Source organism: Fringilla coelebs (genome assembly GCF_963513975.1).
Source record: "Fringilla coelebs genome assembly, chromosome: 9".
NCBI classification, from domain to species: domain Eukaryota; kingdom Metazoa; phylum Chordata; class Aves; order Passeriformes; family Fringillidae; genus Fringilla; species Fringilla coelebs.
The window spans coordinates 15,945,827-16,090,005 of record NC_140067.1 but is presented as its reverse complement, the minus strand read 5'-3'; the positions used below and the strand labels follow the sequence as shown (position 1 = coordinate 16,090,005).

At 42.0% G+C, this 144,179-nt stretch overlaps 2 protein-coding genes across 3 annotated transcripts; both read right to left on the bottom strand.

The window, feature by feature from the left end:
- Positions 1-24,705: 24,705 nt before the first annotated feature.
- Positions 24,706-48,582, bottom strand: ZNF326 (zinc finger protein 326). Of its 2 annotated transcripts, XM_084211340.1 has the most exons (13): positions 48,473-48,582; positions 47,907-47,981; positions 42,031-42,157; positions 39,577-39,982; positions 36,709-36,907; positions 34,966-35,000; positions 34,000-34,087; positions 31,637-31,751; positions 30,460-30,607; positions 30,047-30,146; positions 28,747-28,877; positions 27,752-27,847; positions 24,706-25,450 (listed from the first exon to the last, which is right to left on the bottom strand). In XM_084211340.1, exons 1-13 carry the CDS (start codon positions 48,486-48,488, stop codon positions 25,289-25,291), a joined length of 1,698 nt encoding a protein of 565 aa, XP_084067466.1. In that variant the 5' UTR covers positions 48,489-48,582; the 3' UTR covers positions 24,706-25,288. The 2 variants fall into 2 exon arrangements, with proteins under 2 accessions (XP_084067466.1, XP_084067467.1); XM_084211341.1 differs by lacking the exon at positions 47,907-47,981 and having other exon boundaries at positions 48,473-48,569.
- A 20,120-nt stretch (positions 48,583-68,702) lies between these two features.
- On the bottom strand, positions 68,703-106,237 carry LRRC8D (leucine rich repeat containing 8 VRAC subunit D). The gene is made up of 2 exons (XM_084211270.1): positions 106,138-106,237; positions 68,703-71,312 (listed from the first exon to the last, which is right to left on the bottom strand). The coding sequence occupies exon 2, from the start codon at positions 71,308-71,310 to the stop codon at positions 68,752-68,754; it is 2,559 nt and encodes an 852-aa protein (XP_084067396.1). The 5' UTR covers positions 71,311-71,312; positions 106,138-106,237; the 3' UTR covers positions 68,703-68,751.
- Between the last annotated feature and the right edge of the window lie 37,942 nt (positions 106,238-144,179).

Genomic DNA, 144,179 nt, shown 5'->3' with positions numbered 1-144,179 from the left:
GAAATGAGACATTCTTTGCTGTCATTAACCAAAGGGGCCAAACTTGTCCATCCTCTCCTACGAGGAGTTGGTAGGAAAATTTTGGTTCATTCTGAAAAAGAGAGGATGTAGGTTCACCTTCTGTCGTTATTTTGATCACTGTTATATGAACAGCAAACCTGAAAACCTTGCAGGAAGCTGGACATAAAAACAGAAGATGCTGCTAAGCCATTCAAGTCTCCATAGGCATATTTGATGTGGTGTTTGCATAATAGCAGTTGCAGGAAACAGAGGATGAAGAACAGGTTTTGGTATTGTTTTTTTTTTAAAGGCAAATGTATTCCCTGGCTTTCATTTTCCTATTTGCTGCCATACAACATATTCATCTGCAGCCATCAAAGAAATTATGCCCAGAGCAGTAGCTCACCCAATCCCCTGTGGCTTCAGCCGACACTTTAGAAGCTGGGATTCAAAATGCAGTCCTAGACCATGGATATCCTAGTTCTGCCATACAGTACTCCTTCCTCAGACAAGTTTAAAATGCAGCTTGGTATGAACTGACAGCCAACAACACTGAAAAGGGCCAAAGTTTGCATGATTCATTGCAGTCACCACAGGAACAAAATGTATAGGAAGCAAAAAAAAAGGTCACAGTGATTTCCACGACTTCAGCCCAAGGCTACAGGAAGACATTACTAGAAGCACAAATTCAATCTGATTTTTTGTGACACACTCAATTGATAAATTAGTGGATATCTACTGCAACAAGAACAAAAATATCACCAGTTGCTTTTGTGTTATCCTACTTCTCTGTGCTCTCACAAAAACTTTCCCCAGAAAAATCAATAAAGCAGATTGTGCCCAGCAGTCCCCCATTACAGAATTAAATCCATATGCCAACAGAAAACAATGAAGAAAACAAAACTAACAAGGTATCCATTTGGCTTTGTTTGACTTTGCCTGCCAGAGAATAAAATGCAAGGCTGGGTGTAATTTAATGCAAACCTTGGCCTATCCTGGTCATGCATATGACTGACCCTCAGTGCAAGACCATCAATTTTCTATTAAAGATCAGAGAGTTGACATATCAAAGTCAACATCTAGCTGAATAACTGCAGTAACTTGATAATAATTCTTTTGTGGATTTCAGAGTGGCTTTTCGGTAAAGTATCAGAAAGGTAGCAGTTTTCAATCCTGACCCAACAAGATCTGAATATGAAATAAAGGATTTGAGCTTGATCTCCCCATGATGTGAGGATGAATGTTCTGGTAAATGTTAACTTAGTGCTCTGAATAGCTCAGTAATAGATGGGTTTAGGCAGTAATAGGTTTAAAATGTCAACTTATTGAATAATAATTTCATGTTGTACAAATACTACGTGTAAGAAGGGATTTGTTTTGCAAATTTTGAAATAAATGAATGGATTTATGATGTCCTTCACTGTTCTGTTCAGAATGTTATACAAGAACAAAAATTAGTTTTGCTTCAATAATATCCCTCATTGTTTCCCTGCATTATTCTGAGTGTGCGTCATAACTCACAAGTGTTGTTTACTCCCATTGTTTACCCTTAAGTAGCTCGATGTGTGTTTTGGCCCCCGACAACAAACACAATTATTCATTGCAAAAATAAATTATAAGATAGGAAAAAAAAAACCTTGACAAATTTTCCTTAAAGTTCTGCTATCCAAACTAAGGACAGTGTTAAAACATCTTTACATCACTTACATCCAAACAATTCCTACTGACTCTTATTGAAGGAAGTTCTGAAGCAATGACAATCCCGTGCTGTCTGACTGCTGACACATGGATGAAAGCATCCAAGCTGCTCCCTTTTCCATACCATGCTCTTTCAGCCATTGCCTTCCATCCAGGCACTGATGTTCAGCAACCTGTAAAGCATTGCTAACACACTTGGGAAGATGATGCCAAGCAATTGACCATATGGCATTTTGGAACAGAATAGCATTCTTGGGGCCTTTTTATTTTTTAAATATGTTTTCCTTTACTTATTTCTCAGCTTGCTTCCCTCTATGTACGCTTTCACACTTACGTAAGTGATTCTCATTTAGCTTACGTAAGTCTGAATCCACTATGCTTAAATTGATATCAAATTACCAGGGCTTGACTCCTAGCACTTGTATTTTCCTGACTGACCCTGCAACCCATTACTTGATGTTTAACTTATTAATCAAGAACCAAAGCTACAAACTGTGCCAGAAGCTCACTCTTTATGAATCGGGAGGACATGGGATAATGAGGAGGGTTAGCTAAGCTTTGTTATTCCTTCTACCTTCTCTTGATGAGTGCCAAGAGAGAGAACACACGCAGCTCAGAGCCCAGTGTTCCAGACCTGCTGGAAGAATGGCAGTTGCACCTGCTGTACTCAATTATTCCATGGCCTATTTTGCACAAATTTCTTCATGCATCCAAATTTATTTAAACCTCCCAAATAAGCACAGGACTTTACATCACTGGGCAGATAACCCTGTTCCAATTTCAGAGCGAACCAGACTTCAGACACTCAAGTGATCAGAGAATGATGTTGATCTTTGCTTCTTGATCCCAAATTGTTGAGTAGTGTGGCCACAGGGAAAAATATGTGTTTTGTTTTCATCCAGAGTAACCTGCAGTGTTGGGCAGCAATTCTATCTAAACTAGCCTAAGCTGAAAGGACCAACAGCATAAATTCCTGAGAAGACATGTCCCAACCATTAATTTGTGAAAGTGGTAGTTTAAAAGGTAGACCCTGCCAGGAGACATAAAACTTGGGAGCATCCAGCTATTTCAATGGAACTGGCTGTGATACCATAAAACAAAAGGTGACAATTCCTGTACAAGATCAGGCATAAAGAGGAGAGGGGAGGCTAAACTGTGAAAAGCAATTCCTCACTCTCATACAAATATTTTGAAGAACAATATAGGGATTACAGGAAATCATAAGCCAAGTAAACTGCTTTTTGGATAAGTATTTTCCGCTTACAAGGGTGCCCCAAGGCAAAAGTTGCTCTTTAAACAGAATTTGATTTTAAGGGCAAATTTACAATTATAATTAGCTGCAACAAGCAGACAAACCCAGAGGGAGGGCTGTGTTCAGGTCCTAAGTGCAGATCCTCATGGTGTGGCAGCATGATCAAGAGCCCCTGCCTTGTCGCCTGCCCCAGGAGCGCCCTGCAGACGGCTCGTGGGCCATGCTGGCACAGGGCTCCTGCCCTCCTGAAGGAAAAGAGGCTGGAGCTGGGGATACTGGCACTTGAATAAATTAAGCATTCCAAAGCTGATCACAGAGGGGACATAAGCTCCCAAGGAAACCAGCAGCACAGAGTTATTTGGAAAGTTCCCAGGCTGAACCCCCAGTTCATGCTTCAGCTTCATCTGAAGTCCCTCTATGTCAATGCATATGTACAGCACTGGGGAAAAGGAGGCAGCAGGCAGAGGAACACAACCAGAAACCCAAACAACAAAATACAATAAAACAGCCCCGAGAGACTCAAAGAGGGTTCTGAGAATACAACACAGTTTTAGTCCAAGGTATGACAAGGTACACCATCAATTATAACCTTGCAAAGAACATCAAATGGGAAGCACATGGCAAAGTTCCACCCAGACAACATTATACATCACACAGACACCATGTTGTGTAGGTTAGGAGACATTATAGATTAATCCAGTCATCACAACAGCACAAACCTCTAACAGTGAATGGCAAACTGGAATGCTAGGAGTTCTGAGAACTTTGTTTATCCTTGGCTGCCCATTGACTTCACTAACTGCTGTCAGCACAAACGAGCTTACATTTCATCCAAAATGATTGCATATGCAGTTAAAGTTCAAAAGCAGACCTAAAAAAAAAAAAAAGAAAAAAAAAAAAAAAGGAAAATTCAGCTTTCTTGACAAATACAGGAGCAAAAAGACTTCTCAAAATCTATACCTCGCTTATTTGATGAAACCTTTTCTCTTGGCTTCTCTCCTGCCTGATGGACCAGAGCAGTTTGGCCAGGGAATAAAAACTGGCTTCCAGAAGCTGTCCCCATCCTTCATGTAAAACCATGACTTGGAGAAGCACACAGCTTCCCTCAGGTCACGGGCTTGCAGGTACTGCCACTCCTGCCCACACGTTCAGATGAACCCTCCTTCCCACACTTCACAAAAAAAAAAACCCCAAAGGTTCAGATCTTCCACAGAAGGAAAGATTATCTGGTATTACTGGCAAAAGTAGTAATAAAAAAAAAAAGTAGAAGTTTCTCCTTCTTTCCTTAAACCTATGAAAGTCAAGCTTCTGGACAGCTCATGTCACTGAATCAGGCTGTGGAAGTGCTATGGACAAGAAGCTAAACAGCTGAACCTGGAGCAGCTGGTGGGTGAACCTGAGGGCAGGACTGGTAAACAAACATGACTGAGAGTATCGAGAGTGGTCACATTAACCTCTGCAAAAGCCCTAACAGCCTTTGAATTTGGAAAGAACTCATGCTCTGGCCAGTGCTTTCTGAGAGCCCAAGCAAAGGGCTTATAGTTAACTCGAGTACAAAGACTAAATGACCTGAAGCTTTCTCTTCAGGATTAAAGGAAGGCATGAAGGAGTAGCTGGGTGCTAGCAGTACCTGAGTGCTTTGCAGGAATATGCTCCCTGAGGTCAGACTGCTCTTGGAACTAACACTAAAGCTTGCACCATCTACAGAAAAGGTGATTTTTAAGGCATGATGCAGTTTCAGTACCCAAAAATCAATACTGCTCAGGTAATTTTGAGCCAAACTTAAGAAAATCTATCCCTTCACTGGCAAAAACATCTGGATAGCAGGATCTGCTTGGAATAGGATCTTTCATATGGCAGTTCAGATAGTGTACAAAGAAAAACAGACCCCAGAAAGAAGAAGAAAATCAAATTCACATCATCATGTTAGCTCCTCTATAGTTCTGTGTTTTCCCTAGGGTTCTGACTTCATTTTTTCATGTCAAAATGTGATTTTTTTTTCCTGTTAGCAAATACTATTTTCCAAAGACTAAAAATGATACCCATCATGTTAGAAAATATTCAAAACAAAGCCTCTTAAAAAAACAGAGAAATACCTGTGTATGTAAGACAGCAGCTCTGTGAGGCAGATAACATTTTTGGAGAATGCAGAATTTGGACCACGCAACCTTTCCTGGCCATGTGCTATAACCTCCACAAACAGGTCTGGTTTGTAACAGAGCAGCCTGCTGCTTGAAGATGAGTTAGGATCCAGAGGCCTCCCTCTATTGTTCATATTACACATGCAAGTCCCATCCTTTGGCAGAATCTAACCTTTATTTTTTTCTACTCTTGAAAATAAAGCTCATGTCAAGGGGTCAAGGCCTGCAGAGTCACCTTCCCCTCCGTGCCTGCCATATGCAGAGCTAGGGGAGCACTGGGAAGAGCCAAGGATTTGCCCTTACAATGAGAAGCACCACAACTGCTCAAGGCTGGCCCCAAGGAGGTGCCTGCATCACTACAAGTGCAAATTTGGGAACATCTGCCTCACCTCTAGCTCAGGGAAGTACAAGGCTGTGGCATTTAGCCTGTTTCCTACAACAGCATCCTTGATGGGATATGAAAATCAGGTACGAAGAAATGCAGAGTTTATAGAGGATGCCACACAGCTACCAAAAGAGCATTCAGGATACAGAGGGACATAAACTGCAGAGCTGAAATCAAGCTGTATTTTTAGCTGCAAACTTGTTAAACCCACATTCATATGCCTCCACCAAAATATTTCATTCTCTTTGATTAACAAATCTTTCTTAAATGAGGTTCAGTCCTACACAAATGTAAAATGGATGTGTGTTTTTTAAAGCACTGAAACTGATTTGCATTTCAGCACATCGATGTATCTATAGAGTAACTTTAATAAAAAGGCTCAGCTCTTTCAGATTATTTGGTCTATGTGTTTGTTTTTCTGGTGCATATACAATTATCTTTAAAAATGTAGGCAAACCAGGGATCCATAGGTAATCTAAGAAGCACAACATTCATGCTTGTTTATATCTGTATTTTCAGCTAGTACATATCCATGATTTATTTGCAAACAAATTAATTAATGTTTCAGCAGCTGTTTGCAGCCAGTCTGTGATCTAGTTTAAACAGAGATGACACTTTTTTTTATTCCACAGGGGCAATTTCAAGTACTCGTAGATTATATTCTTACTATCAGTCCAAATGATAAAAGAGTAGTGAATCCTGAAACAGCATAGCTGACTTTATAAGATCACTGTGCTTCCACATATCCAGTTATTCCCTAATGCCATCTTTCCTGTGTTATCTTTTAATTAAGGCTGCATAATGCCAGTTTATAAACAAATCTCTAAGTAAGATCAAAAACTGACATATTTTAAATGTTTTTCATTCTCTAGTTTGTGGTCTCCTGGGGGTGTTATTCTAAAATGTACATCCCTGTATGAAATTACTTTTTTATCACATTGTGTATAATGAAAAGAAATGTTTGAATATTGTTCTGTAACCTGACAATGAACAAACAAATGAAAGAACAAGTGCTGGGTAGCGTAAAAGATAAGCACAGTGTACAGTAGGTAGATAACTGCAGAAAACATTACTGTACTTTGTGATTTTATTTCTGTTGATTAAAAAAAAAAGAAAAATACAAGACAAAATCCCCAAAGCCTCGCTAGGCTAAATTTCCTCCTTCTTCTTTGAACAGACTACACAGATTTTGTTGACTAATTGAGATCAATCCCAGTTGTAAATCGCCTTGCTATCCTACAGCTTTAATTAAGCTACCAGAGGGAGTTGTTTATCAATTAACACTTGTTACAAATTATTAGTAATTATATGGACTTTGCGTATATACATCAGCCAGTAAAGACTAAGCCATACTTCCCAGGGATATAAATTTAGTCACATATAGTGTATAATATTTTTCTTACCAAAAAACAATCAGCACAAAAACATATGGAAATTAGACTGGCACAGGAAGACCTAAAGTAATCCACATATTAATCTTAACTAAATGCAACAAATTTTAACATATCTTGTGCATAAATGTAGGCAATTACACTAAGTAAATTAAGTTAGTCAAACTTTTTAAACAATGGTAGTGTTCTTTAATGCGTTGCATGCATTCCCATTTTGAGTAACAAACATCTTAAATAAGGAACATTAGGTAAAAGTTGATAATGTATTCAAACATTAAAGCTACCTATTGCTCTGTGCACTACATTCTGTGATAATTTTAATTGGCTTAATTGAGATGCACAAGTCTGATTAATGTTTAATTCCTTTATATTAAAAAAAAGGGAGTCAAGTAGTTAGACATTTCTTCAATTATGTTAGATCTCTCTCGACTTCAAAGGAATGTTACAGTAGACAGCCAGATACTGGATGAACTGATTAAAGAATAAAGACTGCTCATTATAATCTAAGAGTACAAAATTGGTTTGTGTAGCCTTTGAAAGTTGAAATTAAGAGCTGTTGAGTTAAAACTCAAGCTACAGTAATTAACCCAATTTATAGCCATCTTCACTTACCTGGTTGACTAAGATTAGTCATTTGAAATGATCCAGTAGATTCACTGGTTCATTTATTATTCATTCCATGACCAATGAGATATAATTTCACCCTGATGAAACCTTCATTTATGAGACAAAGATTTAGTGCCTCTACTTAATTTGTTTTTAATTACTTAGGATAGAACCTTCCTCATTCACATTAATGAGTAACAACCTCTTCAAAACCTGCTGAGGAGATTTTGGTTGGGATTTTTTTTCTCACTTTCTGGCTACGTAAGAAATCAAAGATTACCAAATTTTTTTAAATAATGCAAGTATTGCATTATAGAAGTAAGTACATTGCAGTACATTTTCTATCAGTCCCATAGTTGCACTTTGCCAGTACAGGTTACTGTCTGGCAGGAAGGGATGGTCTGTTCCTGCAGGAGGTGTGTGAATAACACAAAACTACCCGGTATCAAAGGCATAACTGAGCTTCTACTGCAATATTAGAAAAGGGGGCATTGAAATTTCTTTGAAACCAGCCTATGTTGGTGGGAGTTTAGAGTTTGTCTCTACTGGCAATGAACACTGAATCAATTGATTTTAAAAAATCTTTGTTTTGACCAAAATAACAGCTGGAAAAGCGACAGCACTGCACTCGACTGAGGGCAGATTCACACAGGTCTCTAGTTAGTCACCGTCTGCAACCCTTCATAGGGAGAAAGAGAAGAAAATAAGCAAACAAATTTCATAATAATAAATGGGCTTATGGGTAGAACTACACTGCTAAATTAGTGACAGGAAGTAGAATATGAGCACAAAAAGAAGTGAATAAAGCAGGCAGGTAGCCTGTTATGCCAAATGAAATTAACTGTGCTACCGATTGTCATGGTAATGATTTGATCAAGACTGTTCTACAGCTGGGCTTACATGAGAGCCCTAACCCAGAAAGAGGCACATGGACTGCATGAAAACATCACCCTAACCAGCTTAAAGGTCTGCAAAACCAGAAGTGATAGCAGAGGCAAAGAAGCTTTCCAAATGAAAGCAATACAACGGCCAAGGGCATGCCAGAAGGCATTGCTGGAAACCTCTGAACAGTAATTTTTGACAATACCTGATAACTGTAACTGAACATGGAAAGACAGCAACACCTGTAATTTCTCATCTGATGAAAACTCTCAAGAGTTCTAGTGACACTAGCTGGGGCAAAGGTACTTTTGATATTCTTAGAAGATATGACTAGCAGTTCATAGTACCTCACTAGTACTTAGCTACATTAGAGTGTTACCTATAGAGAAATGTTGCCTTGTAATCTATTCACCACAGGAAAGAGGGGTTTTCTTATTCCCCTTTTCCACACAAACTGAAGTTATTGCTCAGAGACTGAAGTGGCCTCTTTCTGCAACACATTATGGTCCCTTTCCCTGAACTGTCAGATTTGTAGTAGATTAAGGAAAAATTAACACAAAACACATCACAGCATCAAACCTGTAACCATCTATCCTGCCATTACAAACACCTAAATAATTTTTTACAGAAATTCAAAAGCCAGCTAATCTATCTCTAAAAAAGAAAGCTCTCTTTATTTCTGAAGGAAAAGGAAACAGTACTGAGGCAGACTGGCAGCCCCAAATCTCAACTATTGCCACAAAAATGCTACATGTGGCATGATTACTTAAACTAGATTATTTCTTCAACAGAGCTAGAAGGAACTATTTTTGACAGACAAATTATTTCAGAGAAGTTTTCTCCAACCTCTGGAAAAAAACAGATGGAAAATTCCTAGAAGCTTATCTTGTCTGCATCAATGTGTGGCAGCACAGAACAAGGAAAGCAGCAAACTGAGGAACTGGCTGGTTTTGCTGGAATAATGCCCACCATACAACAGCACACTGCTTCAATCTTTACCTGCAAAGTCCCACAGCCACCCATCCAAGTTTCTGCTGCCTCTCTCAGCAACAGCAGATACCACCAAAGATACCATTTTCCACCATGCAATGCTATGATAGCATCCACATTTTCTGAGATCAGAGAAAATGTGTTAATTTTCTCCATATTGAGAGGCTTTCTCACAAGTTAGGACAAGCTGGGATTTCCTGTCCTCTTCAATACCACTGCTATTTCATCCCCTCATCAGGGGGAGGGAGTCCCCCTGTCCCCCTGTCCCCAAGCTCCCTGTATTGACTGATACTTTATAGATATAAAAGTAGTGGTCAGGTGGTAACCTGGAAAAAAAAGTCTTCCTTTAGACAGTTATGTTTGAATCCTGTAGTGGAATTCTGCAAATGGAAGCCAGGAAGACTCTGAAGACCTTTTTCCATTGTGCTCTTCCTATATATGCAATAAAAAGGTTCCTATATACATTGTGATGACATGTTCTATGGCATTAATAGTATCTTGTTAAATTACACAACAATTATGGGGTTTATGTTTTTCCATAATACTCGTCTTTCTTTGGATGAAAGACCATCACTCATCCAAGTGGCAGCTACATTTTATTGAGGGGAAATACCAAATTCAGTAATCTTTTAAAGCAATGGCTATCTTTTATAAATTAAGATACTATTTGGTAAGTTCATCATTTACCCTTGTTTTGTCACTACCTGATCGGCCAAATTAAATGTTTCAAGAACAAAAGGAGCAAACTTATAATGCCTTCCCACCTATCCTGTGTGCTCAGTGGATAATGGGAAGCTCTTACAGCCTTAGGAGTGCTCACCTGAATATATGGCAGAGAAAAAGCAGCCCAGGTTATGAGTTCTGCTCTCCTCCACCTGCAGCAGGGAGCTCTAGCAGATTTCACATCTAATTGTGAAGTTTCTTGATCTGCTCAAAAATGTTCCTAAACTACAGAGTACCTTTGAATTTTCATTGTTGGCTGAATATGACAAAACTCTTGGTATCATATCTTACTCTCACTCATCTTGAGCAGATCTTGTTAGTGCAGATTAGATCTTGTTAAAGATTAATTCTTAAAGCATCCTCAAGCTTTCTTTTCCAACAAAGGAAACATCAATTATAGGCTCACACATAAACTTTGCCCCTATCTTGAATACTTGCTGCCCTTTATAAATCTTAGATTTCTTCCCCTTGTGTGTGTTCAAAGGAGAGATTTTATTGCCTCCAGGGGTTGTTAAACTGATTGCAATACCACGTATTTAGAGCAGTTCAGTGGGAATTAAGCTGGTTCAATGCTGTCAGACCTAGAATATAGCTGTCAAATAGCATTACAAGTAAAACACCCTTGATAAGAAATAATGACCAAATGTCAATCTGTTTTTTACCAGCAGCACTACAGACGTAGCCTTGCCAATGAAAAATGCAATATTTTGCACATTACAGTAGCTGTGCTTTTGTGCTGTTACATAGTAAAGGGTGTTTCAGTCTTTCAATGTAGCTTATTTTTAGATGATAGGGTTTGATCACAAAAACGTGTGTCTTGGACCTAGCTCGGATTCAGACTAGCAATGCCTTAAGTGTGGCTTTACCCTCCTGGCAATTTTCTGCTATAAAAAACACACAAAACAAAACAACAACAACAAAATCACAAAACCAACACATGCATTAAAAATTCATTAATCATACTTCCTAAACATTAGCCATGCAGAAATTAAAACAGCCAATTTCCTTAGAGCTGCTTTATGCTCTCACAGCATAAAGGTTCATGTACCTTTAGACTACAATGCAATACATTAGCTAATGTTCTTTTTCTGATTTATGGATTGTTGTTTTTTAATAACTATATCGTGTACAAAATTAATACATTTCTTACCATTTCTTTTGCAGATACAAATATTTGTCGCCTATACGAAGAATTAATATGCAATAAATGTTTTAATACTTAAATACACACTATTCCTAATCCAATACTTAAATAGTTCTTACTTCAATACAGTATTTACAAGTGTGTGTTCATTTTTGATAATACATTTTTGACGTATATGAAATTGTTACCATAAATAAATAGCAAGACTTTAAAAACTAAAATAAAACCATTACCAAGACACAACTTAAGACTCCAGATGTGATGGGGCTCAAAGCAATATGCCTGAAAATTTGGTTTAGATAGAGCAGGAAGCATTTAAAAATATCTGCAATAATTTGGGGTCACAGTTTCAGCCAGAATAAGCATTGCAAGAGTGCTTTTTTGTCTGGGAGCGATTCAAGAGGAATTATATCCAAAGGAAGGGCAAGGAAAATCTAATACCATGTCCTTCAAAAAGACATTTTAGAACTAAGAACAGTACTGATGGATGTACAGAGTACCCAGGAACTGATGGATGAACAGAGAAGGAAAACAAAACATGGTGCAAACTTTCAAGCACAGTAAGACTATGAATGTGAATGCCAAATTGTGCTCTCCACAGCATTCACAGAGGGCACCTGTTGACAGCAGTGAAAGTCCCAGCACATAAGATAAAATTAATGCAATGTGTTCAAAACAATTACACTACTTTGACAGAAACCTCCCAAAAATAATTAAAAATATTTGAGTGGCATTAATATTGTCTCACAACTTAAATCTGCAAAATACTTTCCACCTCTGAAATATACAATTAAAGTACAAACAGCATCGTTGTGTTCAACCTTTCAAACTCAGACTTAATTTTTCCATTTTGCAAACTTCTTCCCTACATTCATTAATCCACTATGCACAAAGAAGTCACATTAATTGCTAACTTGCACATGGCTGAAAGGGCAGGTTTCAAGTATGCATAACCTGACAGTTTCAATCAGACTGCAGAAAAGCTGAACACTTCATACATGGTGATCCACTCAAAGTCCTTACAGAGCTGTGCAACTCCCTGTCTTCAGAGAAGCTACATGGCATGAACTTGAACTCTGAAAATGAGCCACAACACTGGAGTAGAGGTTTGGGGTTTTTTTTTCACAGATGTATTTCAGACAGCAAAGCATGTTGCCAACTTCTGACCCTGATCATCCTCATCAATCCAGGGCTTTGAGCTCAAACTCAGAGCATACCCATAGTATGTGACAGGCAGGAACTACTACCAGGCAGCAGGACTAGATGAACAGTACAACATCATAACCACTCTAAAAGATAATGTTCCAATGCATTTAGCAAGTAAATTCTACTTTCTGCATTGATGATCAGCATTCATTATTAATGGCTGAAATAATGCACAGGGTAGCCCCTTTTGGGTGAATTCATGAGAATTAACTTCCACTTGTAGTTTTATTTCAATGCTTTTTCTGTTCTTCTTGTGAAATGGTTACAGCTCACACACTGATGCTGGAGGAGTAACTGATCTCAAACTCAATGCCATCGTTTCATAACTACTCTTAAGGACTCACAGGGGAATTGAGTGTCACCACTGAGTAACATGAATAATTTCACATTGTGAGATAAATGAGGCAAAGATAGGGCATTTATCCAAAAATCAATCCAGAGCTGCATGCAAGATTCCCTTTCATTTTTTCTTTCTTGAGTGAAGTGGGAAATATCTGTGGGTGATGTCATTTGGCTTCCAGTTAAAAAATTCAGCATGCAGTCTGTAATTATAGATTTTGGCACAAACCAGCACAAGTTTCTCACTATGATGTCAAAAAGTCAGGCCTTCATTGGTCTTGCAAATGATTTTCTTTTCTTTTATTGTAGTTATTTCACAACCAGCTAACACATACTGCAGCAAGGCTCTTTTATATTTGTATTTTAGCAAATGTTTTCAAAGACAACTTTTGTACTTATTTTGAGTCTGAAGAGTACTATCCAATGCATCAAACTGACATAATCATCATTTATCTTGTTAAAAAAACTGTTTGAACGTCACTTTAAAAAAATAGAACTTTGCTGCCCTCTACTTGTCAACTCCCAGATTGTATAGCAAGAGAGAAAAATCAAAAGTGGGTCCAAAGTCCCAGACTCCACAGAATATTGGAAGGAACAATGGTGACATCTGGTCCAACCTCCCTGCTTGAGCAGACTCTTCCAAGAGCACACTGCACAGGATTGCATCCAGATGGTTCCTTAGTATCTCCAGTGAGGGAGACTAAGATCATATAGTTCCAACACCCCCTGCCATGGGCAGGGACGCCTTCCAATGGAATAGGTTGCTCAAGGACCTATCAAGGCTTCCCTGGACAATCTGTTCCAGTGCCACACAGTAAAGAATTTATTTTTAATCCAATCTAAACCTACTCTTTTTCACTTTAAAGCCATTGCCCCTCATTCTATCATTACTTGTCTCTGTGAAAAGTCCCTCTCCAGCTCCCTTGCAGACCCTTCAGGTACTGGAAGGGGCTCTAAGCTCTCCCCAAAGCCTTCTCTTTTCTAGGCTGATGAACTCCAATTCTCTCAGCCTGTTTTCACAGGAGAGGTGCTCCAGCCCTCTGGTTGTCTTTGTTGCCCTCAACGGGACTCATTCCAACAGGTCCATGTCTTTCTTATGTTGGGGCCCCAGAGCTGGACACAGCTCTGTGTTGTCTCATGAGAGCAGAGGGGAGAATCACCTCCATGCACCTGCTGGCCACACTGCTTCAGCTGCAGCCCAGGGTGGGGTTGGTTTTCTGGGCTGCAAGTGCACATGGCTGGCTCATGTGGAGCCCAAACCCCAGCCCTCCTCAGGGCTGCTCTCAATCCTTTCTCTGCCCAGCTCTGTTAGCCCTGTCAGTGCCCTCTGGGTGGCATCCCTTCCCTCCAGCGTGTCAGCCACACCACACAGCTCGGTGTCATTGTCCCCAATGAGGGTGCTCTTGATCCCACTGTCCATGCCACTGACAAAGCTGTGAAACAGAGCCAGTCCCAATGCTGATCCCTGAGGATCACCACCAGTTACTGGTTTCCACTTGGACATTGAGATGTCGACCACAACTCTTTGAACGTAGCCACTCAGCTAATTCCCTATCCACCAGGTAGTTCATCCATCAAATCTATGCCTGCCCAGTTTAGAGACAAGGATCTCATGTTAGGGTAGTGTCCAATGCTTTCCACAAGTCCAGGTAGATGGCATCAGTTGTACTTCCTTCATCCACCAGCACTAACTCTCTATGTAGAAGGCTCAAAATTTGTCAGGTATCATTTTCCCTTAGCAGAGCCACGTGGGCTGCTACCAATCACCTAATTTTCCACATGCCTTTGCACAAGTTTTAGGAGGATCTGCTGCACGATCCTGCCAGGCACTGAGATGAGACTGACTGTAAATGCTTTATGAGTTCTCTAAAGTATTTGGAAAACATGATAAAAACCGACCAATGAACCAGTTCGTGATTCAACGTGATAAGTGCCATTGAAGAAATGATTGCTAAATGCTTTTAATTACATTCAGCTGTAAAACACTATTCCAAAATTATTCATTTAGTCAGCCATTAGCAAAACTAGCATGGTTTCCCAAAGGCCAAAGACCCTCCATTTCAGTGCATGAAGGACAACAGCAATGTTTCTACCTCTGCTTTCTCTCACAATCTTTTTCTTTTTACAAGTTATATTCCTCAAAAATTATGAGTTTGTTTTGCTGTTACATAAGGCAAGACCTGGACAGGAAAGCAGGAATCAGTCTGCTCTGATTTTCTTTCTGTTGCACTAAAAAGTGCTGAACATCTATGACTGAAATCACTGAAACAGGAGAAGACCTCTCTTCATTACTCTCCTTTTTCCATGAGAAATTTAAGTTTCATTTGTGCTAAATAGTTGTGATCACAGAATCAATACAACGATTACTACACTCAGACACTGATAATTTACATGTCAACAGCTTTACCCCTCCTTTTTAAACCTGCAGTTTGTTAACTGCTTTCTCCTAATACTCCCTTAATTAAAAGATCAAAAGGAAAAAAAACCTCTTCTTTGAATGCCATTTTCTGTCCATCCTCCTCTCTCACTGAAGAGTAAGAAGAGCTTCCAGTGAATATTTCCAATGTCCCCAGTCGGTTCTATGAAATCAATAGACAGACAATGTCCTTAATATCATGATGGCTAAAACCAAATAGGAATAAACCAGCTATTCCTGATATGAAATTAAGAGCTAAGGAGACACCTTCCACCCTGTCAGCTCACTTTTGTTACTGAAGCCATCAGCCCAAAGTAGGAGCACATGGAATATGATGGATGCCCGCTGTATTTTAATGAAGCCCTGAACTAAGGCAGATGACTCGTGCTACTTGCATTGCACACTACAGCACACCAGGTCAAACATCCAGAGCAAGTCATTAACCTTAAAATGTAATGAAGCATTTGCATCTACTGGGTGTAAAAACACAGACTGCATCCTCTAATTGAGTGCACCTTTTTTAGATGTGGTCTTGATTTGCTCCAGAGAAAAGCCCTTCTTCACAGTGAGACCCCACTAATGGTTGTCTCAACATGTTTTATTCCAGTCATATAAGCAGCCCTTCAGATCTGATTCTTACTAAAATCTAAAAATCAGGATGGTGAGTAAAAGTTACTTTTTGTTAGGGTTAATGGCAAAACTTCTGAGACAGCTGCTGTTCTGTAAAGCTTGTAAAGATGTAAGAAGAGCAGACACTATCCAGTGAGTGAGAAGGGGCAAAAAGGCCTTTTCTCAGTCATGGTCTAGGTTCCACTCCCTGACAAAGCTAACAAATCAACACTGATCATCTCAGGATTACACCAGGCTCTGCTGTCTACCACCACAGAGGATAAAAAGCCTCCAAGTTCACTTGGGATCTCATTTTATTAACCACACTGCTGCACAGAAACTACACCAGTGGGCTCCATTATAAAGTCTAAAGACAGATAGCCAGACAGACTCAGCAATTCAGACTTTGTTGGGGTTTCTTTTTAATCCTGAGCTTGTTTTAAAGAACAGCTCCTTTTTTTGTGAACTTCCCAGAAAAGAAGAAAAAAAACAAAAAAAACCAAACAAACCCCAAGTCTTTCAAGAGGACCTGAAAACCTGATGAGCTTCAAATACAAGAAATAACAAGCTTTTGAATGGAAACCATGGAGAGCCACTTTGGAAATTCAAGGACTGAAACACTGAGCCAGCACATGAAAAAGGAATTAAATTTTGCTCATGAAAAAGGAATTAAATGAAAGCTTCTTCTTCAAGAAAGAACACAGAAGTCCTGGGGTTATTAAGTCATGGTAGCAACAAAATATGTGAGCCTGTGGTAGACTCTCTCACTTGGAATCTCTAAATATTTTCAGCTGCTTTATTAACTTTTATAATTTCCTTATCCAAATGGGAAGATCACTCATCACTAAATGAATTCCCACAAAACATCTGAAGCGCTTGGAAGAGCTAAACACAAGCAGAGAATCCTCGCTTGACTCTTGTTCAGTTCCTTCTAAAGCAATGCCTCACTGTGATACTACCACTCATTCAAGAACACTTTGGGGTTCTGTTTGGTCTTGTTTTGTCAACTACCAGTGCTCCCAAATAGCAGGCAAACAAATAAGAAACTAGAAGGGCCACAACAAAACTTCTTCAACGTAATCCTTTCCCAGCCCAAAACAGCTCTTCAAATTGAGGTCAAGGCAAAGGACCATACAACTGTAAGAATGTCGTTTACCGCCACTGAGAGAACTGGAGCAACCTGAAGCCTGTTCTCCTGTGAAGGGTTATGTTTTCTGACCCCCTCAGAGAAAGGAACAATCCTCAAGTTTTATGAGGACAGTTAAGGATTTTAAAGTAGTATCATCACAACTGTACTCCGCAACAAAACTACGAGTAGAAATGTACTATTGCTAGGGAATATCATTAGCAAAATATAAATATTCTGCATTTGTATACTGTTACTGTAATGTTAAAAAAGGCTAATGAGCTTGAGCTTATGACAGTCTGCCAAAATGTCCAAAAGGATTTTCAAACACTGTTAAAGAAGTTTGACAAAATCTGTGAGCATTTTTGGTAAGAAGTAAAATGATAATGTGATTGTTTGAAAACTCTGTGAAATGGAAGCAAGCTAGTTCTCTTCAATTAAAGGCTTTCCTTATTTTGGCCATATTTAATGTCCAAAAAATTGTATTGTTGTGAATCTCCAGATAAAACAAACCTCCTGAAAGCAGCAAGGATAAAACAAATACAAATTAATGTTGATGTGATGCTCATTTTAGCTAACCAAGACTATGTTAATTACATCATCCATTACACAAATACTGTAAGCAATAATGGCCAGCTCCTCAACAAGCACAGTGGTTAGCTCTTATGCAAAAGTAATTAGGAAACCACCGTGCTCTGGTATGGAACTTTGAGTGCTCTAAACAGTGTTTTATGTAAACATTCTTACATTCACAAGGACTTTGTCCCAACTAAATTTTGCTGCAATTAGCTCAGACTAAAGAGACTGATCATTTTACATTTACTTCCAGAGCTTGAGATATCCTCTGTTTAGATCACCAGAAAACAAACAGCACCCTAATTCAAAAAGGCTACTGCAGTTTAATAATCTTTAACTCAGTCCAAATCCAAGTTTATAAGGGATGAATTAATACACTTTGATATTTAACTTGGGAAACTGAATCCTTTGTTTGAAATAACTTTAAATAGGAATTTTTTTCTCAGCCTTCCTGAATTCCCACCTAACAAAGGACAGGTTAAAGACCATAAATGTAGAGCTATCATTATAAACACGAGTCAGATATGACTTGTATGGTTTGTCCTCTGTAAGTAAGCTATTCTTACACCTTCTAAGCAGACCAGTGGTGCAATACCTTTCTGGAGGAATTCCAGAGAAGACTACCAGTTCTTAAAAATATGCACAAGAAACTAATGCAAAATTACAGATGAAAACAATAAAAGATTCCATCTTTTCTTTAGAGATTAGCTTTCACAGAATATTTATGGAATTGTATGTCTGTAGTATCAGCAGAACCATCAGTTTTGCAAGAGTAGTGCTGATGAGCACTCAACCTCACTAAAGCAGGCTGGGAGCTGCCCTGCCTGTGCTGCTGCCTTTGGCCTCGATGCAGGGGGGACCTTGGCACAGAGCACACTACTTCTATCAAAATGTGACTGCTTTCCATATGCTGAATGTATTTTTCTGGCAAATAGGAAATCACTATACTGAAGCGGTTTCATCTCCTTTAAAGGTGTTTCAGAAAATAAAAATAGTATGACAATTTTGTCAGCATTAAAGATGCTTGGATAAACCAAGTGCAATCAAAGACTGATAGCATGTACATAACTCCTCACACTTAAAAATAGCCTTTTGCACTTCATTAATCTCAATGTTTAAGCAGGTGATGGAGGTTTAGGAGTAAACGAGTGCTAGCTTTCAAGTAGATATGTTCTAAATAATTTATAGTTAAAATACATGTCAATGCTGCTACACAGACATGAAAGTTGCAAAAATCATACAGCTGAAGTGAATATACCTAGAGATTACAAGGAGACAGCAACAGCTATAGGGCAGGGATCATCATCTGTCTGTAGTCTGAAATGCCTGCCAGGCTTTTAGGTGGTGTGAAAACAGAGTATAAAGTAACATTTTCATGAGGCGTATGTAGCATAAAGGTCAATCAATCACATTTTTCAAACTATGTCTCTTTGTTACAACGTAAATGTTGCTATTTCACAAGAGTATTTAAAAACAGATGTTATTTTAAAAGGCCAGTGTTGTATTCTCATTAAATCAATAAAAAGCCAGGAAATCCCTGGAATTAGAAAACCTATACAGCTGTCCTCCTTACCTCTTATCCGTGTGACATAGAAATGCAGATTGTGACTGCATTGTGCAGATCTTAGCAGTGAATGCAGCTTTACAAGGTGCTTAGATTGTGTCTATTTCTTCTCACTTAAAGTTACATTATGCTAGACTTAAGGCATGCTTTATTTACATGCATTCAATCTCTAGTGGGAGTTTATATACTGTGCACTGGATAATTCTCTAAGTGAACAACAGTCCAGCATCAAGAAGAGTTTCATGCAGAATACAAATAGAAAGCATTAGACAACTACCTCCCAGGGACAGTGAGTTCCCTGGGCTTACGTTGGGGATGAGGATTGGTCGATCTGTTCACCCTCCGGGGCTGTCTGGAATTATAGATCAGGGACCTTATTGTCATACCCCAGCTGCTGCACAAAGCCACTAGAAGAAAGGAGATTTACGAGTATTTCAGCAGCACTGAACAAGGGATACAGCAGCTATACAACTGGGAGTACAGTGGCTCTAAATCTGTAGGCATTATGCAAAAAGAAAATGCAGAGTTCGGCATCAAGGGAGCTCTCCCAGAGCAATAGGACATCTTTGTAAATTCTCTAAAGAATAAATTTAACAGTTATTAAAGAACAACACCCTGTTATTGCAGTCACTGAACTTTACAACACAAGGAAAGATGCAAGGGATTTTCAGAAAGACATCTGTCATTTAACAGTGACAGTGACCTCAACACAGACAAGGAATCCAAATCCCCAGTGGTGGAAACAAATTAACCCCTTGGTACACAGTGGGTTGAGCATTGGGCACAGCATTAGGACTGCTGTGCACTCTAACAGCAGTAACAGGCTACACTAAGTTTTACCTTCAGCCAAGCAATAGATGGAATGAGAGATATTCTTTAAATTCTAATTGTTGTACACAAAATTTTGACATTATTTAACATATGCTACTGACAGTCACAGAACCATAAAACATTTAGGTTGGCAAAGACCTTTCAGATCATTGTGTTCAACCGCTAGCCTAACACTGCCAAGCGCACCACTAAACCATGACCCTAAGTGCCACATCTAGATGTCTTTTAAATACCTGCAGGGATGGTGACTCAGCCACCTCCCTGGGCAGCCTGCTCCAAAGGTCAACAAATCCCTCTGTGACAAAATTTTCCCTAATATCCAATCTAAACTTTTCCTGATGCAATTTGAGTCCCTTTCCTGTTGTTTGTCCAACTGCCTGTGCCCTGGGAGAAGAGAGTGCCCCCCGGGTCATTACAACCCCCATTCAGGAAGTTCTTGATAGTGACACAGTTCCCCTCGAGCCTCCTTTACCCAAACATCCCCAGCTCCCTCTGCAGCTTGTAGGACTTGTGCTCCAGACCCTTCACCAGCCCTGTTGCCCTTCTCTGGACGTGCTGCAGCACCTCAATGTCCTTTTTGTAGTGAGGGGACCAGAACTGGACACAGTATTCAAGGTGCAGCTTCACCAATGTAAGTACAGGGAGACAAGAACTGCCCCGGTCCTGCTGCCACATTGCTGATACAGGCCAGGGCCAGGCCTCCTTGGCCACCTGGGCACACACTAGCTCATGTTCCTGTGGGCATCTTCCATCCACCTGCCCCAAACCTATAGTAGGGCATGAGGTCATTGTGACCCAAGGGCAGGATCTGGCACTTTGTGTTGTTGAACCTCGTACCATTGGCCTCAGCACACCAGCCTGTCGAGATTCCTCTGCAGAGCCTTCCTACCCACCAGGAGAAAGACCCCTGCTCAGCTTGGGCAGAAAGCCTGCAAAATGAGGGTATACTCAATCCCTCCATCCAGATCATTGATAATGATATTAAACAGAACTGGTCCCAGTATGCCCTGGCCTCCAATTTCTGGGGAACACCACTTGTGACCAGATACCAACTGGATTTAACTCCATTCACTACCACTTTCTGGGCCCAGCTCTCCGGCCAGTTTTTACCCAGCAAGGAGTAAACCTGTCCAAGTCACAAGCAGCCACTTTTTCTCAAGGAAAATGATGTGGGAGACAGTGTCAAAGGCCTCACTGAAGTTTAGACAGGTAACATCCAGTCTTTCCCGCACTCACTAAGCAGGTCACTGTGTTACAAGACACCAGGTATAAGACACAAGCAGGACCTGTGTTTCCCAAACCCCTGCTGGCTAGTGCAGATCCCCTGGCTGTCCTGTGTGCTGTGTGATTGCACTCAAGATCTGCCCCATGACCTTCCCCAGCACTGAGCTCAGCCTGCCAGGCCTGTAGGTCCTCAGATCCTCCTTTCGCCTCCTTGCAGATTGCAAATACGACACCTAACTTCCAACCATCTGGGCCTCCCTGTTAGCCAGGGCTGCTGGTCAGCGATGGAAAGTAGTGACGAGCACTTCTGCCACCTCCCTCAGTAGCCTTTGGTAGCTCTTGCTAATCCTTTACTCACCATTTACCCTTGGATTATGGGGGCTTCATCCTGCTGCCCATCCTTGCCTTCCAACTCAGGAGGCTGGCCATGAGACAATAACTGCTTTTACTATTAGCCTGAGGTGAAGAAGGCATTAAGTACCTCAGCCTTTTCCCCATCATTTGTCACTGTTTCCTCATATATTCAAGAGATGATGGAGAGTCTCCTTATCCCTCCTTTTGTTGCTAAAGCAATGATAGAAGCATTTATATAGAAATATATAGAAATCTTTATACTTCAAAAGGTGCAAATTTCAATTGCAGAAATAAACCCTTCACAGAAAGACATTTATAATGCAGTGTTCAGGGACTGGACACAAGTAGGAAGGCACCATCCTTTGTATAAACCCATTTCACACAGCACTTTACCAAGAGGGCGTTCAGCCAGTCAGATTCAGAACTGGGATACCCTAGAGATCCTGCAAATTCTCTCTCAGGAAATGCTACAACACTGGCCTGCAACCTGGCCTGACTCCAAATGCTACATATAGTCTGTTAGAAAGTTAGGGAGAAATATAAAATCTGACCAGAATACAAAATCCAGACACTCAGCAGATGTCTGCAGGACAAGAAGAGAGACAGGCCATAGACATGACCCCATCCCAATGACTCTAGTATGCCATGATACACATGGAGAGCAGGCCCAGATAAGAAGCCCTGAGGAGTAGGACATTCAGCACTGCTTGACCCAAACTCTGATGGTAAGGCAACTGTTAACTGTCTACTCCCACATGTGTAGTAACTAATTAGCTTAGCTGTGTTCTAAGACATTCAAAGAGGCTCCAAAGTGTTTCAGTGTGAAAAGAGCAAGACTGATTTACAGGTACATTTGGAGGAACAACTGATGGGTAATGATGCAGCAATCTTACTGATAACAAAAGAAAACAAAAGGATATGGAAAACCATGTTATTAGCTGGTGATGAAGGACATCTATCTTATGACCTAGCTGAAGTGAGAAGATTGAAAAGGCCTATACAATAAACAAGATGTTCTTTTTAAATGGGCCACATTAACAGTTGTGGCCCTTCTAAGTCCATACAGCTGTTCTGCTCTTCAAAATCTTTGACAAATATTCACTTATATACACAGAAGGTTGTGCTTATTCACAGTACATGCATTGCTCCTGCCACCATGTTACCCATCCTTAGCTTTTCTGATGACCCAGAAAAACTAACATTTCTGACTTACCTTCACAGTTTTGGGTATATAAAGAACTCTACAAGCACAGCAACAGTTTGGAACACATGTCCTAGTGTCCACAAGGAAGATGTCCAGGGTAAACAGGAATGAAGATGGCAAGTCTCCATAAAAAGAACAGGCACATTTGTTGCAAATACCCAAATGTTTCACCTGCAGGGGACCAGAAAGGTAAGCAGGTTACTTATTCCTCATTCTCCTGTAACACTTGGTAATCTTCAAACCATGGGAGAAGGAAAAAACCCCCAACCCACCACAAAAATCCCTCAACCACACTTCTGCATACAGAAGGGACTTTAGTTTAAATCAGAATCAGAGGATAGTAAGAGGTTGTGGGGTCTTAAGAAGTCTTCTGTTTTTGTCTCAGCTGATTTTGATGCTCAAATTTACACTCTGGGTATTTACTCCTTTCCCTGTTGGCATCAGCTTTGAAGTAACAAAGAATGGGATAAGGAAAGCTTAGATTTGCAGAGTAAGATCAGAAGCTCTTTTGTATTAGATGTTGAACTTCAGTTTACACACCTTTTTATTTATACAGAAAGGATTATTATTCATCAGCTAACTTTACTTTAAACCAGACAAATCTGTTTGAATTGAGGTGCAGGACTTAACCTTGAAGAGAAGTATACTACTATAAGCCTAAAAACGTGACACAATTTTAGAAATTAACTTTAAGAAATTAAACAGATGGTACACTTCTCATTTTTACATATAAGTCAGATTTTAGCAGACTTCACTGCTGGCTTTTCACTCAAAAAGATGTGGGATTTAGCAAGGGTAGGAGAGGATCCAACTCCCTGCTTGCTACGGCCATTCCTTACAATAAAGTTTCTCTCTACTATCTTAGAAATCTGAGTGGGGGAGGACTTCAGTTAGTAGGATAACCAACTGAAGAAAAGCTCTGGATCCTCTATTTTAGGGCTACTTAGAGCAGAAGACATTCTAGAAGCTGAAAAATAAATTTTAAAAAAAGCTTCATTTTTTTGTAAAAGTCTGATAGACAACAAGAAAGTGTAAAGCTTCTATTCAGCAAGCTGAAAACTGATTTCACTCTACAGACACAGCAACAGTTTGGAACACATGTTCTAGAGTCCACAAGGAAGATGTCCAGGGTAAATAGGAATGAAGATGGTAAGCCTCCATATCTTTCCCATTCTTAGCTGTAACAAAAACAGGAAAAGCAAAGCAAGAGAATCTACAGGCTTGTTTTGAGATTTCAATCGTTCACACAGCATGAAGTCAAGCCAAGCATTACACAAGTATGATACTAATCATCCTAGCTGTACTATGTAGCAAAAAATAATTGCAGGAAAAACCCTAGTGCATTTTGGCTGCAATACACATAAGAGCTTGCATATATGGGCAATTATTCCCTGTGAGCAAATTGCAAGGATTAGGGCCCATATTTCTTACCACTCTACTGGCTACCTTCCAAGTTCAACCCCAAAGAAAACAAACACAAACAAAACTCCACATAGCATTTGTCAACATTTTGCAGAGCAAAAAGATTGAAGTTCTAGCTCCTGAGGTAGGCAGAATGTGAGACAAGTTGTATGTACTCTTCAGCACAACTATAAACCAAGAACACCATTCAGTCCTACGAAAGAGTAAAAGTGCATCAGGATGTTTCCAGCAGGAATAAAAATAGCACTAGTATCATCATGCAAGTCAAAACTTCTGTGTAATGCAAATCACCACCTGAAACATTCCATACCATTATGACTATTCAGATAAGAGGCACCAAACCTCTTCTACTGATTCCACTCAAGACCCTAAAAAGTTATACAACTCATGCTGTTAATTCCTAAGATAGACAAGAGTACAGCACATGTAAACACACAGAAAGCACACTTCCCCCAGGCACACTATGAGGGCCCAAGTACTTACCTGTCCTGGCAGGCAGAGTCTGAATATATAAAAACTCAGCAATAAATGAGTCACTTAAGATGCAACTACAAACTTCAATGATAGTATCAATCAAGATTTAATTTGAAACCAGTTTAGTAGTCAGCATGGGGAAATTTTTGAAATACTTAAAACTACAGACATTTAAAACAGTAATATCTCTTACGTATTTTATTGCTACAAACTGGTACATCTTATCACAAAAAGCTACAAGGCATATTATAAACACGTACTCTATTATACAGAGTGCAATGCAGTCCCCCAAACAGCCACACTCAACAGCACAATTTTTGAAGTTACTCATCCTGTACTATGAGGTAAGTATTTATAAGCTTACACCATAAAGCTTTTAAAATATTTACCCCACAGACCCGCCCTCCTTTTCAACTGATTAGACCAGAAGTTATTCTATCCAACTTTCAGTACACACACCAAAAAAATAGGATGCTTAAAAAAATATACAACACAATGTTTTGATCAGCTTTAACAGTCAGTTTTCTATAAAAAGCTCAACTAAAATAGTCTTAATTTCATTTTAACAAAATCAGGAACACAGAGGAATTATATAAACAAGTTCTCCATGGAATGGAATGCATGCATATGGTGGGGAACCTTCAGATCCGTTTGAGACTATTAAAAAGTCCGAGCAACTTTAGAGCAGAAATAAAAAGCTGATTTGTCCCCACTAATTCATTTTCTTGCACTTAGTTATCTTCAGTGTGGTCTAAAGTGAAGTCAGTTTGTTCTTCAGTTTCCTCCTCCTCTTCTTCCTCCTCCTCCTCCCCCTCAGCTGGCTCATCAGCTTTTTCTTCTTCTTCCGTTTGCTGCTCCTGAGCCTGATCATTAATTTCAAAAGGATTTTCACCCTGAAGTAGAAGATTGAAAACAAACACGTTGATATTTATTTCAAATATAAAATCATACTCATTTCAGTGAATGAAAGGGGCAGCCACTAAGAAATGCTGCATTATTTTATACAGCTTTTTAATAGTTGTGGGTTTTAAGCAAGAAAATCAAAACACGTTGAATTTAAAACTAGCAACACCACATCTTTATGCACATGGGAAATTGGGATCCCAAGAAACTCTTTCAATGACAGTGGAAATGGCACTGAGAAAAAGCCAAGTATGGTAAACACAGATTTCACTTCAACATTCAGAAATCAAAATTACATGCTTAAGTTTCAACATGCTTTAATTAAGAACTACAGCTGCTTCCTTTTTATCCCCAAATAAAACCAAATGGGAGCAGCAGTGTTTTGTTCTGCTTTTCCTTATTAACAGTCGTCATGCACTCTGAATAATTCTATGAAAAAGGTCAACTCCTCAAAAAATGAAAAAATCTAGAATTTACTAGAATGACTATCCTGAAATTCATTCCATTGTCAACCTAGAAAAATTACCACTTTTCTCAGTACTTTAAACACACTGGCATTCTGGCTTCATATTTTCACCATTTCATAAAACTGCTCAGCCTGCCATACCTCTGCCTTCCTCTCTTCATCTACTTAAGAACTGTGAATAACCAATGAATAATAACAGCAAGAACTATTAGGAGTTTCTTGGCTAAACCTCATTTCATGTTCATACATCTGATAAATCAAGTCTGATCTGAACATATGACACCAACCACCAACTGCACCAGGACTAGGATTTTAAGAGCATTATTTAAAACAAGATACAAAAAAAAAATTGAATGCTATGTCCCTTGTCCTTTTTCTCCACACCAGTTAGACTTCTCAGGTAGAGTCTTCCAGGTGGCTACTAAAATATTTGACAGCTATAAAAATATTCAGCAAATGCCATAAAACAAAAACTTGGTTTCAGTATTATTCTAAAAATCAAGAGGAATTTTAAATTCAGATTTAGATTTAACCCAAAGAAAGCAGAATTGAGACCATGTTTCTCCTGGAAGACTGCAGGTCCCAAATGCATGAGTGCTCTGCTCCATCACATGCTGTATAAGAAAACTGAACTACTTCAGTCTCAGTTTATTATAAATTTGAATACAGATGAAAGAGATTTGCACAACCAGGAGGCAGATACATCTCATTGAGCAGGTCCTGGTGAAAGTGTGTTAAGTTCAGTCCACCACAAAAAACACCAGCGCCAGGCTTTGTGAAAATGTCAGTGGTCTCCTTGTAATGGCATCTTGCACATTTTTCTCTCCTCAGTTTTAGAACTGATGAATGGAAATTTGCCATTCTCCCTTTTAGCAGCCTCTCGCTAGGGGGCTGTATTGGACAAGGCATACCAGGCATAAGGAACTGAGAAGAGGTGGCGGGAAAGACCAGCAGATATTCCAGGCTCTGCTATCTGGCCATTTGCAACCTTTCCTTAACAGATACACAACAGTTGTCCGAAACTGATTCCCACCCATCCATACATAATTTTTCAGGACACAACTAATTTGACATCTTAAATCACAATTAACTTGGGCACTGGCTTATACCTTGCCATATTTCCAAAAGACAGTACTGCTTTGTCTGAAAGAGTCCTATTGTTATGGCACAGGCAGAATCATAAACCACATAAAGGTAATCCAGAAATAGCTAACAACAGTATTACAGAGTCACTTAGCAAAGTAAGTTGACCAACAGAAAAAAAACTCTCCATTTTGCTAAAATGAATTCACCTGTTTCTCATGCCACAGATCTACAACATAGGCTTCCATGCCTTTTAAATTCTCTCATCTCATCAACTACTGTTCCAAGCTTTTGTTTTTGTCATGAACCCTACAAATTCTACAGAGTAAAAAGTAGCTGAGTGGGGTGCACACTATCCTTCAGTACAAACCCGCAGGCTGGAGCTTTTGCTTCTAAATGTAAAAATGGGAGTAATAATTTGTGTTTTGTGCTCTGCAGTTATCATTACATATAAACACACTGCTGATGTTTGCCTGAAGTTTGTTCTGGTTTTTGTTTTTTTTCATTAGCGAATCCAATTAAAAATTGCCTAGATACAAGTTTTAAATGACAACCAAAAGCTGATGAATCTGAAGGTGGTAATTTTTGCTGCAAAATAATTTATCTGAGACAATGATTTTTGACTGGTAAGATACATTAAAAGTATATAAAATCTGTGAGCTAAAAGACCGAGGACTGAGGTTAAACTCTAGCAACATGGAGAAAATGGCAAACAATTATTTTATTTCCAACTGCATCTTACCTTCACATACAGCTCATATCGTGCCTTGACTATAGGATTATTCAAGATGCTGGTGGCAGTAAGAACACTCTCCCTTTTTATTTGTTCTCTGTAGGCCTAGGAAACAAATTTGACAGTGAATAATCATCACATTCCTATAACAACTGTCACATGAATTTGAATTCACGGTCAGTTTCTGTAAATAAAATAATGAACATATGATACTGTGAACTGCTTGTTCTTAGTATGTAAGTCCAAACCACATAAACCTAACCAATTAGGTTTAGTTGTGTTTATAGCTTGTTGCTTTAGCTTGATCAAAACATGTAACTTGCTTATATAAGGGACTACAACCTGCCATCTGTTCTCATCTACAGACAACATCCAGGCTTCTCCATCACAGTCTAACATTGTTGAAGGTGATCCTGCTCATTTTCATTGTCCCTTCCAACTCAAAACATTCTACAACATTCCACAATCACAGAAGCTCATATGAAAAAAACCCATAACTTTGACAATCTTGCTTACTATCATGCTCATGGCTACTCTTTCAACCCTTCTACCAGCCCTAAAGTTTATCACTATAAATTTTAACAGGGACAAATACAACACAACTGCTAATTCTAAACTGCTCTCAGTTGTCTTCAAATTAAAAAGATAATGGCCAAGAAAAAGTACAGTATGTCTATCTTGCTAGAAACACATGCGTTTTGCTTTTCAATCTAAGTAGCAAAATGTTTCCAATACTTAAACTCTGTAAAGCAAATCCTCATCAAATGTAGAAGTGATTTCTAGTAACTCTCATGATTTTCTACTGGCAGCTATTAAGCACACCAATATTTCATTAGCTGGGGTGCTTAAGTGCTGGCTACTTCGTGAGGTGTTAAACTTACAAAGTGCAGTAAGGACATTACAGCTTCCAAGAGAACAAGACACATCAACAAGAACTTAGAAATTACTTGCACGAGAACTGTAACACTTTTCACTTATTTTTTTAATAATACGTCATATCTTACTTGTTTTCCTTTTGTGTGATCAGGAGATTTTAAGTGCTGCTGAACAGAACTGTGCAATGCAGGAACATAGACACTGCAAGCACTGCAGTGAACAGTCTCAACTTTCATCATATGGTCATCAGCTGTAACCCCTGCCAAAGAAGATGCAACAAATCATTATCACAAAATGTGTTACTTGAGGCAACTGGAAAAGCAGCCTGTTTGTTTTTTACTCAAAAATTAAGAGCTGTCAGATAAACATGTCAAACTGAACCACTGAGGAATATTCACCTAAATTCAGGGATCAAAATTAGGCTCTCTGAGGGCAATTTTGGAAGAGGAAGTTTTTCACTTCAATACTCCACCTTTTCACAGACTACACATGAGACCCAGGCAAAGTACAAAAATGGCATGGATTTTCAATCAACAATAGCCAATATCCTTAAAAATACACATTTTGATACAGCAAACAAAGCTTGACTGAAGTAACTGCACCTATTTCACCCCTTATAAAAACTAATTTACTTCCTTGCCCTCCCTCCAATACTTCTTGCAATTTTAAGTATTAGCTTGGTAACAACATTCTCATCACAAAGGAAAACAGGCCCTCCAGTACTTAAGGAAAGTACGAAACAATTTGTGGGATTGTTAAGATGTTGCCTACATTCCTTTTTAAGTAGCTTCTAGTATTTAAGTTCAAATTAGGTAATACTGCAATAGTTATTGCCTAAAATAAATACGTCTTGTTTGGTTATAGCCCATATTCTGAAATCCCTCAAGCAGAAGGGAGGATATGGCACAACAAAGCAGGGACACATTAACTGCTCCAGAAAACTGCCTGTAGGGCGGCCAAGGGGAAAAAAATTCCAGGCTGAGATGCATCTTGGGTAACCAAAAAATGCTCCGACTCCTCCTTTTGGCACTGTCCCTCCAAACCACAGCAATTCTTCTATTTGCACTTTTCCAAATCCTTGTATTTGACCACTGTCACCTTATTGCTTTTTTACACTCTCTTTCAGTCTACTGCATCCATCCGCTGTCAGTCCTCATGCCTTATACTGAAAGAGACTGTGGCAAAGCTCACAGAATCGTTTGTCAGGTACCCAGCACAATGCTCTCACCTTCTGACCAGGCTACCTGGACACCCAACAAACAAGGATGGCCATCTCCTGCTGGGCTTACATTTCACATGGGGATCAGAAACGGAGCAAGGAGTCTCAACCAGGTACAGAAAAGACGTGAAAACTAACAGGTTTTATCCATTTTATCAAATTCAAAGAATGAAAGGAAAAAAAGACCAGGAGAGCTCCAAATTACTCACCTTCCATTATATCTTTTTCAGCAGCTTGGGAATTCTCCGTTTGGTTACTTGTCTGCTGCTTACGCATTGCTGTCTTCTTGAATTTATTCACCATACACTCCTACAAAGGGAAAAAAATTGTAAATACGTATGATGCAAAACTGTTAGCATTTCAGTATTAACCCAGATTTTAAAAATTCAACAGTACATAACTGCTATTAGTTCTTAAGGCACTACTTTAAACTGTAAAAGTAACAGTACTTAAAGAGGCTTTGAATCCGCTTCATTTGCTTGAACTTGCAGTAGTATGTGCTGCACCAAAAGTCATCCACAAAATGATTAATGGTAAGTAAAGCGTATTTTGAAAATAAATGGTAAATTGTAACTATATTCTAATATAGAAATATTATACAGATCAAAAACAGCTGTCTTACATGAAGAAATTCCATCACTACTTTGTCAAATTTTGTTTGCTTCTGGATATGATCCAACGTCTCCTGGTGAGCTGCACTCTCCAAATGTGACTCAATTTCTTTTTCTTCAAATGTTCGAAACTTGCAAAATGAGCAAGTAAATGCCATTCTATCAAGAGAAATACATTAAATATTACGATTAAAACTCCTCAAAACAATGACACTTGACAAACCCAATCAGAAACAGAACAGGAAAAGCATTCTTTGAAGCAGCCTAAGTGAAAAAGAAAGAAAAAAAACCTAGAGCTTTTCCATTATGAAGGGGAAGTGCTACATGAATCAAATATAAATCAGGCCAGTGTCAGAGTAACAAATTATCTATTTAGGAGACAAAAACTACTGAAATCGGAAGCCAGGCATTTAAAAGCCACATTATTCTGTGACTTCATCTATTGCAGCTCTCTACTTCCTGTCACATTTTGTAGTACATCTAGTAGGCACACACTCATATAGTCCAGCCAGGCCATGAATTCCTAATTATAAGTAATTAGAAGAATTCATTTAAAGCTCGTTTTCCATACAAAAGCTATATAATCTTTATAAGTAAATATAAACTCCTCAGTACACTGAGGAAAAGTCACTAATCACTAGCTAGGACCACACAGTGCACTCACATTGAACAGTTTTGTACAGCGCAGCCACTGGGCAAGACCAAGAAAGTTACAAACCTATATACTTATTTTTGCTACAAAACAGCTGACCACAGATACATATATTCACACATATATAAAACTGGAATAAAACCAATTTCTAACAGCTTTTTAAGTCAACATGAACATATATTTCAAAAGCAGTACCATTCTAATCTGCTTCTCAAGTGTGCACTGATGCACTTGTGGGGTAAAAGGGGTTAATAAATTGTGGATTTTCTGATACAACAGTGGTCCAATGAAACACCCAGTCTTCTAAGCCACTGAATTTGGGTGCCAGGTTTTGGCTTGAGGATTTTTTTCTTTACTTGGGTTAGCTTTTTGCTTTTGCTGGGGAGCGGGGGAAGTTGAGGGGTGTGGAAGGAGGTCTTTCCCTCATTTCTTTCTTGCATTTTATTTTCCTAAAATCAATCCAATGGAAAAAAAAGGGCATGTTCTTAGAGAGGCATGAAGGGCAAGAAAAACACTGTACACAACACAGCACAAACCTGTATCCATCACCATATTTTTCACTGTTTTTTTCTCTTCTACGCCTTTGCTTCTCTCTTCTGGCCTCAATCCTCCGCTTCTCTTCTTCCTCACTTTTAACTTCTCCTTTGCCATCTTAACATATAATTGAAGGATTAAAAACCAAATTTAAACAAACACACAACAGCAGAAGTACCTGTTTTCCCTGTCTCCTCCACAAACACTTCAAAATGCAGAGAAAGTCCCTGTAACAACATGGGTTGATGGCTTTCTTAAACGTTCTGAAAGTTTTGCTTTGTTTTCCCCCTCTACAGACAATCAATTTAATCATTTGCTTTCAGCTCTGCAGCTAAGGTTTTACACTCATAAAAGAAATTCTGAGTTAAAGCAACTCCTCCCTGTTGTACCTAGGTATTAAAGGCCTCTTCAATAAGTGACCTGAAAAAGGTAACTGGAAATACATAGAGAAAAACACATTAAAACTCTCCCATGTTTTTAGAGCACCACTGCTACAGTCCCCTTACATAAAAGGAAATCATCTAAAGGCTGTCTCTTCTACTGAGAAGGCAGTCCCCCAAGGTGAAATCAAAGATTCTCATAAATGAGACCAGACAGTGTTGCTTCAAGGTATGGTACCTAAACTGAAATTCAACAACTTCATTATTTTTACCCACTAGACTTCACTTGGTTTCACAGAAAAAATATTCCAAAGATTTTCAGCCAAAGAAATAAACCAGTTAATGGGGGCAGGGGGGAGGGAGAGACAAGGACAGAGATTCACCACACAACCAAGTACCCAAGCAGACCTTCAGAGAAGAACTTGATTAAATTACCACCTGGCATGTAAGTAAAAGTGTCAATGAGTAAATGAATAGAATCTAGTTCTACAACATTTAATACTTCCAAGGACATTAACTTTTTGCATAAGTGCACTTATGTTTGTCTGCTTTAGTAGTCTATGGACAAAGAGAAACAATTAGAATATTATCCAGTGGGTAGTTTTAGACCAAAAATAAGAAGATCACTTAATTTTCTTTTACAGTTCTACCTTTGAAGAGAGGTCAGCCTCCAGGAAATCTACCTCCACCCAAAGAGCAACAGAAAGGAACATATAACAGCATCATGCACAAACACCAAGACTGCAAAACACTCTGTGGATCAAGAAGTGTCACTGAATACGGAAAACATCTTCATGACTAACAGCTCCTGATTATCCCAAGGTTTATCATTTTGCAGCAAGAGTTTCAAAATTTACTGTGATCCAGAGAGGAGAAAGTCTCATGGACAAGAATTTATTTAAAAAAAAAATCAAATTGAAAACAAACTACCCACAGAGGCAACTTCCATATAGATCTCAGAATTAAAATTTCATTTAGTGCATTACCACTAACCCTGGAAATATTCAAAGGACCACTTGTTTTACTGCTGTAAAAACCATCTGATATGATATTCTGTAAACCATCTGATATGATATTCTGTGGTGTGAAATGGCCTCTATTTTGACCCTCAAGCTCATAAATTGAAGTTCCTGTCCTGTGAGAAGCTGGGGAATGAAGACCTGAATCTATATAGAAACTAGAAACTCCCTCTTTCCTTCAGTGCACTTATGCAAACTTTTAAAATAAAAAGAAAGTCAAACAATTCAAAAATAAACTCAAAATAATTACTATTACTTCCAGAAAAGAAACACTCATTTGGCTGCAAATTTTCAGCCATCCTTGCCCTCAAATGAAACTACGCCATATTCAATAGGGCAGCATACAAGGAAAGGGGGACTAAAAGTAATTTCAGCCTCATCACTGGATTTCTTTTTCTATGTGTCTGGAATCACAACAGTTAATACACACTTGAACTGATTTTTGTAAACTAATAATAAACCTGTTTCATTAAAACTGTACATGAAATAGACCCCGCATTCCTGACAGCAGCTCTCCAAGATAACTGAATCCACTTTATTAAAAGTGTCTCACCTAGGGTTTAAGGGTGAGGTTGATCAGCTAGTGGGACAAATAATAGGATATGGGTGAGGAACCAGTGGGATGAACAACATTCAAACAATGGATTGGTAGCAAGTATAGAAAACCACAAATTTTTTTTTCCACAAAAAAAAAAAAAAAAAAAAAAAAAAGGCAAACAACAACCTATTGAAATAATCAGAGAGCAGAGACACAGTAAGCATGAAAAAACCAACTAAGTTATAGATGGATATTACAAACAACCATATTTCTACTGCCTAAATTTTTAAACTCTAAACAAAAAACAGGCAGCCATGCTACCAAATAACTACTAGAGGTCATAAATACAGGCTTACAAAATGTAATCTCTCAAAGTCTCACAAACAGAATACCTACAATACCTTACCTGACAAAGCAAACCGACTTACCTCCAAAAGTCTGATATCCAAGATCATAAGCATCTCTTGTGAAGTCTTCATATATAACAACAGCACCACTTGTATCGACTTCAATTTCCTAATAAAGTCAAATCCATAAATTAAAAAAGCCATATATTCTAAATCCAGAAAGGCAGTGTAATTTACATTATTTCCAATGATCTGTTACCTGCTATTTTTTAAATACGACAACAAAAGGAAGTGAATTATCTTGTGGAACTCCATGTACAAACACTTCTAGCTCTGCATTTCTCCAAAATGCCTTACTAAATTATTTTCACAATCAAAATAGTTTTCTATATAAATATTTTGACTTCCAATCCAGACTTTTACTTAGTTGAGAAGGTGTTAATACCCTCACTCAAAAAGAAGGGAAATGCCATTCCAGTCTTGCAACATTAAACCAGGATATATATAGACGCACGCTTAGCTTACTAGTAACATTCTTACATAGTGTTGCAACTGATCTGTCTGAAGGAAGGGACTAATCTTCCTACCCTATCAGAGTACCTTTAACACTGACCCTTTTTTATTTACCCTCTCTCCTTGATGTGTCTTACGTCTTAGCCATTCCTCCTCACTTCTGTTTAGTGATCTCCTTTGTACCCACCCAAGCAGGTCATAGCTGCATGAGCTCAAGCTGTCTACCTGCAGCAATATGAGAAGTGTTCATATGAGAGCTCTCTTGTGCATTACACGAACAGGAAGGGTCTACAAATACACCTTAAAATTCACTTTCTAGGCTATCTGCAAAAGCTGTATCTTTCACTCAAAATCAACTGCTACCAAAATAAGACAGTTTTAGATAAAGTGAAAAAAACCCAAAATCATGTTCAGAAAAACTTATCTAGTTTAATGTTCAATTTGGTAACTCTAGCTTAAGAATTGTGTGTCTTCAGGTATACTGTGCAAACTTCTCAAAGAATCAAAACATTTTCCAGTTCTGGGAATCTTTACCTCTATAGCAGAATCCTGGTAAGATGTCTTCGTGTCTATTAACATAAAATGAGAAACAATGCAAAAGTGCTGTCACTGACAATTCACTTTAAGACAGTAAGATATTTAGAAAAAAATCAGCTTGTTATGGAGGGAAGATTGTCAACATGTACAATTTAACATAGTTTAGTAATACTGTTAAATGTAAAATCAGTTACCCTTAGAAACACAAACTAAACACTTTTAGAAGCAATCACCTATATCTAACTCCAAAACAAGAATTTCAAGATTGAAAGGACAATACAATTTTGAGGTATATTTTCATTCACACAATAGATACTAACTGCATCAAAGTTTCTGTTAGTTGTTCCCACTTTTTACATGATACTGCTTAGGTCTTTCAGTTCAAGTTTCAGAAACTGTGTTAAACTATTCAACATTTTCTTCCTCCTAATCTCAGAGCCACAGGACTTGCATTCTTGCAGGCACTATATATTCCACTTCCTAAAGTAACCCCAATATTATGTATTGGTCTTTGGATTGTGGAAATCAGTGAGGGGAACGAAATAATAAATTATAAGTGTTGTGCCCGAATGTAGCTTAGAAAGGAGAATGTACAAACGTACTGAAAGAACTTGGATGTGCATTTTAGAGACCCTTTTCCTAACAACAAAGCTGATGAGACCACCAATAAAGTTCCCTGTACAAAAAGCAGAGGAGTGTGTTCTACACAGCCAGTTCCTAGAATTGGTGCAGTACTCTTGACATTACAGTGAAGGGAACAGTTATGTAATACATAATAATGTAACCAGAATAACGAAATCAAAACCAGAATTTATGCCTCAAAGTCTCTGCCAAGTCTGTGCATTTGCCTTGCAAGCTATGAGCTACAGCAACTTTAAACTATTTTCACGGGTGATTTAAAACCAAACTACATAAAACACTGCACATCAAAATTACTAGGAAATCACAAGCACAAAAACTAAAATCTGACTACTGTACACACTGTTCACATGTAATACTCAAGTTTGCATTCCCTCAAAGCGAGTACTTTATTCAAACCTCACTAGTGACTTTTTTCTCTTTGAGTGCAACAGAAAAATTTAATATTAGAGTTGTAGAATATCTTTATAAAAGTTAAAGAAACCAAGCATCACTAATACTGTTTGCAGTTTGTGTTTAATTTATCTATCTCATTTACAATTCTTCTTGCCATTAGAGCATTTCATTTACAAGTGGGAGCAATCTCTTCTGCCTCTCATAAATTATTATGTAACCGTTTTTGTCGTTTCTCTCCTTTTCCCTCTCCTCTTCACCCACGCCTTATATCTTTATTTTAACTGCACCACAGCTGATGCTACTTTTTATATCCAAAGAATTTGGACAGCAGAGCCCAGGCTCATGCAAGAGCACATTTTAGTATTTGTCAGGCATTGTCTCTTCAGACAATCTGAGCTCTGACATATTTTTAGTGGTGAAAATTTGCCTTCAGGAAGTATCATCATGAAGTCTCAACGTGATAGTCTTCAATGGCACATATCTGAACACATCAAAATATTCAGTATCATTTAGTGAATTATCTTTGCTGTAGGAAAGTTAGACATGTAAATTCCTAAAATCCACTGTGGACTATTTGAAATGTAGAAAACAAAGAATTACAAAACAGCACACACAGCCCTCTTCCTCGATATTAAAACGAAGTAATTTCTAATGAATAAAAAAATCAGTAATTTTAACTTAAAAATTTTGACACTTGCTACTTACTAGGTGATTTTTTCTGGCTCAGCTTCAAAATAGGCTTTGTCATTTTGGGCTTCTTGATAAATGTCCCACCAGGTTTGTTATATGGCTGTGGTATCATTTTTCTTTTTATTCCTCTTGCAGCAACTGCTGCAGGACTGGGTTTGTTATGATAGTCAACGACAATTCCAGGTCTGTGCATTCCGCCAAAGTCTCCCATATGCTGAAAATTTGTGAAATCAAGAAGAAGGTATTAGTATATGAAAGCAATATCAATAAAACAACTACTTGGTACAGTATGACTGTGACCTTAACTAAAATCTGTGTTCTAGAGCAAAATGCAGGAGGAAACTTAAGCTCCTGGTCTGATGTTCGTTTGTGCAATGGCTTTGTGGATGTTTGTCGGGTAGAACTAATACTTATGTATAAACTCTGTTTCTGCTTATTCAGAACCATTGTCCAGGCAATGAACATATCTGTCATATCTCAGACTAACATCTTGGCTCCTCTTTTCAGATTCTCTAGATAATGAATTCCATCTGCCTCTGGGGAAAATAAAAAAAAAAACAAAAAAACCAGAGCTTAACAACTCAGTTTTCAACACTAAAAAAAACAAAACAAAAAAAAAAAAACCAAATAAAAACCACTTCAACAAAAAACCTTCCTTGCTTTGCATCTTACACAAAATTATATAGTAGTGATCTGAAAACTGAGTAAAAGGTTGCCCACTGTGGAATACTGATTAATTGAAGGAAGCCCATTCTTCCTCTTATCTATCTTTCCACTGAATTCAATAAAACCAGAATTTTAAGTTGGGCCTGGAAAGAGTGATAAACAATGCAGTGATAGGAATGAAAATTTCATTGAAAGACTAAACCTTTCCACTATTTCTAAAATTATGTACAGTCATTTGTGGATACTTGTATATGAAAGTTACCTCTCTGAAGACACAGAATAAATGAGTAATCTGAAGAGGGGATATTTTCAAGTGCTAACATACTTCTTAATATTAACTTAATTACTTGATTAATAAGGGCAGAAGAGAGCCCACAGACTGGATGAGTGACTTGGATAAGCAGAAATATATCTCTTTCCATGAGAAGAGAATTAGTATTACACTGTCAAAAGAACATAAAAATAACTTCAAAACCTTTAAGAAAAGCATTATTTTTTAAAGCAGATTTTAAATGACAGACAGAATGTACCAAAACAGGCACTTTTCATAATCAGAAGTCCATGCACAAGATCTCCATGTTAATTTATTTAGCTGAGATAGCTATAGACTGCCTAGCATGTACATTTACATCAGACAGAAATTTGACATGAAGTACACACTGGATAATTTCAAGGTCAGGTTTTTTTAAACAGACAATCTACCTATTAAAGGTGCAATGCATTTTACATACGGTAAGTAGTCTAGCCTTTACGTTCTCCTTTATTACATAAAAGACTAAAAGGATAAATTTCAAAAGCAAATTAATAAAGAACTCAGTTGTAACTCTGCACAAAGCTTTCAGATGTAAATGAGTTCTGAAAGAACAGCATAAAGGCTTAAGAATGTAACATTTTCAGCTTCACAAGCAGAGAAATGAAGATTAGAATCTTTTTCTCATACCATGCTACATGCTAGCTAACAGCCATGTGCAAATCTGAGCTAAAAGTTGAATATGGCAACTACAATACTCAAGAATGCTGCAAAGTAGACTTTCTGGAACAAAACCACCACGCATATTAAGCATATAAAAGACCCAGTAAAAAATAATTTTTCTCTACACTTCAAGCTGTATAATTTAAAGATCAGTTCCCAAAGAAATAGGGCACGCTCAGGAATTTTAAAAGGTAAGTTACACCTAGAGGCACAGGCAGAAAGGTGTTCACTGAATATTTCGTGCTTAAAAAAAACCATCAAAATTGGGATTATAAAACCAAAACAAAGGGACACCATCAACCTAAAGTTAGTATTTCTGTCAGGTTTAGGGTTTTTTATTCTCTTCTGCTGTATTTTTTTTCCCCTAGGTCACTTAACATTAACCATTACTTCCTCAAACTGATCGCTCTTTTGCATACAGTTAATCATGCTGTTTCTAGGACATATACTTTTTACATCCCATACTGGAAAGGAATCCACTGAGAAGCACTTAGAACCTCAATCTTCAAAATGAATACAAGTAAGAGGACTAGGCATACTGTGTGGAAATTCATTTCAGTTCTGTGAAAGGACCTGATTTCAAGTTGATGATGCCCCTTTAACCATGCTTTAATTCTGAGAAAGAATCACTGTAACTGCTAACCACTCACCTTTGCCATTTCTTCCCCATCACCCTTCCAGTAAACAAGTCAGAGTAAGAATTAAGTTTAAAAGAAGACTTGATGTTTGATAAAACATGTACTCAACATATTAAAGAATTAGCTCAACTTTTCCCTTTACATGAACCAAAAACTGCTCTAGCGTTCACAACCTGGGTTTTATTTTTTGCTTATACATTGCACCTTTAACCTACTCAAAACTTCAAAAGACTTTGAATTCAACTTTCACAATATTCAAAAATTTCCCCACCAGCAGCAGAGATGCTAGTGTTTACAAGGAAAAATGGAAAGTCCTTTTAATCCCTTTTAGACCAAACCTACTACTTTTATGTTCACCTTTCAAACAAAAGGAGAGATTTAACAAACCTTATCAACTAGTCTATTACTCATTACTTTCAGCAGAAAGAGGGACTGGGTTCTACTTGAAGACAGCTTCAAAGGGATTAACAACATTGTCAACCACGATCGTTTGCTTGGACAAAACCCCCACACTGTACTGAACAGTGCATTCATTTTAAAGCAGTGGTCTTGAAAGGGTTTAAAAGAGTGTCTAGTGAAAAGAATCTGAAAAGATTCTGTACTTACTCCTCGGCCTCGGCCTCTGCCTGTTGATGGTCCTCCAAAAGCATCATAGTTTCTGCTTCCAAATCCACTTTCAGGATAAGCAGGCGTTCCTCTCCCCCGAGAGCCTACAGGTGCAGGCTTCATATGGGGTGAAGAAAAACTGCTGTAGGAAGAGTAACTCTCTCTTCCTCTGTCCTCCATAAACCCAGGCCTCAATTTTGAACGGGAGTAAGGTGCTTCCCAGCTAGACCCGCCCTGGTTTCTACCTCCGAAAGAGTCAAGGCTATTCCGGTAGGAGTTGTCAAATCGACCACCATAACTACCTCCGAAGCGGCTTTGTTCGGGTTCATTATAACCATAGCCAGATCTGTACAGATCTCGCCCACCCAGAGAAGACCCGGAGTCGTAAGACTCATAAGGTCCAAACCTGGAAAAGTTGCACAGTGAGGAGAAAAAAAAGTAAGCTTACTAATGTTATACATTTCAAAAGACAAGTTAGCAGTTGACATTTATCAACTAAAATCAATTTATTACTATACTGATCTGTACAGTTGTGTTATTGTTTAATCTTGATTAGGGCTGGGCAATTCACACTATGACCAGACAGAAAGCTATCTGAGCCATTTTTGCTACAAACAATTCTAAAGTTCAGTATACCTGAACTTTGTTTACTTAAATTTTCAGCAACATTTATTACTACAACATTATTGGAGCCCAGCCCTAGTCTCACAAAAATAATCACCTACAGACATTCAAAGCCTAGTCAAACTCCCCTTTCTTCAAAATCATACCCTCACAGTCTAACAGTTAAACAGTAGTTAAGAGGCAGCTTAGTTCTGAACTGAGGAAAAAAAAAAAAGTTTTGGCTTTTTTAGTGGTACAGTTGTGAGTTCCAAGTATCCCACAGTTCTCATTTTAAAGGAAAAATACATATGCTCTTCTGTTCACATTTTTTCTTTCTGAATTTTTTCTTCCCTGTAAAATACAGTCTCACAATCAAAGAAGTTCATGATCTTCAGTGTATCCATCTTTCACTTGCAGACCATTAGGTCTAGCAACTCAAGATTTTGAAAGCCTCCCCAACGCATGCACAGCGGACACAAAAAGAGTCCTTGGAATTTCAGAGTAAAGCAACAAGGAGCTACAGTCTTCAGCAATTTATCAAGAGTTTGCTTTGCCTGGGACATGGGCAGTGTCAGGCTAAAAATCAATATCTAACTGCTTGGAAGGGAAACACATTAGTGTCCCTGCAGGGTTATAACAGGGTGATTGAGCAGCTGGGAAAGACAATCCCCTAACTGATACAATACAACCTACAAGACACACAACTTACTAACTGTGTCTACAGTAAACTGAATGCCTTCATTTTAAAATCTGCTCATCTCAGAAGACTCAAGACACACAGAAAATGACACTAGAAAAAGTCCATGCATAACATTAGGTTACATAGCAAGCGACATTTTGGTGTCCAAGTAGTCATTCAACCTCCATCATATGCAGATTACTATATGGTAGGTACGGCTCATTCCTCAATCTCTGCTCAGACTTATAAATCAATATTAATGTTCATTATTAAACAAGTTATACTTAACAAAAATGCTTAACAGAACCGAGCAGCAAGACACAACACTTCTCCAGCCTCCCTCTTTAGCACTGTCCTTCCCCAGTGGCACCACAGTGACTACAGACAGGAACCACACAGTAATCTGGCAACAGCCAGACAAAAATTCAAGGATGCACGCAAGAAAACCATCAGATTATCTAAGTTTTCTTCACATTTTATCTCCTCCAAGATAGAATCACTACTCTGAAAAGCATGCTTCTTTGACTGCAATTTTAAGACCTACATCAAATAAGCTGCTCCCTACTGTTTTCATCTGAAAGAGCAAGTAGTACCCTAGCATTAAATACACAACTTTCAGACCACTGCATCAGAATTTTTAGTTTTAGACTATTCCATCCCACAAGGCAGCCCAGAACATGCACACAGTTTCAAGTGTAAACAGTACCTTCCAATGAAATAATCTGGACATGACTTTCAGATTCAATATCAAGATCACTTGAGCACTGCACATTTAAACCAAAGAACACATACCCTAAATGTTCCTTGAAAACGGAATGTTGATAGATTCGGTCTAAAACAGTAAACCAATTAGGTCTAGTCTGCTATGTCAGAAATGGTGTGTCAGGCCAATCAGCTGCAAATTGCTAGGCAATACTGAAAAACAAAACTTTTGCTATTTTCATTCAGACGCACTGTTCCGCTGTCAAACTTTTCCACTAAAATGCTGATTATTACAAGAATCTAGCACTTACAGTTTAGTATTTGCCAGTATTTATCAAACATGAAGACTTAGAATGAAAGTGTTCATACAAAATCATAACAACATGCCTCAGGAACACTTAAGTTAGAAGAATGATTTAAACTTAAATTGGATTTGATTGATTCTTGGGACAACTGAAGGATTATTTTACCTGTTACCACCACCACCACCTCCTCCGCCTCCACCTCCATGACTCTCCATCCCATAGGATTGGTTAAGGTAAGAGTCCATGGATCGTGGGCCACCATAGCCTCCATGCCCATAATCCCGGTCCATGTCTAAAAAAAGAGCAGAAAAATGTTTATAAAGAAAGCAAGTGAGAATTCTTATTACGTAATCTAGTTTAAATTCTTAAGTAAGAGGTTTACTCATTGCCACGGTGCTTACAAACAAAATACAAAATTGACAGTTGCAAACCAATTTTGACACTATGATTAGAGAAGCCACGTGTCTTTGTCATCATCTGAGCACCTCTCGACTGGAATAAAGTTCCTAATTTTTTCCAATAGTAGGTAACTCAGGATTATTGTTCCATCAGTTGAAATAGTCATAAATTGAGAGAATTAAATGAAGATACCTGATGTAGAAAATGTCTGAAGTTGTAGAGAATTAAGACCACTTCCAACCCTTTCATAATACAAAGAGCACAGAGGCTCTCTCTATCCAATGCCCCAAGAAACCTTCAGTCTCATTGAGAGACTCTGGGTCAAGGTTACAAGATGTCATGCTGCAGTGCAGGCCCTGTATATAGGCTAGAGTCAAAAAAAAGAATTTTCTGCCATCTAACACAAACAAAAATCCACCCAAATCAGCACTGAGCCGCAGCTCACTAACTGCACTAAGGTGCCGGTATTTCAGTCAAACTGATGTCACTTCATGACATCTCAGCATCTTGTAACCAAGTCTGGCAAAAGAACCAACTTTCTCCTCAGCACTGGAAGCTCTACATAAAAATTCCAGGCAAATAATCACTCAATTTCAAAGCACTAAAACAATGCTGCAGATCTGCATAACGATTATGATCCACTGTCTTCCTGTAATGTACACAATCTGCACACTTCACTGGCATTCTGGAGACCAAAACTGCTTCCCAGTACCAACCACCACCAAGGTTTGGGTAATACCAAGAAAATCTGGCAAGTCAAGATTCACAGAAAAAGTAACACTGAGAAGCAATACACAATGAACACAGGAAGGATAAAAATAAAACCAAGTAGCTGTTTACTCTGACAAGAGAGAGTATTTTATACATTTCAGTATCTCCACATGTAAACCACTGACTTTTCCAGGACAATTAGCTTTCCTCAAGTCATAAGAAGTTGTCCTATTTAAAGAAATACAGTAACTCTCTGTGCATATAATTTCATGAAAATAACTGTAGTGCTGAAAATACATATATAAATGATATCCCATTTGTACCTAGTTCTTGTTAGCACCAAGTCATTGTGATTTATTTTCTTGTATCTGTCAACAATGAAAATTCTGCAAATTATATTATAACTGTATCACTTTTACACAGATATTCTTAGCATGCCTGAACAGAGACTCCAACACATAAAGATCTACTGCTGATTTTTATTCTAATGATCATAGGCACTTTCTAAAAAATTAAAAACGATTCTGGGAAAAGAAAAAAAAACTTCTAACATAGAAGTCACACTGTACCTTTTAATATTCTGAACATACAATAAAGATTCAAAAACCAAAGCACTAAAAAACCGTTCCAAAATACTAATCATGTAGCACCACCCATCATCAACTTAAATTGCAAACAGTTACAGCAAAAATAAACTGATGAGGCTTCTAATAAAAACATCTAATGCTCTCTGGTGCTTCTGAACAATCTGCCACCTAATCCAGTATATTACCCTCAAGACTGTATACATAAAGATGCAGACTAGCAAAAAGAGAAGATAGTCAGAAAATGTCAGTTTCACAGAAATTAAGACTGACCATGGGATCATCTAATCTCAGATCCAGGTTGTTAGGTTTTTTAATACAAGACAACTAAGCAAAAGACGCTGACATTCTGAAAACTGACAAACCTGACCTGAAAGCACCCAATAATTTACCTTAGTTTCACTGGCTCCCTATTATCTACAGGCCCTAAGATAGCACAAAATCAGTGAGGTTAAGAGTTGACAACTGAATCAAGTCATCCAACAAGGAAGAACACAACATTTTGTCAAGATCCTTGCCACTGCAATGCAATTCTACTACAGCACAGGAAGTAGGTACCAATGTTATGCACATGCCAGCAGTTCAGTATTGGAAAAACACAAAAACTTTCATGTACAAAGAACTCTTCCAAAAAATGTTCTAAAAAGCATGATTTTCAAATATATTTTTACTCTAAAATTTTTAGCATGTAAGCAAACACTAAAATACAACTTCAAATCATAAGATAATTTCTGACATCCACACATGCTCAACACTCCTTACTCAGTTCATGTTATATAACATCAGCAGTCTTGCTATAGAGCTATGCCAGTCCCTAAATCCTCAAACCCCCTGCCTTCAGGACACCAGCACCATCTCCTCCCTAACAGTGAACAATTTATTCATCCCTTTCCAGACTCACTGCCCTGCATTTACCTACATTATACTATACTCACATTTGAAAATGGTTAACACGGGATACAAAAGGTACAAAGACATGAAGAGGGATAACCTCTTGAATGATTTACAGAAAGAAACTGGAAGGAGCAAATGAAATTTACAAGTAACAAGCTAAAGAAGGATCCAAGACACTTTTCACAAAACAGACATAGAAGTCCCAGAACCGAGCTACAAGCAGTAAGTTACTCATGATTAACAGGGATTTAAGACAGAATTTGGATAAATCAACTGACAAGAAATTCAAAGCATGTCAAACACAGATTAAGACTGGGAAAGTCCTCAAGATGCAAACCAGTGAAGGCATATAAATATACCAAAGGAGTACTTGTACTATTTGTTCCATGCCTCCAAACAGAGAGTGACATACAGGACATTGGTGAGGTAGGACAGACACTTCTGACCTGATCTACTGAAGGCGACCTTATAATCTCCTTCCAACTATTTCATTCACTGTTCCACACTGCTGATCAGTTAACCTATCGTTCCAACCACTGCCCTCCTGGTTCAGTCATCAGCTGCAAACTTTACCAAAGATTCCTACATTTTATACTTCATGCCCAGAGCATGACAAAGAAACTGCATTCAACTTAACAAGTACAGTATTTCTTCAGGTATTAAACTTTCCTCTCAAAGTATGTTCTTCAGACAGGCTTTATCCTAAAAAGGGGGAAACATACAAGACAACAGTAAATATTCATTTAGATAAAAGAAAATAGAAAGGACCTTAGTGTAGTAACTGATTAATAATCACTGTCAACACCAGAAGAGATATAGAGAAGTTGCCTGTCTGTGCAGACTAAATGTGAAATTGTTTCACATATTGAGAGAACACGTATTTAAGTACTAGAGAAAAAATACCAGGAATTGCATTACGGTGTCTTAAACCAAAAATTCAAAGGAGTAGTAGTTCATTTAAGTTTAAACAGTAACTGCATATCAAAGAAACCTTTGAGGAAATAATCTGTGTATCTATGAAAACCAATTAAAAAGAAATTAAAAAACAGTGGTCCATATTTGCTCTTAAAGCTTAAAAACGAGAGAATGAACCTCTGAGATGAAGGCATCATCAAAGCATCTGAAACAAAGAATTTATTAACAGAATAAATCAGGTTTTGGCATCTGCAGCTTCTGGCATAAATACCCTATGGATCAATGAGCCATTGAACTTAAGCAGGGAAATAGTTCTTTGCAAGTTCTTCTATCTGGTTTTTAACTTCTAGATTGTATTGAAAAGAGGGGAGAAGAGCTACATCAAAGGTGAAAATAATATATTATCTCTAAATTTAAAAAATGGTATACTAAAACACGAGTTTAATTTAAAAATTAAAATGTTAACGTATATGTATTTCTTCAGATTAATTAAAAAAAGAGAAAAAAAAAGAAAAAAAGAAGAAAAAGCCATATTTGGTGGAGAATTTGTTTAAAATAGCTGCAAAATACATCTCAATAGCCAGTAAAGAAAAATCAAATTTTCCAAAGGAAGAGGACTATAAAGTAAACAAACAGCAGGTAAGACTCGGAATCTCTTGGTACAAAGAACTCATTTTAAAAGAAAAAGCTTTAGAGTAGAGAACATTGAAATCATTCACAGCATAAAGAAATAATTTTAAGCAGTGTGCTCCATGTGAAGCAGATGAAAATGCTAAGAAAATTAGAAAGATCTTGCAAAATAAATGATAAATTAAAAAAGCTAAATTTTGACCACCAGAAGCTTAAGGGTCTGTTGTGCAATAGGGAGCAGTATTTTTTCCAGGCACATTACATTTTCATAACACCATGTCTAGGTTGTTAGCATCACAACCTTGTCATTAGGCCATCCTCCCTTCTAGCCTAAAAGGACAATAGCTGCAGTAACTAAAATATTAACATGAATATTTAATAATATTTCTGCTAACAATAGTAACAATTTATTCCAAGCAGCATGTCAACTCTGGGCTCCAACTGAGCCGTCAGGAAGGGACAATGGTGCAATTACAGGAGTCATCAGACACACAACTGAAAGTGCTTCCCACTGGCTGAAAGTTTCCAACAGGAAGAAGCTTGCCAAGAGCTCAAATGAAAACTGGGCAAAGATGAGAATTCCCAGCATCTACCCTCTGCTGCCTGTCTTCTGAACCCCACAAAACAGCCTTCAGTCCCCCGTATAGAACCTGGGTAAAACAATCTTTATGCATGCCTTGCTCATATACATACAAAGTATGAACAGTCATGGTGAGTTTCAAGCTGCATACATCATAATTAAACTTTTGTAATAATTACAAATAACACAAAGCTTAATTAACACAAAGAAAACTATTATTACAGAGGTACATGAAAGGAACACTCTAATTGTACAATACACATTTGATTAGTTACTTCCCCTACAATGAGCCTGGATTCCCTTTAATATTTGTGTCATCAGACCTCAGAAAAGCAAGTTCTGGTTAACAGTTACAGGGAATATTCCAATAAGATACTTAAACTGGGACTTAAGAATAACCATTCATTCTAAAAATCAAGTGGATATTTAATTAGTACTCAATACAGAAGATGAAAGCACGGGGCTATACATTTATTTATTCACTATTTATTAATTTTACTAAGCAAAAGAATAAACATAAAATAATATAATTGGGAAAAAAAAAAGCCAAGACTCAAGAAATGTGTAACAAAAATTATTACATTGCAATCAAAGACGCATCTGTAATTCAACGTGTTATTTCCATGTAACAGCCAGCAAGAGTGTCAAGAGAAGCAACAGCAAGCACTTACTTGACAGGATCTGTAAATGCAGCTTGGATACAGTATCAGTAAAGCTTTTATATTAAGATCCTTTTAACACTTGCTTGCATGCTGGCAAGAGATGTCAAAACATTTCTTGAGTCTTTTCTAAACTCATAACTTTAATCATCTTACCAAAGTATGTGCACTCCATTTTGTTTTATCTACATAGTATTTTTGACAGTGCAAAAAAAGAGGTAGCTTTTGGCCTTGGCTTTCCAAACTGTTAGTCAAAGTAAACTTTAGAGGGGCAAAAACTAAATAAAACCCCAGCAGTTATACGTTCTGGTTTCCATAAAAAAGGAAAATATCCTTTCTTTTGAATAACAATAGTACTCTATAAGAATATACTGGTTTATGTAAAAAAAAAAAGCATCATCTTAAGAAAAGTCTAATTCTACCCCACCCCCCGCCCCATCCCCACTCCTTTATCTCACAATTTTTCATTTGGAACGTGCAGTACATGTTGACATGCCCAAGATGAAAATCAAGTCTCACTCCCAGACAGTTACAACTCCTCCAGAAAACAACAAGAGCACTTAAACCATGTCACGCACTTTAAAAAACCCGTTTCCTTTTTTGTTTTTGTTAACACTGATTGTTCAGCCCCAACTCTTTTTACAGGTTAGACGTATTTATAGCTCATACCTGAGACTGACCCACTGGGCATGTTCACACCACAATGCATGGGGGTATCTGGGAATCTCCAATCTCTGTCTTCAGCTGGAGAGGATGGGTCAGTGAGAATGACTTAGTGCTTAGCAAGAGCTGGAGGGGAGAGACAGGGAGCCGCAACAAGAGGCGGCTCTCTCTCCTGTCGGATCTCCAGGCTCCTGACACGACCCCCTCAAAGAGCTCGCCCCGAGCTCCCCCCGGCTCTACCCGCGCCCCCCACCCGCCGCCTCCCGCTCGCCCCCCGCTCGCCCCGCGCCCCCAGGGCGCCTCGCCCCGCGGAGCGCCGCCCCCGCCCGCGCTGCCCGCCCGCCCACGCCGCCCCCGGGGAGGGCCCTCCTCCCGCGCAGCCCTCCCGCCGCCGGCCGCCGCCGCAGCTCCCCCAGCCCGGCAGTGGCGGCGGGGGAGGAGGACGAGGACGTGGGTGAGGGGGGGTCCGTCCTACGTGTAACAAAGCGGCCGCTGCCATTTTGAGTCGCGGCCGGGCCCCGCAGCGACGGCGGCGGCCGGGCCCTGCCCTTGCAGCGGGGGAGCGCCCTCACCTTCCCCGTAGTCCATGGCGGCGGCGGCGGGCGCTGCTGGCGGGAAGGTGGCGGCGGCTCCGGCGGCTCCCAATGGCGCCTTCCACCACAACGAGGCGAGGCGGGACCCGCGCGCTGCACGCACTGCCACGGCGCGCGGCGATTGGCTCGGCCGACGCGTCACGTGACTAGGCCGGCCTGCAGGGAGCGCGGGCCCCGGCCCGCCGCGCACGGCGCCGCGCACGGGGCCTGGCTCGGCTGGGTCACGAGGGAGGCTGCGCGGCGGCCATTTTGAGCCCTGGCAGCCGCCATTTTGTGTTCTGGCGGCGGGCCCTGTCATGCTTGAGGTCGCTGCAGGACGAGGAGTGGCGAGACATGCACACCGTCACCCTCCCACACACGGCCAACGGGCCCTGGTGAAGTGGTTCAGAGTACGCTCCGCTGAAGTCAGGCAGTGCCCTCGGTGGCACCCCTGCAGCTGCACGGCCCCGGGCATGAGGTGCCCTAGCCATGGACCTGGCCAGTTCCCAGTGTGAGCCGCTGTTGTCTAACGCAAACCAAGCGGCTTTGCGAATAAACCGTTTGTTTAAGAAAAGCCCTCTGTGATGCCCCCTTTGATGGACCTAACACCACCGGTTTACCTAAGAAAGAAATTCTTTACTGCATGGATTATAACACTGTCTAGTGTGAGGTGTCCCTGCCCTTGGGGGGTGTAGGGTTGGGACTAGATGATCTCTAAGATCCTTTCCAACCCCTTAACATTCTATGATTCAGTGAATCTGTGATGCATCAGTCCCCAGGCAAAGTATTTTGTGTCTGTAACAGGCTGCACTGTAACACTCAAAATGGCTGATGTAAAACACAGACCTCATTTGAGGTTAGTTGTAAGGCAACACTGTGCTCCTCTATGCAGCCAAAAGATTTGAAGAAACAGACTTCGCCCAGACACGTGATCGTGAAAAAAATAATCCTCAACGACCTGCGTGAAGATCACACGAGGAGTATGCCACTCCTTAGAGTTTCTTAATGCTTTACACAACCCTGAAAGGAGCAAGAAGAAAGGGGGAGAAAAGAAGAAGAAAAAAAATACATGAGATGGTACTGAGCAGATCCGGTACATAAAACCTGGGAGAATGTCTCCGAGGACAGGCTGCGGGTGAACTTTCAGGCTGTAAAAGCGAGCCCAGCCAGTCTCTCACGGGGTTTGATTTTGCGGGCAATCGGCGCTTCCTTCGCTCTTGGGCGGCCGTACCAGTTTCCGCCATCCGCACAGCGGCAGCGGCTCCGCTGCAGCCCGCACGGTGTGAGCGAGTCCCCGCGGGCGGTGCCACCCGGCGGCCCGCAGCCGGCTCCCGCGGGCACAGTTCCGCGGCCGGGCTCTGGAGGGCAGCAGAGCCGAGCGCATGTGCCCGCGCCGCCATCCCCGCCGGCGGAACCTGCCTCGGGCTGCTCCGCCACCGACACCGTGCGCTGGGGCAGAGACGTGCCCCGGTGATGGACTGTGTCCTCTGCTCTGTGTCCGGGCATATGAGCTGGTAGTGAGCTCCACGCCAGTCGGCTTGGTGAGTCACATGAGCAGTCTGGGGGACAAGTGCTGGGAGAGCCTTGAAGGATTTTTCCCTATGCGCACGTCATTAGAAGCGGGATCAGGCTATGCGTGCTGCCTGCATGCATGCTGGGGGTCTCTAAAGACCAAGACTGAGAATGGGCAGAAGCAGGTCCTAACGCTCCTCATTCGTAGGAAATTATCAAAAGACGTATCTTTGTGAATCTCTCCACTGTTCTCTTAAAGCACATCTATTCTGTGACTAATCATCAGCAAAATTACTCATTAGACTATACTAGACTACTAAGGGTCACAGGGTTAAGCCTCTATAGTTTGTCATGTTAAAAATCTGTATTCAAAAAGTAAGAAGCAGCCCCTGAAGACATGAGTGATCATTGAAATCAGCAGTTTCATATGGACTTCAGAAGGTTCTGAACTGGGCCCATGCACATCATGTTAAGATTACTTGAAATTTGTATGCAATTCTCCAGTGTTCCTGTGAAAACTACTGCTGTCCTGCGTGTCCCTTTCATGGTCTGAAGAACTTATTGACAACAGAGATGGTTGTTATGGGGACAGGCATCTGGCAAAGAAATGTGCCAAAGAGAACACCTGATTATGAAAAATTTGGTTTCATACAGAAGAGGAAATATAGCCCTGAAAACACAGAGGTTTATTTGGGCTTACTGTCCCACAACCAGAAGCTCAAGGAGAAGAAACTGGATCTGGGAACAGATCAAGACTACAGTGGGCATAACATACAATTTTTTGGATTCAATACAAACAGGTCAGCAAAAGCGTATTATTTTAGACTTAATTATGATCAATGGGCCACTGTTGGTTTCAGACTTTTTAAAACAAAGACTCCTTCTTTTCCCCCTGCAGGACTCCAAAAAGGAAAAAAAATCTAAGCTAAGCAAAGTAAAACAAAATGGAGATATAAGAAGAGAAGGGGAACAGACCAGCATTGTACTTCATTTGTTCTCAATGATCAAAACATGAATGTTTCAGTTCAGTGTAGAATCTCCCTGTACAATTACATTCTGCTCTTGTATTCATGTTCTAGTGTTACCTTGGGTTTATTTTCTCTGGTTTTTTGGTTGGTTTTTTTGGTTTTTTTTTTTTTTTTTTTTTGTAGATTCTTCAGAGGAGTACAGGGATAAGAGAACAATAAGTGATTTTTTCCAAGAACAAACAGCAGCACAGTTACTGTGAAATACAGTTCTTCTGCAGTTCAGTATGGTGACTACTCACACCCTCTCTTCCTCTTCCCAACTACTGTGTTTTCCTCTGCCCTTCCTTTTAAAGCTTTGTCTAAAACCTGAAGAAATTCTGTCAAATAACTATCAATCACTGCTAACAGTGGTTAGCAACCAGGTACCAACAATTGTGGAGGCCTAACAGTAACACAGTTTAATTGCAGTGGAGTTGATTTACATCTCACTGAAAATAAGAGAGAGGGTTCTTCTGGCCTTTGATGGAAGCTGTCTATTAACCCTGTTCAGAGCAGGTGTGGCTGACATAATGTTTAAACCTACAGGAGTACATCTGTCCAACAGCACCTCTCTCCTGTACCATTAAAGCAGTGTTCACAGCAGGGCTATATATATGTATGTGTGTGTATATATATATATATATATTTAACATGGATGTCCACTGACACGACATTTTCAGGAAGTAGCCTTCTTTGCATTTTAGGATGATGGAGAGTAGGGCAGGAACATGAAAATTACATTGATTCTTTCTAGAATGTGAAATCTAATCCCCTTTGTTTCTTTTTAGATATTAACATAGAAGCAGTTCCTTCCATCCCAGCTTCACAGAAGAACCATGGTAACCATCCAGTGCCACACTGATTTCAGGGCTCTTATGTCTGTCATCACAGCATAAATCAGTGCCATAATATGGATTTCCAAAGCTCAAGTACGCTCTCTGAATGCATATATTGAGAACACAAGCATAAAAGATACCCTAAAATTCAGCAGGAGGGAGTGGAAACATCCTAATGCAGAAACTAATCATGTTCTCCTTTCCTATAGGGAAAAAAACCCCACTTAGAATATAGATTAAAAATCAACCAAACTTAACAAACCTCTTTATGTAGCTCCTTTAGAGGAAAGACTAGAAGCCTCCAAATGTGCCATAACACAGGCCTGCTGGAGCTTGCACGCTGGGTGGCCCTGCTGGAGCCTCCTCAGCATCCCACCACAGCAGTGGGTACTTGCCAGAGACAGTCGTTGCTGTAACTCTTGGGCCACAGTAGAACACTGAAGTTAGGGTAACAAAACCCATCTTGGGGTTCGGGTTGGTTTTTGGCATGCTTGCCAACAACTGGTTAGTTGGGAATAGAGACAGGCTATCAGATTCATTATGACACAGCCCTAGAGGAGAAAGGATCTTTAATAATTGTCAAATTACTAGTGCAGTGCTTTACTTTTCTTCAATGCAAATACAAAAAAAAAAATTAGCAATTATGCTTATTGCCTTTTATATTTACAACGTGCTTTTACTTTGCACTCCTTGACGTCCAGCTCTAGCTATTATCTAAGCACACAGAAAAGTGCTGCAAGAGGTGTGTGGGACTCTGGTCGGGCTCTTTGCCCTGTAGCCTCCACAATGGGAGGCAGAGCTGCGTAGGTGCCCTGAGTAGGGACAGAAGTGGAGCTGTCATTGCTTTTTCCCTCTCAGTCAGCCCACTTATGCCCTGGAGCATTTCTTTCAGTTGCTTATTATGTGTCCATTTGCTCCCTTCTAATTTTCTCTTTCCTTAAAAAGAAAAAAAGCCAAACAAGACAACAAGCTAACACAAACATACATATTCATTGTCAGTATTTTTCAAACCTTTTGCTCTTTCTGTATCAGAAAGAGCATAAAACCAGTTCCTTTTCTTTCATGCTGCAGTAGGCTCAGATATGGGTTTCCTACAGGAACTGTTCACAGAGGTACAAGACTGCCCATGCGCCTGGTGCTTCCTTCCTCAAAACTGCCATGGAGTCACAGAGACTTTTAAAATACTTTTTAAAAGGTGGGGGTGCAGAGGACAAAAAAGGTTGAGTGTGTATATATATTTACACTTGCAGGCCACTTCTGAGCCTTTGCTCTTAAGTTTTATTCTTGGACTTTTCAGTGTGACTGAGCAGTATTTTTTCCCATTTTTAATTTATAGTTTTTATTGTTACTTAAAGCTCAAGTTTTCATGCTGTCTTGAGTCAGGCTGCAGAGGTGTACAGCAAACACTGTTACAAGGCTTGTGATAGAATCACCAGAATGTCAGCCTATGATTTGACATCACATTTCACTTTTTTTTTTCTGTGTTTCCAAAGTAGTTCATGCTAGGAACAATTTCCACATGGCCTAATACATCCTGCTATGAGAGTGCTCAACATTTTTTCCCTTAAATTCTGTTATGTTGGTGAGTATTACTGAAGGACTAGAAGGATCTTTCCTATAGTGCAGGAAGAGAAAATTGCTCGTGGTTTTGCTGGATCTTTGATACAGTGTGTACATCATAGAACACAGTCAAACTTTCATGTAACAGTTTATTTCCAGGTTACTGACATTTTATAGGGAACTGCTGCATAGTTTTATGAAAACAAGGTATATATGCAAAACCCTTCAAAAACTGTAAGAGAAGAAAACAGCAAGAGCTTCTTTCTCACACTGCATTCATGCTTATTTCCCATGCACTTCAAGGATGACAGAAGTTTCAGCAAACCCTTTACTGTTCAAGGCTCATAAAACTTACATATGCTGTACATGTTTCTGAATCAGATTTTTGTATGTAGTGCAACATGAAAATGTAATGCTGAAAATAATGATTCTCTGTGCTGCCCGTTTGTTTTGCTTTGAATTAATGTACAGTGAGGAGCCTCACACACAAATATTGCAATTTCTGTGAAATGTCTGATGATTACACACTCTGTTAGTTCAATAATTGTACTGGTAAACTCACTTTGGAGTCTTGGTCTGGAGACAGGATAGGTTTATTCACTGCAAAAGGGGGCTGCTGTGCCACCCTCCACGTGTCAGCAGCCAGGGCAGCACTCTCAGGGTGTCAGGGATATGAGTGCCTTGGCACCAATGGAGGTTTCACATCCCCCCAGCTCTTCCCTGGGAAAGAAACTTCTCTTTATGGTCCGAAAATGACTTGTGCCCTGGTAACTCTGCCTGCTCTGCTCTGCAGTGCAGCTCTGCCTGCCAGGAGACCGCTGCTTCTGCTGAGGTCAAAGCAGCTCATCCAGAAAATGATAAAAGCATCTGCTCATTAGCAGCTTTTCCTCCCTCCTCCTCTTGCACTTCACTTGTTACTCTGGTCTCAAGTCCTGGCATGAATGTAGAGATGCTCTACAGAGCCTGAGCATATTCATCAGTATAAGTACTGCAGTATCTGTCAGCATTTCCTCCACAATATTTGAGAGCACTTTGAAAACAGTGCTGGCTGTCTCTCAAAAATCCTTGTGAAACATGGATTTCACTCAGCTCTGTGCTCCAGGGTCATTTATTTGTTGGGCACGCGGTTCTAACGAGATTCCTCATCTGTGGTCCCAATCCAGAAACACTTTAAGAGCAGATAACCACAACTATAGATCTTAATGTGGATGCACAACATGATTTTTCTGCACAGATGCACAACTTCCCCCTTTTAGAGGGCTTTTGAAAATCTCATTCTTTCATACAGTTTAAGTGCAGTCACACAAACAGCTGAATCAGCACTCCTGAAGGGAATTTCTGAGAGAGGGCAGGAGTGACTTTTGTGGTGATGGGGGATTCAAAGGCAGTTTTTCTCACCTAATTTTGCTACCAAGGGACATGTACTGCTAGGTTAATGGATTCACCCCCTTCACTGCCGAGATTCCCCTGCACAAATCCCAGAAGTATTTTAGGTAGCTCTGGGAGGGAACAATGAAGATTTGTATTTTAACCTTCTAAGTAGTGTACATTAAGTATTCTGTGACAGAAAGGTCAAATCAGGATTCAAACAAAAAAGAGATACATACACTCCCCCCTCCTGTCAACAATTCTCACCCAGCTCAGTTGTTCCCAGACAGGGGTACTGGTGAACTGGTTTTGTTATGGGCTCTGAACCCGATCTAACCTGTGGCTGAGATGCGCCTCTCTTCCTTTTTCTTTCTCCTTTCAGCAGCTACAGGCAAACTAACAGCTTCAGTGTGAGGGGTATCTGTTTATGCATTTTTCTATGAGAGGCAATAATCAAATGCAAACATATACATCCAACATAAAGTTGGGCCCAGAGACCCAGAACACCAGGGTTAGTGCTCCACGAAGCAATGGGCTTCACTTTCCTCCTGCAGCATTCCTGCACACAAAATACCAGGTTTTGGAAATGGACACACCGTGGGCAAAGGCTCACAGTGGCCCCAGGCACTCTGGTTGCTCAGCCCACACCCACAAGCAAAGGCCAGTTCAGGCTCCCTGTGGGGCAGAGTCCCTGTGGGAGCTGGCTGCCCCAGGAGCTGATGCGGGCTAGGCTGGCCATAGCTTTATCCTTGTATTACGTTCAAGGAATTTTCCCTGCATTGCACCTGTTCGGTGGAATTTGTATGCAGAGCAAAAGACTGCTCCACAACCGCCTCAGAAAAGTGTGATTCATCAGATGGCTTTTGAAAGGGACCATCCCAGTGTCTGTCCCCTGGAAAACCCCTGGATGTACCAGCAGAAATCTCTGGTGGCAGTGCTTCTGGAGGTGGAATCCTGTTTCAGTGGGCATTCCTAGCAGACACCCATACACTTATATTGTCTTTTCAGTGTATTACTAACAAACACTTTTCATTTACTCATCTAGAACAGGCTTTCAGTATTACAGGGGAAAAAAAAGGGGTTTTGTGTTATTTCTGGAGGCTTATATAATTTTTTCCACTTTCTCCTTTCCTCTAGGCACCACCTCCCTTTGCATAATTGCATTAAGATGTATAAACTCTCCAAGATATATACCAGGAGGAGAGCAAAATCAGCAATAACAGAAAAAAACACCAAAATATCACTTTCCATCCAAGTTACAGAAAAAAATTTGCAAAATTCCTTGGCTCCAGAAGCATGGGAAATCAGAACCACCTACTAGCTAGTGAAGGTGGGGTTCCTGTGTGTACAGTCAGGGCTGTGCCAGCAACAGTAGGAGAGGTATTTTTACAGACATTTGAAGTAGAAAGTCTCAAGACCTTTGCTGACATCCATGTCACTGCTGGTCAAACCAGTAAAAGGCAGCAGCACTGGAACTGTGCTGTGATCATACCCTGACTTATCATGTAAGTTCAGCTCAAGTGAAAAGGTCAGAGATCTCCATGTATATTTTAAAAGACAGAAACCAAATCAACCTGTTGTTAAATGTGGGACACCTAGGAGATCAACTGTAGGATGTGGGTTTTGAATTAAAACTTCATGTGTACTTTGCCTGAAGATCTAAGTAAGAATAGGGAAAAAGAAACTTAACATTGTTTATGAAGTCCTATAGCCCTGTCAGGTATGATTGATTCCTTCAGCAAATTAAAGAAATTTGTAAGCTGACCAAAACCAAGGCAGTTCCCAATCTGCTCAGGATTCCTCCAGCCTAATGAGGCCTGTGCCAGAGCAACTGTCTCTGCATGAACTTTCACCAGCTCCCTCCTGAAAGAAGACATACAAGCCATTAGTTTAAAGCTACTTTCCAGATGCTCTAAGTCACAAGAAAAGCAAAGCTATATATCAGCAGCCGTGGATATGGCATTGTCAATTCCAGCCCTTGGATTAAATCGATGCGCTCGCCATTCATGGGAATTGAATTGATGGGCTTGGATCTTTTCCCAGCAGGCCAGTGTCCACTGCTCCGTGCCCCAGAATGAATACACCATCTGGCTCTCCTCTTCAGCAAAACACACAGAGCAGAGCAAAGCAGTGACCTCCCTTCTCAGCTCCCTGTGTAGCTTTGGATCCAGGTGCCAGGGCAGGGCTGACCAGCCAGGTGCTCATTGCTATTTCCCTGGCTGAGCCAGATCAGCAAAGGCAGGGGAACAACATAAAGATGGCACTTTCTTTTCAGCCACAAGCATGTTTCTTTACCTGTAACTCGTGTAAATATTTATCCCCAAATGGCATCTGAAGATCCACATTGTATACAGTGTATTTTCTCTTGGTATGCCTGAACAGTGAAAATCAATAAAACAAAGTTTCACTTGCAGGAGTGTGAAGCCACAGTGTTTCCTCAATAAACACCCCCTACACAGTGCTTTACTACTTAAGAGAACTGCACCAAAGTAAAAACCTTGTAGGTACAAATCCTGATCCTAGAACTTGTAAAAAGATACTTACAGAAGCTGAAGAACGGAGTTGTACAACCCTTGCAGCACTAAGCACTTGCCTGAACATAACCAGCCCATTGAGAAGGCCTGGCACAGAAATGCTCCCCACAATTCTGTGGTTTCAGTAAAACAGCAAATTAGTTAATGAAGGATGGCAGCATATCCAGAACGGCCCTGAATTTTAGAGAGTAGGTTTTTTCTGATAAAGTTAGAATAAATGTACAGTAACATCCTCTCAGGAAAAAAATGTTCCCCACATACTAATAGGATGATGCAGTAGAATGGTTCCTTCAGATGAGAAGTTTGCTCTAGATTTTATTAGGGAGGAATAATTTTTCCTGTTCCAAATCAGCAGCAAAAAAAGAAGAAACCAACACAAAACCCACAGGGAAGAGAAAATAAAAACTGCAGATATTGTTGTCAAACTTTTAGCAGGTTGAAATCAGAGCTACCATGCACAATGGCTCAAGTCTGCAGTTTTCAAAAGAGGCGTCTGGAAAAAAAACAAGTTTCAATTAATTTTGAATGTGAAGGCAAAGGAATTCAGAACAAACATTTTGGTAAAAGAAAAAAGTCCTTTAAGAAGGGTTAGAGCAGGAGCAGTTCACCTCTACCCCAGTTAGCAATGCAGCTCTGAGAAGCACCCCAGGTTTTTTAGGATTGTTTCACTGATGCTCATTCAGCCATATGCTTTGTATGACAGAGCTTCAGAAGGTGAGTGAAGAGGCAGAACGGCCCTGGGAACAGTCAGCACATGGAACTGCAGGACTTCTTTGCTTTCTGTGATGTGTTAGGACCAGTTCCAAACTCCTCATAATCTTTGCATTAATCTTACAAGCTGTGTCTCACTTCAACCCTGCAACATTAGAAACAGGAAATTTCCATCCCCCTGGTCTTTGACAGCCACTTTGCCACTGCCTTTGTGCAAAATCTCATAGAAGGAAACAAGAGCTGCATCTCCAAATATGCCTGCTCCAGGAGACAGTAAGAGTCTCTGTCTGCTCGGTCTGAAAAAACCTTTGCATTTTTAAGTCAGCTCAAAAGAGTTCTGAAATGGTTGGCTCATTCTGCCCTAAGATCAGCCCACCCCTCAGCACCCCCCAGCATGTAGGTGAGGTGGAGGGGCCCCATCTGGGCCCTTTTATGGACAGGGCTCTGCAGAGACAAAATCAGCAAAAGCCAGGAACCAGCCATCCATCCCTTCCTTTCCATGTGTCAGAGGGACATGCCTGTCTTTAGCACAGATCAGCGACAATGGGGGTATCTGGCAGTCCCTTCTCCCCCCTCTGTGAGCAGGAGTAGAACTCAAATACCCTCTGCCAGCAGTGACTGAAGTCCCATCCTTGTCTCCTACACAGGAGCCCACGCCGGAGCCAGCCCTGGAAGGCCATCCAAGCTCAGAACACTCATGATGGAGCATCCTGCAAGCAGCGGGGAGGAGAGGGGTCCTGCCAGGGAGGAGCCCCCAAAGAGGGAGCATGTACCATTGCTTGGGTCTGTTTGTGTGACACAATCAAAGCAGTATCTACCAAAGGCTGTGGCTTACACCAAGGAGTAAAGCTTCTTCCCTCTGAGCAGACGGTGCCTGTGTGCCCAGATGACACCGCTGGCTGGTCTGGAAAAAGTATGTGCTCTGAAGGATGGACAAAAAACAAGACAGAGAATATCAGGGAGTTTAGCTTTCCTGTCACAGAAAGTTATCCCAACCAGTCTGCAATAGAAGTGTCATGATGGAGGAATTGAAGCCGTGCCCGAGGCTGCTGGCCATCCTGTGTGCCCTGCAGCATGAGCACCTTGTAGTTGTGGCGCCTCCTGATGGGAAGATGCTCTCCACCAGGGCATTTTGTGGGAGAGCCTCCCTTCCTGACAGGAGGTGCCGCAGCTCACAGGGAAATCAGGGCAAAAGCCAGGGCCTACCACAGCAGAAGTAGTTCCCATGTATTTGTTAATCTTCCCTTGAGTTCTCTCCCGTGAATTTCCTTTGCATTCTCTTGAGACCAAGAAAACTTGTATCATCCCCAATATCCTGTAGCAAAGCATTTCACATTAAGCCTCCTAAACAGCACCACAGCAAAATACTTTTGTACTAAAATGAGTGTTTAGAGTTGTTTTTCTTCCCCAAGATATGTAATTCACAGTTACTGACAGGAAGAGACACCCCTGCAGGCAGTGGGGCTGCTGATGGCCAATGATCTTGGGGCTCAGGGCATTTTTAACCCAAGTCCTTGTAAACAGCCCAGCCCCAATACACATCACAGCATGAGAAATCCATCCCAGGCACCCCACCTGCTCCACTCTCATGTACTGAGGAGCAGCAGCTCACACTGAGGCCCATTAGCTGTTAAGCACTGGAAATGCTGTGGCCAGCAGGATAACAAGCGGAGAACCAGCATCTACACACTTTTTCCCACATCACACAGGACTGACATAGTTTTATAATATCCAATGCCTAGTCCAGTGTGCATCTGTCCATCCTTTAAGCTTCTTTGAATTCAAGTCTTGCACAGAGCTAATCACACCATCACCACCATTTTGCTAATAATAGCAGCAGCCCTTCAGGCTGTCGGAAGCACCGACTGCTGCCTAACAAAACCACAGCAATGCTGCATCTCTGAGGTCTCCTTCATTACCAGCCCCTTCTCACTCTGGTGAGGAGAGAGCAGCAGAATGTAAAGCTAAAATGCTCATTTTTGGACCCTCAGAGCCCCAGAAAGGCTGTTCAGTCTTTCACAACCCATGCTGTCTGCTGCTAGCTCTTCTGGGGCACTCAGCAGTTAGAAGCCCTGCTAAAGAATGTTAAAAGCATTTAATTAAACAAATCTATTCAGAGTTAAAGATGTTGCTAAGATTGATCAATGCAAGAAGAAACACAAACAAAGCTCCACAGGCACAAGGACCTGTACATAGGACAATAACCCTGCCTGCCTTCCTCTGAAATTACCTTTCACTGTGGGTGTAATTCTTCTGTGGGGCAACTCCTTTGGAGACAGCCTGATTGGGAGCATACCTGCTGTTCTGGGATAGATGTGGCCAAGATTCACTTGACTTCCTGGCAGGGAGGAGAAAGGCATGTTTCAAACTATGCTGTAGCTGCTGTCTACATGATTATTTTACAGTCTTTTAATTACTTCAGTAAAATGTTTTAATTAAGACCTCTTCTGCAGAGTTCTAGTTCAAAACTGCAGCCTGTCAGCTTTGCTGGTCCTACACTGAAAGAAGAGGTCTCTGAGAGGGGACATGCTAAAGCTCCTTCGTGCAATGCCTGTGTTGACTCCTGGAGCTGACCTCTGTCTTGCAGACATGACACCGAATCACTGGGGTTTCAGATCAGCAGCACCTGGGGAAAACACCCCTGCTCTGGGTGAAGGCTGTGAAAGGTGAAATCTAATCTGTGGTGAGAGGAACATGCACTCAGCCACAGATAGCTCTGAAGGTTTGAGGAACATTCCCAAGTACAATTATTCATCCACACGAGTGCTGACTCGCAGGGACAGCGCCACTGCACACACACTCAACTTTAAAGCCAATTTACTTAACGAGATTTTAGTACAAAGACAGCTAGAAACCTATCTCATTCTCCTGGGTCAGATCATGCTGGCATTTTCTTAGGTCTCAAATACACAAACTGATACTGACAGTGAGCAATTTACAGCCCAGCTGGCCTTTGCTTTTTGTTAAGCACATTTCACAGTTTCAATGGCTTGAAACCTGAGGCCCTGAAAGGCACCTGGTTTCCAGCTCTGCTGTGCATTACAGCCCTACAGACCTGGATACACACTCAAGAGTCCCCACTTGCCAGCAATTTACATCCACAGGACATTCTTGCAGCTACAGTGTGGGAAGAGCTCCACAATAAAACTCTCATTATAGGTAATAAACTGGAGGGCTTGGAGACCAACCACTGCCTTGGACCTCAGAGAAGCCAAACAGCAAACGAGGGCAGCAGACTCTGTGCAACATCCTGCCACTGCCCTGACCAGCCCTCAGACCAAAGGCACCTTGCAAAATGGCCCCAGAATTCCCTTTCTGTGGAGGGCTCCAGGAAGTCCTGGCCAGATGGAGGGCTGGGCAAACCAGACATTGCATGACACTGTCACTCCTGGGGAGACTCCTTCTGGCTGTGTGTCCATCCTCAGGGTCAGGGCTCTTCACTGGGAGGCCTCAGCCCATGTCCCACATCCCAACACTACTTTTACCAAACTTATTAAACTGAGAGGATTGAGAGGAGAGAAACAGGAGTTACAGATTACTGAAGGAAGAGGTTTAACCCAGGGCAGAGAAAAACAAGAAGGGTGGAGGAGAAGCACTCACTGCAGAACAGGCTGTGACAATCATCAGGTGTTCTCTGCATCCTCCCTGAACAGGGTTAGAAGCACACAGCCCTTGAGACACAAAACTGCAGGAGCCATGGGGATGCCTGTGGAAATGACAATTTAAGGATGTTATGGCAACCCCTTCCTTGGAGGGCTGCAGAATGTGGTTCCCCCAGCTGTGTGAGCTGGAAGTGGACAGGACCCTGCCTGCCCCAACCCATCTGGGAGCGGGAGGCTGGGAGCTGGGGGAGCTTCAAGCCCGGCTGTGCCGGCAGCTCTGGCCCAGCCGGTATCGCCTGGCAGCCAGGGCAGGGGCCGTCCCTGCACGGGGGAAGCTGCAGCTCCCAGATTAGGCTCTGGCCCTGACAGTGCCGGGCTTTCCCCGCAGGCCAGGGCTGCAGCTCCGGGTAGGGCCCTGCTGGGAGAAGTGCCAGCACGAGCTTATCACGGACACTGGCACTGAGCAGGAGGGGAAGGAGAGCATGTAAGCAGCCAGCTGCACAGGCACCCTGAGGCCCTGCTCTGAGAGGCAGAGGGGACAGACATCCGGAAACAAAATGGAAAAAAATGGCAAAGTCATACGGTGCCCTGAGAATTTGAACTTGGCTCTAGGCAGGAGCACTTGTAACTTGCATTCCAGATTTTACACTTATCTATCTTAAACTTCTGAAATTTCAAGCCAGAGGTGGGAGCTCTACCTCCTCTCAGGACCATTTATTCCCATTCATTCTGCATTTCCTCCTATTATCACAATCCCCATCTTTCACAAACATTGCATGTTTCATTCAACAGTATTCCCTCTATTTTGTGGTTAAGGGCACATTTCTTTCTTGTATGGCATCTCCCATAGATGCCTCAGGAGGAGTGAGGTAAATCTGGCTTCCCCAGAAGAGTGAACCCTCCATGGGGTGCTGGCAGCAGCCACAACACCCAGACCGTCTCCCACCTCACCTCTGCCAGAGCACCTCCAGCAACACCCTCTGGGGTAAGCCTGGCTTCCCCAGGCCAGCAACGTCGGCTCCAGAGTTGCTGCAGTGTGGTGTTAGAAAAATTGGTTTTAAAATCCATTTTAACAAACCACGTGAAAATACTCAGAACTGGTTAGCAGAACAGCAACATGTCCATGCATTTATTCCTAATGGTCTACACAACCCAGTCCTAACTTGAAATTTTATTGTTTATGGGCACAGCATGTTCATTTTATGGGAACAGACCTGCTCTGTGCTGGAAGACTTCCTGCAAGCAACTGTGGTGTTAATTTAGAGGATGGCTTTCTTCCCAAATAGTCGTCATTAAGCCAATAACCCTGTGTTACCTCCAGCATCAAGGGGCAATGTGCTGTTGAAGGCAAGACAGAACAAAGGTCCAGTGATAGTAATTGCAAAAGGGCTTAGGGGCTGTTCTCTTCAGGGAAGGCAGAGAGAAGCAGCCTGGCTAAACTCCAGGCTGTGTGGTTTTAAAGATCCTCACTTGAGTTGTATTGTGTTGATGTGCAGCATTACAGAGCTGCCACTTCTGCACCCATGCCTGGCTGAGTTACAGGAACTATTTTCAGCATCTCAGCCAGAAACAACATCTCTCATGATTTTTATCATGGAATGAGTGCGTGTTTGTAATCAGCTTGGAAAATCTCTTTCTGAGCTTAATTCTAAAGCTTCATCTTTGCTACAGGAACAACTGTACTCAGTGACACAGTGTACCCTTCCTTGAGCAGCATGGGGAATGATTTGCTGTCCTGGGAAATTGGTAACAGCATAAACCCACAGGGTTTTGCAAGCTCAGTGTTTGATGCCTTTGGTTTAAGTGCTGAACACGCTGTATGAGCACAAGCAGCCAGCCTAAACTGGTAACTCTTCTGTAGTGCTGAAATGCCAACCATTTGGGTAACGCTGTAAGCTAATCATTAGTTTGTGCAGTAATTTCATCAATTCACAGAGGGAGGCAAGGGATTAATGCCAGGGTCAAAATCACTACAGAATTAGTCTCAAATCTTTCAAATTTGGTAATCTTAAGGATCAACTTGCATGTTCCTACAGCAAACTTGCTCAAGAAACTTTATTTAAATGCCTTCATAAAATGTCTTTCTGAAGAAACAAAGCACCCAGGCTTTGCAAGGGCAAGGCTATCAGTCTCTAGGCTAATACAGGGCAGACCAGTCTGTTCTCCAGTGACAGCAGGACCAACCACTGCACTGTAGTTGGCCCTGCTGTCACTGGAGAACAGAACTGTTTGCACTGTATCTGTAACTGATGCAAGCTGTCCCTCAGGGCTTTTCTCAAAGGAATCCTAAAGTTTAGTCTGCCCAAACTGCTTGGGATGCAACATATCCACACAGCATATCCACATAGTCTGTTTGGCTGTACTTCTGCAAGCTAATAGGTCAATATATTTCTAACCATTTGGTTTGGCTTAAACAGAGCATTAGCAGTTCTCTTGCTGTGTTTCTAACTCAGAAACGATTAAGTAAACAGCTTGCCTAGAGAGGGTGGAATTTCCATCGCTGTCTAACCCATTCTAATATTGACAAACATCTGGCAGTAATGAGTTAGGGAACCTTATTTCTGCATGAGGCAGGGTGGCAGGCTTAAAGACATCCTGAAGTATCTTCTAGTCCTGCCCAGACTGATGATGATTTGCTGTCTAAATCAAATTGTGCTGGGATCACACATTAGAAACACGTTGACACGGCTCTGCCATGCAGCTAATGATGAGACTGCCTCTGCCTCTTGAATCTTTCTACATGACATAATTTCTGCAAGACTGTGTTTATCACAATCATTCAAGCAATTTACCTCCCTTAACAAATCCCCAGCTTATAGACAGGAAATGCTTAGCCTCCTTCCTTGCTCTGGACTGAAAAGCAGTGCCATGGTCCATGGTGGTTTGAGGCCATCTGTTGCATAGAAAACAATCGCATCACACTGGTGACAGCTGCCCAGATGAGCTCCCCTCAGCCCAGTGCCACTGTGCCCTGTGGCTCTGCTCCCCTCAGCCCACTGTGCCCTGTGGCTCTGCTCCCCTCAGCCCACTGTGCCCTGTGGCTCTGCTCCCCTCAGCCCACTGTGCCCTGTGGCTCTGCTCTCAATACTAAGATCCCTCAGCAAATCTGAGACTTCTGTTCTCATGTTTAGCACCCTCACAGGGTCGCAACCCAAAGACTCAACAGAAGCCCCATTTGTCATGTTCACAACAAGCTGCAGCAGTTACATGTGGGACTGTCAGGTTTCCTGCTCAACTCCCTGTCTTGAGAACTGAGAAGTCTGAAAGCCAGATCCTGTAAGAAATGAGAATGACAGTCAACACCACAGCCATAGAAGCACCTGCGTTGGTCAACTTGACTTTTAAGTAAAGGAATCACAATCTAATCCACTGCTTTCATGTAACCATACACCACTGATGGCTCTGCACATCCATGGAAACACATATAGAGCTATTTCTGTAAGATTTTTATTAAAAATGCAGTCCACAAAGCAGACCCCCCTACTCAGACACGATTGTACAGTGCCTGGGCATCCTGCTTTGCTACCAGAGAGGGCAGCTCAGGACTGTAAAGCCTTTCACAGGTGTCAGCATCTTCCCTTACACCAAGAGGCTTCATGCCTGCCCAGAAACGCCATCGTTCAGTTTCCATCACTGGAAGCAGTTTCCAAAAGGTCAATTTATTGGAAAACTAAAGGATCTTCACCAAAACGAGTTACAGTGGCAGAAGCAAACAGAATGGGCAATTTCCTACTTCCTCTCATTTGAACAAACACAGGTTTTTCTTCCAGGGCCATACATGTGTTCTGCAGAATTCGATAGCCACATAAAAACATTTAGGTAGGTAATTTAGATTGTGTACATGAAAAAAAAAATCTGAAGTACTGCATTCTAGATAGAAACATACCTACAGGATTTACTGGGAGCAGCAACTCATACCTCTTCATACTTCTTAGAGTACAGGCAGCACAGAACAAGTTCAGCATGAGGTACTTGAAATCAGAGCTTTTACTATGCAAACACACTTTTCACCCATTAAAAAAATAGATTAGAGGAAGATATAAACATCTTATTTATTAAATCAAATAGAAATGCAAAATATATTTCACATGCCTTACATGGAAAAGAGATGAACTTCCAAGACTTTAAAGCAAAACTGTGTCAGTTGACACGCAGGAAACAGGAACATTATAAACAGTCACAAAGAGGAGGAAGGACTGGGGGGAGGTGACGTGGGGGTGCTGGGAAGGTCCTCCCCACTCTGAGAAAGATCTCTTAAAAACAAGAATGGAGTTTATGTTAAGCAAGCATTAGAAGTATGTTAATTTTAACATACACTTATTTTGGAGGAAATTGTCTAAAGACGTACAGTTGGCTACTAACTAGTCAAAACAGTGGTCTAAGTTATGTATACCATACTCATTAAGTGGACATGGGTTTAATTTTTGAGTATACCACAGTCATATGAATTAGACATGGGTTTATTTTTTGAACATCAGTAGGGCCAGCAGGAGAATCAGAAACACCAAAAACACCTTTTAAAAACTAGATCAATACACAGCCACGTTCTGTGCAACTCTGCTATTAAAAAAGGGGGAAAAAGATTAAAAATAGAATTATTTTTCTAAATATTTTAATCATTTTGTCATCCTCCAACTCTTCCTCCCTCCTACACACAATTTCTTGGAAACTGAAATGACACTCAACAGCAAATACAAAGCATACACCAATAGTATAGTCCACAGTTTTTCTAAAGTCAATAGTCCAGCAATTTTAAAGTGATCTATGTGCAAAAAATAAACAAATGAAAGAGTTTCTTAAAAAAAGAAAAGTCTGCTGCAGCCTTAACTTCTACTTAAAAAAAAAAAGAATCTGAGGATTTGCACTAAGTTTCCCAGTGGAGAACAGATCAGTAACTCCAAGTACTCTGCCTAACCTGTGACTTGGTGTTGCAAAACTGTCAACATCCCAAGTTTACTACCTGCTGGCAAGTGGAAAACAGACTGTATCCCCATGAGAAATAGGAAAACCACTATTCATAAACTGGTCTTCTGAGATACATAAACATGTGGTGCAGGTATGTATTCAGAGACTGCTACCTACAGCTGAGAACAGTCCTCCCAGCATGACTAACAGTAAATTATTAACAATAAAATATGCAAAACTTCTAAGAGCAGTATTTGAAATGTTCCTGCCTGCTCAATGCCTCTAGGCCTAAACTATCTGCTCGTTAATAGTGGTGTAAGTCAGGGCAGCTCTGGTGAAGTTACAGTCGAAATCACTGTGCATGAGGATTTCTGTGTGAGAAGAACAGTCCCTTGAACAACAGACTAGTTCAGTCCTGACCACACTACAATAGGGAATTGTGTTTAAACCATGAGTAATCATGCAATCATCTCCCAGCATAGTACTTCTTTTCTGCACACATGGAATGTAAATGACTGAGATTTACAACTGATGATTTTGCAGATTTAATGGATTATATTTCTCTAATGGTTCTGGCAATGCAAACTCAGTTAAAAAAACACCACCAAAAAGGCAAAAAAAAAAAACCACCACCAGAAAAAAACCAACAACAAAACAAAACCAACAAAAACCAAACCCAAGCTCACTGCTGTCTGTTTTTTTCTTTATTGGATGACTTATCTGGCACACAGTTAGGATTTCTAACAGTGAGTAAGTCTCCAAAGACATCAGATTAGTTGGGCTGGGTATGGTTAAGTCCAGGTGCGGAAGACACCACAATAGATGATAAAGCTTAATCACAGTTGAGTGAAAAAGCAGATCTTATGTCTGCTATTAGTCTAGTAAATGGAGATGATGCCCCACATCCTAAGCAAGGGCAGTGAAACAGAACAATCACCAACTCATAAAAAGCCTTGAGTTCTCTAGATAACTCAGATGAGGAAAACATGAACAGTAAAGTCACTTGGTGTTTAATGGCTTTCAAAGTCACCTTCCAAAAGAGCTCAAACATCAAAACTATCTCCAACTTAAAAGCAATAGTCTCCCTTTTGCCACCCACTGCTGCAAGGGACAGAGGAGCATTGTGGAGGCTGAGGGGCAGACCAGCTGCAGGAAGGTGACCGGCCTTTGCCAGGGTGAAGGACTAGCACACAGGACCAGAGAAGGAATCTCACCCAAACACATGAGGCCTTGAGGAGAATGAAGGCAGACGCACTTGGCCTGATGCAAAACACTGAAGCACTGCAGTGTGTCCAGAGAAGGGCAGTGGAGCTGGTGAAGGATCTGGAACACAAGTCCTGTTAGGACTGCCTGAGGGAGCTGGGGGTGTTGAGCCTGGAGAAAATGAGGCTCAGGAGGGACTCTTATCGCTCCCTACAACTACCTGAAAGGATGGTGTAGTGAGGTGGAGGTCAGTCTTTTCTCCCAGTAACAAGCAATAGCACAAAAAGACACAAGTTGTGCTAAGATAGAACATTAGGAAAAATTTTTTCACTGAAAGAGTGGTCAAACATTGGAATAGGCTGCCCAGGGAAGTGGTGGAATCACCATCCCCAGAAGCATTCAACAAAAGCACAGACATGGTGATTAGGGACATGAAGGACCTGGCAGTGTTAGGTTAATGGTTGGACCCGATGATCTTACAGGTCTTTGCCAACCTAAATGATTCTATGAAACCACATACCTTAATGCAGGAAAATGGTGGTTCTGGTGCAGTTCAAATCACAGCCAAACTGGTTTTATTTGCCAAGGACAGGTAAACACTAACAACACAATTCAACCTGTGTTTCAAGTGCTGTTAGGCCCATACCACATACAACATTTAGCCTTGGTTTGTCTCCCCTTAATGCACTAAAGTAAAACCAGACCTTAAGGAATAACTTGCATAGTAAGAAAAGGTCATCAATTTAATCATTTACTTTAAGCAGGCAAGCAAATTTGTAAACATTCAAAAGCGGCAGCATCCAAGTTACAAACAATTTAAGGAAAAAAGAATTGAGATTATTAAGGTTCTTTATCCTCTCAAAAATTTTGGAAATGAACTTTTAAAACACTGCAAACATTGAACACTCAGTTGCACTTCTAATCCTGCTAGTAATTCTGCCTTCCAAGGAATTCTGCTTTCTAAAACACATGATCTCACAGTTGCCATACTTTTTATCATTTGCCATTTGGAAGTCAGCTACCAGAGCAATTCACCTCAGTCTAAATCCCATTAGCAAAGGGAATGCCCGTGTCTTGGTTCAACACCTCTTTAACTTCTGAGGGTAAAGTGTCAAAGAGGTGATCTTCCACTACGAGCCCACTTTTCCTGAGAAGCTGACACTGCCCCAGTGTAGCTGGCAGACGGTCCAAGCAGTTTCCCTTCAGTTCCAGGTAAGTCAGCTGCAACAGTTGACTTACTTTATCTGGGATTGAGGTAATACAGTTTTGTCCCAGACTCAAAGTCCTCAATTTAACACATTTAAACAACTGTTTTGGCAAAACGTCGACTTTGTTTCCTGTGATGTGAAAATGCTGAAGATTTTGAAGCAAACCTATTTCCACTGGGATCACCGCAATTGAGTTGTAGCTTACATCCAAACACCGAAGTTTCTGTAAACTGAACACTGCGGCAGGTAAGGTTTCAAGTTTGTTATTGGAGAGATAAAGAGACTCTAAATTCTTTATGTGAGTAATGGATGAAGGAATGCTGACTATTTTATTGTGCCACAGCTTTAAACAAGTCAATCTTTTTAAATGCTGGAAACTGATAATTTCTTCAATTGTGCGTATGCTATTTGACTTTAAATCCAGTTCCTGTAAGTTAGAGAGACTGAAGATGGCATGGGGAATTCTCTCCAGTTCACAGTTCTGCAGTTCCAACTCTGCAACATTTGTCATTTTCTTAAGGCTATTGAGTACCACAAGCTTAGTGCCATCATTATGAATGACTAGTTTTGTCAGATGTGGTGCTACATCTGTGATATTGGGGGGAATTTTGGTCAAATTGCTCTTCACGTGGAGAATTTTAAGGTGTCTCAACTCTCTAAGAGATTCAAGCCCTATCATTTTATTATTTTCAGAGTTCAAGTTGCCTATCAAATACAATTCACGGAGGGTTTTGAGCAAATACACCCACGCAGGAATTTCTGCAACATCTGTGAATTTCACATGAAGGCATCTCAAGTGGTCCCGGAGGAAGCTGAAGGCAGTCTGCTCGACCTTCGCAGGGCAGTGGTACAGATGAAGCTCCTGAAGATTTGTCATCTGGGAAATTTTGGCTGTAATTTTCGCTTCAGGAATCAGCTCCAGTTTCAACACATCCAGATCTGTCAGATCAAACACTGCATCAGGGACTCCCGACAGCATGAAGAGGTGCAGCTCCTGCTTGTCCTGGGCGTTGCGGGAGACGTGTTGCCGAAGCTTTTCGTAAGTCCATTCGTGGTTCAAACTAATCCCACGCAGTTTGTTCTCGCTTACCTCTGACAAAAAGACACCAAATCGCTTCGAATACAGCTGGTCATACTGATCCACCATGTGCAAGAGAAATGCAAAATCATTTTTGACATCTGGGATATCGCTGAAGCTGCTCTCTTCTCTGACCTTCTCAAAAGAGTATTCTTTTAAAGGTATCCGGAACAGCCAGAAAAGCGTGTAGAGGCAGATAAAACCATAGACACAGATGAGGGAGATGTAGCTGATAAGCAGCTTCTTCAACATATAAGCCATGTTGTGTGTACATTCAAACTGTGTGTAGCCAATCAGGTGTTCCACTTTCGGGTTGCAGATGTGTTCAAAACTGATGGTGTTGACAAAGTTTGCAGTATAGCAGAGAATAAAGATGAACTTGACAGTCTTGATGACAGTCTGGCCAACATAGAGCTTGTAAATCAGATCGCTGTCTTCCACGTGAGCCCGGAACTTACGGACTTTCTCAAACAGCGCCTTGGCTTGTTCTCCATCTTTCTTATCTAAAATCGTGACACTGGGAATCTCGATCATCGGCTTGTCGGCTGAAAATTTGAAGCCAGATTTGGTTATCATGGGAGTGCTAGCACTTGGGCTTCCTTCATCACTGCTAGTGGAAACATACTTGGGCAGGGACTGGGCACCAGTTAACCTCTGTTTGTTCTCCTCAGAGTCCTCACATGCTGTTTCAGACAACGCTTTTGTAGTCCAAGGAGACTCAAAGCACTTCCCCAATATAGACACAAAATGCTCAATTTTTGAGCAAGTCTTGGGATACTTGAACCAAAAATTACTACTGACTATTAAAATAATAGTATGGATGAGAACAAGATAGGGAAAATACTTTGAGTACCAAGGAAGAGCCAAATGATAGCACATCTGGTTAATAAATACATACTGCTGAAAATCCAAATTTGTTTTACGGCCTGAGGAATCTTTCTGCTCCTTCTTCAGCTCCTGGTCTGATTCAGTGGGTTGATACTGAGAAGAGGTAGCTCTGCTCAGAATGTCAGGTGTTACAGTAGGGGCAAAGGAAACAGTTCTCATTGACGCTTCTTCTTGACCAGTGGTTGTTTCAACAGTGGTGAAGTCAGCCTTCCCTGCTGTATCAGGCTGCACTCTTGAATTTACAGTAGACTGCAAAACTGGCAAGCAGACCACCTGGTCTTTTGTCAGCTGCATGGTTCCAGCAAAAATGGCGACCATTAACATAACAACAGCGAGATAATCCATAAATACATCCCACCATGGTTTCAAGATACGGTAAGTTGGCTGGATGTCACTGAGCGATGCAACTTCTGCAAGGGTAAACATTCCTACAAGAGAACAAAGACAAAATCATTGTTGTTGACTGGGGACATTAATTTTACCATTTAAAAACTATCCCAGCTTGACATACACAACCTCAGAAAGTTTCACTTTTTTTTAATGTTTGGTTGCCTGTCACATATTGTCCATCATTTCACTTAACGGTTTTTCCAAAAACAAAACAATGAAGTATTTTAGTAAAACAGAAGGCTTCTCACTTGAGGCCACAACACATTTATGTATCTTTGCCACTTCAAAGCACTGAAGCCTGCTCTGTGCAAGTGAAATATCTGAAAGGTATAATACTGTAGCTGATATATATTAATAAAAGGAAGAGCAACAATAGACTACAGAGCACAATATCCAATTCTGTAAAAATGATTGCTTGAGTCTGAGCACAAAAAATCCACTACTAACAGTATTTTGTAGTACCTTGCATTTAAACAGAATAGCATTTCTCTAAATACTATGCACTCTGCTCACGACTTGGAGAGCACATTTTAGGTCTTGTTACGTCATCAGTAAGGTCTCTCTTTTCATCTAGCACAACACAGTATCTTCCACTGTGTTGTCCTGAGCATCTGCATGGCCTTATCAGATTGATTGGCTCCTTTCCCTTTTAAGTATCACTGCAACACAAGTGAAAGCCTTGCAGCCACTCTTTGAACATTTGGCACAATCCTTTTTAATATACTTGGATGTTTTAAAGTAAAAAACAGTTGGATGGGGACTGATCTAGTGACTGGCATCCCTGCTCATGGCAGGAGTGTTGGAACTAGACGCTATTTTTAGGAACCTTTCAACCCAAACCATTTATTCTATGATTGGACCAAATATTGGTACTGCATACATTTTTCTCCCCAACTGATTTCACCCAGCTAACCAAGAACAAACCCCCCAACTCCTTCTTAATGTAATAGGGAAAACATTTTTTCAGATATTATCACATCCTAGTGATCACAAGAAGCCAGCTAGTACAGGTAGGAAAGGATCTGACTGCAAGGCTTTCCCTTTGTCTTAAACATATGCGTGCAAGAGAAAGCAGCAAACTGACCACGGGAGAATCCAAACCTCTCTGCAGCTTTAAGCAACTTGCTTTGCTTTTTGTTTTGACAAAATATGGAGGAATCAACTTATCAGCTTTTAAAAAAAAAAGCTTCCTGCACAAGCAGGATGTGGTAAAATCATCATTTTGACTGCTGAATGTGTGACTTCAATTTGTCATTTCTAAAGAAAAATATCTAGCTAGTGTGCACACATGCAGCTGGGAAAGAGACAGTATGTACACTATCCCACAGTAAAGACAAGTCTGTCTCCCTTTGCTTGGGACAAGAACAGCTTAGCAGAGCTCAAGGAGATCAAAGCAGGCAGTAACAAGATGCATTAGATTTATTATTTTTAACTTGTAGCAGAACAATTCATAGAGACCTGCACATCATAAAGGACAGTGTCAGAGGCAGCATATATACACCTTGATAATTTAATTATTTCTGGATAACAGAAATTTCTACACACAGAACTCAAATACCAGCAATTGCCTATATGGTAAAAGCCATGCACTAGCACCCCTCTTTCTCCACACCAGTACAAGCAGCTCCCACACCTCGGTCTGTGGGAAAGGCCAGCACTTGTCTTTACTACCAAAGAGCTCACGATCAAAGTGTCTCCTCCAACACAGGGAGATACCCAGCCCCTGCCCTCCCACACTCCTTTCAGAAGCTTTTACCAGTCTTGCATACCAAGCCAAGGATCTGGTGGAGACAGCCAGAGAGGAAAGGACTTTATCTCACTGCAGCACTCATCTCTGTGCTCTTGGCACAGTTGCCAAAACTTAAAAGTTAGGACTGAGTTTCTCAGGGAACCAGTAGAAGGAGCTTCCAGTTCTCACTTTCTTGGGCAAATGAATGTCAAATACTCCTCCCTCTTTAGAAGTTTTTGAGATCTTACAGTCCTCCCAGCTCCACAAGGACCTCCTTCGTGACAGGTTCCTGAGCCTGCCCCCACACACCAGCCCACAGGGCTGCAGCTGCTGTACCAAGTGCTGAAGGACACCAACCAGTAACACACCCCAGCTATCAAAGCCTCGCAGTGCCTTACTTGGAAGTTAGCTACAAACTCCCATCTTTAATGTCTCCCAGTGCTTTACCTACACTGAGTCACAGCATGACTGCTTGACCTGGAGTTGCTACCTTTGACATTTAAACAGTAACCGTGTGCACTTGAACAGCATTAGCCATTTTTGCTAATAATATATATTTGCTAATGATATAAAAGGACCCTCCTAACTCCTAGGGCCCAGCTGCCTGTCACCTGCCCAGAACAGGAGAACCACAAAGCAACAGCAGAGGCGACTTTTTCCCCCGAATACATTTTTTTTCTTTCTAGGAAGCTCTCTGGAAGGCATTGTGTCCATCTCCATGCTTTCACTGTGCTCTCACCCACTCTGGCTGCCACAAGAACTTCTCGCCCAGCGGGCGCGTTCAGCAGGAGAGCACCAAGGCAAGGCAGACAGGGACGAGTCCCGCGGGCCAGCCGTGCCCCCGCAGCCGCGCACGGTGCAGGAGAGCAGGCTGGGCAGGAGGAAGCAGCTCGCTGCTGGAGCAAACATGGGTAGCTGCTACTGCCTGCTCCTCCGGGGCTAGCCTTTCTCTCAACTTTGCACTAGCTAATTACGTGGGAAGTTACTTCACTGCGGTTTGGGGCACAGCTTCCAGAATTCCTTCAACAGAAAGAAGGTGATTTTTTTGCTTCTGCCATGAGAACACGTGGATAAAGCATGAAAACCCAGGCGCTGCAGACATGACTGCTCTGAACAACTGAAATAATGGAAGAGATGACAGAGCACAAAGTGGTTCCAGCTGAAGACTTAGAAAGAACAGCAATAAAAGCAAAAGTTAACAATCACCTCTACCAGACCTCTGTCTTGCACACACAATATCAGTCCCAAAAAGGTTAGGAGACACAACACAGCCTGAGTAATCCTCTTTGTGAGGCTGTAGGCAGCATGGTGTAACAGGAGCTTTACACCAAGAAGTACCACATTCAATGTTCTGAACACATCTTTTCTTTCAAGCTACTGATACTCAGAGAAGAGCTTCTGTTTTGGCAGAGATGAGCAGTCATAAAACAAAAAACTCCTCTGTGGCATTACTAACACTGTCTCATAAAAGACAGACCTTTTTCTAGCTAGCAAAAATCACTTCCAAGAGCTGAAAACAGATTTGTCTCCTTATATGTCCAAAATGTTTAATGTTCTGAGTCTTAAAAACCAAAATGAAAAACTATAAACCTACACACAGTATAAGACACATTCTGACAGGTGGCAAATAAATTTGATATTTTCTCTCTTAAATCCATCATAACATGTATTGGTGTTTGATTTTACTAAACTAACAACCATAGAAGTTAACTTCTATTATATTTCTGCACACACTTAGAAATCAAACAATTAAGAGGCACTCAGAACAAGAGGTCTGTACAGTATGGTAATGGGTTTGGATTTTCTTTATTCCTTTTGAATTTAAATATTCAAAGCTTTTGAAACCTACTGTCTGGAATATTACTTAGAGTAGGTGGAGAGTATTTTCACCGCTAATTTTCAACTCCTTTTAAGAGTAACAAATTTGGCTTTGAGTTTCATTGTAAGTTCCAGTGATAACACTGCAAGGAAGTAAGGAAAAAAGAAAGAAAAAAACAAAGATGAAAATGCCAGTCTGTGCCTGACAGACAGAGCCTGCAACACCCTGCCATAGATGGTCTCCCCTCAAAGCCAGTCATGGCAGGCTCTACCCACAACCCCAATGCAGAAACGTGGGTCAAACTGAAGAACAGTCCTGTGCAGCTGAAATGTTACAATACCTGATTTCTCATGTGTAAACATGCACTTCTCTCAGCCCTTTTCAGGGCTTCAAGGCACCAAACGGACCTTGAGGGTCAGCAGAACATGGGGCTTTGACATACCCAAGATTCAATGAGATCTACACTAGAAAAGTGAGGTTTTTGGAGAGAAATTTTCTCATTCCTAATATGGAATGTCAGGATAGACTCCTTTTTGAAATAGCACATTTTTGTTTCATTTTAATAAGCATAGATTTTAATTTGAAGATATTGCAGTATGATCCTTTGGGCTGCACAGCTACATAAAAGCTTTAATTTTAACAAATAACCTTTTTTCCTCCCAAACCCTGTCTCCAGTTCTGTAACATGGATGACATTCTAGAATATTATCAACTTCTTTTAGCTCCATCTATCACTCCTAGCTATCTCCTGGGTGTATTTTTTCTCCTGAAATAAACAAAAATTTTTTAGTCTAAATAAATGCAACTGTTCTAAGCACAGCTGTTTCTTGCTACCTTCAAAGATTTTAGGTAGAAAAACTTGAAGTTCTGAAAGTAGTGCAGTAGTGTGATTTGGAGCTCTAGAATTAAACCTTAGTTTATTTTGCACCTACACAAGTTACAGTGAAACTGGAATATAAGAGAAAAAAATTAACAATAGAATTGTCATAGGTCCACATCAAATCAGCAAGGGTAGCAACTAATTTAATAAATCATTCTTCTTAACAATTATAATAATTTCATTAGTCTTAAACAAAAGCTGTAATACAAAGGGGCCAGAATGTGATCAGCCTGGTGAATTTCTGACCCATTTCAGACTATAAAGGCTGAAATACAAAATGGACATATTTGGGATATTTCCTAAGAAACTGCCCTAGCTTAAATACAGAAGTTAACAGAAAAGGAAGCAGCAGATTGGTATGTCACTAATGTTTATTTACATCCTACTTCTTCCTGTACTTACAGATAAAAACTGTCTGTCCTGTAACTCGCTGGCCCTCCTGTCTTAAAAGCATATTTAAAGTTAAAGCAAATTCAAAGTCAGAACAAACAAATAAAAGGAGAATTGTAGCACATGATACACTCATTTACTCTCAGGTTCCCAAGACTCCAAACAAGACCACTTTGTTTCAGGAAACAAAAAGATTCTTGAATCCGCCTTGTTACTGCATCTGGTAAAGAATTTCCTAAAAAAACCTCGACATTTCTAGCTAAAAAGTGCTACCATGAACAAAATTGCTTTCTCCCTTCCCACAGGAAATTAAGGAGAAGAAAATTTTTCCCATAACTAAAAGGCCTTGCTAGCTTGTTTTTGATCAAGTGACCATAAATTTAAATTTATTTCCACTGTATATTCTGCTGTCTCTTCCCCCCAACCATTTCTACTTCTGCAATATCCTATTAAAGCAGACTATTAGACCATAATGTGATAAGAATAGAATATGAGATTCCTGTTAGGCAGGACCCTGCCAGCATCAATTGCTCCATGGACAATCTACAAAGGTCAAAAAGATGGCACTATCCTTTTTTTCCTCCCTCCTTTTCTTCTCCACAGAACCAAGTATAAGGAGCCCCAAGACCCTTGTGAAATAATGCACACAGACATACAGGCAAGTCTACAAATCAGATTAAGCATTCTGAGCATACAGACACATCCATACCTGCATTGGTTATTCAGTTTCTGAGATGAGAAGTCTAAAACAAACTGAAGGTTTCCCCACCAGGAGGCTTTGTGATCAAGTAATAGAGGGAAAGTGCCTCCTGAAGTAGGTGGGAATACTACAACTATCCCTAGCCTGGTTTGCAGCTCCTGATAGGTTGGCTAAGAGGACTTAGCTCTCTGCTGCTTTATTTCCCAAGGGATTATTGTGCTTTACTCTACCTGAGCCCACTCAAGCTACAAAACCAGCTGAAGGTACACCTGTGACTACAGCTCCTCCTCTGAACCAGCCTTCAAACCAACCCCCAAAACTCAGCTAAGCACGGATTTGTGCACTGAGTGTCATTAATTCCTGATCAGTGCTTTTATCTCTGAAAAATCAAAACCAGATTTAATATAAAAAATTGCATAGAAAAAGATTTCCATTATTTCTTTCCACCCAATCAGAATGACGAGAATTCCACTCACTGTTTCTTCCCTAAACACCTGACAGCAACCAAATCTACCCATTTGAAATTAATCTGCAAGATCTAGTTTGGTTTATTTTTGTATGGCTGCCCTGTAATGGATGATGACTGGATAAGGAAAAACAATGAACTCATAGCTGAAAGAATACTTCCTATAGAGCAAAACATTTCACCTAAGGAACAAGAGTTCTATAATAGCTTTTAATTAAATAATAACTCATACATTCATTGTTTGAGAAACAAAAGCAACCAAACAAAACCCCCCACATCTAACCCCTCTCCCCAGCTCCCCCATCCCACTGCCCAAACTGCAGAGCTATAATTTTGGACTTTCCCTTAAAGCGGATATATAATGCCTCTCTCTATATGTCTATATATTTATATACATAATATATATAATCTCTGATATAGTCTGTAAGTACATTCTCCAGTTAAGGAAGCATCATCTTTATGAACAACATGAACTTCACTGGCAGTAACTTGCAAAACAAAAAATTATCAAAATCTTATTTCTCTTAGACTGCATAAAGAAATATTAGGCTTCAGTAAGTTGGAGACAAAAATGAGATTCTTTACATAATCAATGTCAAATTAACACCATTTACAAGAATTAAATCTATAAAAACCACTTCTTTCTTTTTTTAAAATCTTCAAAAATGCTGCCCTTCAAAGCTGGGCTTTTTCAGGTTGTGTAACACTCTAACCTACTTTTAGATGCTGCTATTTAAGTGTTTACACTGAATCTTCCTTGTTTACCAGTTCTTTGAAGGTCTAGTGCCATACACCACTCCTACACAGATGGTTTTGTAATCAATGTGATATTTAAAAAGCAGTATTAGCAGCCATTATTTCCCTAACAATAAACTGTCAAACCTTACCTCATTCTTGCCTTGCTGTAAATGATCAGAAAGCTCTGTTTAAAGATGACTTTCAAAACAGGATCCCATTTTTACATTTCTGAGTAGTTCCCCAAAGCATACAAAGATTACTAACACAATTATAGCTCCCCAAAAAACCCCAAAATTATTGACACAATTAGCTCTGTATTTGCTGCATGCAAATTCTGTGTCTACAGAGCACAGAAAATGAATAACTGCTCACTTTGCCTAGTGCAGTACTACTGAGCATGCTCTTATAAAAGAGCTGCTTTGATGAAAAGTGCTAGCTTCAGGTTTTATTGACATTTATCCCCATGCTTCAGAGTGCAGAGCAGGTGCCCAGTATATTTCAGAAAGCTCAGGGAGACCCAAAGCTGGATGTTCAGCAACACCGCTCCATCCTTGCTTCTCACAGGTTAGCAGAGTCAGAGACCACGAAGGGCAGCAGAGAAGAGATGGGAGAAGCAAACAAGACTGGAGAGAGTGGTCCTCTCTGGCAAAGAGATCGGGATTAGATGTGTTCCATTTGAAGTCAGTTAACCACATGAGATTTTACAGTTACAAAACAAACCACCTAGCAAGGCAACATGCAAGAAACCAGAAGAGGTGGCTAATGAGACACCAGCAGGGTAAATACTCAATTTAAGATGCTCTTCATACCTGTAAGCAACAGTCCATGAATGCACAGGCATTTCAGAGGCACAGCTGCCGGAACAGAAATCCTGCAGCAGAGTGGCAAGGACCTGGCACAGAAAGGCAGAGAATACGCCTTGGATGCACCCTGCACATGCACTCCCGCCCTGACACTGCTGCTGCAGCCCCTCTTATTTATGCAATGCCAATTCATCCTCCTTTTATCTGAGGCAGCGCATTCCCAGTGAACAAAGTCAAAGAGCCACGGCTGAGTAACCAAATCTGCAACAGCATTTTCTGTTTCACCTAGCCACAGAGAAAAGACAGTGAGCAGACACTTTGTATCTCATTTCACAGAATTCCCAAAACAGCCAGACCAGTAATCTTGAAAAGACAGCCCAACTCGTGTGTGCAGGAGTCCCAGTTTAACACCAAGCACTTTTACTCAAGTGCAGACACAACTGAAGCACATTTAACCTGTGCTGGCATGGCTGTACAATGCAATCAGAAGGTACACCATCCAATAAACTAACAGCTGCTTGTGCTCAAGGGTAAATATTTAATCCTTTTGCCATTTCAAAATCTGCTGTTCCCCTATCTTTTAGGCCGTGGGGTTTCTGCAGTGTTTTCATGACCACTATCAGAAGTAGAGGAACACACAGTAAACATCTGGCACTTCTACTAACCAGAGCACTTTGGGAATTTATCAAGTTGCAAAAGCAAGCTGCACCAAAATAAAAGCACATCTGGTAACTCATGTCCCTAGAGGCTGCTTTTTATCACTAAAAACAAGACAGCAATACAATTAAAAATAAATTTAAAGGATTGGAAGAGGAAAAAAAGTAAGAAAAATAGAACAAACTTTTATTTCCTTTTTAGTTTAGAAATCTGAAAAATAGAACAGTTAAAAATGGTTTACATCCAAGTTATTCAAAATTCCTTTTACATAAATAAGTCCACATGGCTATAAAGCTTGTTACATGAAATTGCTTTATCTCAGATAGAGACAGCACTCAAACTCATGCCATTCCTCTGAAAAATACTCCTCTCTGATGCACAGCCACACACACTGCCAGTCTGTCTCCTTCCAAATTCACTTGGAACTAGGAAAACTTCAAAATGGTAAGAAATTGAACCTGACATACATGGAGCTGATAGTTTGGTGATCTTAAGCCGCAGAATATAAAGATACAAATCTTATTACAGAATATATTAGTAGCTCTAACTACACACCCTAAATGTACCTTAAGAATAAGGAGGAATGCCTACCAAAGAGAAGGAAATGTGTTGCTGAAGTTCACTTTACTGCAGATTTTAACAGCCCCTCTTCAAGGCAAAATGAACTCTCCTTACTAAAGTCTTATTTTACTTAATTCCTAAACTGCATTCCCATCCGTATGGAAGCAGGTTTACTGAGTAACTGAAGTAAATGATTTTCAATGAATACTTTCTCCTTCCTTTTATTTCAATGGACATGTGAGTAACCTTGAACTGGAACATTTACAGCATCCTCATGGAGATCCAGAGCCAAGAACAGACAAAAAGTTCCTTTAACTAAAGAACAGGCTCCATTGTTCCCTATCTTAGCTGGTTCATCTCTTCAGCCTGCAAACACAGTGACTCTCACTGGGTTACATGTTGAACAGAAGTTGCATAAAGATTTGCACACATACAAGCTACTGTATTTTCAAATATCTGCAGTGGCACTTTCATTATATCCATTAGCTAAAAGCAAACTAGGAAAGGTCATACTTAAATTAAAAACTTAAAATAACAAAAGCAAATGACACATATGCATACACACAAAAAAGTGCCCAGTGACACAAAAAGCTACATGTAAACACAAGCCTCCTACTCACACATCCGAGTTCCTCTGTTTCTGCCAAGAGCTTTTCTGTAGCAAGAGCAGTAGGAAGGTGTATTAAATGCAGCTGAGAATCAGAATATGAAAAAACACACTCAAAGTTCACCTTTCCTTTTACCCACTCTGCTGCTTTGATGAAAAAATTAAAATGCTAGTTTACATCTCAATAAATAGGCCGCACCCTCAATTTTCATATACACAGTCTCTCCACTCCTTATGGGACAACAGCTTAACTTTGTTCCTACTTTAATGTCACACAGCTTCTTTTATCCCCAGGAAGAAGGGGATAGTTTCTTGCTCAAGCCAAGGTCCAGCTGTAAAGCCCTGTCACAGAAACCACTCAAGGTACCAGCCACACAGCCCCTGACACCCCCCAGCACGGCGTCTGCCCCGACCCAGGGCAGGCAGCACAAGCTGACAGCCTGCTGCCAACCCTACCTGCTCTTTATCAAGCACAGAGATCTTCTACATCTCAGACATCCTGCCAGATGGGTAACAACGATGACTTTTCACATAAAACTCTGATCAGCAGATGAAGGATGAGTTATTAATGTTACCACATTCCTGCCAAGCTTCCAATAGCTGAACCTCCAGTGGTTTCATGCCAGGAAAAATGCCTGCAGCTGAAGCAGCGTTTATCCTCAAAGGGATTTATTTAAGTTTACTATAATTCTTTTTCCTCTTCTAAACTTAAGCTGCTTTCTGTAAGAGATAAGCTATTTGCTTAGTCCATCTAGTACCATAATTGTTTGGTTCAGGGTGTGTACTTCAGTACTTTGACATGAAAAGAAATTGTGCTGCAACACATTTTTGGGGGCTCTTTTGAAATTTTGCTGATGAGTTCAGATCACCTCCTTCCTTTTTATGCTTTATTTTCTCAAAACACCATTCAAAACATTGCCTTAAGACAAGAAAGAATGTTCCAAGACTTGCTGTCCTACCAGTGATTGCAGCATTCCTGCTCTAACAAGCAAGCTTTCAGCTCTCCAAAAACATTCAGTAAGGTTCCTTTGTATTGCTTGGTGCCATTCACCAGCACTAACAGATCCATACAATCTCCAATTTAAATATTTACTATTGCTAAATTTATATTATGATTTGACTCAAATGCTCCAGCTGGAATTGTAACCTCTGCACTGAGGGCCCTCCAGCAGGGAGCGAGCAGACAACCCTTGCCCCTGAAGGCTCACAATCTAAAAGTGATTATTTGTTAGGCAATGATAAGCATTTGTGTCTGTAACATTCAAAGCAAAAAACCAAACTCCCTCAGGCTTCCAGAAAAAGATAAAAAAAGTGGGATAACAGCCTGATTAAAGTATAATGAAATTTAACGTTTTAATGCACTGCAATCCTTGAGAAGGCTTAACATTATGTCCCGATAAATCCCTTTACAATTACAGCATCCCTATATACTTAGCTATACTCCTTTCCACTGGGTTGAGGATGATGCTATCTCAAAAGTAAGGCACTAAATGTAATAGCTCTTGAAACCTATCTTTCCAGTGAAATGGACAATGAAGCTTTCCTTCCCAGTCAAATTCGTCTTAAAATAGATAATGAAGCTGAGTGTACACTTCAAGTAAAATAAAAATACAGAAAGGAGACACTTTACCCAATCCCATTTACAGACAATACCACTCCTGCTCCAGCACTCATGACTTTTCCACAATTACTCCAGGCTTCTACACACACTTGGAAGAAAGTTTTTGGCAGCCACCTTCACCCATGGACCATGTCACTGTCTGACTTTTACAGCCAACATCTGCTTGGGATGGTGACATCAGAAAATCGGTGTAGAGGCAGCTTTTTTATTTGGCAGGCAGCTTCCCCTTATCCCAGGTGCTGTCCATTTGAACTCGCTTTAGCAAGTTTCACATCACTTAAGGGTAGCACAATAGCTGCTCCCCAGCTGCTACAGAAATAAAAGTAGAGTGCCTTCTAACTGGAGGAAAACAAAACAATCAGGTTTTGATGTTGCTGCTGTAAGCAATTTTCACATCCTTCAGCAGGCCCTGGCCAGGTCCCCCGGAGATTTCTGTGCAAGCATGAATAACCAGCAAGGCAAGTTCAGGACACAGCACTACATCAGACTGACCTGGCAGAAGAAGGGTCCTTACCTTCTAAATCACATTCTAGCCCTTCCACCAACATGCCAAGATCTCCAAAAAAAGTAGAATTTGAAAGTCTGAGCTTGTGCAAGTATATCAGTGATTTCAGCATCCTGGCTCTCATTGTGACTTCCATCAAGCATAATGCAAGGCTTTCAGAAAGAGGTGCAATCCATCCCCCTGACTGCCCTGGTGTCCTGAGCAGAACAAGAACTTGCCTCAAGGCAAAATCTTAACATCACATACAGCAGTATTTCTATAGGCATGTGTGATGGACTATGCACAAAACAGGACCAATGGAGCCAATGAGTTTCTATCTTGTAACAACACCAGAAAACACCAGTTTGGTGCAGTGGTGGCAGCGAGAGAGTAAACAACTACAGGGTTCTCCTCCCAGGCAGGCAGAGATCTCCAGGCACTCACAGTGATCAGGCGGCAGGGGCCTGCAAACACCCCTCCCAGGGTAGCCTGGAGACATCCTGCAACTACCAGGGATTATCTCAGCTCTTGGTTTGCATTTCAGGTTGTTGACTCAACACAAAATAAAACACAAAATGGCCACAATTTCCCACACAGTGACCTATATCACGTCATAGCCGAACATAAGTCATCTTCCATACAGACCTATCTGTAAGTCTGACTGGCACTATTTTCACAAGGATCTACTGAAGAACATAAGGACAACTAGCCAACCACTTTATTTACATTTTCCTGTTATCTCATCACACACTTGGACAACTGCCTGCGCATGTGGGTGTACAGCAATAATATACATATGACTACATATCCATCAGCCATCAGCCAAGAGTTTAGGATTTGTCATGGCCAGACTGAAACCATCCATTTAAGACAAAGTTTTGTAACAGCCTGTCTTTGACCAAGAGTTCTGCCTGCCAAATCATGCCTGAAGTACATTTTTTTTTAAATAACAAAAATTTTATCAAGACCCAGAACTCAGCTACAGTTTTTGTTCCCTTTTAGACTAAACAGCAATTCTAATCTCAGTTTCAAGTTCCTCAAAGGCTAAAAGAAAAACCCTCTCTTAGATATAAAACCACCAAGGATTTTTGGATTAATGAAAATTTAAGTAAATTATTTCTTTAAGCCTGCACTGGTTTTAATCTCCCAAGAACAGATTTGCTTTAGAAAGCTAGATGAAGTACTGTTCTCTACCTCTATCACAAAGCTTAGGGCATCCACACAGAGCACCAACTGACCTAGCAGGTAAGACCCAAAATGGTGACTCTAAAAAGGCAGGCGATGTGCTACTGCTGTGAGCTCTAAATTCTTGCCTATGGACACAGCCATGTCCATGCTCACTGTGACAAAGCCCTGGATCACAATACCAAATCTGGATCCTTGCTCACCACACATAAGCAGGCACTGTTGTTGCAGCCTAGTCTTGAAACATGGCTAATAGCTCATTGTGCTGCCCGCTCTGCTGTGAGTGGCAGAGCTCCTGTTGGGTTAAAGCATTCTGTATGAGACAGAGCACTATGACAATCCTGGTACTGACTCAGCAGGGACACTCTGTCTCATTGTGCCAAGCCTCAGATGCCACTCACTACCTTCCACAATACTTGAATTGGATGTTCCATGCACCTTGCATCTGCAGCTCCTGCGTCGTGGTCCATTTCTTCAAAGTGGCACAAACAAACAAAAAAAAAGTGATTTTTTGACTTAGACTCTGCTAGGACTTGATATTTATAGTGCATAAAAGGTTCAACTCCCTAATCTACTGCAAAGCCTTACTGCATTATACAGTGCGTCATCCTGTTTCAAAAGGATTATGGCCCAAAAATTCCCTTGAATTGCATCAGATTTCATACAGCAGAGTGTTCAAGGAAGGCAGAGTTTCAAGACTGACGAGTTATGAAGAGGAAGAATCTTTAAGTTTCTGCCATGGGCTAGAAATTTGAATAAATCTTTTAATCTCTACATTAGCAACACTTTGACCTCAGTAAAGTCATCCTAAAAAAAAAATTCAAGTATTGGCAGTGTGTTGGAATTATTCCTGACCATGCAACTCTACTATAAAAAGTGACCGAACAAATGTATTATTGAAAGATACAAAGTAGCAGGGAATTTTGGTATTTCCATGCAGGTGTGCAATTCACAAATAAAACCATTTCTCTCCAGTTACTGAAACTCTTTGGCAGTTTAGCCAGGTTTTCCACACATAGCTGGTCTGCGTATAGCGCTTCTTAGTGCTCTGCATAGAGTCACTTGCTGAAGCCAGCCATATGCACTGATCCTTGCTTTGTCAAATTACGAGAAGCAAGAGGTAAATAAAGTTTTACTTCTACCCCCAAAGCGGGGAGAAACAACTGACTGTATGAAGTGAGTAATCATGAAGTGGTTTAAAACAGAAACAAAATCCCCATCAAAAATTAAAACAGTCATGGATGTAAAGGCCAACAGAATGAGACTCCAAGATTTCAAGTTATATAAATAAGAGCAATAATGGGATTATGACTCATTTATTAGAGAATCTTTATTGCCTTCAGTTTGCAAAAAAATAACGTGGCACCACTTGAAATTAACTTACATAAAATGATTTCTTGCCTCTAAGTTGCTGTTTGTGAATAGCTGCAATTTGAACAGAGATCTCAATAAATCTTCACTATAATACAGACTCAAAATCAGAAGTTTTTTAGCAATGAGCAAAAGCATAATCATATTAACATAAAATATTCAACTTTTCCTAGTGAGACTTGCACTTGAGCTTTTTAATTACAAGGTCTACACCTCTATCATCCAAGGCAAGGATCAGCAAGGAAGAATCAACCATGTCGCAACACCACAGCCAGCTACTGTAGCTTTCTCCAGTTCTCCCCTGCGACATCTGTCACTGTCAAAGCCACAAGACACTACAGGGTTTGATCCTCCACCTCCTAGAGGTCTCCCTGCCAACTGTAACACCATCTCACCAACCACTTCCGGGCAAACTACTTCTTCTTAGTAATTCTAAGTCACTGAAAACCCACAGGACATAAAATTATAAATTACCATAACCGTGCCAAAACCCAACATGGCCAAAACACAGCAGCAAAGTATAGCTATTTCTCTGTAGATGAAAGCCCAGGGATTTCTAGTGTTTTATTTCCTCTAATGCACAAAACCTAAATTCCAGCAGCATGCTCCTTGGCAGAAGCCCAAAGACCACTTAGAAGTCTCCATTTTCAAGATGCCATAGACGACATAACTTATTTCATTACCTTCCCCCCCCCTTAAAGTACAAAAGCAGCTTCATTTTCCTCTATGATACCCTCTGACTCTTGGAACTCCTGTGGGTAGACAAGAACAGCAAGAGTGATGAATACAGCTCGTATTTGGCATTAACTGAGCATCTTTAATTTATGATTACAATTACATTACAAAATGCACATATACACAAATGTGTCTTACAGATCAAGCCATCTTTCCACAGTCAGCAAATGATGCAATTTATTCAGTCATCACAGTCCAGATCAGACCAGTGACACTGTAAGAGATCACACAAACAACACAATAGCATGTACTGAGGAACTACTGAAAACTCATTTAACAAATAAAAGCCATCTCGTAAAAACATCCCATGAGAGTCTTTTGCTGCCGTATATCATCTGTGTTTCAGACTCAGCATTCAAAAATATTTAGCTTTTCTACAACAAAGAATTTTACTTGTGTTGGAATGACTGCATGCAGGGAAAAATATGGCAGTCATACAAAAGCCACAAAATATCACAATTCACTTAAGAGCTCTTAGGAGCCAATTCACAGCATCTATGACTTCAACATCGTGTTCTCCTCTGTTCACAGTCTAGTATCCTTACTTGATTCTTTGCCAGATTACTGCTACATTAAGCTAGAAAGGCAGCCTGTAGAGGTAGGACTGATGTGCTCCTTTTATCTGTGCAAAGAGCTTCAAAGAAAGTCTGCTCACTGGTCCCCATTTTTGGGCCACAGATGGCATGACAACAAAATAACATTCCCATCTACAAGAACAGCAATGCTAAAGTGCTTCATCTTTTGAAACTGCTCAAGTTTTAAAACTTTACATCACCATTTTTCTCACGTTCTTGTTCTATAATCCTGCAGATTGCTTTCCACCAGGACTTGGGTGGTGGACAGACGTGGGTTGCAAGACCTGTGCAGAGCTGACCTTCTTTCTTTGATCACGTATATGTGTTTCTGTGTGGACACAGAGACCAACACAGAGGAGCTCTCTGCTCTTCAAGTGACATCCCAAGAGCACACTGAGGCATACACTGCAAACAGTGCTAAGCAGCTAACCCAGGGCTTGGAAACCATGAAAGGGAAGCAACAGTGAAACAACCCTCACAGTCATTATGCCTGTACCTGCACCTTCCCATCAATAGTTTCTGTCCACTTGTATTTACCAGATGCAACTGTCACACCAAATGAAGTTCTGGGTGTGCCTGTCTCACCTACATATAACCTTGGGAAGATAAAAAAGGGAAAAGAAAAAAGTAATGAACATTACAGTGTTTGTAACTCTTCATTTAAGAACAGAGAGAAGCTTTCTCCAACACAAGTGTCAAGAGGTAATTACAAAGGAAATGGAAGACTTGCCTGACAAAAACACAGCTAAAGCTTCTTTCCATAACTTAAATCTCCTTGCTCTATTTCTCTCTCCACTTCTGATGGTATCAATCCTCAAGGATACTTCATTTTCCCTGCAGATCAATTACTTTAATACAACAGAGAAATACTGTACAACTACCATCACTGAAAAGCCGAGTGTTCAAAAAGCAGTTTGCTACTCTGATCCATGCATACTCTGTTTGTGTATCAGCATGTATGCCCTGCAATCAGAGGCACAATGACACATTTTAGCACACAGGGTGCGTTCTCCCTTTATCACCACCTCCCCTTCATACACACACCCTCAGTGTTCCTTCAACCTGAATTATGCTCCTTCTCATATTAAATTTAGAAACAGAACTCTGAATCACCAGTTCCTGTTGTGAAAGTAGCTAGAAACAGATACAGCAAAAGAAGTTTCCTAGTAAACAGCTATACAATAATCAGTCCACCACATCAGACCCCACTATTACCAACTGTTTTATAAGCCCAGAATAGAATAATATAGATTTATGTGAAACAAAATAAATAACTTCCTGGGCGTCTAATCCTTCCTAGAATCCTATCAATTCTTATCCATAATGGCACCGTGTAGCAGTGATTTTCAGAAATTAACTGTCCACTTTAAAAAAAGAAAAAAAAACCCCACACCCAACCCCCTCACCCAAACATTACTCACACTCATTGCTTGTGAGCCTGCTGCTGCATTTACTCCATTTCATTCTACCTTTCCTCAGCACTCCTTAAGATGCCCCTTGAAGAAGAGGAGCAGAAAGTTCTTTGCAAGAGAAGAGCAGCACAAAGATTCCAAAACTGGCTATACGCGAGAAAGGTCAGTTCCAGACAGAGAAGCATTCAGATAGCATTACACACAAGCTAGTCCGCCCTGCAGACAGCAATTATTTCCTAGCATGAGCAGAGTGGAAATGCACTCATGTTTCCCAGTTTGAGTCCATCAAGAACCGTATGTATGGTTAGGAAACTCTTGGTCACCACTTGTGGATTCCAGTTCCTTCAGTTGCTCTTGAAATATTTAACAAAGGAGCGACGTATCTCACACCAAGAGGCACCACCCATGTATATGCCTCTCCTGAAGTATACACACACACATATGCTCTCGATATATATATATATACACACACTTTCTAGCAGAGAGGCCAGCCCAACTCTACAGCACATGTGAAGAACAGTTGGTTTGCAGGTTTGTATAGTCCCATCCATGACTTATTGAAGTCAGTCTGACATCACATACCACTACTCCCAGTAATTCCTGTATTTAGCACAGAGGACACTTTCAGAAAATCTCTCAGCTCTGGGAACATTTCGGGTGGAGTCCACCACTTTCCTCTGTTATTTATTTGTTCAAGCACTTATGCTCTCTCACCATTACAAATGCACTTATTTCCAACTGCCTGATTGCAGCTCCCAGCCATCAGTTCTACGTCATGCCTGTTTCTGTTTGCATTTTAGCCTCCAGCATGCTCTCCCTCAGAAGGTGTTTCCCACCAATTATTAAGATCCTCCACTTATCTATCAAGAAACAACAAACGCAGCAACAGAATGAGCCTTTCAGGCTCGCCTTGTGGAACACCAGTCAGCCTTCAAGTATCTCCTCTGACTTAGGTGAACTCACTCCCATTTTCAACGGGCTCCTCTATCTCAGAACTGTACACGATTCACCTTCCTTCTCCCACTGCCCCTCCTACCCCCAGTTATACCCCTTTGCTGCCCTACAAGACAGCAGTCACGTCCAGTTGTTGACTCACGGTACCCCAAGCAGTCTTCTCCCCAAGCTCCTATTCTGTCACTACACTGAAGTGCAACACCTGCAAGCCCCCTGATATTACAGATTATATGAAATTGCATCTTTGATTGTGGCAGCTCACCAGGCTGTGCCAATTCCAGTGTCCAAGCTGCTTTGTCCTTGTTTACCACACTGCCTAGTGTGATATGGCCTGCCAGTTCTACCAGTACAGATACTGCCCTTGTCTCTAGCTACTTGATGAAAAGGTTCAATGGAATATACCCTCACCTCAATCCTTAAAGCAAGATTTCTAGAAGCATTCTCATTTGACAATGATTCATCACAAGTGACTAACTTTCAAACATGGGTTAGTCAGTTCTTAGTTCGTTTACTTTTGCAGTATCACAGAGCAGTAACGTGTCAGGACAGGAGTGCCCGAGGGGCACAGCAGTCCTCACTGCTCCGCTGCTGCTGAGAGAGGGAATGAGAGACAGCACTTGGAAGCAGATAGGGAATAGCAGAGGACCATAATGGGTTGAACTGTCTCCATCCCCCTTGCATCAGATGCCTTTGAAGACACAGCTTTACTTCATTTCTGAGTCCTGGTTGCTTTAATTTTTTTCAGTATTTTGGTGACTAATAATTTCAAGCTAGCTGGATTATGATTAAGTCAGTCTCCCACTCTTTCCTTGTCTATTCCAGCACAGCTGGTTTTAAGACCCCCAATACCAACAGTTATTGAAAACTGTCTGCATGCCTACAGACTCTTCATCTAGGTCTTTAGATCAAGTCACAGTGCTGCTGATTTTGCAGCAGAATTATTCAATCAGGCTTAATTCTCTGTTGGAATTGCACTGATGGTATCACATTCCACACCTTCCCAAATATGGAAGAATATTAACAAATACTTATACTTTTTTGCATGAGCTACGTTATTATCTCTGTCTAGTAATTTGAATCATTTCTAACATAGCTGAGCTGTAGAAAATATTCAGTTAATTCTTTAACTTACTTCCTTAACTTCTAACTTCATATATCCACTTTCCCCTTAATTACTGGCTTTTCTTTTAAATTTCTAGATGTGTCATGAAACCAGAGGGCTGTTAGTGTAGTTGTCTTTTTCTTTAATTTCAAATTCTGGACTATTTAGTATCTTCTTACAAGGATCTGTTTTCCATTCACTTTTTTTTTCCTACAATGACATTGAGTTCTCTGTGATGACAAATATGCTCTTTTGATGCATTAAGTGCAGTTTCTTTGGGGCTGTTTGCTGTTTGCCTATCCTTTACATAAATGGGTCACACTCGATGGTCCCATGGCAACTAACCAACTTCTAGCTGTGTGATGACTAAGTCCACAGTAGCTTTGTCAGCTGAAGACCTGAAACAAGAATTGACCTGCAGTGGGCTAAATTTCCATGGCACTGAACATCTTCCCATGATGCCAACAGGGATGTTCAGCCCTCCGGAGGCAACAAAACAAAACTAAACAGAGTGTACAAAGGGAAACAAACCTAACATTTGCTGATCAGCCATTTCAGACATCTCTAAAAAGCACCTCAAAATCTAGTAATTGTAAAGATGAATTATTTACCAAGTAACCAAATTGGTAAGTCAACCAGACTGGACAACATACAGATTCAGATTCCTGCCATCAGCCTGACCCTCACTCAGGTTAACAGCTCCTGCACAGCCCAGCCACCTGTTGCTTGCTTGAGGAACAAGGCAAAATGAACTGACCTCAGTCTGGTCCCAGTGGGACACTGCCACAGAAACTGCACTGCTCCTCAGCCAACAAAGGCACTGCAAAGCAGGTGCACTCAGAGCACAGATGCAACATCCCTCATCTGCCCAAGGTGAAGGCATCTGTGCTCTGCCTGGATTTGCCCATCCTGTCAATTAAACCTTCATGCAGAATCAGTCCTTAGTCTCTAGAACCAAGTCTTTCACAGGGCAATAAAAGTATTCAGCAAGAAAATAACATTTGACTTTATAATTGCCTTAACATTAAGAAAAACATTCAGAACCTTCAATTTTCACAACCTTATTTGAATAATATGCTAACTATCCACAGAGAGTGATCTATTGTGTTCTAGAAGCATGGCAGTAGCAGTCTATAGATGGAATTCTGCGGCTCAACATACATGATGGACCTTCCTACTTAATCTCACACGGCTCCTGAAACACATACTTGCATGAATTTAGTTAAATTAGAAATTCCTTCCTATGTTTCACAAGTCTACAGTCAGTAACTGAAAAGGCAATAATCTGTGTTCTTGCTGTTCATCAGCCGCTGCAACTTATTTTGCACAACTGAAAATGACTAAGGAAAAATAGCTACAGGAATTCAGACATTCCTCTTCTTATTAAAAAAGGAAGAGAAGAAGGAAGAAAAAAAGACTGTAGCAATACATTAAAATGCAAAACAGGGAGCTCTGTCCATAACTTCTCCAACAAATTCTTCCTGAATTAGGCAGCAAATATTCAAAACTGCCAGTCTGCACAGACAGTTCAGTTCGAAGAGCACAATCCCTGTGCCAGATTCCTCTGTCCCTTCCTCTCAGGCTTGAGGTAAACACAACTATGCAGGTTGCCAAAAGCCTCAGATAACAGAACATTCAGCCTTTTTCTACTACCCAGATTTTGCTAAAGGACCCTGTTTCATACACACATGTGAAAAAAAACTTTGTATGGGATGGGAAGAATTTCAGTTTGGGGGGACGTCCAAGATTTGCTCAGAGGGCTTGTACTCCTCTAATTTCCTTCACCCTTCTCCCATCAGCTTAGAAAACCTCAGAAGAAATCAGCAGCTTTATCCACTAAAGTGCATTCCATTCACTATAAAAGATTAAATACATGAACTAGAAGTTTCTACTGAAATTTTCAGTCATTATATGGCTATTGACAGCTTTAAGGATGTCATCAGCAGCACTTTAAAGCTCTACTGCAAAGACTAAAGTCAGTTCACATCCTCTCAAAATTTCTGCTTGAGGTTAGCAGAGTCAGAAGGTTGGAAAATGAAATCAGATGAAAGTACAAGGTGACTTTAAAACACCAGGGCTATTCCTGACTAGTAATACATCCACATCTACATATCCCAAATCCTTAAGAAGAGCCTTTCCATATAATATAATCCACTTTGAGGCTTTGTCTGCATAAGGCACTTGGGATTAATTCTTAAGACAAAAACCATGCAAATTAAAAAAATTATTTGATTAAACTCTTTGAGACCTTCTTCAGATGCTCTTCTTCAGAATCAGAGTGACTCTCAATTGTTCTGCCTCAAAGATGTGGAAGAGTTGAAGCAATTCACTTTAAATTCACACCTTCAGCTGATTTGAAGGATTTCCTAATGGCATGTGAAGACAAACCCTTAACTCCAGAATGACATACAGAAAATTTACTTGGGAGTAACTGTCCAAAATATCTCCTTTGGGAACAGGCCCAGACAGCACAACATATCAGGATACTGGTTCAACACCAAACCATTCTAAGAATGCAAGAAGCCACATAATCAGAAAAGCTTGATTTCTGGCAAATGGAATTCCTAGCTGTATATTTGCCAGGTTTTAGAGAAGCATTTCTAGCAGGCACCTAGCCTTGGCTTGAAAAGTCTTTTATTCTGACACAATTATCCATGATTCCTCTCCAGCACTTCCCTCCCCATCCCTACCCTTTCTCCCCAAGCTGCATTTCCCAGCTGCTTTTCCAGACCCCAGCCTGTTGCCCTAACAGCTTGACACATGGGGCATAAGCTAAGACAAAATGTGATAGCCCATTCTTGACAAATTTTAAGCATCACCTGCCTACAATGCAAAACAGCTTGGAACAGAAACTGCAGGTGCAGAACCAGCAGAGAAGTTTGACTTCAGATGCTCCCTCCCCCACAGCTAAGCTCTCATTGTTTTTTTACTGGGGATACATCTTCAGATCAGAGCCACAGCCTGCTGCAGATATAGATCAGCTTTGCTCATCCCACCGTTCTCTGTCACTGGCAAAAAATAGCTCCGGAGGGAGAGGAGGAGGTTTTCAGCTGTTTTCTTCTCCACTTCTTTCCTCCCTTGCAATGAGGGAGAAGCCATTTTCTCACGTTCACGGCTTGATGTCAGAGTAACTATTTTCTTACTCTATGGAGCACTAAATCCCCAGATGTGTCTGTAAAAGAAATTTAATAGTAGCCACAATGTTCCAGCAGCATCCTCAGCAACACGATCACCAGGCTTTCCATGCAAGAGCTGAAAGAAGCTGGCTGACATATTACTTGTTTCCTTACCAAAGGCAGCCTAGAAGAGTGGCTGGAGCCAAAATGAGAGGTCTGCACAGATGCTTCTCCTAGGCATCACTGATACTCTTACAGGGTTCAAGAGAACCACAGGAGAGGGACATTTTCCTAGATGGGGTCAAATATAGATGGAGGAAAAGCATGTAATATACTATTCTTGAATTTTCTCATAAACAGTAACTTTATTCTTCTCCAAACATTGATTGACATTTGATCTTGTTATGAACAATTCTGAGGCCTCCCCCACAGAGCATCTAAGCTGCATCACATTAAAGCTGTTCCTTTCTCCTTGCCTCTAGCATATTCCTAACATGTAAACAACTCCACTGTGCACACAAGCAAAGGCACAGCTAGCTAGTGAAAGCTGCAGCACTAAGGGCACCGTAGGAATCCATCCAACCCTAATAACCCATTAATTTCACAGGGCACTGTATTTATTAACTAGAAGCCAACTGCTATTAATGCAAACGTACATGTGAAAAACTATCCCAGTGGAAAAGCCGAAGGAACATTACAGACCTATTTTTCACAGACTGTCATGTTTCACAAGCTTTGTTATGGGGGTAACCCGTAACCCAAACATACAGGAAACGCCAGTCTGAATGGTGGAAGAATTGTGACAGACTAGGAGAAAGGCAAGTGTCGGGAAACCCAGCAGCCTTACTGTCTGAGGATTTCAGCTGATGTGACACCACATGATAAGTAATGTTCTTGTGTCCAAGCCTCAAAACCCACAGGGACTATTTCTAGTTCAGCTTAATAGAAAGGAAAAAAACCTCCCAATCTTACTTTTCACGTATTCAACAGCAAGGTAATTAACAGGAGATACCTTACAAAAGTTACCAAAGTTAATGCAGTATTGCCCAGCCACATACTTTGCGTATGTTAACTCCTGCTTCTCAGGCTCTGGACCAAGACACTCAGGCATGCTGCCCTGGTGAGTCTGGCTCCTTAGGGCAAGTTCCAGTAGCCAGATTCACCCGCTTTGCCCTGGAATCCTCTTACAGCACCATTGCTCAACTCACAAATCTCTCTCCGAAGGCAAATCTGATAAGGCCTGGAGGAGACACCAATCCATCTCTGACCCCTGTCTCAACCATCCAGGGGTTCCGCAGTGATCCCAGAGAAAAAGCTAATGTAACTGCAACTACTTCTCTTCAGGGACTTCTCTGCCTTAGGATGTTCCCAACCGCAGTAATTCAGAGCAAAGTGGCTCTCAAGTTGTGAACTGAAAACAGCTGCACTGCCAGGCTCCAACATCGGGACCTAGAGCAGCTCAGGGTGCCCTGGGTGACCATTCCACTGGCAATTTTTTGTCCCTTCAGTTAAAACAAAACCTGGTGATTTCTTGCTGACCTGGTGATTTCTTGCTGTCCACACTTACTTTGTAAACTGGAGCAAATCAGTCATGTCCCAACACCCACTAGCTTCCTTTGGCCTCTTTCCCACATTTAAAAACATCAAACTATGAATTTCAGACCCTGCTTCTTCCTTCCAGAACGCAAAGTATCACCCTAGTCACACACACACTTCTCCCCTCCCACTTCTTGTCAAATTCCACTGCCCATACTGACAATGGAGCAAATTCTGTATACTTCAGGCTGTGAAATCATCCACTTCTTCCCAGAACCCCTCAAGAGGAAACTGCTTTCCTGTCCTCCTCTCTCGACAAACCAGCAGGTGAACACCCACTCGATCCTGCACATGACATCTACCAAAGGAGGTTTTGCTGGAGTAAAACAAGCATTCAAGAAGGTCTAGTTTTATAAATCAGATTACATATTCTTCCCTGCAGCTAAGATCTCATCTTCATATTTCCTACTTTCAGTGCTTTTAACACAAATTAAAGAGGTAGTGAGAGGGAGAGCTTTCTCCTTCCATATTCTGTGCACAGGCAAATGGTGGTTTTTATCCCAAAGGTCAAGAAACAACCTTTTTACAAAACTTCCTGAAGTCTAACCCCAATACTATCCTTGCAAAAGCCAAAATCCCTACTCATAGTAACTCTGCAGTATGCAATAACTATTATACAACATTAATAAAAAAGTGCAACTAAATCTTAACTTTTGACTACAGTGAAATAATGATCACAGTCAAAGGAGGCCAAAGTATTTCATTATCTGGAGGCTGGAAAATTTAGACAAGTCTTCAAGGACTGAGGCTTTCCAAAGTGCAAGTGTCATCTGCTGTACCTTACATATCTGACAACATGCAATGTCAAACACCAACACCAGAAGGTTGTAGCTACATCTTGGTACCAAAGATCTGGCAGCCTTTTTCTTTTTACAGAAGCCTGATCAGAAGACTACAGCCAAGCCATAGTTCAGAATTTAATAATTAAGAGGATCATTACACTGAAAATGTGAAGCATTTCAGGTTTAAATTATGAATGATAGCAACAGCTGAAGGAAAGATTATTACACATTTTCATTCACCTTTTGCTCTTACAAACAAGTAAAAATGAAAGTTTCAACAGTGGCTTTTTGTACACTGTCAGCAAACAGATATCTTGATGTACATTCACCATGCACTAAATATTCAAGATTCAGTACCTAAATTGCCCAGGATTGCACACAGTGTGCTTTTTACTAACCAAAAAGACAAAACACAGGTTATTACCTCTTCTAACATCAGAGTCACAAGGCCTCTCTTGTGATAGGCCAAAGATCTGCCCCAGACAGGAGCACTCAAGGGGGTATCAATTCACCTTAAAGGATCCCGAAAGGTTGCTGAAGCTTCTGTGCCTTTCATGGATTGGCTTTGATGGACCCCACATCTTTGACCTACTGCTGTTGAACCCCCTTCCAACAGACATCATTTATGCTAATTTAACTGAATTCAAAGGGCTCGTTTTGAGGGTTAGATCCTTTCAGGGTTACACTGCAGTCAGCAGCACCTTCACTTTTACCACTATCCCAGCATCAAGGCAGAAGGGACTCTGGACCCAGGGTTTCCCATTAGACACCCAGCACGAATGCAAACCTGTATAAATACAAATCCTTGACTGACAAATGTCTACTGAAGAAAAGCAAAGAACCCGTATGAGAGAATTCCTGAAAATCAGGAATGCCATTACCCATGAAGCACCTGGTATACCAGTGTATGTCAAAAAGGTCATGAGGCAAGTATAACCCTAGCACACCAAATGGGAACATTTGGCTCCTTCTAAGTGCAGGAACCTCATCAGAACACTTGAATCAAATTTGACATTTATATCTCTATAAATAATGTGTGAGCAAAAGCAAAGACAAAGCAACATTTGCAGTTCAGGGAAAGACATCAAAGTAAACACGTCCCTAGTACTCAAATGTTAAACTACATGTGGGAATCTGATGATCTTTTGAATGGCTGAAAGCTAGGACACAGAGGAAAGGGCATCTTGTTTTTAAATTAATTATTAATCAATCTCTTCAGCCATCAAATCCGTGCAATGACTCATCCACTTGCTTTACCAAAGTCTAAACTGTTATGGGGAGACTGCAATTCCACTGGAACATTACCCTCCTGAGTAATACTTAACCCTGTACATATGAGAAAGGATTTTAGTAGTTTCATTCCTCTCCTACAAGATCATCAAGCCCTCTATACCTGGAAAGAAAAATTCCTCCCCCACACAAAAAAAAAAAAAAAAACAAACCCAAAAAAACCCAAGCCACAAAGAAAAAAAAAGAAAAGGTAAAACAGTACTTAGAATTTTACACTGACAGAAACAAGAGAAGATAAAGTCCACTAAAGTCCACCTCAGTTATTCATTGCAAAGCCAGTATTCTTCCAGTAACAGTATACACTGTAAATAATAAGAGGATTCACATAATCAGAAATCCTCAATTGTCATGTCATTGAATTATACAATTCTTACATACTCATTCAGACAGTTTCTACTGTCTGAAGGAATTCAGAGAACTGTGGATTGATAGAAGCTACTTTTTAAGTTTACAGAATTCCGAACTTGATCCTACACCCCACATCAATGCAAATCTCTTTTCAAAGTTTGACAGCTCTACTAAATAAACTGAGCTGCAAGACTGCAGCTCAGTTAGTGATACCTATGTACAGAGCTTGCTCTTTTCCTGTGCTAAAATTATATCAGAACACTACAACACATTTGCATATCTCCCACACATGTAACTTTTTGCCAGCAGTAAGAAGACGACATCAAGGCTTAGAAAACGTACCAGAAAGAGATAGAAGGAGAGGGTGGAGTTTCCTGTAGGAACACCCAGGCTGAAGTCCAGCAGCTCCCAGGGAAGGTGCTGCGTTCTACCCGCCCGATGCCTCCCGATCAGGCTCCCACTTACCAGTGTCAAATGTGAAACTCCACCCAGGAAACAAAAAGCTTCCTATTGTTTCTCCCCTCTCCGCAGCCTCCTGGCTACTACCAGGAAAACCAGCATCGCTTCACCCTTTTTCCCTAAGAATGATTTACATCTTTCCCTTTTACTATACACAGAATATGAGGGAAAAGGGAAAAAAGTCTCTGCTGGGTTATCTCGCCTAGTCTCTCCTGTATGGCTTTTCTGGAAATATTTCTAGTAGCAGGCCAGAGTGCTGCTGTTGATTTTAATCATGCAGAAGTAATATGAAATTCACATGACTACTGTCAGTTTTCCAGCCACACAAGTTTTGCAAAAACATCAATTAAAGCAATCTGATCTTCCAACTTTTTACCAAGGAAAGCTATAAAAAAAAAAATTACAAAGGCAGCAGTACTTCAGGAAAAGTTTGATTTACAGATTGGTGGACAGTTATTTTCAGAAAAGTTTTTCATTAAAAAATAAAAATCATGACAGCACTGAAAATTTTTGGCACTTTACTTCCTTCAAAGTTGCCAGTGTGGGAAAAAATAATTTAACTGAGCCAAGTAAAAGCAAATAAAAAGTCACAAAAAAATACCTGACTTGCCATGAATAAAGTGTTACTAAGGTGTGAGAGTGAGTTTAAGTGGTTTTGGAAGTCAATAATGGAATCCAGTGTTATTCAAGGTATGCTACACACTAGATATTCTAACGTGAATGCTCAAATTATAGGGAGCCTTCAAGGTCTTATTTCTGTATCTTTCCAGTGGCCCATTTTTACCAGTCCCACCCTTCCACAACATCCCAATAGCAAAACTCAGTTAAAATGCAAGTAGAACAAGACAATTAATCTGAAACTCAAGAAAGTCAAGTATTGTGAAGGAGAATTTGAAAACAAGCCCCGACAAGTGTGACAGTGTAACAATAACTGACAGACCAAATACAATTCGTCCCAAATCATTAATACTTGTTTGTTAATGATCACGTATGTTACTGCATGGGAAGTGCCTTTGTGACATAATGTGATTAAGACCCAACTAGAAAAAAGTGAAATAATCAAAAATTACTTTTGTTAGTATCAAATCAGGCCAAGTACACATCACATACATAGAGATAAGATCTACTCCAGGAAGCAGGCTTTTTAACACCAGCACACTTAAGATCTAAATTGCCACGAACTGTGGAACGGAAAAATGCAGAATCGCATAAAAGGAAGGCAAACCCTGCTTACAAAATAGCAGTGAGTCAGCTCCTGAGGACTGCTCTATGACTGCTGTGAAAACAAGACGCTCATTCCTTATGCACACTCTGATTGTACAGAACCCAAACAAGCCCATCCCCTAAATATGCTGTTAATGGGGTAGATGACATTGCAGAAAAGCTGTCAAGAAATATCAGTAACACTGTTTAACCCATGCAAACTTCAGAAAACATTTTCAGCCAGCGCTGATCCACAAACCCTTTTAATCATAAACACATCTACTCACGTTTGGGACATTTAATACGTAAGAAACACTCCTATCTGTGGCTTCAGATCAGTAACAGCTTATCTTGGGGACTCCTCTAACTCTAAAAGGTCCTTGAGATATTCATTTAGAGAATCACTTTCTAAAATGCCATGACCCTTTAGCTTGTCCAGTTCCATCATCTGTAATCAGACTATCTAGAAAACTAAGAGTAAACACCAAGGCCTTTTGTGACAGACAAGCTGTGAAACTATTAATATTAACAAGCAATTTAATACCATAAGGAACAAAACATAACACAAGTACTGCACTCATTTATTTAGAGAGCACAATTACACTTTCCCTCATTCAAAAATCCAAGATAAATGGTGGGCTTTCATAATCTGTCTCCCTCTTAGCAACTGCCCTTGGCTACGAGCAGCTCTCCCCTTGACCACATTATAGCTCATTTTTTTGGTGCTGTTTAGGGATATCTGGGGGCTTTCTGGTCTTCTGCTTTTTTTTACTGTTTTCAGATGTTATTGGTGAATGGGGCTTTTCTTGGTATATCGATTATTTATGAGAAAAAAAATACATTCAAAGAATTAACATGGCATCCATGCAGGGGAAAAAAAAGTCCAGTAAGTCAGCTCTATCAATATTACTTTGTTGACAACTATTAAAACAAGGTGCTGACCACTGAATATCATGCCAGTACACACTGAATAGAAGCACCCTGTCCAAGCCCTCTGAAAAAACAGAAACCTGGAAACCAGCTCATTTCAGGGAAAGGATTAAGGGTTGTTTTTTCAGGTGTCCTTGCACAGCAAATCCCTCTGCTAGACATTGCAGTCTATCATTGCTAAACACTTACACTGCAAAAGTACCTAGAGACCTCAAGTAGGTCAGGACCTCAGCATGCAAAATACAAAATTGATGCATAATACTTGACAGCCCTTGCCTCATCATATTTTTCAATTTTAAGTGTTTGTCTTCCCAGTAGCAGAGCAATTTGAACAACCCACACAAGGAAAAGAAACTCAACAGCACTGTAAAAAACCCATTCAAGTTCCACCAGCAATCTATGAAAGTGCTATCCAACACACAAGGAAAACAGAAGTAGCTCTGCCCCTCGTTAGGATACAACACAAACACCTAGGTAAAAGTTAAATCAAAGCAGGTTTGGGGCTTTTTAGGTTGGCATACCTCCAACTTTTTTAACAAAGAAGAGGCTGTTGAAATAAGCTTTGTTTAATGTTTATGGATGAGAGCTCCAATTCTCATTTTCCCATCTCCTACAACCTAGACTTACCCTCTCAGTGAAGGGAATAGTTTCTCAGTTGCTGCCTTCAGACTGAACCCTGGTTGAGACAGAGCAGGGGTGCAAAAGCAAATGAAAAGAAAACTTAAATGAACTGCAGGGAGTGGAATTAGCGTGCTAAACCTCACGTTTGCATCCCCTGAATTAGTTCCATTAAAGGTGAAAAAATATGCAATAAATCTGAAATGAAGCTTAACAAAATGATGGAGTTCTTGGCAACCTGATTATTTTAACAAGTTGACAGCCAGTAATTTCAGATTGCCTCAGTTTAAATACACATACCAGGATAGCACAATCCAGAGGAGTGGGCCAATGCACTCCTGCAAAATTAGCTGTGCTTTATGTTCCACGTTCTCCCTTCTGATACCTCCCAGCTCCATCAGGACCCACATCTGCCTTCACAAATACCTACCCAGATCCTGCAGAGGTTACCTGCAGCTCTCCATCCTGTTCCCTGAGCTGAAAAGGAAAAACTGGTACTGCTGTGAACTTGACTGCAGGTTACCACCAATCAGTGACTGCCCAAGGACTAGAAAGCACAGAGACTTAGGAAAAAACAGCCATTAGCCTTCACCCAAAAGGTGGCGATTTGAGAAGTGGCTGTCTGGTTCTATCACAGCCCACCGCCTCCTGCGCCTAAAGAACAGCCCCATGCAGCATCCCTACTTCCAGTCCTTCCCATCTCACCCACGGCACAGGAATGTCTGCTGCTCCCAGCCTTCAGCAGCTCTGCCAGCATCTCAGCCTGGTGTCATGGCAGGCAGCACGCCACCAAAACACATGACCTGCCAAAAAGGCAAAGCATGAACGCATGTGGGACTGCCAGATCCAGTTCCAAACAGGACAGCTGGACACCAGAGTGCAGCTCTGGTACCAGCAACAATCTGGTGGGGTTTTTGGGGGGAAATAGTGGAGTGGCATTTAAGCTCTGCTTCTAAAGCCTTAAACTACGATGCTTCCTCCATAGTAAACACTAGAAAAAACAAACCGAACCCAAACCTGTGCAGTGCTCCCCTTAACAACCACAGAACTTCAAACCAGCACATGGTGGGGCCAGGGGGAAGGAGCCATATGGTGTTTTCCTCTCTCAAAAATTTCGTTTCATGGAATTGCTTTTCCCCCAATGTTTTAAATATCAGTAATGTTAAAAATCATTATATTCCTTGAATAATTACTTGAACTGCCCATGAAAATTGTTGTGCAGTCTGCCTGGAAAAATATTTTACCTCAGAAACTAGTAGATTGAATTTATGAGCAGAAAAAACATCCCTTTTTTTTCCCAGCTCCTGCAGAATGTAAGAGTTAATGGAATGGAAAAAAGATTGATGCTTTATTGATCAAAACAATTCTAATTACGCATAGAAGACTTTTCCATGTTTCCAGTAATACACTGAGCAAAACCCACTTCATGAAATGCAGTCAGATTAGCAGAAAGTTTGGGAGCTCATTGCTCAGCAGCAAAGGCCAGATTTTATATATCCAATCACCAAAGGCAGTGGAATTTATAATTGCAAGCATATTCCAGCACTCGAAATAAAAAATAGAACTAGAGAAACGTATTATTCATGTAAATTTAAAATTTTTCTAAAAGAGGCCCATAAAAAGCTGTGGACAGAGTAACACAATATAACAGCTAAACCACAGAAGCACTAAAATAATTGAATAACAAAGAGCTGTTTGTTCATTTTTTCCTTGCAAATCTCCCTCTCTTCCCCCATCTTTACTATCATAGATGCAAGGCAATAATGTCACCAACATCTAATGGTATGTCCTCTTTACCATCATGTGCAAATACAGCACCACAAGTTGTGTTGAGCCTATCTAGACAAGAAAATCCTGGTGTTGAAAAGGTCAGCTTTTCCCCAGTCCAATCTCTCCTGTGGTTTCTCAATTGTTGGGAGTGTTTCATCTCTCCTGAAACCAAATCAGATATGGACAAGGACAGGCAGACCTTACTCTTTGATGCTGCACCTCACTACACTGATTTAGTGCTCCAGCGTTCACTCAGCCTCTGAGAGAACAAGAACTGCGATGGTGCTGCATTCTTCAAAACAGCATCACCTACCAAAGACAACAGATGAAGCTTGAGGAGACTCACTTCCCATCTATCCAAAAGGCACCTCCTGAGACTCCAGACAAGAACTGAGAGCAGGTAGGTATTTCAAAACAACATCATAATATGTCAAAACACATAGCTAAGAATACTGCAGCCCACTGAATTTGATACACATCCAGTACAAAACAGGTCTGTGAACACAAAACCATGCAACAAGACATTACTCCAGGCTGAAAGAGAGCAGTGCAGCATTTTGACCCTGCTCAGATTTTTCTCTGCTATAGCAAGCTGGCAGCAAGCCCTGCCAGGCCATCCCCTTCCTCCCCCGTGCTGCGTCGGTGCCACCGCCCGCAGCCAGGCTGGGCTCAGGCTCCACAAGGACAAGCTGGAAGCAGCTCAGCTCACTGACCCGTCGCTGGGAGGACTGGCTTTTGCTATCAGTAATGGACAAGTCTCCTGTCTAGGCAAAGAAATACGAGAGCAAAAACAGTGAAGAAAACATCAAAGTGGGGCTGTTCTCCAGCTCTTTTCCACTTATTTTCCAGTTTCTGTCTCTAATGATAACATTAAAAATTCTGCTGGAAGGACAGGAAGAAAGAAAATATAAACCAACATGAAAATTGTAATACTGGAGCAAGATACACAGAAGTTCTTTTCATTGCAAAGAATTACTCAAAATGACATCTATATCTCTACTAAGGAAAACATTGCTGCTGCCTTGAGGTAGCCTTGGCAATAACACTAATCCAAGCAAAAACCAGTTCACAATTTTGGAGGGAATTCCAATCAATTTAGTTTATTTGTCAGTTAATAAGCTTCTAATTACTGCTTCTGGTATTGAAACACACACACAGGAAACAGCCCTTGCTCTCCAATCCTCTCACCATACCTGCTCCTGGCAGTGGGGCAGCAGGACCAGCAGTCATTCTGGTTTCCAGTCAAAGGTCAGCACTGCTGCGTATTATGTGCGTATAGTAAACAAATAGCTTATACAGACAAGTTGTTCTTAAAACAAATCAAAAGCACATCAAGTGAAATGTGATCTAAAATAAGCCAGCAATATTTCAGAATATCACTATTTCCCCTGGCACTTCAAGATGCTGCAGTTGCAGAAATTCCTCTAAAACAATTCAAGACTTAAAGTTTATTCCGCCACAAAAAGAGGTTTTCAGACAGAAATGTTTTATAAATACACACACTCCATCACAGTAACCAGACCAGAACACTTGCATAGCAAATCCCCTAGCCACACTTTAACATTTTGTTCATTGAACTGTATCAGCCAATATATTTTTTTCTTGCTTCCCAACTATGCCAGTAAAAATCTTACCGCGAAAGTCCTTCTAGTGATTGCAAAATTTTTCTGCCTGCATAAACCGTTCCTTTCACAGGACATGGTATAAGCAGTACTAGCAAAAAAAATTCCTCTCATACCAGTAGAGGAACCTGAGAAGGAAGCAGTGAGACCAGGTAACCAAAGTGAGCAAGCAGGAAGGGTGAAAGCAAAGAAGAGCATTGCATCAGTCTGGCTTATGTGTACAGAAAAAGGCAGGAAGCAGTAACTGCCCTCACACCACATTTGTGCCAGTAAAAACGAAGCTGCAAAGTCACAACACTACAGAAGAAGTAACAGCACAAAAACACTGCATGCAGGTCAGACTGACCAACTTGACTGTGACAGACCTGGCATTTTGTTTTCTATTTGGATTTTTGTGTCATGTTTTGTGTAACGTATAATCTCGAGAAACAAACATTGCCGAGAAACTCAAGCATAAGCCTTTCCATTTATGTCAAGTGGATACTAATCCTATTTTCCTGAAGAGTTCAAATGTCAGTTGTGTTAACTGTTTCACCACTGATAAGATACTTAGCACAGCTTCTTTACTAAAACCTATCTCAGAACTCCAAGCCTCTTATGAGCAAAACCATCCACGTATTCCCCATCCAGGAGTAAACAACATCTCCACTTTTCCTAATGAGCATCCTTGTAATACAGATCCATCCTGGCTATGTGAAAAATACTCAATACTAAGAACAGAGAAGTGTGGGTTAGAAAACAACAACAAAAAACTAAGACCGATTCAGTACACTTTTAAAGACTTGCCTGTCTGTGCTTCCACTCAAACATAAATCTTCTCTGTACTCCCTCTGCTTTTTTTTTTTTTTTAAACCCCAGATCTGCTGCAGGTTATCCAGCCTGCCACATCACATCAACACAGAAACCAGTAAGGCCTGGCTGCAGAATTTAGGTCAGCTCGTCTGTGGAGTACATAAGGTCTTCCACACAGCCATGAATTTCCTAGTAATGCTTCAATAATCCCTCTTCATCCTGCTATGCAGCTATTTCACTAGGAACTGCTAGCTTTCCTCTAACTCCCCAACAAAGACTCTCCACAGGAGGGATGTTTGCAGGCAAATGAGCCACTATCTCTTGCTTGGGAAGCAAGAAGCTGGTTGTTCAATCAAATAAATGCTGATTCTTATTTCCCAAGGGAAAAAAAAAAGTGAAGCATTCACATTCACAATGGATGCTAGAAAGAGAGTAGAAAGAGAGTCTCTATCTTTTAACCACACCAGGAAGATATAATCAGAGCTGAAAACTACCTTTAGACATTAGGAATAATTTTCTTAACAGATTTTAAACTAACCTCACTACTTCCACCTGGGTCAAAAAAAAAAAAAAAAAACAAAACAAAAATGTGACTAATAAATTCCGACAGTCTAAACTACAGAGGCTGGTATTTCTGGAGAGAAAGCATCACTTGAGGTGAAAAAACATTGTGTCTCTTCATAAAATGCTCCCCATAACATGAATTGCATGCCACTGTCATCCCAAGCATTGCACAAGCCCATATGAGGACTAGTCCTGTTCATAAAGGATCTCTAATGGTACACTAAAATATGCGAAGTCTTTTCAAAACATGGTCCTCAGAGCACAAGTTCCACATAAACTGGAAGGTACAGGTACATAAGACAAAAACCCCAAACTGAATACAGTAAATCAAAATCTTGAACTTCTCTGTCTTCATACTAGATGAACCTAACTAAATCGTCAAGTATGACAACCTGAAGGATGCAAATGCAAGAATAAATACCAGTTTCCAGGAACGGTTATGGACATCTCAGCAAATAAAAACATAACAAGAAAACAGAGTTAGTTTTGTCTTAAAACCCATCATAACTGCTACCTCTCTGTGCTCTACAGTTCCTACATAACATACACCTCATCAAAAGCTAGCACTGAAGTCTCCCTACTAGAACAAAGAATAAAGCTAAGGAAAAACCTTTCCTCAAGACATCAAACTTCTCTTCAACATTCAAACATTTGTTAAGAGTATTCCTAGCCCATTCTTCACAACTTACATGAAGGCTGAAAATGCTATTTGCAAACACGAACTGAGCAGTACTGCACATCAGATGTGCAAATCAAATATCCCAGAAAACGTGTTGCATTTATGTCCACCTCAGCTCTGTTAGAGAACTCAGACACATAACACACACCCATGCCAGGCCCACGGATGTGGGGGTCTTTACTGGGCCTCCATTGAACCACAGATGTTGTTAACAAGACCTTCCAAAGAATGTAACTTTTTAAAACTAATGCCCACCCATAACTTAACTCTGCATCAAACAACCCTTCCCATTACTGGCTCGGTACCTGATCAGGCTGTGCTTCTCCGCCCTCCTCCTCTGGCTTCAGCAGGGCTGAGTAATGGCTCCTGAAGGCTCCAGAAGCAGGAATACCAAGCCACACTCTGATGATCACTTTCTCATTTTGACAAGCGCCACAGACTCCTCCTATATGAAAACAAACTCCTGTGAATCAAACTGGCCAAATAAAGTGGTCATGGTAGTGGGGGTCAGAGGAATGCCACTCTGCAACACAGAAGACAAAGGTTACTCATCCTTTTGCTGACTGTGCTTCACCTCTAAGGAAGACTGAGCACATCCTTGTTTTAATAACTTTGGAATTACCCTAAATGAATTGCCCTATCCTCAAAGAGCACAGATCCCAAATGAGCAATCTGTCATTTCCCATGTATTTTCTTAAACTTATTGGCTCATTCTAACTTAACCAAGAGCACTGCTGTTTCTACATCATTACCTCCCTACAGCACCACAAAAGCCAGACCAGACCCCAATGATGTGGAAGCTGCACAGTGCACATGTTCTACACAAAAACTTTGATTACACTTCAACTACTGCATTACAGCCCTATGCCAAGCAAGCAGACCACTTTGAGTCAAATGAGATGCTTGGAAAAATCTCCGGAAAACACTTCTATCCTCTGGACAAAATAGAGAAAAAGTGGGATTATCCCCCTCATTCTTCAGCCCAAAACTTCCACCAGCTAAGACCCAGCATGGCTGTCTTCACCTCCAGAGACCTAGAGGTTCCAGGGCTGTGCAGAGCGCACAGATAGAAAGCAACAACTCAGCAAAAAGAACAGCCAGATTCCAGCAGGTAATTCATGAATATTTATTTTAGTTTGCTGCTTATTAAGTATGCCTTGTTATAAATCAAGTATTTTACAGTAATTGCCTCCAATCAACAAACACAGGGAAAGCTGCTCTATAAACCAGTGTTGCTCCATATGTAAAAGGAGTCCCTTAGCAACAGGCAGGATTCTACAGGACTCTCAGTGTGCAGCCGGCTGGCTGCCACTGCCTTGCTGCCCTGCTGTGAGCCCAGGGCATTCCTAGCACTGCCAGCCACAGCACCCTGTGTCAGGGTGCCAATACCAATGCAGCAGGTGCTCACTGCAAGGGTGGCAAGCCCCAGGTACACGGGCAGCCCTCCAGAGCAGAGGACAAGCAGGCAGGGACAGGCAGGGACAAGCAGCTGCATCCCCTGCTTCAGCCCGCAGCCCACTGCCCCCACCCCAGCAGTGCCTGCAGCAGAGCTGTTCTGCTGTAAGGATCTGCACCCAGCACCAAGAGCAGTGCACTCATCCACTTGAGCTGCTCCCAAACCACTGCAGAAAAAAATGCAAACACATCCTCCCCCCAAATCTCCCTTTAATTTTCTTCTGAGACTTTTTCAGGAGTGGCACCCACTGGCACTCAGAAGCACACAGGAACAAGCCCTGTGTCAGGCTTTCCACTGAGATAATTTTAAAGGTCAGCAGGAACCTGCTGTTCCAGGTTTCTTCTTAGCAGTAGAGACTCAGGATAAGGAGATGGGGAAAACACTGTTAAATCCTCAAATAAAATACGCCTCATAGACTTTTCTTCTTGAAAGGGCTTGGGGTAGTCAACTGGTCTCAGGAGAAGCAAATCTTTTCATGCAGAACTGGAATTTTCAGAGACTCTAGGTTTTTAAGTAAATGGAGGAAAAAACTAGATACTTTCCAAGGGTCTAGAGCAAGCAGGCTTCAGAACAGACCTTTGGATCATACTTGATGTCTAACAGAAAATGCTCACAGCCACGAGGCCATTCACCTTGGCTGTTCTGTAACCCTTGTTTTTCACGAGGTCAGGGAGCCATGTAAGAAGGGCCAGAACAGAGTTCACCAAGCCCTCCAATCCTTCCTCAGCAGCGCTCCCAAAGGCAACAAACCATTTCTGAAAACTGCAGGCAAAGGCAGTTCCCACCTTCAAAGTAGGACTGCGTTTTTTGAGAGTGTATCAGCATTTAAGGGGCCAGGAGAGGCTGAACAGCACCACCACCACACTTGGCAAGGCACTGGAAGAACAGGACAGCTTGTCTTCAAGAGCTGAATCACAATCTGAAACACTGCTGAGGTCCATCACCACCACCCTCCCCTTCCCAGAACAGGCTGAGCACATGGACTGGATCATACCTGAGGAAATATAATGGATGACAAATGACAAAACACAAATTTTTGGTTTAAAACAAACAAACAAACAAAAACCCCAAAAACCAATCTAAAAGCAGAAAAAGCAGAACTTCTTATATAAATCATAGCAGTGCATAAGCAGATGTTTGGGCAATGCCAAGACCAGCGAAGGATTCCTCCCTGCAGTTCTTACCACAAAAATTCTCATGGATTTTGTTCCAAATCCCATTTGTCAAATTCTCACTTTATGCTACTTCCTTCACCTCCCTCTCCCACTTTTGAAGTGACAACCTCAATTTATGAAAACAAAGCAACATCTTTCTTACAGAAACATCTGCTTTGATACAAGAATACACACCCACTGGTATAGTCAGTATGTGGGACTGTGGCTACGAAGGAGATTAAATAAGGAGCACATGCACCACTTCTCTTTTAACCTCGTCCCCTCTGGCACTCATTCACTTCAATACTTTTCTTTCAGGGCCCTACAGCATAGGGAAAGACACCACATTTACATTGGGGTGTTGGCATAAGCCAGTGCCAATTTCATCTGAATCACAGCCAAGCACTTGGCACTTCAGGCATAACACATGCAACCTCCAAATGCCACGTCCTATATACAGTGGCTGCCTCCATTTGTACATCGTTTCCATTAAGGAAAACAATACTTTTCTGATGCTTTTAAGAGGGAAATAATCATTGTTAACAGACTGAAAAAAAACCTCAACAATTCACTTAGAACAAATCATTATGAATTCTGTAAAGAAAGGAAAAGGAGGGAAGTCACAGTATTTTGGGGATGAAGTAGATATTTTGGAATAAAAAACCCAAACTCCCAGCTAATTAAATAAGTAAGCAGTTCCAGTCATTAGAGGTTTAATTTCAGCACAGCTCAATAATTCTCAGTTCTGCATATATCTCAAAGTACCCAGACAACAGCAGACATTTGACAATCTCTTCAGTTAAAATGCCATCTTCCTCCCTTGCTGCTGCATAAGTAAAACACAAACCAGCACACAAGAAAAGTGTCATTCCATCAAGAGAGAAGAAAAACCCTCAGCACAGATACCTCCTGTAGAAATAGCATCAAAAGTAGCATGTAACCTAACCAGATAAATACCAGATTTCGTTGCTATCTCCGAGTAAGTTTTGCAATTAGCTGAAGCTCATTTGTGGCCACCCTGCTACTTAACATTCCTGCTCTCTCCATGGTATGTGCCTGGGAAAGGCATCTTGCCCACAGCAGAGGGTGGGCTGGAAGGCAGGACTTCCCCTTTCAACAGCAGTGCAAGCTCAAATTTGCTCCAGCTGGTCTTGAAACCACACTCCCCTTGGAAAGCACCTTAGGCACTGCTCCTGCTACATGGGAGCCTACAGGATCCCACTGCCACTCCCTGCAGAGCTCATTGTCCATTCTAGGCCTTGCTTTTCACATGACACCCAACACCCAGTTTAATTTGGGAGCTCCTTGTAATTCCTCCCTTCTCTTGGTGGTCACCTCCTCTTCCCCCATCCATGAGCCAGAGGCTGTGTGGAAACTCTTCCCCGCTTCCTCTCTTCTGCTGCAGACAGCAGGAATAGAGCAAAGACATCAACAAATCAAACCTGGCTGGTCAAGCAGGCAAGCCTCCTCACTGCTGCAGCTAACTCATTGTTTGACCACAGGCAGTAGAGAGGGGGCTGCTGCTGCTGGAAGCTCTGGTATTTGCACTCTTCAGCAGATAGCGAACCAGAGCTAAGATTTTACAAGTTCAAACAGCAAACGGGTAAACAATCCCACACTGAAGAAGTCTTATCATGAATGAGGTGACAGAAATCAGCAGCTATGAGAGTGTGGAGGGCCACCATCCTCTCTTCACACCCGAAAGAAACAACAGAGAAGGGGCACTCTGCTCCTCATACTGACCAGCTGCACACTGCCTGCTTCCAGGCTGCCCTGGGCCACTGTGCACACGGACAGACTACAATCTTAAAATACAAATGAGGCACGTGCAAACCATTAGGCAAAACCAGGCTTGTACTAATTCAACCCGTAAGCTTCAGGCACCCATTACATTTTATGCAATGAATTTTTTCAAATACTTTGCTTCAAGCTAACTCCAAACAGGGAAAACTTGGCCATTCCACTCTGAGCACGAAAGCCTTGTCTCTTGAATGAGGCACCCTCAAACAAAGAGAATTCATACACTTTCCACTTGCAGAACAGCATATATAGCCTCATGCTTTATAATTTTATGTTATATTTACTCACACTTCTCTCCACAGCTTTGTTATCTCCTTTTCTTTGCCTCAATACTATTTTCTTTTGTAATTTTGCATTTTCCTCATGTTTTTATTTTCAGGCTTTACTATCTTTTTTCTCCTGTAACTCGGGCCTCAGTGATTTCTTTCTTTAAAATCTGTTTGGGTTAAACTGATCAATGCTAATAAAGACACTCTTAAATTCACCTTTCAATCTAAGTACATACTAAATTAACTTTCACTAAAAATAAACATAGCATAAATACAAGTTTTAAACACTGGAAAAATATTCTTGTCCAAACCTGTGCATCTTTCACTTTTCTGAATGATTATTAGCACAATTTTGTTTTTCTCAGTCCACTCTTTTTTTCCCTATCTACTTTTCATTGGGACAACAACACTGGTTAAACTCACAATTTCTGCAGCACCAACAAGCCTTTATGTATCTGCATTTCTCCACTTCCTTGTTTCCAGAGCCAATATATTTGTTGTCAGAAGGATAGAAAAGGAGATGAGCAAAACTATCAAACCAGTTTTTCCTTCCTCTCTACTATCAAGGCCAACAAGGCAAAACTGTGAAGAAAATTTAGTATGGGTTATAAACCATCAAATATTACTTTTAAAAACTCAAGTGCATGAAAAGTTTCATTTCCCTTTTGTCAGTTCCTCTGCTAAACTAGGTAGGTTTAGCTTTGTTTCTAATTTAATTAGTCAGAAAGTAAGTACATATAAGTTTCTGCAAGGCAGCCATTGAGAGGAACCCTGTAGGTGGACTTCTCAGTTTGTATTTTGAAACACCAGTCAGATTAACCGTGAAGTCTGACTGCTCTGTGCATCCTTGATGAAGGCAATTGCTAATGCATGTGGAAAGTGTGTGTAACCACAGTGGTGCCTGGAAACAAAGCAAGCCAGTGCACTACCTCTAACACTGCTCCCTCAAGTTTTAATGCAGAGACTATCAGGCCAAAGCAATTCCTATCCTCCCTTTCCACGCTTTGTACACAAACGACCACTTACAAATATGCAATATGGATCTTTTTTTCCCCTTATTCATTGATATTTGCATTGGTTTAGTGGACAAATTAATACAGAACAATCCAAACTACATCAGCTTAACACCATGTTCCTCTGTGCAGGACTGCAAAGGCAACAAAATGTCTTACATAACACTTCTGTATAAAATATTAATTCTCACAGAGGAAGCTCTTGAACCGAAAGGTTATTTTCAATGATTAACAAATCAGTGTTGTATAAGCTTGGTTATTTAATCAGTGTATTTGAGACTGACAACAAGCCATACATTTTACTGACACAACATGAAAATAATCAACTTTTTATGTGCACACATCAAAATATATCCATCCCTAGCACAGGCAGATTCAGCAAGCTGGCACTAGGGTAATTGCAGGCATCCACATTTTTGATACAAGTTCTCACACCAGCTGAAAGCATGTAAGTTCCTTTCCTTCCTATCCTGCAATGGATGAAGAATAGGTAAATATTCAGACACCATATTCATATACACATCCTGTACACTTGTTCTGTCCTTAAAGCTATAATCTCAGGCTGGAAAATCACTGCAGCAAGAGTAAAGTGCTTCAAAATTTTTTCCATACAAAAAAAATCTCTGGTTTTAACAGGCATGTTGGTATCTGCACAATTGGCTAGACTTGAAAACATTATAGGTGTGGCAGCCCTGGCTTCTGTAGGACCCAAGGGCAATCAGGAATACCTTTTATAAAGAAACTATCTCAATGCTGACTTGCAAAGAATGAAGTTCAAGAGAGGAAGAAAAGACAAACCTTGGCTGTGACGTTGCAGCCATTAGGTTGCATGAGGACAGGCAGGAGCCTCCCTGCTTCATCAGGACTACAAAGAACCTTCATGTATGGGGTTTTTCCTTTCTCTGTGTATCTTTACATAACGAATGCAGGGAGAGGGCAAATCTTGAGCATCACTGTCTCCAGCAAATGGTCTCCTCATAGTGAGTGTCACAGGTAAGACATCTTGATCAGCAACAGACACTTTAGTTTGCCTTATCCATGGTCTAACCATGCAGGGGAAATCATCATAAGATACACCTCAGAAAAATCCTGAGCAAATGAATAGAGAGCTTTTGAAACTCCAGTTTGAGAACTCAGCCTTTTTTTCATTTATAAGCACAGCAAACAGTTTGAAGAGATATCTGATAGGAAAAGGTAACAACAGCCTTTAATTATCTGTAGTGGCCACTCCTTAGGTCTGAGAAATCTTCCACTGCAATTTTCTGGTCTTCAAAGTAGACCATCATAAGACAGAACACCTGAGATGCCTAACTTTTGACAAGAAGACCATATACAGAGGGTTTTTGGTTTGTTTTTTGGGTTTTTTTTAACACTAACAAGGAGCAAGGCAGATCATAAGAATCAGATTATTTCTTCTTTTACCAATCACACAATACAAAAAGCAAGACCATGATGAATAAACACAAATGCTATCCTCACTCACTGCTGGATGCCACACACTTTCAGCCCTGTTATTACTTTCTACTTCTTAATCAGTTACTTTTAATAAAAAGGGCCTCCAAAAAGAAAGAAAATATGTGAGCAACAACCATCCTTCCTCCTCCCTAAGGGTGGCTGTATTTTACACCACTACTGCTTCTCAAGTCTTGAATGTCGCAATTACTTCAGTCTCGGAACAAATCACTTCTGAGGAAAGAGCTCAAGTGGAAAGAAGGAAAATTATTTTTGAGGCTACATGAACAATATGGTTTTGTATCTAGATTCATACTTGAAGAGGGAGAAGAAGAAAAACTAAGGTATTTCTTTTAAAACAGTTCTGACAAAAGAGTCCTTGGTGCAGCCATACTCACTTCCCATACTACTGCTTGCCTCCAAGTGTTGGGCAAAAGTGGCATTTTGCTGGCTTGATTTCAAGAAAACAAGTTTTCTCCTTCCAAGGATATCTCCCTCAACATTCTGGCAGCTGCCACATGAATGTCTTTTAACTTCTCTTCCTATCCATTTCCGAACGGGGGACAAGAACCTGTTCTCACTACTGCTGAAGAGAACACAGAAATAAATGAAAAGAGTTTCAATTCTTTTAATTAAATAAATTTGTGGTAAGAGAAAGATTGGAGCAGCATCAGTTAAAATTAATGATGTGGAAATTAGTATTACTGACGGCATTAGGTGCCAACATGACTTGTGACGCACTTTTTTCACATGCCAAAACCAAGATGATTCTCAAGAAATTAAACACTAGAAATCCTGGCTTTGTTCTTTCCTAAATTTGTTTGTAATCTCTGAGGGAAGAAATTGTTTGGCAAGCAATTGGTACCTATTCTTTGTTACATGGTTAAAAGAAAATTGTACTCAATTTGCTCCGACCAAAAGATCTTGCGCCAAACCCATCCCCAACGCAAGCAAGTCAAACTTTAAAAATGTAGCTCAAAGTTTTCTCAAGGTTAGAAGCACAGGATAGCCTTGAAATACTAATCACAATTGCTTTCACAAAACATAGCGCTGGTAACTGCTAGAGGACTGCATTTCACAAACACCTTTCTTCGTATCTCAGCCCTGTGTGGACACACAGCAGATCATCATCACAGCCAAGAATAAAAGCAGATGGATTCCAAGATCAAGCAGCATTAGCACGACCCCAGAGAGCCTCAAGCATGCATGTGGACTCATGAAACTATACATATGTGGAAAATTAGTCAGGGACACAAGTCTTTGCATGGTGAAGTCCACAGACTTTTCACTGCTTGCTAAAAAAACATGTTTAAAATGTCAGTCACACAAAAGCACAGGCAAGTCTTTACCTAAATGTAAAGTTTCTGGGGAAAAATACTTCCATTTTTCTTAACACAGCAATAGCTTTTTAGGTTGGTTAGAATATAATCTCCCCACCACCAAGAGACAATAAATAAATAAATAAAACAGAAAGAAAAAAAACACAAAAGGAGAACTGTGCAGCCCTATTTCAATGCTAGCAAGAAATGGAAGAATTTAAATAGCAGAAACTGAAATAACAGGTTTTGTTCTTTCCACTTAATGTTACTGTGCTATTATATGTAACATCTACATATAACAAAATTTGCTAATTGTGTTTTGTGATATTTAGGGATCCACAGCAACTTGGTGAGTTGGAAGATAAAGATTGCTTTTTTGAAAGGAAATGAAAACCTTCAGAGTTCAATACTTACACCGGAACTCTTTTTTTTTTTCTTTTTTGCATCCAGTTGAGAAACTTGTTTACTGAGTTCCCTCATGTTCCCGCATTTGTGACTCAGGCTACTTCTCAGCGAAACAGCCTTCAGCAGCCCCACAGAGATGAAGTGCTTTAAGCCTCAGGACACTAATTCAGCGATCACAGTGCCCATGTGCCTGTAGCTAAGCTTCCCTCTGGCTCTCAGAGGTGCAGGAGAAAGCAAAGGGAGCGGCTGGGCTGAGGTGCTGAGTCAGCACTCTGCCAACCCTCGGGAATGCCACACAAGCAGGACCTGACGCAGCCACTGGTGCCATCAGAGAATACACAGCAGGTAAGAAATCAGGCCTACAGGGCCTGATTCAAAACCCACTTACTGCCACTGGCTTTAACAGACTTTGAATGGGACCTCAATACAGAAGAGATGGGAAGACCTAGAGAATTTAAAAGAACCAACTTCAACTCAGGAAACTTCCCTTCTTATAAAATTGCACCAAGCCACAACACACATAGCTGCAAGTGCTTTTGACCACAGGGATGAACATACCCTTTCCTCCATTAGCCTTTATTCTCTTATCCTTTTGTCACTGGCAGGACTTACTGCAAGTCTAGAACAAACAGCATTAGCTTTTTTTGCCCCCTATCCAGGCATGTAATCAAGAAAACTGTCCATAAACGGGAGGGAGAGCTGTGGTATCTCTGTACCACCACTTATGTATTGCTACACAAGAGGAGGCAACGGGGACAAAGGGCTGAGAAAGAAGTGGAATACAAGAGCTACATTTCAGGTGTACAGCTATGTGTTAGTACAATGTTCACTAGTTAATCTTTCCAGGGCAAGCACCCAGGTGCTTTCACTCTCTCCTCATTGTTATTATAGAGGTTGGTTCCTATTAATAATTACCTTTCTTTGACTGCAGCACAGTCTTTCTTCAGTGCTGGTACTGCTGGTTAGAATTCCTTTTCCAGATCTCAACACACCAGACAGATAATCCTCCCCTCAAGGATGTCAAGACTGGTAGAGGTATCTATTGTGCATGCCTGGATCTTCCAAAACAAATGACAGCTTAATGCTGCTCCTTTCCCTGCATAACCTCACACAGCCGTTGTAAAGTTTTAATACTTTGCATTGAAGTAATTACAATTACAAATAACAGCATCTATTTAATATTCCTGCTATTATGTGGAAGAAAACAGAGAGAGCAAGCAGACAAATGTTTTTGACACTAAGCAAGATACAGGCAAAGCACCAAATGAGTTTATCATACAGGCAATGCCTGTCTAGAGACACAGGAGAAAATTGTGTAAAAAAAATATAGCCACGGAAGTATATTCCTAGGTCAGGACCTCATAAATCAGTTTCAACTAACAATAAAAGGTTTATAGGGCATTTTTAAGGCACAAAGAATGAATAGGATCATGGCCCCAAGTAAAGCTTGGTGAATTAATTTAAGATGGCAATCAAGAGCAAATAACACAACACTAACCCTACCCTAAGTTTGAAGAAAGATGGTTTCCTTTGTCTCCAGGAAGAGGTGAGGGGAAAAAAAAACCAAAACAAAACACCATCACGATAAACAAGAAACAAGACAGAAAAAAAAGAAAAAAAAACAACACAGAGAAAGGGACTCAGTTACCCCATCTGGCACAAGAGTGCTTTTTTGATAGTTCAGGACTGTGGGTTTAAAATCTCAGCCCTGTTCATGCATATTTCTCCCATCCTAAAGTCCTCTCTCCCAAACAAGCAGGCATTGTCATTCCCTACCTTCAGTTTTACAGGCAGAAAATACTATCCTTTCCTATCACGGTGACAGATGTAATGCTGAAAAAATACCAAATACTTCCCTGTAGTGTTTGGGGATTTTTTTTAAAGCTGTAACTGGCAAAGCTTACGATAGCAGGTACCTCAAAATGCTCTCTGCACCAGCAGCTAAGTCAAGTAAAACATCACTTTCAGCACCACCATTACAGGAAGTACTGCTAAGACTTATCCACCAAACAACACCACCACCACTACCGTCCTCCATTTTCAAGTCTGAGTAACCTATCTCATGGCTCTTACACACTGGGAATATGCAGAGGAGAAAGTGCCACGGGCTGCAGGCGGGCTGTAAGCGCAGAGCCCGAATCCCCCCCAGTGACCGCAGACCAGCTCCCCTAAAGGATGCTGGGCAAGTCACAAGCCTTCTGCTCCTGAATTCGTATTTGTTTAAGAGCAGCGGCAGCACTTGTGACCGGAGTGGGGGGGGGAAATGCAGGTTGCAATACAGGAGCTGCTGTACCAAGCTCAGGGATCCTAAAGGAGCAGGAGTCGGTATTGCCACGTACTGGGGAGCAGGGGGAAGGGAGGAGACGCGCCTCGAAAAAACAGAGATGGTTATCTCCCAAGGGCTGGTTGTGCCCTGAAGATGTGCTTTATTGACTGGCTTGGGCCTCTTTAATCTGCGTGAGCTGCAACACGACGCACAGCTGACCCCATACAAAAGCCGCACAGCTGGTGGCCCCCTGAGGGGCCGGATCCAACCCCTCTGGCCTCGAAAGGGGCTCGCAGTTCCAGCCGCATTCCCCAGCACCACGCCGCGCTCCCAGCCCCGCTCTCACCGCCGGCCCCTCGCTCATGCGAGCACGTCCTGAGTGGATGCGCATCCCGCGGGAGAGCAGCGCGACGAGCGCGGCCGCCCCCGGGGTCCCGCCGAGGCACACCGGCGCTGGCAGCAGCACCAGCGAACCGGCCCAGGCCGGTCTGCACGCAGAAAAAGATAAAGAGACGCGCGAGGGAAAGCGCGGGGAGGGAGCGGCGGGGGTGCCGGTGAAGATGCCACCCCCTCTCCGCGGCCCCTCCGCCGCCTGCCCGACCGCCTCCCGCCGGCCCCGCGCACCCCTCACCTCAGGGACGGCTCTGCGGGCTGCGGACCCCGAGAGCCGCCCGGCCGAGCCGAGCCGAGCCGTGCGTGCGGCGGGGGCGCAGAGCTTCTCGGCGGCGGTCAGTCCCACGGCGCTGCCATGCGGGCGGAGAGGCGGGGCGGGCTCGGCTCCTAGCAGCGTCCTGCAGCGCGCACCCGCATGGCTCGGCGTGCGGACAGCACCGGCTGCCGGCGGCGGCGGGGCCGGCGGGGCGGCGGCCAATGGCTCCCGCGGCGCCGCGCATGTGAGGGCCGGGCCAGGCCGGGCCGGCCCCGCCCGCTCGCCCCCCGCGCAGCCGCCGCGCTCAGGTGCCGCGGGCCGGGGGCGGAGGCGGGACCGCCGGGGCTGCGCTGGGGCGCTGGGACGTGTTCGCGGGGCGCGGCGGGAGCGAAGCGCCGGGCGGCAAAGCCCGTAGGGTGTTCTCGGTGCGCAGGTAAAGGGAACGTAGTGCGTGCGCCAAATAAAGCAGCGACAAGTTCACAGTGCGTGGCTTAATTATTAAAATATTATCATGGGGAAGGAGGAAAGTTATTTTATTTGTCTGTCTTGAGCCCTTGAGGGAACCAAGAAGTCAAAGGCAGCTTTAGCTTGGGCGGGGGGCTGCACCGCTGGGATCGCAGGGACAGATTCCTCCACGGCGGCTCCAGAGGCTGAACACAGGACACTAAGGAAGAAGCCGAACTAACCCTGATCCTCACCCCGAAATCCACTAGAAATTTTTTTTCCTCCTTTAACTGAAAAGCCACCGATATCCTTAAATACTGAGCTGACATGTGACCAGACCTGCGGGTCTTTTTAACTAGATGTAATCTATTACGTTTGAAAGTATATTGGTCTTGATGAAAAATGGAATTTAAAAAAAAAAAAAAGAGCTTATCTTTACCATATTTTATTTCCTTCTCATGTTTTCAAGAACTGGAGGAGATGGGAAGTGATTTTTGGTGTTTGTTCAGAATAGCTTTATGGCCCTTTAAAGATTGAGAATTTCCCCTTTATATTTTTAGATGCATTTTTAATCAGACCTTCTGGTCTAAATGACTGTATGATGTATCTAAAGTTACAAATGAAAGCACTTCTTAGCAACAATTCACTCTGAGACCAGAAAAAATCAGGCCAGCTTGTCCTGCTCTCAGCTGTTCAGCACTATTTTCATACCGGAGTTTTCATCTGGTGGGGAATTTTAGCAGAGCTCAGATTTAGTCTAATGAGCTAATGAGTCAATTATTTTAAGCTTTGATTTTTAATACCTTCATTTAGCCTTTTACCTATTTTCTTCCCTGAGATCATCATCACTTGTGTTATTTTTGGCCATCATTTTAGACCTCACTGTTTTCTCAGTAAGGTGATTTTACTATCTATTTACTTATTTCTGCTCTGACCCAGTGGCCAAGGCACACAGGGTGTGTAATACTGGGGCTCCACAGTGAGGGAGGGTTAATAGAGATAAAAGCAGTCCAATCTGGTAAACATCAAGGCAAGTGAAAACAGATAATAACAAGAGCTGCTGGCTGGGAAATCCTGACTCGAAGGCAGCTGGCAGAGAAATTCAAGCGGAAGAAAAAAGGATTTTTTCAGATGCCAGAGCTGGTCAGAGCTGGCTGAATCCACATTCTCTTAGCAATCAAGATACTTTGCCAAGCTGAGGCACACCAGCAAAACAAACAAATGGCTCTGGGGACCTGAGAGAGAAGACACCTGGAACTGGGCAGATCCGGATCCAATTAAGATTCCCTTTCCAACAGGGCAAACACAAGTGTGAAGGACTTGCCTCCTACAGAACATATGCTGAGTTGTTTGGTTTTTGTTTTGGTTTGGATTTTTTTTTTCTACTCGGTATGTATTTAAAGGTAAGGCAAATGGGTTTTAATTTAAACCTCTCTACACCATCTCTTTCAAGCTTTTCTAGTAGAGACCTCTCCCACTCTTTCAGGTTTGGTCTTCCCCAGGCTCAAGTCTGAGTACTTTTGGGCAGCTCTTTCTACACTGCTGTTTCTGGCTCTGACCACCTAGGACACGCTGAGGTGCGACAAAAAAGAGAGGACGGAAATTATGACTAAAAGAGCGCAGTTTGGGGCAAATAAAAATCCCAGGTGTTGTTATCCTGCTATAGTCTATAGGCAAAAGTACAAGTCAGCCAACTCCAAGTTACTCCATGTGATAAAAAAGATGCAAGAAAACAGAGGCTGTGGGGGGGAAATGGCTCTTTTCCACTTGCACAGTTTTGACATTGGCCCTTTACAATTAAATAAACTAATATTGTTATTTTGATTTGTGGCTCAGAGAACTGAGTTAGTGATTACATTAACAAGCAATAGCAATGCAGCCATATGCCTCACAGTATAAACCAATCCTGTTTGGATTTACAACTGCATTTTAGTTTCAATTTTTCAAATTCCATAACCTTGAGTAGCCAAATATGTCATATTTTTCAACCTTATTGTTATCCTCATTCTTATATCATTAAAAATTTTTAGAAAATATCAGCCCTCCAACAAAGTTACCGTTCTGGCCAGGTTGAAAGCTGACTATTCATTCTGAGATGATTTTCAGTACCTTCCTTCTTTCACTCAAACACCCATACTGTGCATCTCATTTATACCTGCATGACATTGTCCAGCAGATGTCCAAGTTCAGTCCAAGGGAGCCAGCTGCAAAAGAAACACCAGCAGAAGGCGAATATGAGGAAGAGATGGTGTCAAGAAAAGAGTGCACCAGTGGCTCCTCAGAAAACAGTGAGAAAATTCCATACTGGGAAAAATTTCAGTCCTGGCTTTGAGTGGGCTGACAAATTTTTCTTCCAAGCAACTTTAAGATGAAGGGGAATTTTGATATTGTGGATTAGACAAGCTAACCTTTAAAGATGCCTTCCAACCCGAACTATTCTATGATTCTATGATTAAGAAGTAGATGAGGTACCAGTAACTCGGGAAGAAGTGCGGACAGCTACACAGAAGGGGCAGAGGCAGGGAATTGGCTTTCCCCTCTCCAGTAACGGCTGTTTGGCTTCATGGAATGGGCAAAGCATGAAGGGGAAGACTCCAGTTTAAATAAGGAGGAGGATGCATATGAATCACTTCTCTTGGCTACTGGCCACCTGTTTTACAGAAAGAGTGTTTCTAAGTGCTGAACAGCTCAGCCTGTGGTGTTTACCCAGGACACGTGGGCAGGACGATGGGGCTGGGGCTGCAGTCAGACTTGTCAGCCCTGACCTGCCACTGCCACCCCCAGGGCCATTAGTGCCACCCCTGTGCCACACGCCTGCCACAGTGGCAGCGAGGATGACTTCCCAGGCAAAACCGGGCAATCTGTTGGCAGCTGGTTTATTGTCCTGCAAGCAGATGTTGGCAAGGGCCTGCTCTGCATATGCCCACAGCTGGCTGTGGAGAGCCTGTTGCATGGAGAGCAAGCTGTGGGGTGTGGGGCTCTGCTCTTCCAGAGAGGAGAGGGAAGGAAAAGCCCCAGGGCTGTGATCCTGTGCTACCAGACTGCTGGAGCTCAGTCTGCCCCATCACCAGGACAAACTGCCAAAGCTTTCTGAAAGTCTAATCAAATTATCAGACAATCTTCCTTTTCATACATTTTTTGCTGACAATTCCAAAGATATTAAAGAAAAGAGAAAAAAAAGCATGTTTTTCCAATATAAAAAGCATTGCAAAACCCTGTCCCTACTAGGTTCATTTGTAATTCCATCAATTTTTTTTAAAATTCCTGCTAACCAACTTTCTTTGCCATTATATAACTCCATTATAAACAATTATCCAGACCCGTGTTACCACTTTCTCTGAAGATACTTTGCTATTATGCTTGTATTCAAACACCTGGCACAGCAGCCTCTGTATTAAAAACACAATGACTCCCTATGCTGGCTGGGATTCTCCCAGCTTCTGTACTTCCTGGATGGAAAAAAATCACTGCTTACCTTGTCTTTGTGCTGCAAAAAAGGAATGAATGACTGTTTTAGATAAACAGCAGTTTCTACTTACATCCAGAACTCCACAATGTGCTCACCAGTTCTTTTGTTTCATTTGTGATAATATGTCAGCCACCCAATGTGCATTTCCATTTCTAAAAAATTGGGGGATGAAGCCTCATTCTTGGCAAGTACCTTTGTATGTTGAAGCAAGAGCAGCAGCCATGATGGTGTGCATCGCAAGCAGCCTGTGTTATCACACTGCAGCTCAGCAAAGTTTTTCAAGTGATGGCAGGAACACATGCTGGCTGCTTCTGATTACACAGAAGACCTAGTTTTCATGAGTTCTCAAATTTCATCCAGTGGATATACAAACAGATGGCCAATCTGTTTCAGTCTCTACTTATCAATAAAGGACTATAAAGTCACAAAACACACAGCATCATATGAGATGGGAGGCATGGCAGGAGGGCGATAAACTGAGCTGCAGGCAAACCTGCCCTTCACCCTGGCAGCTTGCCAGGGCAGGACTTTACTTTAGCAGAAGCAAGAATATGGTTGTGCATTGCTTGGCCAGCCCAAGACAGAGCCTGTGTCAGTCAAATGTACTTTCTGCTAACATGGGTCTGTATACTCAGTGCCCAGGCAGGAATCACTGCTGAGATGCTGAGTACCTTCAGATCTTCAGAGCCAGCGGGCTGGGAGGAGGGGTTAGTCTGTGCCAGTCTACTTAATCTACTTAGCTCTTCCTATTTTCTTAATTTTGCACTTTACTGCTTCTATGATCTCTGCCTCTTCTGCTCAACACCATTTCCACAGTTACTAACTGCTAAACATGGAGACTGAACAGGAAATAAAAATTTAAAAGCTGTCATAATCAGAATTAGCAGGGTAAGACCAAAAGAAGCTTTCAGGTGTCACACTTTGTCTAGCCCTGCTCTCTGGAACAGTTTCCCTGCTTTCCCAGGGACATTTCAGTCTGTTATTACTTTCTTCAAATCATGCCTGAAAGCCCTTCTTTCCCCTTCAGATCTCTATTGGCTTTCTCAGTGAAATGGCTGTGGCTCCTGTGCAAACGGAGTGACACAAAACCTGAGTGCCCTACCTGGATCCAGGACAATGGTGGCCTTTAAAGAAATGGCAAGCCAGTTATCTTCAGAGCTGAGCTGTACCTGTGCTAGCACTTAACCTTTACTTCCCCAATCACACTGGTACAATAGTTAGACCTTGCTGATTTTGTTATTCCTTTGCAATAAGTTTCCTTAAAATAGCCTAGCCACAAGGGCGTAATGAGGTGCACAGCTGGGCAAAGCTTTCTGAGCTGCAGGAGGAAAACGAAAGAACATATGTGAGACCAAAATGCTCTGAGCCTGCAAATGACTGATCTCCAGTCATTCAAATGGCTAAAGATTAAGGACTCACACAACTAGATCAGGAAAATATCCAGACAAACCACCCCCCTCCCAAAATAAACCAAACCAACCCAAACCAAAACCAGAAAACAACAACAACAAAAACCAACAACAAAAAACCCCCAACCATCAAAAGCTAGCAAATTTGAGGAATACCAGGCAAAAACAGCAGGGGGAAAAAAGGATAAGGGAGTAATATTTATATCTTATATGCTGCATTTTCTCTCTGCCTTCCTATTTTACCATGGAGCAAAGAAACCACTAGTCATTCTGTAGAAGGAGACTATAGAACTCTTATTTTAAAATGGAGCTCCTTAATCAGGGACCCAGAGGTACTTAGAGCTCTTTTCCCACCTCAAGAACTGCAAAAGGGCTGCTTTTTTTTTTTTTTTTTTTTTAATGCCTGGGAGCCTACAGAACCCAGACTTGCCAACACAGCACTAAAAGAAGTTGATTTTACTTGAAATGGGCTATATTAATCTTCTTAACTTAAATGCAGCACATTCTGCTAGTTATCTGGACATATTATAGATCAAACAAAATCAATTGCTCCGTTCTATCAATTCTACCGAAGGGAAAACATAGCAACAACATGATATAAATTCACCTCTGAAATCCTCTTCCCAGCACTTTTTCAAATACAGTAACTGTAAACCAAAGTATTCCAGTCACTAAAGCTTCTACAATTAAATATTCACTGTTAGTCTAGCATCACACTATCCACTCTACCATTACACACCTTAAAGATTCATAGTACTCCTGTGATTCCTATGCACAGCCACTATGGCATTTAGCATGCTAATTTCAAAACCTGCTTCATCTCCTGTTTCAAACACTGATACAAAGGAGAAGTGTTGCACACACATGCAATGACAGGGAAGAAGGTTACTGTAATGTCCAAAAAATTTGTTTTCTCTGCATTTAACTTGAATATGAATTATTTAGAGAAAGCACTGGTAATATTTTTATATATTAGACGGCATAAGAGCAGCAAATTCACTGCCAACACTGTAGAGCCACCACAAAACATATACCTCCCCCAGCCTCAAACACCTTCAACTTATTACTGTTTAGAAATAGGTAGAGGGAGAAGGAAGGTCTGATCACGCCTTAACCTAAAATAACGTTTTGCTTTGTCAGGTTAATTATACGTTCTGACACCAGAAACTGAAATTAGCAGGCGATTTTCCCTTGGGTTGCCCAGACACCGTAGAATGAATCATGCCCGCTCTTGTGCTGCACCCAGGACCACAGAGAACAAGGGATGGAAAGACCAACATATTTATTTCCTTGCTCTGATCTCTGTGGCTAGAGTCATAGCCAGGATCTGGCTTTGTAGGGGCTGTGATGTGGCTGGCTGGTGTTGCTGTCATCCCAAGTGGGGCAGAAATGGCCATCAACTACCAGTGTGTGCATTTCCACTGCCACAAAGGCATATTCACTGCTTTCCTTTGATCCTGGTGTGAACCCATGCACCAGAGTTTCTCAAAATGTCACTGAAACTTTCTGAAATTAATTTGATGTGACAACAGCGTTCAACACAGGGCATTCTCCTCAGAAAAAATACAACCAGACCTTTTAGCACTTAAATACACAAAAAACACTCTCCAAGTAACTAAGATACCTTCTTCCTCCTTACAGCTATTTAGCACAAGTTCCTTCTTACAGCTATTTAGCCCTGAAGTTAGCCTAAGTCTTAAATCTTAGAAAGAGCACCCAGACACATCTTTTGCTTGTCTCATTCTTGTTTTTTTTTATACCTAAAGTTCTCCTGGCATTTTGTTTCCATGGTGGCTGCTTTTCAACTACTCCCGCTGTCAGGCCCCATTTCCCCTCATCCATTCACGCTGTTAAAAGCTCCCTACCTGATGCAGCAGAGCAGCCTGAAGTTACCTCCGTCCACCCCCGCCCGCCTCCCTCCTTCCCGGGGCTGCTCCTGCCAAGCTTCGCCTGCTCCTCTTCCTCTCCCGGAGCTCCCTCTGCTGTTGGATGCAGCTGCGAGCCCGCGGAAAGCCCGAGCGCTGCGGCGGGGAGCGGATGGATCTCCGGCGGCGCAGGATAAATGGAGCTGCATCCTTGCTGCTCACCCCGCAGGGCTGTTCTTTCTGTCCGAGAGTCAGAGCAATAGGAAATTTGCCTTTATGTTCTGTCTCCAGCTGTTTTGCGTAGGACACGAGCACAATGGTGTGGAGTAGCTGCAGACCCAAACTGCTGATTAATTACAAGAGCTGCTATAAGAAAGGAAGGGAAAACTCTGCGAAAATTTATGAGTGAATAATAAGGCCCCAGCCTGTGAAAGCCATGTGCTTTTTCTGCCTGCAGTAGGCAGACCGGCCTCACACTATGACAGCCTTGCTAGAGGGCACCTACACACTGCAGGTGCCTGGAGGTATGTGCCAGCTGCAGCAGGCCATGCTGAGCCAGGAAATGGGAGATTGAAGCCCCCAGCCCCTCGGCACATGGGCATGAGGAGGGGGCTGCTCACTCTCCCATCGCTCCCTGCAGAGCTATCCCCTCGCCACGTGGCACACAGGCGCCTCACTGCTGGCAAGATGCTCAGCAGCTCTCACTCTGCTGTGCTTTGGGATTCCTAGGATTGGAGAAAGAGATCACAAGACACCCATTTCACAGCAGTGAGGGGGCCGGGCCTCAAAACCTGCCAGTAACTTATGCTGGTTTCTGCAGGGGCAGAGCCATGCTGCCCTCGTGGCCAGGGATGGTGCTCAGCCCCACTGCCTCCCTGAGGAGTGTGACACAGAAAGGCACCGAGCTGTCCCCTGCTAATGCTGCCACGTTGGCACTTGTTGCATTTGCCTTGGTATGTTGCCATAGGAACTACAGCCCCAGCATCTGCTCCTGCTGCTCCCTGCCACACTGCCTCTGCACCCCACTGGGCTCAGCCCACTTCTGCTTCTCTCCCAGCCTGATCATGCCTCCCCCTCACTCACGAACTCCCTGCCTCATCCTCTTTTTTGGATGACAATCAGATTACTGCTTGTAGCAGTTAATTATTGCATTAGTTATAATTTGCCTATTCATTTGTCTTTCTCCTTCCCTCCCACCTTGGAATAATTCCATCTCTCCATCCTTTCCACCTTCACACTACCTCTGCTATTTGACTCCCATCCCCTTTTCTCTTGCACTCCTCATCCACACAAAGCTTTGCTGCACTGCTCTACCCTTTCCTTCCTCTTTATCTCCCTGCTACTTACATCTTATGTGCTCTCTCCTAACACCTCTTGCTCCATCCTCTCTCTCAGTCCTCCTAAGTTTCCGTCACTTTAGACCCCTTGCCTACCATCTCAGGTTACTGCTTCACACAGGTCTTCTCTTTCTTCTACCCCTGTGCAGGGCTACTGCCAGCTTCTCCCAGGTCTGAGCCAGGCTTGTTCCTCTCCTGTACTCTCCCGGGCTCTTATACAGTCAACAGCATTACCCATTCTCTGCTCCTGCTTATCCAAATACCTCACAAACGGTATCTTCTGCCACCTCCTTTAGCCTTACTCAATCCTTTACAGCTCCAAATCTTCACTTTCCTCCAGGCTCCTTTATCAAGACTTCCAAGGTAAGCACCTTATAATTTCCCCTTCTCCCTAAATCCTACCCTTACACACCTTTCTTCTTCCTTGTTCTCTGAATGGGAGAATCAAGCCAGCACCAGAGCTAACTCTATCCTCAGCCTAACAACCGTGATCTATACCTTTATTCCAGTGCTTGCACCATTAACTTTCACAGCCTCTCACTCCTCCATCTCTGTCCCCATCCCTCTGGTTGTGTTGCTGCTTTTGGTGCCATTAATTGCAAATTCCCTTTGAAGCTGTATTCCTTCCTGTCTTATGGAATTGCTTTTCTTCTCTGCTGCCTTCTTTCTTTCCACAAAGACCCTTGGACCAAGACCCCAGTGACCTCCTTCTATTCCCACCCCAGGCACATTATTCAGCCTTCCTTGCCCTCATCTGTTCCCTGCCCTCTCCACACGGGAGTCTCCAGCAAGCCTATCTACTCCTTCCTCCCCTGTGAAGGACAAAATGTCTCCTAGGTGACCTTCTGGAGACCACCTCATCTGTCTGGAGGGCTTCAGCTAACATCTACAGCTCTGCTGGTCCCCACTCCTGATGGGTGTCTCTCCACCTTGCATCTCAGCCAACCCCTATCCTTTCCTAGAGGAACTGAGTGCTGCTAACATCACCTCCTCTGATTCTTTTACTTTTCCTTGCAAGCCCCTTGCATTTGCACACTCTGTTTTCCTACTAAAAACATCACTCTTTCTTGCTTTGTTTCTTTTGCTTCCACTTCTCCAGCTTCATTTCACCACCACAAAACCACCAGTGGTCATGAAATCGTAACATTTAAACTATTGCTGCAGGACATGCAGGAGGTGCATATGAGAGAGCACATAAGGATGTTCTAAAGGCATGGAGTTTTCCATTTGTATTATATTTTCATACATACTTCAGACCATCTGTGGAAAGCTGTAAAATGACTAGTTGGAAACATATTATAAAATTGTGTTATTTTACTTAAAACATTAATTTAGCAGACTCAGATCTGAAAACTCAGCAAAACATGAACAGTTTTCCTGCATTTCCCAATTTTGCTCATCTTTTAACAACAAGATCTCATAGTTTAATGTGACCCAGAGTCTTCCCCTACTGTCTGTGACTCTTGAACCCATATTTGGCTGCTAGCTTGGCATGAGTTACACTTTTCTGTAGTCTCAGGTACACATGTGCTTGTTAATGCATCCTGCAGTAATTTCCATGTGTGTTCTCAAGTAAGGAGAAGTGAAGCCACACTTTGTTATTTTGTAATGACGCCTCTGGACCCTGAGATCAGTACCTTACCAAGTCTTTTTTTGGCTTGTTTGCAGTGTTCCTTTAGGTGGTTTTTGCATGCTGTGTTGTCCTGCTATCTATACATTTGGACTCAAATTTCCAGCTTTGAACACTCCCTGTCCATTGGAACAGCATCCTGGATACACTTCAAGTTAGCTTTGTGACTATCTCTTTCCTGCTTCCCAGTATTTGAGAAAGCTTCTTATATCTATCTAGTTTCAAAATGCCATTTTGTGGTAATTCTGGCCTGGAGGAGACTTGCAGCTTTATGTTCCTTGTTTTCCCTATATGAAATTTCTATACTTTAGTTCCAGACTTCTGGGAAAAGAGACTGTCTGTGTTGTTAGCTTGCAACCACCTTTTTATTTTCCTCTTATATAGAACAGCTTGCCTTACCTGTGCTTATTGCAGAATTTCTTCTTCACGTCTGAATACCAGTTGTTGCACGCGTCTTTAAACACTTCTTGCACACTCTCTATGTGTGTGCCTTTTCCCCTGTGCTACCAATAAGTTCTTTTGTCTTTCCACTTCAAAACCAGCCATTCCTATCTTTCCTGTGTGAGTTCCACTGCAAAACAAATTCAGATTAGTGCAATAGGGATGGACCCAAACTTTGAAATTACACAACCCTATGCTTGATGGTGCTGTGGCATGAGCTCTCCTGGTAGTGATATACATTGTCCCCCCAATCTGCAGTTGTGTCCATTGCAAACCCCTTTGCTTGGATGGCTAATCAGTAAATCTGAATATTTATAAAATGATAATGAAATGTTACTAAATCCATAGTAAATTCACTAAAAACAGCCTAATTTTTCCAATTTATGCCCACTTACTATGTCACTTTTTCTAGGTTTCATGCAGTGACCGTGGTCCACCACAATACCTCCAGAGACAAAACCTTCACATATGCTGAGTTCCTACACATTAATTGTGGCGGGAGTAGCTGGCTCCAATGGGCAAAGTTTTTCATTCAGAGCTTGTTTGCAGAACCAGAAATTAATCTCCAGGGGTTTAAGACAGTCCCACAGCCTCATGCCCAGCCCCAGGGAATCCACATTTTTCCCCTTCTTTTATAGCTAGGTTTTGTTTCACACATGCTCTTGATAACAAGCAGCAGCTGCACAAAGCAGTGGCAGCTTGTGAGTAAACCAGGATGTTTCTTGTGCAAGAGGGAAGAGCCAAAATGCACCTAGGGGAGAACTCCAGGAAGGACTGGACAGTCAGTGTCTTGTGATTAAATTGTACTCCACATCAGGACGACTCAGAGGAGAAGCACTGTCTAAATTTGGAAGTGTGGAAATTGGGATTGGGAATCAAAACCAGGGAATAACTAGGGTAGATGCTGTGACCAGTACCCTCCTCCAGGGGGAGGAGTGTGCTGGAAAAGGACAGACAATTGGAGTGTATGTTAGGGCACAGATAAGCCCTTCGAAGCACAGGTTCTATTCCTGCAATATTCCCCATTAAATTTTCCACCGTAAGTCCAATATTTCTATTTGCAATGGCCAGCTCTTTGTGGTAACATCAGATATAAGGCAAATGTTTCCTTCTATTGTCTTTGCATCTCCCAAAGGACCTTTGGTTTGAGTTTCTTTGCCAGCAAATAAGCAGCAAAAGGAGTTGACAGATCAAGATCAGTGATGATGGTAGGAATGAGCTGACCATGTTAGTGGTTGCTGTTTATTCTTCTCTGAACAAAGTATAAGCAGTTTTCCCAGAGCTGCGTGAACAGGAAGGAAGAGTTGATCTCTACTTTAAGCATGTAGTGAACAGGGATGAACTCCCAACTTGAGAAACTGGGGCAAGCTTGTTGTGTTCTCTGTAGCAAGTCCATGGCTGGACTGGAGTTTGCAGTTTGTCTTAAAGCTAATACAAAATCTGCCTTTGAAGTGCAGTAGGCATTACAGGGGAGTGGTGTATGCACCTCTGGGATCCAACCTGCCACATCTCACCTGGTTTGAACACCACAGTGGTGTCTTTGCTCAACGTGGTACAAGAATTTTTAGAACATAGAAAAGCAAGAATGGATCAGACACACACACAGTTGCTGGAGCTCCACTTCACTTTTTAAAGATTTTTCCCCAGTCCATTCACTTGAGTTTTGTGGATGTTTTCTTACTGTTCCAATTCAAGTGTGTACAGGCTTGAAAAATGCTGATAGAGGTCTTTGAAAACCCTTAATGCAGCCAATGGAGAGGACTGAATTCTCCCACCTGTACAGACTCAATTGTGTGTTGACACCTGCAGACCAAAGCTTATGAATTCATTTTCTTTCTCTAGGAATTTGAAGGTAGGATGCAGCATTTTACTGCATCTCTGGTAAATCAGTGCCTGGCACAGCTTCACGAAGGACATGGGTCATTAGCCAGAAGTGCTTGCAGATATGACACAGGACCATGAGAGTCCTCTCTTCTGCTGCAATAAGAACTTGAGGTAAAGCAGGATATCGTCAACAGCAAGACTTCCATGATCGCTGTGGAAGTCAAACAAACCTTGAGTTGCTCTGAAAACATCCCATGACACTGTTTATGAACTGCAATTGCAGAAGCTCTACCTTTATGAAATACAATGATAGTTTTATTACAAATCTGGAAAACCCCATGCTTTGAAAGAATAGCTCCTTTTAGGTCAAGAAATCTTCTTTTACTTCACTTAGGGTATGCAAAAGAACCACAGAAAACTGCATGGGTACACAATCCAGAGAGATCACATGGAGAGCACTGAAGGGAAATACAGGCCTCCCTTTCTTCCCATCATTGTATTTGAAATATGTTTCCAATTGCACTAGTCACAAAGCAATCAAAGAAACTTGTCTACAGTGGCAAACCGAAGATGCCCTATCAGACCACATTACAGGGTACACAGTATTGAATCCTTAGTCACAACAGAAAAAACAACATCCACATGACTGTAGGCAACAATGTACTCAATTTCCATATGTCTTAACAGAAAAGAAAGCACAGCTCTTCAAAGAAAATGAAATTTGTCTTTGGAGGATGCCTACGAACATGTTTCTTCCCCTTCTTGGATTCTTACCCAGCATCCCACCTTCCCTTGCATGAAATGGGGAAGAAGGGAGACCACCCCCTGCAGCACCCAAGAGGCAAAGAGCTCATCCACCAGACACCCTTGGCCCTTCCCAGCAAGCTCCAGTTCCTGCAGTCCATCCTTCATCATCACCTGTGTTAGTAGGCTGTTCCCTAGGTTTGAGGGCAAGCAAATGCTTTGCTCCTATGGTTTTGAGTGTGCAACATTTAGCATTCCCAGTCTTGGTCTGCTTGCATGAATGTCTGGTGGTTTTAACAGTTCTGAAAAGGAAAACAAAAGCAACATTATTAAACAATGCAGCCATGGCCTCATGGTAGCACAACAGCTGGGGGTGGCCACCACCACAAGGAGCAGCCTGGTCTCAGAGGGCTCAGGACCCGCTGTGGGAGCCCTGGCTGTGAATAACTTATCTGGAAGAACAAAGAGAACCAGTAACAGACTTTCTGTCATGCTCCAAAATCCATCAGAGATGACTGAAGCCTGTTACTGCTTTCTTCCAGTACTTGTTATAAAATGACTGCTATATCTAGCACTAAGAAACACTCTTTTTTTTTTTTTTTTTGGTTAGGTCACTCTTTCAGCGTGAGTAGAGTAAGTAAAAACTGCAAAGGAAAAATGTTTCCTTTTTATTACTGCAAAGACACTTTGAAGACGGTCAGGCGAGGGAAGTAAGTTCTGCTGAACTATAGCTGTCGTCTGACCTGAATGAGGGCTCCGCGCAGACCAGCCCAGTGGGTGCTGCACAGCCGTCTGCTGAGCCTCTGGGAAGGGGTCTGCAGGAATGCGTCCCTTTGCCTAACGGGCCGACTGCTCAGGCAGCCAGAACTCCCGCTGGAAGGGCTCGCAATCCGGCCGAAATCCCATCAGAGGGCGGCGGGCAGGGTGTGCTGAACGCCCCCGAAACGCTGGCAAATGGCGTTTAGACCCCGGCGCTACCCGGCCCCTACAGCAGGTGCCACTGCGGGCCGCTGCCCGGCCCCGCTCACCCCGGGCCCTGCACAGCCCCGAGCCCCGCTCACCCCGAGCCCTGCCCCTCGGCCCCGCACAGCCCCAGGTCCCGCACAGCCCCGAGCCCCGCTCACCCCGGGTCCCGCTCACCCCGAGCCCCGCTCACCCCGAGCCCCGCTCACCCCGAGCCCCGCTCACCCCGAGCCCCGCTCACCCCGAGCCCTGCCCCTCGGCCCCGCACAGCCCCAGGTCCCGTACAGCTCTGGCCCCGCTCACCTCGGGCCCCACGGCGGGACGTGACCCGTGCGGGCGCCGGGAGGCCGCGCCAGCAGCTCCGGGTGCCGGCAGGAGGCACCCGGGAGCCGTGCGAGGGCAGCGCTGGAGCTCCGCCACCCCGCGCCCAGCCCCCGGCCGGCCCGCCCGCTCACGGCCCCGCTGCCCCGGGACTGCCTCCGGGCCGGGCCGTGCTCCGCCCGCGGGCAGGAGCCCGGGCACCGCCTTGGTGCCGGCCATCGCCGCAGGGCGGAGTGCGGCTCCTCTTGGCGGGCGTGCAAGGCTTTACGCCTTAAAGATCACCTTGAAACGGCACTCCGAGCCCGTCATTGCTGCTTTCATTCATGATGACGCTCTGGAAAAAGCCAATATTCTCGTGTTTCCATGACCAGTAAGCGAGGCAGCCACGGGAGAATGTGTGCCACGTTGTTAAAGCTGAGTCTGTTTACACCCACGCTATGAATGAACTTCAGAATGGTGGCAGGTTTTTAACTTCTCTTTCCTTTCTTATTGACGTTTTTGGCCAGGAAAGCATTACACATCAGAATATTAAAAAAGAATAGCAGAAAGAGAAGGAAAAGCAAAGGCATGGAGGGGAAACCCCACCAAGACAAAAAAAAAAAACCCAAACAAAATTAGGGATGAAAAGAATTTGCAAGGACTTCTCAGTTCATGGAATTCCTTCCCTAATGGGAGGTCCCCTACTGGACCTACCCTGTTTAGAACCTTGGCTTCAGTCACCTGGTGGGGCTGGATAACCAGTGGAATCAAAGTGACACTGTGCTGTGCCTCTACCTGCCAAGGCTAATGAAAATTGCTTGTGCCAGGCATCTGAACCCACAAAGATACCTTCTCCCACAAACATACTTTTCTAGTTGATAATTTTCTTTCCAGCTCTTTCCTTTCCAGGAGAGGAAGAAAATGCTCTCTCAGTGTCTCAGTGAGCTATGCAGTTCTCAGACCCAGCCCTCTGCTCGCTTCACTGCTGCAGAAGTTGGGGCTTTACCACGAACTCTCAGCAGTCACAACTCTAGCAAAATGCTTGAAATTTCGGAGATTATTTTCAACTTCTTGGTATGTCTCTGAGGCCAGGATGGGAGCCAAAGTGGAAGACAGGAAGGACCCACAGGAAATGGAGGAGGTCCTGGCAGTAGGGCAGATAAGCAGTTGCCCACCAGCCACTTCAGACACCCCAAGGTACCTCAAACTGCACAGAGCTTCCAGACACAGTGTAGAGCCTCAGGAGATGGGTCCATGCAGCAGCAACCACCAGAGTGCAGAGGGGCATGTAAGGATGTACTGGAGACCTTCAGTCTTAGAGGTGGGACTAGGGGACAAGAGATGGTGAATCCAGAGATCCATAAGGAAGGAAAAGAAAAAAGTATGAGCAAGTGCTGTGGTTCTCTTGATTCTCTTTTTTGTCCCTTTAGAATCTCTCTGTACTTGCAAAGTTACAGGTGAAAGCTGGGTGCTATCAGAGGCAGATGTGCTGTGACTGAGCAGAGCAGCGTTTCCCCCTCTAGTGCTGCGGGAGGGATCTGTGACAGCGCTCACCTGCTCAGCCAGAGCATTTCAGGAAGCGATGCCTGCCCACGTCCTTCACTGTCTTGCCAACAGCACTCTCTGCTGCTGGCCAGATTTCTGTTAGTGCATTGTTCTGCCTGTGCTGTCACCTACCTCAGCTATGTCTGTCTTTCTCCTGATGACAGCTGGTGGATCCCTCAGTACTTCTGACATCTTCCTTGGGGTCACACAATGCTCAAGCTTCAGTGTCTCCTGATGCTTTCTGTAACGTGAACAGCACAAGCAGCCCCCTCTGAACACACATACCAAGAGCCCCGTTCACCTTTCCCCAGCACTGCTGCCTGCTTCTCTGGCACCCAGCCTGGGGAAATGAGCCCCCCCCCACCAATTCCCATCTGTGCATAGGCAGGAGTGAAAGGGACCGTGCTGAGCAAGGATGGGACAGGAGGGTGCCCATCACACACAGGGGGTGCTGGGCAGGCTGCAATTTGCAAGCACAGTCTGCCCTCAGCACATGACAGGGTGACAGGAATTAACTTCCCTGCCAGAAATGAGGGTGGTAGAAAAAAGGCAGCTTGCAGGTTAAGCCACAGAGGGACTGGTGGCAGCATGGCTACATGAAAGGACTTTGCTCTGAACATTGCAGATCTGGCCTCAGGGTTCTGCTTTAAACCAGCTGACTCTGATCTGTATTGAATCCAGATAATGATAACCAGGTTTAACTCTTTATGCCCATAAACACAAACTAGACAGAAATCTCTCCAGTCACTCTAGTGCAAGGGCATCCCCATGAGGGTTTGCATCAGTGGAGTTCTGATAGTGTGCTGTAGCCTGTGCCTTCCAGTCATTCAGAATCCTTGTTTCAAGGCCTTTCTGGGCATCATGAACACAATCTCCAGAGAAGGAAGGTTTTTCCTTTGTGGAACTCTATTCAGATCTTCACCCATTGTTGCTAGAAATCTATGTATCACCCTATATTAATGGCTTCATTTCAAACGACTTCCTTTTTAGCAGCAAAGAAAATCAATAGAAGATGCCCATATGATATGATTACAGGTAAAAATGACATATAATTATTGAATGACCCAATTTCCACTTACTGAGGCTACACACAGCTGTCCATAGAGTTAGGGCACAGCTGATATTAGGGTACCTTCCAAGCCAAATCATTCTATGATTTCCAGAGCATTGTAACTGTCTCCCCCTGCCTTGGCCACACATAGAGGTTTGCCTACTGGGTCTGCTTCTGTGTATTGCCCAGCTGAGAAACTTCCTGCTTGCTCAACTGAATTATTTTCCCAGTGTTTTGGAAAGCCTCAGCTATTGTCCAGCTTGACCTCAAAGTTGCTTTCTCAGACAGTGTCATCCTTTTTCTCCTTCCAGAAAGCTTTGGTGTTGTATGAAGGATCTCCAATTTCTCCTCAGTTTCTAATGTGAGTTTCTACTCAGGGTTTTTTTTGTTCTTTCAGGTTGTTTTTTTTTTTTGGTTTTTTTTTTTTTTAATGGCTGCTCAATTAGACTCCTAGCTTTCTTGCAATTCAGTAATCTGAGAATCCAGGTCACTGTTTCCATCAGAACTGCTTCTTCCTCCTTCTTCACTGAGGTGCTCACAGCTCTTACTTCCTGGGCAGACCCCTGTGTTCCCAGGCTCTGCCTGCAGATCCAGTCCCTCCCTCCTGCTCTGGGCACCCTGTCTCCAGTTCCTGTCATGGTTTTCCTCCTGAATTAGAGACAAAATCTTGACTTAGGGTTCAGTCATACAGTTCTTGCTGGAAACTTTGCTGCCTGCAGTTCATGAGACTCTATTTTCCATGGGCCTCTAGGTCATTGGGACCCTAGGCTGTCTGGGAGGTGGGAGCCATGTGGGCTCTCTGGGGCAGCAGACCAGGACCCAGCAAGAAGGACCCATCCCATCACCCAGCCAGGGAGCAGGGCAGGCCAAGAGGCACCAGGGACAGCCCTAGTCCTGGTCATCAGTCACTTTCTGGGGAATGGGACTGGGCCAGGACATGAGCCCACAACTGGGCAGTTGCTGTGACTGTAAGTGAAGGATTTGTAGACCAGTGGGGCCACACCCCATCCTGTATCCTCCACCAGGGCAGGAAGTCTTCAGCAACCTCAACACCTTTCCTAGATCCTTGAAGTAACAGCAGCTGCTGCAACTGCACGTGGGGCCACATCCAGTCCCAGCTGGTCCCAGCTTGCTGGCCTGGGGCAAGGACTGGTTGTCCAGGATGGGCAGAAGCAAGAGCCCCGTGCCTGTTGCCAGCCTGGCTGCATTCTGCTGGTGTCATGACATCCTCAGCCCTGCTTGCCCTCCTGCCTGTGGCTCCACAGCCGCTTGCAAGGCCCTTGTGTTTCATTCCATAGATCTCCCCAGTTCCACAGCTGTGGCAGCCCATCCTGGCACATCCTTTCTCCAGGTGTCCTGGGCACATGGTGTGGAGAAAGCACTGGAAGGGCTACAGCCAAACCCACAGCTCCTGGGTGCTTTGTCAGCCCCTAATATACTGTTCCTCAGCATCATGCCCTCCATCCCATGACAGCTTTGGGTATTCCCAGTAGTCCTCACACTGGTGGTGCCTGTGGAGGGCTCTGCAAGCTCCTGCCTCTGTCAGCACAAGGTCAGTGCTCCGTTGCAGCATCTCTGCTGCACTGGTGCAGCTGCTGGCTGCTACAGGTGAACCTTCGCATTTTAGACCTCCCCACTTTTCCAAGGGAAGGAAGCACTTCACCTCTTGCAATTAAGCTATTGACTGTTGTGTGATAAAAGCCAATTCCTAGAGAAGTTTATTCCTCATGCCTCTCCTCTCTGAATTTCTCATTAATAATTACTCAGTCTGTCAATCAGTTTTGTAGGGTTTTTTTGTTGGTTTTTTTTTGGTTTTTTTTTTTAATTTTACCTGCAAGATGATTCTGTGTCTTTCTTGCTTCTCTCTGGTTTTAATGTGATAGCACACAGAGGTTGCACCCTGAACAAGTGAAACTGCATGTTCAAACTTCTACGGAAGCCACTGACAGGCTCTATATTTTATGATTTGAAGGTATTCATAATTCAACAGGAAGCTTTCAAAGTGCATACATACGTACATACATTCTCCTTTTTCTTCGATTTAATATTTTCCCTGCTTTCCAGAGAAAGCAGCTGCTCATCACATACCTGAACCATTACAATTTTTAAAGAACTGGAAACCTGACAGCATTTTGTACAGTGGTTGTGGGCACTGGAACCACATCCCAATAGCCTATGGGTACCTGTTTTCCATTTTGTCCAAATGCAAAGTCTGGTTGAAGAGAGCAGCATTTCTCACAACTGAAACACCCTCCCCATGATGGGCAAAGCTGCAGCACAGAACCTGTAACCCTTAACTGGCTTTTTGTGTGCTGGCTGTTGTCACTTGTGCTGTGCCCAGCATCCCTCTGTGGCATTTTCCCAGTCCATCTCCTAGCCTGAGAGCAGGCTGGGAGACCCAGCTGATCAAAGCAGCTACCAGCAAGAGGCAGGAAGTCTGTGTGAGCACAGTTCTCTTAAGAACCTGCCCTAAACACAGAGGTGAGACAAGTTCAGTCCTATAAAAATAGATGCGGCTCCCCAGTGCTAGGGAATATTTATGTCACTCGACTCAAAACGAAAATAAAGCCTCCCCCCCACCAAAAAAAAAAAAAGGAAGAAAGACAGTGGGAACCCTCAGCTGTAACACAACATGTGCAGTGTCTCCTGCCCCACAGTGCCCCAGGGCTGGAGTGGACTCTTAGAAACTGAGGGGCATCACAGGCCTTCTAGGGGAAGTGTCTCTGTTTTAATCCTGACACCAACCACTGAAATCTGTAATTTGCAGAGTGCTTTTCTGGAGCTGTCTCTATATCTGTAGTAAGGCTGCTCAAAGTGTGTAATTACTCAGACCCAACCGTCCCACAGGTGCCAAGTGAAGGACAGCCATGGCAACTCCTCACAGCCATATTCCTGCTCCACAGGACAGACAGGTGGGAAATGCAAGCACCCAGAATGCAGCCTCAGGTGCTCCCAGGGATTTGGGACATTGCTGCCACCATGCCCTGAGTCCTGGTGGCAGCTCCCATGGCACTTTGAGCTGGTGTCATGTACTTTGCCACTGCACTACTGAGGATTTTGCCCGCTGTGTTGTGCTGCCTGTGCCTGCTCTGCAAGGTGCCTTACTGTGTTCTGAGTATATCTACAGCCTTGAGAGGAGCAAGGAAAATGTCACTTCACAGATATTTTTCCTCTGACTCCTTTCCATTTTCTTGAATCCTCTCTTTGTTTTCAGACTCACATGTGCTGAAGCAATTTGCAGTCATGTCTAGGTATTACATTGCCACGAAGTCCATTAGTTCATAGATTTCTTCTCCCATGGAGTTCCTGCAGCTGCTGCTGTCTTGCCAGTTAATTTCTTATGTATTTTCTTTCAAATCTGAATTGAATTATTAAGCATACATAATGAGGCACAGTAGGAAGCAAAAAGACAGATAAAAGCTGACACAGACCAGATGCCTCTTCCAGCCACTGCTGCACCAATAGAAAATGTGGGTAAATGTCAGGTGAATGAGAAAAAACAAGGATATGGACAAAAAACCTGCAAGGATTTTATCATCAGCTACTTATATAGGGGTTTTGAAAATTTCCTGCCCTCAGAGCATCACTGTTTCTCTGAACTTCCCAAGTATTGTGCAGTTCAAGGGAGACTTTGAGAAGTAGCTCATTTACATTAGAAAAATGTTGAATACTGTGGGAACCGATGGTTGAAAGAGTTCAGCAAAAAGACCATCCTAAGGGGGCACAGCACATGAACGACAGAAAAAAATAACCAAAACCCCAGACACACACTCAGACTCCCTTCACCTCCCCAGCAGGATCACCTGCCCATCCTTGAGACTTCTTAGTCTCAGTTTTACATGCACCTTTACACTGCCTTAGTGCTGCCCCTGTGCTGCCTGGAGGGGATCCCAGGGCTGCCAAAGCCAGGAAAGTAATGGCAGCCATCCCACTGCCCACCTGCTGCCTCCAAACCAAACCCCTGGCCTGCACTGCCTGGCCACCAGCCTTCCTCTCAGATAGCCTCAACTGCACTTCTAAAAAAATCTTATTAGGGAAGAACTTGGAAAATAGCTGTAAAGAAGAGCATACCACCCACACATTCTCTGCATCCTCGTCTTCCCAGCCCTGTTCAAAAGCACCGTGAAATGGTTTGTAGGCTTCTGTGAGTGTAAATATTCATCAAAAATGGCACCTTCACCAAGTAGTTTCAGCTTGTTTCAGAGCTTCCTCATAGAAATTCCCACGGTGAATGGCTCCACTGGCAGCAGCTTAGCTGACTGCAGTGGAAGAGGATTTACACTTTTAAAGACCTCTCCATTTTTTATTTCTTTGAATCTTTGTTAAAGTGAGATGAAGTTATCTTGGAAGAACTGGAGGTATTGGCTTTCAATGCCAAGAAGTAAGAAATGAAATATTTGTTCAGAGTTTTAGCTTATGTGTTAATATTTCGATTCTCAAAATTCCCAGTCTCCCTTGATGGTGAGCAGAGTCTACAGGCAAAGGCTTCTTGAAGAAGTGAAAATACAAAATTTTTAACATAAGTGGTTTATCATTACTGTTTGCCAGCTATTTTATTAAGTGTTAGGAAAATAAGCAAATTAAGTTTCCCACTGGTTTTATTATAAATAGATCAGGCACTTGAAGCCCTCCAGTTGTTTGCAATTTGTTTCACTAAGAGCAATCTGCCTTTCAATTCTGATGTTCTGCATAGTAACAGAGGAGGAAGGTACAGACCTTTAGTCCCGATTTGTAGTTTGGTTGTTAGATCCACCTTCTTCCTTCTACATGAGTCACTTGTGACATCTGAGAGAGATTTCTCCCTCTCTGTGCATGAAGGAAGAGTTGCATGATACTTTGGAGGAGAAGCCATCCCTCTGGCTAACCCCTCCTCCAGCAGCCACCTGTGTCCCTGGTCCCCCTCTGTATCATTTCATCCCTGTGCTATTCCTGGCCTCATCTGGGCTGAGATTCCTATAAACGTTGTGTCCCGTAGGCATTGCAGAAGGCTTTTCTTTCCAGCTCAATAGCAGAGGAAAGATGATGTTTTCAATCCCCTTTGACTGCAGGCTCTCTCACAATCCCCCAGGGAGGTAAACAGTAGAGGCTGTTTATTAACAGAGGATCCAAGTGCAGAAAAGCTGCAGAAAGCAAACTGGAGTGAGGCATTCACTGAATGAGCCATGATAATCCTGCCTAAAAAACTGATTTTGCAGAAAACAGGGTCCAAATCAGGAAAAAGAACCATGTAAGTAAGCACTTAGAAACAGTCATAGAAATATAGTATTTCCTTATTTTACATGTTAGTTGCTCATTTTTGTGTTATCAGCCTGGGAATACAGCACTCCCATTAAGGTGATGTGATATCAGGCTGCTTTTATGGCACAGTTTTTCAGGTAATCTGATTTGGTGAGGATTTGAGCTACTGCTTGTGTACCCTGCTTGTATAAGAATTTCCTGGCTAGCCCAGGTAATTCCTTTGCTTTTTAAAACCAGCAAACCTCCCCCCTTTTCCCACTCCCTCAGGGAAGAACTTTGACCACTCAATGAGGCAGCAAGGTTAGTGTGCCCCAGGAGGGTCCCTGCAGGCTCCCACTCTGCACCACTCCAGCTTTGCCTGTGAATGTGTGTCCAAGCCCAGAGGTGGGTGGCAGGAGACACTGGGCATTGAGGGAGTCAGAAAAAAAGTCAGGCAGAGGAAGTTCAAAAATAGACAAGCTTTTCCTGTAAGTCTGAGTTATTTATTTAATTTGTTGTTGTTGGTTTGAGTTTTGGAACCTTTTTTCCCCCCTCAGTGATAGGGAAACAAAGAAAGGGAAAAGCTTTGGGAAACAAGCAAGGGAACAAAAAAAAATCTTTCAGAGCAAAGACAGGGGGAAAAGAGAAGGATTTAAGAGGACCAATATCAAGGATAAAACCTTCTCCTAGATACCCGTTAGATTTTAATTCTGAAGAAAGAACAGAGACCAAGACAGCTGGAAAACTTCCTTCCTCTTCTGTCCAGGCTTTTAGCACTGCCATTTGCAGCTGGGTCCCTGTAGCCCTTTCTGGTGCCTACCCCAGGGCTGGGCATACCTGTGATACCCACAGCCAGGCAGGGACACCCTAAGGGGCAGGACCTAGGCTCCATGCCCCCAGAAAACCACATAGCCCTGTTGCCTTGGAACCCGTTCAGTGCTGTGTTCTGCCTTCCCTGACCCCTCCAGCTGCTGGCCTCCTCGCCCATGGGATCCAGCCACAGCCCCTCACTCCATGGGGCAGTGAAGAGCTGCACACAGACAGGATTTCAGCAGCAGAGGCTGATGGAGAGGAAGCAAATCCAAAGGCAAGCCAACCAAACTCCTGTACTGCTGACAGAAGGGGCATCTGCACTGCCAAGGTCTCCTGCAGTGCAGTGTCACCTCCTGGCTTTACTTTAGTGATCAGGAGCATCACTCAGCTATAAACCCCCAGGAGGAACACAGAATAATTACTATCTACTGTATGTGTAGCTGTCACCAGGATCAAATCAGCATCTATTTCGCCTGGAAAGTGGAAGACCTCCTAACCAGCACTGCTGACTGCATACACCCCTGCATCATTCACATGGAACTGCCTGGATGATTTTCAGGGTTGTCTGATGAGATGCACAGCAATAACAAGTTATTTCATCAGTGGATTTCACCTGAGGATCTCGGAGTATTTTACATCACCTCTTTTCAGCTTGACAAATTCCTTTAAATGCTCCCCCCATGCCATAGGTGGGGATGGAGATGCCAGAAAGTCACCATGGCTGCCTCCACCTGGGACCAGACACAGCCCCTGTCCTGGGGCAATATCTGGCATCATGCTCTGTGTGTGCTTTGCAAGTTAATTAGCAAAGAAAAGAGAGAAACTTCCCCAAGCCTGTCCCCAGCAGCATCTCTAGTGAATTCTACTTTTTTCACTACAAAAAGGGTCACAATCCAGAGAGGAAACATAGCCCAGCCCCTGCTGCAGAAGCCAGCCCTATGGGAGAGCTGAGGCCTCTCAACTCCTGCTATGTCCACCAGCAGCACTGCTCAGTGAGCTCCTCACCTCAGACCCTGCCCTGCACCCTCATAAGATCTTGTTTGGTGGGTTCTCAGTTTCCCCTGGCCTCTAGGATCTGCTGCCTGTCAGTTACACTGTGGAAAAGGCTCACATTCTGAGGTCTCACCTCTCTTTTTCACAGCCATAAAAGGAAAAGCAAAATGTTTAAATTTGAATGTTTTGAAGTTTTGCAGAATAAATAAACTTCTTCATGAAGATTGCAATGGGAAAATTCACAGTGTGTCTGTAAGACGTAATAAATCTGGCATCCATTGCATTATCTGTGCATCCATGGCAAATAATACATTAAAGGCCTGAAAACAAAATGCTTGGGGACACCATGCAAATAAAAAACCAGGGAATCAGTTTTGCTATGTTGGAAGGCAACTGGAGCATCCAAGGCATATGTAAAGATGGGATCAAAACCTACTGAGAGGGCTGCAGGACTCATGGAAGCATGACATTAATGGAATTCACTTTAAAGGCTCCTAAACTGGAAACATTTCTTTATAGTGGGAGCTGTTTTCATACAGAATGCCCTTGGAGGCCTGAAGGGACTGTAAATGTGTACTCATGGAGTGTTGTGGGCCTTATATGTTGTAGAGAAAAAGGGTGTGAAAAATGGAAATACGTTTGGCATGGAGGCAGCTTTGAGCCATTTGTTTGTACTCTGTCTGAATTCCTTGCTGGCCTTGTTTCTAAATCATCATTCTAAATCATCATTATCACAGATCCCCAGCAGCTGTGATCTCCAATGGAAAAATGTCCAGGCAGGCAATGTATAAGGAAAACACGCTCATACATTAGGCAGATCTCTCGGGCATAACTTCTAAACAAGTACTGGATCAAACTACAGCTCAAATGGATGGATTTAGATGCAGTTTCCAGCTACTTTTTAAAACTTTCTTAGCTAGCTGGTTAAATGAGATTTAAATAAGGCTAAGGCTCAAATGTATTGCTGTCAAGGGAAAACATCCACACACACATTATAAATGATCAGCTTGGGGAGACATTGCTCACTTTTGTTTGGATAGTGTCTCAGCACATATCAAAATCCTGGCAAAAAATTTTCAGCTGGCCTGAGCTGTATAGAGAGTTATACTCAGCTACTGGGACCAAGCACCCTTGAACACCCAGGGATGGTGGTATCTGCTGTAAGTCATTTGGGTAGGGAACTTCTCACCTCCTTTTAGCTGCTTGGGATCGAGCATCACACGGTGCTATTCACCTTCCAATTCCAGCCAAAGGATGCAGAAAGGAGCTGAAGGAGGAGGAAACAGCCTGTGCCACATGAGGGATCTGAGGCAGAGTGACCTAATTGTACCTTTGAGCATCCTACCCCTGGAGCCTACTCATTAGTTCAGCCAGTGATTATTCCTTTTCCTCTAATCCCTGTTTAAAATATCCTGGGCCAAATACAAAGACAGACAGGACCTCTTCCTGCCAGGACTGGGCACACCTGCAGCATGGAGAGGAGAGCTATCAGTGACACTGAGAGCACCTCAGCTGGCCTCACCACATGTCACATGCCTGCCCTCTGACACAAGTCCTCATTCCTGCAGTTTTAGAGCTTGCTGCCCTCTCTGGTGACATGATGCAGAGGGACCCTTGGTGCCCTGTGCTCCAGCCTGAGTGTCCAAGGAGAACAAGGGGAAAACCAGTTTTGGGAAACTCACCACTTCAGTCATCTACTGACCCACTAAATATTTTTCCTGGGGAAATAAAAAAAAATTGCAAAACCTAGGACACAATAAGGCCTGGAACCTGCAAGTTTCGAGCAAACACATTTTTTGTATTTAGGTGTAACTTCCCCCAAAGAGTCTGACTTACTTCTTGCCCCCTTATGACTGAGGACTCTTGAAGCCTACCTAGGGGGAATTGGAGTGAAGCTGAGGGGAAGAAGAAAGACATTTAAGTAAACAAAGGGTTTTTTATTTTTAATGAAAGCCCTAAGTGTCCTACTGGCAATTCCAGAGCTGGTGGGCAGCAGGGGAGCCTGGCTGGTGGTGTGGGTGCTGCAGTCACCCTGTCCCACCCGTCTGTCTGGGGTCAGTGGGGTCAGAGGGTGGCTGTGGGCCTGCAGGGCTGACTGTCCCTGATGTGGGCTCTCAGTGTGGGCTGGAACTTGGCAGAAAAGGAGGCTTGTGCCCGTGGCTGCTGCTCCCCGCATTGCCATGGCAACACATCTGTTTCCTCCATTTCCCCATTCCTGCCAAGGGAGAGCCCCAGCCCTTCTGGCATTGACACAAGCCCAGGAAAAATCCAAGTCTCAACAAAACACCTTTTCACTGGTCCCTCTCCCCCCAGGCCGCAGTCCTCTCTTCAATGACTGTAAAAGCCTTTACTCTGTCATAGACAGAACATTCTCTTACAAAGAGTTTGCCTTGCTGCTGCAGCCCTGTTTTTGAAAAAGCACCATAACTCTTGAGCCCTTGGAGCATAAGGGCCAGCAGAACCCCAGCACCCCTCCCCACCTTGGGTATCATCACACCCCACAAGATGCTTCACCGCCT

Bases quoted from the DNA above. Each gene is read 5' to 3' on its own strand.
- ZNF326 (XM_084211340.1), bottom strand. The intron at 42,158-47,906 runs GTATGAGCTATA...CTCTTTTTTTAG, and splicing joins GCCCAGTGGGTCAGTCTCAG to ACATGGACCGGGATTATGGG. The intron at 27,848-28,746 runs GTAAGATATGAC...TTTGTTTCCTAG, and splicing joins ATCACACAAAAGGAAAACAA to GCCTACAGAGAACAAATAAA.
- LRRC8D (XM_084211270.1), bottom strand. From the start codon at position 71,310: ATGTTTACCCTTGCAGAAGTTGCATCGCTCAGTGACATCCAGCCAACT.